Here is a 144179-nt window from a genome sequence, read left to right as displayed (position 1 = left end):
CTATCATTAAGTGTATATATTTACTTTTGTAAAAGTGCTTTAATTTATATTTATTACAATTTATTTCAGTATCAGAATTGACTATGAAAATGTTCATATGATTTATGAACATAATAATAATAAGAATTTACAATACACTTTGTAAAGTAATATTTTTTTATATATTATAATATCTTTTAGTATATATTATATAAGACACTTGCTTTGTTTACAAATCTAGTGGATCTATTTGGATTTGCATTGTAAATGTAACCCCGCCGGTCCTACACCACCCAACCTGCTCCAAGCTGGGATCGAACTGGCAACCTTCCGCATGGGAGTCAGTTGCTCTAACAAGGAGGCTAAAGACCATGGCCTCTAGTGTTTGTCGCTAGAGCACTTTTAGAGGTCAGAGGAGTGAGGTTTACTTGCACAGCACTTCACTAGCTGGTCTCCATTACATAAAAGTACATTTTTTTATTTTATATATTAAGTTTTTAGTTCTGATACTGTGCTTGATGATTGGGTTGTCGTGTACCTAACCTTGGTGGGCCAGCAGGAGGATGGTCCCACGTTGCTCCTTCGGGCTGAGCCCAGCCAGGTTCCATGGGATAAAACCTGGCCACCAGGAGCTTGCATACGAGGCCTCACCCAAGGCCTGGCTCCAAGGTGGGGCCCCGGCTGCGCCAGCCATACCGGGCGACGTCACGGTTCTTGATGTTGTTGTGCTCACCCTTATAGACAGGCTAAGGAGCTCTGTCACCCAGGAGGAGCTCGGAGTAGAGCCGCTGCTCCTCCACATCGAGAGAAGTCAGCTGAGGTGGCTCAGGCATCTGTTTTGGATACCTCCTGGAGGAGGTGTTCCAGGCATGTCCCACTGGGAGGAGGCCTCTGGGAAGACCCAGGACCCAGAGTTCAGATACTTCCAAAATCATTCTGCATAAATCTGGAGATTATTTACAAAAATCCTGCGCAGAAATAGCAAAAAAATATTCACAGATTCTGCCTGGCCCTAGACATTAGCACTCCTCACACCCACATGAACACTTGAGCCAAACACAGGAAACACGTCATGCAAGTAGACATCTCTAAAAAGGATCACATGATCACAAGTCACGAGATGCTACTAAATGTAAATATTTGAACGCAAAAGTCTATGACCACATCTGCTGTTAGAGACATTTGAATGAAATACAAGAGTGACACAAAGCTGCTCTTATTAAAAAAAAGAGAGATCACGTGATAAAACACAACAGGAAGCATCTATAATATTCATCCGCATCCTTTAAAATATTATTGAAAATATTTTTAGAGAAATTATTTTATTATGAAATTGTTATTGATGAATCAAATACTCCTGAATAATAAATATCATTACATGATTCTCTCTATGGGACATTTTAATAACTTTAGTCAGATATGTTCTCTGATGTTGGCAAAACAACACTGGTGCGTGAGGTACTCTATGACAAATAGACCATGTGTTAAAAGGTGTTGACCACAGACGTGTTCAGAGTGAGAAAACTCAGAGCTGCCTTCATTTTGCTCACTTGCAGTGTTGGTGAATAAGGTAAGAGCATTGTTTACTAATCGTTCAGTAGATTGATTCAATTCTGTTTCCTAGATGATGTTCCAGTATCGTTCTGCCATTTCTTAGGGGTCACATGACATGTTAACATGTTTGTAATAAACTCTACCTTTTTAATTTTGTAAATGTGTTAAGTAAATATTCAAAATGAACACAAAATGCAAAAAAACAAGCGTATTTAATAATTTTGACAATATTTGACTATGGGAAAAATTACTATATATAACGAATGGTAGTAAACGGTCAAAGTACTTGCTCTACAGTGTTTAAGACCATACCTAAGGATAAAAATAATATAATAAAAATTGCAAATTTGCAACATGAAGCAGCAAAATGAACTGTTTTTACAGCTAAAAATCAGTAAACGAGCCCGGAAGCCTTGAGAATTAGGTTCTAATGGCTGTGCCTGCCTACTAGCACATACAACATGGCTGCGTGGATGTTTATTACTATCTATATAAGGTGACATTAACACTGTAGAAGAGGCTTGATTTGCCCTAGCCAGAAAAAGGAAGTTCAACCAGGAAGAACTTAACCACAGTGTTTCTTTAAGCTCTTCTTTATCCTAAAGTATATTAGTAAAATATACCTTTACTTGCTTGCTTTCACAATAAAACTAATTTAAACGACAAAATAAAAGGTTCATAAACGCTGCAATAAGACATCGTATTTGTGTTGTAGGTGTTGCTATGTTGATGTCGTTAAAAATGGCTCCTCCCCTTTTTCTGATCTTCCTGCTCATGATTCACAGTGAGTCACTGCAACACTTCTGAAACTATCGAGAGGTTTTAAATACTTTATCTTCACCTGAACATTCTTGATTATTTCTGTCTCAGTAGTTTCTGGTGCTGATTGGGGTGTAAAATACAGTCCTTCACACATCTGTGCACTAAAAGACTCATCAGTGATAATGAGCTGCACTTATACATACCCCACTGGACATGAGATTATGACAGTGTACTGGACTAAAGTGTTAACAAAGCATCAAAATCTGTCTGAGGACCCTGAATACAGTCAGAGGCTTCAGTATCTGGGAGATAAACAGCAGAACTGCACCGTCAGACTGAGTCATGTGACAAAGAAAGATGAACATGACTATTATTTCAGATTCATTACTAATGTAACTAAAGGAAGATGGACTGGCACTCCAGGGGTGTTTCTCTCTGTCACAGGTGACTCTCCTGAGGTTTCTCTCTTCTTGTGGTCATCATGTAGAATAATAATCAGTGTATGAGAGCAGCACTACATATAATGTGTGTGTTGTGTTCAGATCTTCAGCTGGAGTCTCCTGAGAGAGTGACAGAGGGAGATTCAGTCCGTCTGACATGTAAAAGCAGCTGTAAACTGACTGACACACCAACATTCATCTGGTACAGAAACTCAGAGAGATTGAATGCAGGAACTACTGAAAACAAACTCATCCTCGATCTAGTCAGAAGAGAAGATGCAGGCAGATATAGATGTGCTGTAGATGGACACACACTCACATCACCTGAGGTCTATCTCAATGTCACCTGTGAGTGCAGATTTGTTAGTTTTTTTTAATGACTCCTGTAAGTGTCTATGAAAAAACTTATAATTATGTCTATTTCAGATTCACCCAAGAGCGTCTCAGTGTCTATAAATGGATCAGCTGTAATAATGGAGGGAGATTCAGTGACTCTGAGCTGCAGCAGTGACTCAAACCCTCCTGCAGAAATCTACTGGTTTGAGGAGAATCAAAGCTCAGCTGTTGGATCTGGACAGAGTTTCAGTGCAGTACAGAGTGGACGCTTCTACTGTGAGGCTCACAATCCACATGGAGCTCAGAGATCAGATGCCATCTCTGTCACTGTTAAAGGTAAAGCAGCTCATTTACTTACTCCTCCTAAAGTGAACATTTTCTAATGTTTTACTCTTTCGTCTGCTGTAGGACGTCCGCTGATATTATACACATCTATTGGAGTGGGTTGTGGAGCTGCAGTTGTCATTATGATGTTGCTGATTTGGTAAGATGTGTTCAGCATTTGACTACAGTCTTGTCCTGGTAACATTATCATAAAATATCTTTGTTGTTTTCCCCATTTTATAATTAAAACAGCATGAGAAAAAGTTCAATATTTTCAGGAGAACACTCTATACAGTTAGGTAACATTAATTGTTTTTAAGTAAAAGCAGGATGCGGAAGAGGAACGATACAGAGGAGCCTCAGGTGAGGAAAACAAACATATCTGGTGATCATTATTTAAATCAAGATCTCTCAGAAAGTGAATGTTTCTGTTTAGTAATTTTTAATTCTGTTTCTGTTTATTTTGTTTATGATGTATTTTCCATAAATGGCAAAGATCAATCAGTCCAAACCTCATCATGACAGAAGCAAAGAGTTTGCTGACGCTGTGTATAACAATGTAAAGGTAAGGTATTTATTATTTATTATCATCATCATCATACACTAGTGTGCACTATTTCGTGTTTGTTTTTACTATATTTTCTTTTCGGCCTCATGCATCCGTTTTATCAATTTGGATGACCTCATGCATCCGTTTTATCAATTTGGATGACCTCATGCATCCGTTTTATCAATTTGGATGACCTCATGCATCCGTTTTATCAATTTGGATGACCTCATGCATCCGTTTTATTAATTTGGATGACCTCATGCATCCGTTTTATTCATTTGGATGACCTCATGCATCCGTTTTATTCATTTGGATGACCTCATGCATCCGTTTTATTAATTTGGATGACCTCATGCATCCGTTTTATTAATTTGGATGACCTCATGCATCCGTTTTATTAATTTGGATGACCTCATGCATCTGTTTTATTAATTTGAATGACCTCATGCATCCGTTTTATTAATTTGGATGACCTCATGCATCCGTTTTATTAATTTGGATGACCTCATGCATCCGTTTTATTAATTTGGATGACCTCATGCATCTGTTTTATTAATTTGGATGACCTTATGCATCCGTTTTATTAATTTGGATGACCTCATGCATCCGTTTTATTAATTTGGATGACCTCATGCATCCGTTTTATCAATTTGGATGACCTCATGCATCCGTTTTATTAATTTGGACGGCTTCATGCATCCGTTAGCAAGAACTTGGGTGCAGATAATGCTCTGTGGCTGGGTCAGGGACTCTTTGCTTCGAGAAAATGAAATAAAACCATAGTTCAGGTAACTATCTTGGTGTTTCCAGTATTGCTAGCGCTGTGACCTGAAATGTTTGGAGCTTCCTCACCTGGGTCCAGTATGCTTGGGTCATTACTATTAGCTGCTGAAGGCGAATCAGTGAGACTCCGTCTTTTTCTGTTGAGTACGGATAACAAATTTGCCTATTTTTTGGTCAGCTAGGGCAGTGTTTCCCAACCCTTTTCCTGGAGGCACACCAACAGTACATATTTTGGATTTCTCCCTTACCTGACTAATTAACTTCAGGTGTTGAAGTCTCTTCTTATGTTCTAATTAGGTGATTCAGGTGTGTTTGATTAGGGAGAGGTTGAAAATGTGTACTGTTGGTGTGCCTTCAGGAACAGGGTTGGGAAACACTGAGCTAGGGGATAAATTTTTTTTTTAAATATGAGAAGACCCCCCACAGAGCTTGCTGAGTCCCTTTGTGGGCCAGGACCCCCCTGTTGGAACCGCTGACCTAGGCAATGGTGAAGCCTGTCAAAGCTGAGATTAGCATTTGGCATTTACAGCTATGTTTCCATCCAAAGATGTGAATTAGATATCTGCAAACCTGGAATATTGCATGAAACATTTGTGAATAAAGTAGCATTTCCATTCAATAGACAAAGAGAACCAAATCATCACTTCCTGATAAACTGGCACTAAATATCACGCAGAGAAATGTAGTTGGGTGTATTAGGATACGCCACTGTAGTGTTTTTTCTTCTCTAATAAATAAGTTCCACCTTAGAAGACGAAGACGAAATGCAATGAACGCGTTGGCTTTTGGAGACGTGTGCAGACAGATGCTCAAGACAGTTCTGGAGGTCATAATAATATAATAAATATTAATACTGAAGCTCTGTAATGACGAACTGACAGCTGAGGCCTTTTACAATCAGCAAAACAACATTTCAGTTCTTTTATAATGTGCTGGAAACACTGCTTTGTCCATTAATGTTGACTTGTATTATCCTTGACATGCATTACAAAAGAGGCTCAGACAACGTTATTGCTAATCTATCAAAAATATGTGCATAAACAGGAGAATGTTCTTCATTTCTGATACAGAGTGAATTTGTGGTTATTTATAAGATCCTTTTGTTATAATTTTAATGATGGGTTGTTATGTTGTCACATATAATACTTAATGGTGTTACACTATACTTTCTCTCTCTCTGCAGATCTCTGAAACATCTCCTCATTAGCAGGAGTGCTGTTCGCTGTTGAATGAAGCAACAGATATAAAAAAACAGCCGAGAAGCAGTCCCGCTTTTGCTTGCCCAGACAACGTGTGGTTTAAGAGTTTTAAGCTTTGAGTCTGTTGTGTCTTTGCAAATATGTTAATTTTTACATAATTTTTACAAACACAAATATATTAGTGTTTGTGTAGAGCTAAAACAGCTAACTGCATAAGCCGTGTCAGATTATTTGGGTTTTACCCCTTTCTGATTTGGTCAGGTTGAGAAGTGAGTTCATTTGATTTATTTTCATGTTTCATTTTTGGGGAAATTTATGTTATTTAAATAATTTTTTGGTAAATCTGATTTTGTTTGATATTTTGGCCTCACCCTCTCCTGACTTGCTTCTTTTTAGGATTTTTTATTTGCTTTATAATTTCTGGTTTTGTAAACCTTTAATAAAATGATTTAAGAGTATATTTGGGTATCAAGTTATTTTATTATTATTATTATGGTTTCAACCATTATAAATATTGTATGTGTGTGAGCACAACTATTCAGAAACAGTTAGGCCCAATCCCAATTTTATTTTTGTACCCCTACCCATTGGCCCTTACAACCAAGTGTGAAGGGAAAGGGCTTCAAAATGTACCCCTAAGAATTGGAACAGCACTACAGCACCTGCACACGTCATCATATGCCATCACGATCTCTTGCTTCATATGAGATCAGACGATCGCGACTGCTGTAGATATTCCAGGTGTGTTATTTTTTGGTATTTACCTTCACATTTAGTCATTTAGCAGATGCTTTTATCCAAAGTGACTTACAAATGAGGACAAGGAAGCAATTTACACAACTATAAGAGCAGCAGTGCTATAGACAAGTTTCAGGTGCGTAAAGTCTAAGAAGCAAAACATTAGAATTTTTTTTTTTTTGTTTTGAGAGAGAGTACAGTTAGTGGTATAGCCAGAGAGGCAGTTGCAGATTAGGAAGGAAAGTGGAGACTAAACAGTTGAGTTTTAGTGGTTTCTTGAAGACAGCAAGTGACTCTGCTGTTCTGATGTAGTTAGGGAGTTCATTCCACCAACTGGGCAGATTGAATGTGAGAGTTCGGGAAAGTGATTTCTTCCCTCTTTGGGATGGAACAACGAGGCGACGTTCATTCACAGAACGCAAGTTTCTGGAGGGCACATATATCTGCAGAAGTGAGAGCAGATACGAAGGAGCAAAGCCAGAGGTCGCTTTGTAAGCAAACATCAGAGCTTTGAATTTGATGCGAGCAGCAACTGGCAGCCAGTGCAAACGGGTGAGTAGCGGAGTGACATGTGCTCTTTTGGGTTCATCAAAGACCACTCGTGCTGCTGCGTTCTGAAGCAGCTGAAGAGGTTTGATAGAATTAGCTGGAAGCCCGGAGAGTTGCAATAATCCAGTTTGGAAATTATTTAGGAAATCACTGAAGGTATATACTATGTTATCATAACCATCTAATGTGGCAATAAGACTATAACTATATTGCGCATTTACACAGTGGCCATAATCATCATCAATGTAAACACACAAAACAACATGAACATTATATCAGACACTGTAAACAGCTCATTCTCCACCACTAGACTTTTCTGACAGGGTATTCGTGTGTCAGAATGTTGTGGGACTACTATACAGGAGTTATGATTATGGATTATAGATCGCAAAATTTGGCTTTTTTTAATTTTATATTTTTAAAGCATGACAATGTTAAAAAAGCCAGTGCAAATGTTAAGACTTCTGAATATTCCCAGAATAAAATCATGGAGCATCGATGCTCATTATGATTCTTTTACAGAATTTCTAAAGCTCAAAACATTAGTCACACGAACCAACAAGCCAAACATAAAACACAAGAGATAAACAAACGTAATTTGTGGATATTGAAGCATAAACACATCCAGATGCTTATAGGTCTACATTTGACTCTTAAAACACTTATAAGTTATATGTTTAGCAAGTATCCTAATTAAAGGCTGAAATTTTGCAGGTACATGAAACAAAATATCCTACTTTAAGAAACAATATTTAAAAATGTGTAAAATATCAGTGCTGTTATTGTTCCTAAACACCAGTGTTGTACAACCAGGACATTATAACACTATTAGTGTCCCACTGTGTAGTGAACCAAACCCTTTAATGTCCTTACCAACGGTTGAACTCCTGAACTTGAAATACAGGTTCATTCACGACCTCTGGAGCCAGGGAAAACCATTTGCGATCTTAGAAATATAAACAAAACAGCACCAATGTTGACGTTCAATTTAAAATGGCGCCTTTTGTCAATGACGCCAAGCGCAACGGGAGTCACGTGACCGCGTCGCGCTGAGAGGGAAATGAAAACGTGACGAACGATTTTGAGAGACATAATATTAATCAACAAATTAATGACACACGATTTCGCTTAACAGGTCTAATAGTATGGATTTAGATCACTATAATTCATTAGTCACGTGAATTATTTTATGTCTATTTTGGGTTTGAATCACTTTCATTTTAGAAAGGAAGACAATTATACTGCTTAAACAAGGTGACCAGCAGGTGGCGCAAATAGACCAGATAAGTATAATATCTTCTCTAGGGCAGGTTCACAATGTTTTAATACACAATTAATTAGCATAAAGTAGTGTAGAGAATCAGTTTTGTACGTAGCATATATGTCCTACCAATCTCTGAACATACTGCTGTTTATCAATGATTAGTACTGAAATACAGACGATGGTAAACAAAAGCAACAGTTACAGCTTTGCAGATTATAACAAGCAAACAAACTTTAGAGATATCGAGATTTTGGGGTGGATATAATGTTAATCAGCCCTATAAACCAAATACAAGAAATAGGTTTTAATTGTTTTATTAAAGACATCAAAACCAGAAATTATACAGCAAATAATTACAGATTTTCAAATGAACCAAATCATCATGAGATGGAGAGGCTAAAATGACTAAATAAAACAAAATATATCAGAAGGAATTTAAAAAACAAAAGAAATATGAAATTAAACACAATTATCTCACATCTCTTCCTGACTAATAAAAACAGAAGGAAAAATAAAAGGCGGAAAACCAGATAGATATGACACACCGCATTTGGTTAGCTGTTTCACACACTAATGTTAATGTATTTACAAAGACACGACAGAATTAAACAGGTAAACCACATGTTGTCTGGAGGAAAAGCCTGACTCTCTGCTGTTTTACATCTGCTGCTTCATTCAACAGTGAACAACACTCGTGCTAATAAGGAGAATATTCAGAGATCTGCAGAGAGAGAGAAAGAAAAGGACAGCATAACAGCATTAAACACTCTGACAAAATAAAACCCCATCATCAATATCATTACAACATAACTTATTCATAATAATCAAACTCAAACTCTATATAAGAAAAAGAGCATTCACATTCAGAGATCATTCACAAAGCTAAGCTTTAATTAAATATGAACATCACTGAGACTCTGGTCATTTTTGACAGAGATGCTAATCCAAGCAATCTATGCTAAGCTAAGCTAAAGTGCTCCCGCCAGACTCAGAGATCATCTGAATTGATAAAAAAAAAAATGGGAAAACTCCACTGGTAAACTCAAGGAGAGGTGTAAAATGTGCCTATTTCCAAAAAAGGGAGTGTTCTATTAATCAAGGAATCATTTCCAAAACCAGCATCACATGAACACACTGCAGTTTTTCCAGACTTCATTCAACCACTGACCAATCTAAGCAACAACTACAGTATACACTCACTGGACACTTTATATCAACTGCTCATTAACGCAAATTTCTAATCAGCCAATCACATGGCAGCAACTCAATGCATTTAGGCATGTAGACATGGTCAAGGCGGTCTGCTGCAGTTCAAAGCGAGCATCAGAATGGGGAAGAAAGGGGATATAAGTGACTTTGAATGTGGCATGGTTGTTGGTGCCAGACCGTCTGGTCTGAGTATTTCAGAAACTGCTGATCTACTGGGATTTTCACGCACAACCATCTCTAGGGTTTACAGAGAATGGTCTGACAAAGAGGAAATATCCAGTGAGCGGCAGTTCTGTGGGCGCAAATGCCTTGTTGATGCCAGAGGTCCGAGGAGAATGGCCAGACTGGTTCCAGCTGATAGAAAGGCAACAGCAACTCAAATGAGCACTCGTTACAACCGAGGTCTGCAGAAGAGCATCTCTAAACACACAACACGTCTAACCTTGAGGCAGATGGGCTACAGCAGCAGAAGACCACACCGGGTGCCGCTCCTGTCAGCTAAGAACAGGAAACTGAGGCTACAATTCACACAGGCTCACCAAAACTGGACAATAGAAGATTGGAGAAACGTTGCCTGGTCTGATGAGTCTCCATTCCTGCTGCCACATTCGGATTTACGGTCAGAACTTGTCGTCAACAACATGAAATCATGAATCCATCCTGCCTTGTATCAGCGGTTCAGGCTGGTGGTGGTGGTGTAATGGTGTGGGGGATATTTTCTTGGCACACTTTGAGTCCTTTAGTACCAATTGAGCATGGTGTCATCGCCACAGCCTACCTGAGTATTGTTGCTGACCATGTCCATCCCTTTATGAGCACAGTGTCTCCATCTTCTGATGGCTACTTCCAGCAGGAGAACGCACCATGTGATAGAGCGCCAATCATCTCAGACTGGTTTCTTGAACATGACAATGAGTTCACTGTACTCAAATGCCCTCCACAGTCACCAGATCTCAATCCAATAGAGCACCTTTGGGATGTGGTGGAACGGGAGACTGGCATCATGGATGTGCAGCCAACAAATCTGCAGCAACGGCATGATGCTATCATGTTAATATGAAGCAAAATCTCTGAGGAATATTTCCAGCACCTTGTTGAATCTATGCCACGAAGGATTAAGGCAGGTCTAACGGTAAAAGTGGGTCCAACCTGTTACTAATAAGGTGTACCTAATAAAGTGGCCAGAGAGTGTAGATTACAATAGTACAGAAAAGTACACCAGCAGCTGCATTAGCACCCATACTGTCATAATGGAGAATAAACATAAAGAGAAGTATATCAGTGTCAACAACAACTATATTACCTAATGTTCAAACTAATGTATTATTAAGTGACCACACTTGTCTAAAATAGCCAAGCAAAACCACAATTGACAATTTCTATAATAATAACCATATTAGCGTCCACACAATAGATGATAATGTTAAATACACTGGCGTCCAAAGTACAATAATTATAATGGTATTATTTTCATATGCAGGGTCAGTCAACAGCGTCACATTCAAAACAGGACTAAAGTTATCTGTGTGGAACAGGTCAAATGTTGGTGTCAGTGTGTGCTTGCTTCTGTCAGTCTGTCGCTGTTCATTTGTGCTTCATCTAAAACTCCACATCTATAATCCTCTTAGTCTATGCTGACATTATCTTCAGCAGCTTAAACACTCTACAGCCTGTTTCCCACCGCAAGCGTGAGCAGAGCAGAGCATGTTAACAGATTAGAGCTTTCATTCCGCACCAAGCAGAAGCAGTGCGTCAGCGCAAGGCTTGAGCGCCTCTGAAGCATAGTGCGGCGATAGTTTCGGCGCTGGGTCTATTTTTGACATGCTGCTCACGCTCAATTAAAGTGACAGTGCATTGATAATGACCAAAAAGTAACCAAAGAGTAAAAAGTAGCTATTTTACCCAAAAAATGCATCAATAATATCCACTGACGTATATATATAGTCAATCAAATGAACTTAAACTATTAAAAACAGCAACAAACATTTATTTAGGCCCGGACTACAAAACCAAATGTAAAACAACTTTAGTATTAGTTCTGCTTAGTAAGTTGCACACTAGTCTGTCATGTATAAATATCATTATAACTATATTGCATAAATATTATTAGAACTTCGCTCTATCTGACTAGTAAGTAAAAATTCACAAAACTCACAATTTAGCCACACAGACTCCTATTCGTCCCACAAAAATAACAGTAATGCATACCTAACTAACCACATAGAGACTGTGTCTGTTCCTCGTATTATTAGATCAAGAAACAAACGTACTGTGTGCTCCAAAAATAATCTATTAAGAATTAAACCAGAAAAAACACGAAAAAGTGAAAATACAAATTTCATGAAGCTTGGTCTCCTAAACATCAGGTCACTAGCACCTAAAGCACTTATCATAAATGAAATAATAACAGATAACAATCTTAATGCACTCTGTCTCACTGAAACCTGGCTGAAACAAAATGACTATATTAGTTTAAATGAGGCAACTCCTCCAGGATTCTTATATAAACATGAGGCTCGTCAAACTGGTCGTGGTGGTGGAGTTGCGTCAATCTTTAGTGATATTCTTAATGTTAATCAGAGAAACGGACTTATGTTTAGCTCCTTTGAAGTACTAGCGCTTAATGTTGTCCTTCCAAACACTATGCAAAAACCTATGTTATCTCTCGCTCTAATCACCATATATAGACCTCCAGGACCCTATGTCAATTTTCTAAAAGAGTTTTCTGATTTTATCTCTGACTTACTAGTTAAAACTGATAAAATACTAATTGTAGGAGACTTTAACATCCACATAGATGACGCTAACGACACGTTAGGGCTCGCGTTTACGGACTTGCTGGTCTCACTAGGAATAAAGCAAAATGTTATTGGTCCAACTCATCGCCTAAAGCATACACTAGATCTAATTCTGTCTTATGGAATTGAGGTCACTGATGTAGACATTATACCACAAAGTGATGATATTACAGACCACTACCTCTTACTATATAAGCTGTGTTTACCTGAAATTAGCAGATCCGCTCCGATATATCGTCCTAGTAGAACTATTGTTCCATCCACTAAAGATGAATTTATAAATAACTTACCTGATCTTTCTCTACTTCGAAATGCACCCGCAAACGCAAATGACCTTGATGTAGTAACCAGCAGTATGGATGCCATCTTTACTAGCACTTTAAATACTGTGGCACCCATCAAACTAAAAAGACTAGAGAGAATAAAACTACACCGTGGTATAATAGTCATACCCGCGCTCTCAAAACAGCAACCCGTGCCCTGGAACGTAAATGGAAAAAAACTAATTTAGAAGTCTTTAGAATTGCATACAAAGACAGTATGTCCAGCTATAGGAGGGCTTTAAAATCTGCCAGGGCTGAGCACCTCCGCAAACTGATAGAAAATAATCAAAACAATCCTAGATTCTTATTTAACACCATCGCTAAATTAACAAATAATCGGTCATCTTTGGAACAAAACGTTCCACCGCAAATTAGTAGTGATGACTTCATGAATTTTTTCAGTGATAAAATAGAAGGCTTTAGACAGAAAATAGGAGATATTAAAACTTTCTGCACCGCCTTATACTTCAGATCCAGTAAACACGCCTCTGAATCTAAATAACCTACAGTGCTTTAAAATCATACAACAGGAAGAGCTAGACAAAATTATAAATAGCTCTAAATCAGCTACGTGTATATTGGACCCAATTCCAACAAAGTTACTGAAAGAATTGCTACCTGTTATAGGAGAACCTCTTCTTAACATTATCAACTCTTCTTTATCTTTAGGCCATGTTCCAAATCCCTACAAGTTAGCTGTTATTAAACCTATTATTAAGAAACCACAACTGGAACCCAGCAACTTAGCTAATTATAGGCCTATTTCAAACCTTCCATTTATATCTAAAATACTAGAAAAAGTTGTTTCTGCTCAATTATGCTCCTTTCTGCAGACCAACAATGTTTTTGAAGTGTTTCAGTCAGGTTTCAGAGCTCATCACAGTACAGAAACTGCATTAGTGAAAATAACCAACGATTTACTCTTAGCTGCTGACCAAGGGTGCATCTCGCTATTAGTTCTACTCGATCTTAGTGCGGCATTTGACACCATTGACCATGGTATCCTTATTAATCGCTTAAAGTCTACAGGTGTCCAAGGACATGCCCTACAATGGTTTAAGTCATACTTATCTGACCGTTACCAGTTTGTAAATATAAATGGACAGCCTTCACAAATCAGCCCAGTAAAATACGGGGTGCCTCAAGGATCAGTTTTAGGCCCTTACTGTTTACAATATACATGCTACCCCTGGGAGACATTATTAGAAGACATGGGATCAGCTTTCACTGCTATGCAGATGATACTCAATTATATATTTCAACTAAACCTGACGAGACGTCTAATCTGTCCAAGCTAACTGAGTGTATTAAAGATGTTAAAGACTGGATGACCAACAATTATCTTCTCTTAAACTCAGACAAAACAGAATTATTACTTATTGGGCCTAAATCCTGTACACAGCAGATCTCACAACTCGATCTACAATTAGAGGGATACAAAGTTAGCGTTAGTTCTACTATAAAAGATCTGGGTGTCATATTAGACAGCAATTTAACTTTTAAAAATCATATTTCCATGTCACAAAAACTGCTTTCTTTCATCTGAGAAATATAGCTAAGTTACGAAGTATGCTATCCATCTCAGATGCAGAAAAGCTAGTCCATGCTTTTATGACTTCTAGGCTGGACTACTGTAATGCTCTGTTTGCTGGCTGCCCAGCATCCTCTATTAACAAACTTCAATTAGTACAAAATGCAGCTGCCAGAGTTCTAACCAGGTCTAGAAAATTTGATCACATCACCCCAATTTTATCCTCCTTACACTGGCTGCCTGTTAAGTTTCGTATTGAATTTAAAATATTGCTTCTTACATATAAAGCTCTAAATAATCTAGCTCCTGCTTATCTAACCAATCTTCTGTCTCGCTACAATCCAACTCGCTCTTTAAGATCTCAAAACTCAGGACTTCTGGTAGTACCTCGAATAGCAAAGTCGAGTAAAGGAGGTCGAGCCTTCTCATTTATAGCTCCTAAACTCTGGAATAGCCTTCCTGATAACGTCCGAGGCTCAGACACACTCTCCCAATTCAAAACTAGATTAAAGACCTATCTGTTCAGTAAAGCATACACTTAGTGCACCACTTAGGGGGCTTCCACACAGGTTATGCATCTTGCTGATATACACTGTGAACATCAGCTACGCTAATTATTTTCTTTATTCTCCATTTCCACCTGGGGATACTCTTCCCGAGGCCCTCAGACTATGCAGAGTCACTGATTCGATCCAAGACCAACGACGAGATGATCCCAAGGTTTCCATATCCTGGACCTGGCCGAATCCTGAACAACTACTGCGATGGTCATGGAAGAGTGGAGAACATGAGACTGTTTCCTATGACGCTCCAGAGACAGACGAGTCTTCGCTGAGGCCAGCTTCCAGCCTCCGCCACTGAGACTGCAGCTCTGCACAAGACGTTTGGCCAGCGGAGAAATTAAAATGGTCGTGCCCAACTGAGCCTGGTTTCTCTCAAGGTTTTTTTTCTTCACTTCCGCCTTTAGTGAAGTTTTTTTTCCCTCTCCGCTGTCGCCACTGGCTTGCATGGTTCAGGATCTGTAGAGCCGCGCATCGTTGGATTTGCTCTTCAGTGTTTGGACTCTCAGTAGTGATTATTAAACCACACTGAACTGAGCTAAACTGAACTGAACTTAAACACTACAAACTTAACTACACTGTTCCTATTTACTGTGACCTTTTATGTGAAGCTGCTTTGACACAATCTACATTGTATAAGCGCTATACAAATAAAGGTGAATTGAATTGAATTGAAAACTAGGCCTACAACATCCTGACAATCAGGTCTTCTGAGTGCACCAGACATGAATGACACTCCTCATAGAGCTTGAGAAGGATAGAGTTCTGTATGATCTATATCATTAGAAAAATAAAAGAGTTGTAGGTTAAGGAAACAGCATAGGAGGAAGTTGCATTGAGTGTATTTATATAGAGAGAGATAGGTAACTAGATAGAATAGACAGAGATAGATTGATCTGTGCAGCAGCTGCCGATGAGTTACGCGCTGCAGACGCAGTCGGTGTGAAAGGCAAGCATATGCGTGCTGCTTGAAACAGGCGTAATGGCTAATGGACAGACGGCTGCTTCTCACTCAGGGCTGCTGTTTATGCTAATGAGGGTGAGATGGGCACTAGTGGGCGGGGCTTTCCCCCTCTGATGACACGTACAAAGAGAGAATGTCAATCAAAGCGTTTCTGCAGACTGCTGTCTGATTATAAAACAATATAATTTAATAATTTGGAGATATTCACACACTGCTGCCGCAAAACTAGTTAAACCCCTTATAAAAGATGCATAAACGGATGTGAGAAGCACTTATAATCACGCATTATCATGAGCTCAAGTTCATCATTTCAAATTTAGATACACATGGCGAGTGCGCTCAAATAGAGGACGCGAAACCACTCGCATTTTCCACACACTTTATTTGACCACCAGAGCTCATCATATGTATTTTTATGGTGGCGTGTGTCAACTGTATTTAAAAATGGCACTTCGTGTGTTTCTGTAAAGCGAGCCATTATTATAATGGTATCTTGTCACTTCATTTTCATATACGGGCCAGTGCACAGCATCATATGCTTTACATCTGTAATGTTTAGGCCTGAATTGATTCATTATTGTATTTAAAGGAGCAAAATAACTAATAATTAGGCAGCATCTACACTAATGATAGAAAACTAAATATAACTTACCATTATATTTCCATACACAGGGTCAGTGAAATCTACATCAGAGTCTCTACATGTGTCATGATGAGGTCTCAAAGTCTTCATCTTTAGTATGAAAGAAACAGAAATAACTAAGAACTGTTTTAGTGCACATCAGTGGTTTAAAACTATAAAAAATAACTTACATTTATATTTGCATACTCAGAGTCAGTCGAATTATCACAGTAATAATTGCTCGTGTCATGATGAGGTCTGGACTGATTCATCTTCAGCAATAAAGAAAAATACATTGTACACAAAATAAACCAATGATTATGAACAATACAGAATTACATAGATATATTATTATTATTATTATTTATGAGAAACTTTTCCTGATCAATAATTAATTAAATACAGATTTTCTCACCTGAGACTCCTCTGTACTAGGTCTCTTCTTCATCCTGCTCAACCTTTAAAAACAGCCAATATTTTACATACAAGTATAGAGTATGTTGTTATTCTTGTATTAATTTAAAAAAGAAAAATCTTACAACAAAATCATTATTTATGGTAGTTTTTATGACAACTAGACTACAGTTAAAGGCTGAACACATCTCACCAAATCAGCAACATCAAAATAACAACTGCAGCTCCACAACCCACTCCAATAGATGTGTATAATATCAGTGGAGGTCCTACAGCAGACGAAAGAGTAAAACATCAGAAAATGTTCACTTTAGGAGGAGTAAGTACATGAGCTGCTTTACCTTTAACAGTGACAGTGACGGCGTCTGATCTCTGAGCTCCATGTGGATTGTGAGCCTCACAGTAGAAGCGTCCACTCTGTACTGCACTGAAACTCTGTCCAGATCCAACAGCTGAGCTTTGATTCTCCTTAAACCAGCTGAAGTTCAGAGCAGGAGGGTTTGAGTCACTGATGCACATCAGACTCATTGAATCTCCCTCCATTATTACAGCAGATCCACTTATAGACACGGAGACGCTCTTTGGAGGATCTAAAATTAACAAAACCAAATCTTTAAATCATCAAACAGAATCTCCAGTAGAGAAATATAGCTTTAGCGACAGTTCTGTTAGGAAGACCTAATGTTACTTATAGATCCACTTATAGACACAGAGATGTTCCTGGGGGGGTCTGAAAAGACCAAATTTACAATTTATTATAGATAAATATTATAATATTACTTATTAGTTTTTTTAAACAATGAACAGTAGAAATGGTCATAAACTCACACTGGACATCTAAAGTCACAGGATCAGAGTATTTCTCCCCATGCTCATTTCTGGCTCTACACTTGTATTCTCCACTGTCATCAGGGCTGATCTTTGAGATTTTGTAGATTTTTCCACATTCAACATATTGTATTCCTTTATACCAGTAGAATTCTGCAGGAGGGTTTGAGTCACTGCTGCAGCTCAGAGTCACTGAATCTCCCTCCATTATTACAGCAGATCCACTGATGGACACTGAGACGCTCTTTGGAGGATCTAAAATGAACAAAACCAAATCTTTAAATCATCAAACAGAATCTCCAGTAGAGAAATATAGCTTTAGCGACAGTTCTGTCAGGAAGACCTAATGTAACTTACATTTCAATCAGACCTAATGAGTAATATATAAGTAATATATAAGCTGGTCATTCACAATCCATTTCATTTGAAGATACCGACGTCGACACTTAACCACCATCCTCCCCACCAGCACCAGGTTGGGTCCGGGGGGTAGGCTCCGCCCCTGCCTTTGTCCTCAGACAGACTTGGCTGAATTAACGAGCTTCTGATTCAAGCTACGGACAGGGCCTCCGTCAAAGAAATTTATTTGTTCATGTTACCTTGTCAAATTAAATTTATTTATATTTATACATTTCTCTTGTGTCTTCCTGGCAGAACTAAACACTAAAAATCAATGAATCTGTACTCACAGGTTACATAGAGAAAGACCTCAGGTGATGTGAGTGTGTGTCCATCTACAGCACATCTATATCTGCCTAAATCTTCTCTTCTGACTGGATTGAGGATGAGTTTGTTTCCAATAGTTCCTTCAGTCCATGTCTGTGAGTTTCTGTACCAGATGAATGTTGGTGTGTCAGTCAGTTTACAGCTGCTTTTACATGTCAGACGGACAGAAACTCCCTCTGTCACTCTCTCAGGAGACTCCAGCTGAAGATCTGAACACAACACACACATTATATCTAGTGCTGCTCTCATACACTGATTATTATTCTACATAATGACCACAATAAGAAGATAGAAACCTTACGAGAGTCACCTGTGACAGAGAGACGCACTCCTGGTTTACTAGTCCATCTTCCTTCTGTTACATTAGTAATGAATCTGAAATAATACTTGTGTTCATCTTTCTTTGTCACATGACTCAGTCTGACGGTGCAGTTCTGCTGTTTATCTCCCAGATACTGAAGCCTCTGACTGTATTCAGGGTCCTCAGACAGATCTGCAAGCTCTTCTCCATGTTTTACAAGGTTTTTGTTCCAGAACACTTTCCTGATCTGATGTCCAGTAGGGTATGTATAAGTGCAGCTCATTATCACTGACGAGTCTTTTAGTGCACAGATGTGTAAGGGGTTGTAATTCACAGCCCGATCAGCACCAAAAACCACTGAAACACAGAATTCATACAGTGATGAAACTGGCATCAGCTTAAATGCAGCACACAATATCTCTTTGAACTTTTGCAGCGACTCACTGTGAACAGCAAACAGGAAGATCAGAGGAAGAGGAGCCATTTTGATCAACATCACCATAGCAACACCTACAACACACACACGTTGTCTTATTTTTGAGCTTATTTTTAAACTTGTTTTCATTTCTAATTGCATTGGGCAGAATACACATGTAGATATCAATATTAGGTCCCTGGCAGTCCAGATGCTGCTCTTTGTTGAGGTTTAGCTACACTCAATTTGACTGTTTTAGAAACACTATGTGGTTAAGCTAGATAATGCTCTCATCTTTGTCTTCCTGTTCAGTACAAAGAGTGGTGAGAAAAACAGAGGCTGAGAGAGAAATAATTGCCATATCTCATTCTTTGTCTAATACACATGATAAAACACTCAGACACAAAACCATTTACAAAGTGAATTTAGTTTATAAACAACGATTGGCATGATTTACAACGCCTAACACTGGTGAATCTGGTTGACCTACACTATATTAGTTTTAAGACATCAGCAATTACATGCAGATGAACTATAATGACCCCCCTATTTTAATCTGAAGGATTTAATATGGAGTCTGACACCCATCTATAACAGCTTTAGGTATTCTGGGAAGGCTTTCCAAGAATGTTTAAGAGTTCACACTTAGCTGATGATTGATTATAAAGTGTGTTTGGAATGCTGCCAGAGAGCCCTGAGCACATAAGATCCTCAAGCCCGGGGCTCCCTCCTGTTTGCAGGGAGAGAGGGGAGTTTGAGCTCAGGTAGGTCTCGAGAACTCCCCTACTTGTTTATGGTGAATGGCAAATTAGAGATTGCTGTGAGAGATACAGTGCATCTGGAAAGTATTGATAGCGCTTAACTTTATTCACATGTTTTTATGTTACAGCCTTATTCCAAAATTAATTAAATTAATTTATTTTCTCAATTCTAGACAATACCCTATAATGACAATGTAAAAACAGAGTTTTTGAAATTGTTGCAAATTTATTAAAAATAAAAAAGCTGAAAAATAAAATAAACTCACATGTACATCAGTATTGACAGCCTTTGAATTGAGCTCAGGTACATTCTGTTTCCACTGATCAGTCTTGAGATGTTTCAGCAGCTCCATTGGAGTTCACCTGTGGTCAGTTCAGCTGATTGGACATGATCTGAAAGGGCATACACCTGTCTATATAAGTGCATGTCAAAGCACAAACCAAGCATAAAGACAAAGGAATTGTCTGTAGACCTCAAAGACAGGATTGTCGAGGCATAAGGCTGGGGAAGGTTACTGAAACATTTCTGCTGCTCTGAAAGTTCCAATGAGCACAGTGGCCTCCGTCATCTGTAAGTGGAAGATGTTTGGAACCACCAGGACTCTTCCTAGAGCTGGCCGGCCATCTAAGCTGAGTGATTGGGAGAGAAGGGCCTTAGTCAGGGAGGTGATCTATAACCCGATGGTCACTCTGTCTGAGCTCCAGTGTTCTTCTGTGGAGAGATGAGAACCTTACAGAATGACAACCATCTGTGCGGAAGCCACTCCCCACCTGGAATTTGCCAAAAGGCATCTGAAGGACTTTCAGACCATAAGAAACTAAATTCTCTGGTCTGATGAGACTCAAATTGAACTCTTTGGAGTGACTGCCAGGCGTTACGTTTGGAGAAAAGCAGGCACCGCTCATCACCAGGCTAATAGCATCCCTACAGTGAAGCATGGTGGTGGCAGCATCATGCTGTGGGGATGTTTTTCAGCAGCAGTAACTGGAAGACTAGTCAGGATAGAGGGAAATATGAATGCAGCAATGTACAGAGACATCCTGAATGAAAACCTGCTTCAGAATGCTCTTGACCTCAGACTGGGGCGACGGTTCATCTTCTAGCAGGACAATGACCCAAAGTACACCGCCAAAATATCAATGGAGTGGCTTCACAACAACTCTGTGAATGTCCTTGAGTGGCCCAGCCAGAGCCCACACCTAAATCCTATTGAACATCTCTGGAGAGATCTGAAAATTGCTGTACACCGTCGCTTCCCATCCAACCTGATAGAGCTTGAGAGGTACCGCAAAGAGGAATGAGTGAAAATTCCCAGACAGGTGTGCCAAGCTTGTGGAATCACATTCAAAAAGACTTGAGACTGTAATTGCTGCCAAAGGTGCATCAACAAAGTATTGAGCAAAGGCTGTGAATACTGATGTACATGTGATTTTACAGCTTTTTATTTTAATAAATTTCAAAAACTCTTTTCTCACATTGTCATTATGATGTATTGTGTGTAGAATGTTGAAGAAATAAATGAATTTAATCAATTTTGGAATAAGCCTGTAACATAAAAAAATGTGGAAAAAGTGAAACACTATGAAAACTTTCTAGAAGCACTGTATACTGCTGATTAAGAGCTCATCTATAGTGTTGATTTGGTTTGGTCAATTTACTTATGTCGCATGTCCTTGGCCTATGGGAGGAAACTGGAGAGCCTGGAGAAAATCCATGCAAGCATGTGGAGAACATGTAAACTTCACACAGAAATGTCAACTGGCCGGGAAAAGACTTGAATTGGTGACATTCTTGCTGAGGCAACAGTGCTAACCAGTGGGCAACTGTGCCACCCTGTCAGGGAAAAGGGGAGGAGTAGGGGTGGAAGGGGGATTCTTCAATATGAAGATGGCTAAGGTAAGATGCTCTGGTTATTTACAGTAAGTTAGGAATCATCTGATTGGTGAATCAGGCATTAGCTAATGCGGGACCAGCCGCAATCAATCATAAGCACTTGATCCTCTCAAAATAAGCTTATGAATACACTTCACTTATGATTATTTTTGATTGTTCTTCTACAAGCACATTTGTCAGGTCTGGAAGTTTCCACTCTCATTCATCTCAAAGGTGTTTAATCGGGTTGAGTTCAGGACTCTGTGTAGGCTCCTCCGCACCAAATTCCTCATCCATGTATTTATGGAGCTTGCATTGTGCACTGCAGTAACACGGAACAGGAATCCCCAATCTTTTCCCACAAAGTTACCAGTATGAAATTGTCCAAAGTAGCTTGGTATGCTGAAGCATTAAGAGTGTCTTTCACTGGAACTATTGGGCTGAGCCCAAACCTAAAAAAAACAGCCCACACCATAATCCCCCCACCAAACCTTAGGGCAGGGACTCACCAAGCCGATGGCAAACAACTAGCACCAATGACGTGTTGGATCACATCTGGACCAAAAAGCTGCACATGAACACAGGAAAAGGACAAAAGCAGCCTGAAACGAGAGCCACATTCTGCACCTGTGCAAGAGGATGTGTCTAGTGGACAATATAATTTTTCTCGTAATGCCAACTTTCTATGCACACAGACAAAGCAGCGTTCAGTATGATTATTACAGTAATTGTCCCTCACCACAGAGGCAATCACTCATGGAAATATATCTGATAGTCTAATTATCCATATCGTTTGCAAATATTTGCGAAATGTAGTGAAATTGCAGCCGGCCTCTTTGTGATCCTTCTTGGCTTAAATTGTATACTTGCTACGCCACTTCACTAAATCACACTCACGTTCTGATTTGTTGCTGAAAAAAATTATTAGATCGTTCTCTTCAGCTGATAGGGCAATGTTGATTTAACATGCTGAATCTGGCCAAAGAACTCAGATATTACCAGATGAGAGCCAATGTGTGGAAAACACCAAACCAACTAGCCTGACCTACAAGGCCCAATGGCCGACCATCAGAGTTTGGTATGTCCTAGCCATTACACTTGGCACAATGCAGTCAGGCAAGAACTTTCTGGTCACTCCAGAGAACATGTCTCAACTCCGTTAAAGGTTACTTGCTTTACCTCACGGCATACCACAGTTGGTGATGTAAGATTTGATGCATCCGTTCGGCCATACAAGCATTTATCGGAAGCTGTCCACACTATTCTTGAGCTATTCTGAAGGCCACAAGTTTGGAGGTCTTTAGGTCTGTAACTTTGTCTCTTACCAAAGGACAAAGCGATTTTTAATCGATTCAATCTTCTCCTTGCAGGAACGATGACACTGACAAGCTGGTTTGTCAACAATAAAAACTCGAAAGATGTCCAATTTTAACTTCAACTTTTTTTAATTTTCAGTTATTTTACTGCACTTTACTTTTTTTTTCTTTTTTTTACATAATTTAAGTAGTAAAAATATCAATACTAATATTAAGGGTATTTACAGAGGCTGCCATTAGAATCTTTGCGCAAACTATCATGTTTCCTACCTGTAAAGCACTTACTAGTGGACAGATTTCCAGGTAGAGCTGTGCAACATCCAATAGTTTCAGCAGATTTAGCACTATACCATAAGAAAAAGGTAAAAAAACCTCCCTTACCTGTTTCACCAACATTCGTGAGCAGAGACCACACTAGAAATGACCAGGAAGAAGCAGCGTTGGGGTCTTTATGCAGCCAACACCTTGTATTTCAACAGGAGGAAATGAAACTTCACAGGCTACAGCTGAAGATTCTTAACAAGCCGACACAACATTATCAAACTTGAGGTGAGAGACATTTTAAATCTGTCTGTAGAGATTGTCATTGTGTTTATCATTGGGTGTATTTTACTTGATAATAATAGACAATAGAAAGCAGTTGCTTGATTGAGCATTTGACAAACATTGACTAGCCTAACCAAGAGCAAATTGGCAATTAAATAAACTGGAACTTAAAAACAATGATGGAGCGATTAAATATTAGAGTTGCATTCATGAAATTATTCTCATATTTAGGCTTCTTTATTATCTACAGAGGCCCTTGTTTGTTTCTCTAGAGTTGAAAAGGTAAATATAGATCATTCAAGTTTCCTCTACAATGTCTGTGGAGGAGGTGAGAAAACAAAACTGGTTGAGCTCATCATTGTCAAGCTATAGAGATATCTGTCTGATCACAGTTTTACCCATGATGTCTTAAAGTTATCGCATTGGTTCTGCACTCCTTTTGGCTCTTGGTTTGACAGTCGTCATAAGGCAAGGCAAGGCAAGGCAAGTTTATTTATATAGCACATTTCATACACAGTGGCAATTCAAAGTGCTTTACATAAACAGGAATAAAAGAAACAAGTATAAGAGAAATAAAAAACAAATAATAGAAATGGTAAAAATAGAAATAAAATAAAATAAAATAAAAGCAGATAAAATGTGTTATAAAAGAATTAAAAGAAGAGAAAAAACATAGTAGTTCGATCTGTCGGACGTAGCACAGTGCTCATTCAGTAAAGGCACAGCTAAACAGATGTGTTTTCAGTCTTGATTTGAACGTGCCTAATGTTGGAGCACATCTGATCATTTCTGGAAGCTGATTCCAGCAGCGAGGGGCGTAGTAGCTGAAAGCCGATTCACCCTGCTTTGACTGAACTCTTGGGATTTCTAATCTATTTGATCCTAAAGATCTGAGTGATCTGTTAGGTTTGTATTCAGTGAGCATATCTGTAATGTATTGAGGTCCTAGGCCATTTAGTGATTTATAGACCAGTAATAATACTTTAAAATCTATTCTGAATGTAACTGGGAGCCAGTGTAAAGACCTGAGGACGGGTGTGATGTGCTCTGATTTCCTGGTTCTGGTCAGAATTCTGGCCGCAGCGTTCTGGATGAGCTGCAACTGTCTGACTGTCTTTTTGGGAAGGCCAGTGAGGAGGCCATTACAGTAATCCACCCTGCTGCTGATAAAAGCATGAACAAGTTTCTCTAAGTCTTCACAGGAAACAAAGCATCTAATTCTTGCAATGTTTTTGAGATGATAGTATGCTGATTTACTAACTGTTTTGATATGACTATTAAAACTCAGATCTGACTCCAGAGTCACACCGAGATTTTTGACCTTATTTTTTGTTGTTTGACCCTTAGAGCCAAGGTACGCATTCACCTTGAGAACCTCACCTCTGTTCCCAAATGCAATCACTTCAGTTTTCTCTGTGTTTAACTGAAGAAAGTTTTGGCACATCCAATTGTTAATTTCATCAATGCATTGGCAGAGGGTGTCAATGGGGCTGTAGTCATTAGGCATTAAGGCTAGGTAGATCTGAGTGTCATCAGCATAGCTGTGATAGGAGATTTGGTTTTTTCTCATTATTTGGCTCAGAGGGAGCATATAAAGGTTGAACAGGAGAGGTGCCAGAATCGAGCCTTGTGGGACTCCACATGTCATGGGTGTCCACCTCGACCTATGGTCACCTATACTGACATAGTAACCTCTTCCTTCAAGGTAAGATCTGAACCATTTGAGGACCGTCCCAGACAGCCCAACCCAGTTTTCCAGCCTATCCAGAAGTATGCTGTGATCGACAGTGTCAAATGCGGCACTGAGATCGAGCAGTACCAGCACTGTTAGTTTGCCTGAATCTGTATTTAGGCGGATATCATTGATTATCTTTATAAGGGCGCTCTCTGTACTGTGATGTGGTCTGAAACCAGATTGATAATTGTCCAAACACCCCTTGAAGTTTAAGAACTTGTTAACCTGGTTAAAAACAACTTTTTCAATGATTTTGCCAATGAAAGGGAGATTCGAGATGGGCCTGTAATTGCTCAATATGGTGTTATCCAGGTTGCTCTTCTTCAAGAGGGGTTTAACAACTGCAGTTTTAAGTGAGTTAGGAAAAATCCCTGAGAGAAGTGAAGCATTTACCACTTTTAGAAGATCCATTTCTAAACAGGTAAACACCGTTTTAAAGAATGATGTGGGGAGCGTGTCAAGACTGCAGGTTGATGTTTTCATAACTTGCACGATCTCTTCTAAGATTTGACCATTAATTACCATGAAATCGGACATAATGTCTGATTTCTTAAGTTGTGGTTGAGTTAATCTGACTTCGACACAATTTGGCTGATTGGATGAGCTGATTGCCTTTCTGATATTATTGATCTTGTCAGTAAAGAAATGAGCAAACTCATTACATTTGCTTTCAGAGAGTAGCTCACTGGGAATCCGACTGGGGGGGGTTGTGAGTTTCTCTATCGTTGCAAAGAGTTTACGAGCATTGTTTACGTTGCTGTTTATAAGGCTTGAGAAGAAAGTCTGCCTAGCAGTTTTTAGTTCCATATTAAAAGCACGAAGACTGTCTTTATAGATATTATAATGGACTACTAGTTTCGTCTTTCTCCACATACGCTCAGCTTTTCTGCACTGTCTTTTCATTATTTTAATTCTTGGGGACCTAGACCAAGATCCCCTTTGCCTGCTAGTTATCTTCTTGGCTTTAACAGGAGCAATGTCATCTATGACATTTTTAACTTTAGAATTAAACAAATCAAGGAGAGAATCAACAGAGTCTGCAGATATACTTGGTGCTAGCGATATGGCCTTCATAAACTGCTCATTAGTGTTCTCATTTATGCATCTCTTTCTGACAGAGACAGATCTGTCTTTAATAGCTGGAGTGATCAATATGTCAAAGAAAATACAGAAATGATCAGATAGTGCAACATCCTTAACAACAGTTGATGAAATGTGTAAACCCTTAGTTATAAGTAGATCAAGAGTGTGTCCACGATTGTGTGTGGGTCCTTGAACATGCTGAGTCAGATCAAAAGTGTTGAAAACAGTCATCAGTTCTTTTACAGCATTGATTTCTGGATTATCAATGTGAATATTAAAATCCCCAGCAATGGTAAAATAGTCAAATTCAGAGGTTACTAATGATAACAGCTCTGTAAAATCATCAATAAAAGCTGGAGAATATTTTGGAGGTCTGTAGATAATGATCAGTAAGATACGTGGAGCACCTTTTAGTGCTATACTCAGATATTCAAAAGACAAAAAGTCACCAAATGACACTTGTTTACACTCATAGACATCTTTAAACAGGGCAGCAATGCCTCCACCTCTCCTATTGGCTCTGCAAACACTCAAAAAGTCAAAGTTTAAAGGAGCTGTTTCATTCAGAACTGCTGCACTACAGCTGTCATCTAGCCAAGTTTCATTTAAAAGCATAAAATCAAGGCAATTTGAGCTGATAAAATCATTGACTAAAAGTGACTTATTGTTGAGTGATCGGATGTTTAAAAGTGCTAACTTAACAGTTTTAGCTGTTTTTGCTACAGTAGTCTCAGATTTATATTTAATAGACACAAGATTTGAGTGATTTGCTATACGGCCTGAACAAGTCTTCGGTTTTCTGTCACGTAATACAACACATATATGTGTAGAGAAAGCTACAGGCACACTGGGTTCCTGCTTGTTCTGTAAACATCTGATAAAGACACTGTTATCTAAGCAGGCACCCGAGACACATCATGGAGAGCAGTTTTGTTCACCAGCTGAAGATGGTGCGTTGTTGTTTGGGCCCTGGCGGTGGGGTAAATGTCGGAGGGCTCTTCCACGTGGGCTCAGAGGTGGTTGTGGAGCAGGCCGCTTTTTGGTTGGTAACTGGGGGCTTGCGGCAATAGAGTGTGAAAGTTTAGTTCCAGCATGCACCAGTTCCTCCATCTTTTTTGAGAAACCCAAGAGAGGCGAGCAAGGTGATAATGAGAACGTGTCTGGTGACAGAGGCTGTGGCTCTGGAGATTCTGGCTGCTGAAATATGTTTTCCTGGGTGTTTTCCTGAGGATCATTTTTTAGTGACGAGACATGATGCTGTTCTGATGCGTCACAGTCTGTCTGTGTTGAGCAGAGGGCCAGCGATAGTGTCTCTATCAACAGTGGGTGTTTTGGCTGCGTAGCGTTATCACTGTCCTTGGGTGATGCGTCAGCCCCAAGTCCACTCGGGAGCTGATTTGAGGTCCTGTGGTCATCCGGACAGATGCTAGGTGTGTATGTGCCATTTGGATTGAGGTCAGTGGCACACACAGCTGATGGATGATGGAGGGAGAAGAAGATATTGTCCTTTAGCACCTTTGCACCAAGTTTGTTTGGGTGAAGGCCGTCTGATGTCAACAGTTGTCTTTGGTTCCAGAAGAGATTGAAGTTGTCAATAAAATTCAGTCCTTTCCTGTTACATGCTTTCTGCAGCCATACATTTAGACTAAGAAGCCGTGAAAACATATTTGTCCCTCTTGCAGGGAGCGGTCCACTGATGAACGGCTGAATTTTCACTCTTTCAACTGTTTCCAAGAGCTCACAGAAATCTCTCTTGAGCAGTTCTGACTGTTCCTTCCGAATATCATTCTTCCCCACATGGATGATAATCCGTTTTGCAGTCTTGTGCTTCTTCAGAATTTCCTTAAGTTCTTTGTTTACATCAGAAACTGTTGCATGAGGGAAGCAGTATGTCATTGTAGATTTGCTCCTAAAATTCCTGATTATTGAATCTCCTACAACTAGTGTTCTTATCTCAGGTGCGATCGGAGCAGAATGCCGCTGTCTAGTCGGCCTTGAGCCTCTGTTCCATGCAGAGTTAGCTGCTGAGTCATGCGATCTCTGTCTGACTGCATTTGGGGATTCTTCACCCATCTTACTCAGTACTTCATATCTGTTCTCAAGCTGTATTTGAGTCCGAGCTGTATTTGGGGTAGAGGACGCTAATGCGGCAGCATATGATCTGACCCCACGAGTACCCTTTGGTCTCGCACCTTGTTTATGCCAATGCTCATTTTCAACAGCTTTAATCTGTTTTTCAGTGCTCGAAATAGTGGTAGGAATAGATTTATGGGACTCACCGGCTATTTGCTGTGAGCGTCCACAATGACGCTGCAGTTCTGGTTGGATCGCAAGTAACTTTGTTTCAAGAACTGCAATCTTTTGTAGAAGTTTGTGGCAGTTTGTACAGCAGTGAGAATCTGAATTAATCCGATCCAGAGGCATTTTCACAGCCGTGTTTTCCCGTCTCAGGAATGTGAGCAGCTGATAGCTGGTAGCGGGAGGATTGTTTAGACGATAAATCCCCTCTTGTTAGTAAAGCTATATTCCAGAAAGTTTGTAGAATCGATGCTGATCTTCAAGCTGTGTCGTTTGAGCACTGTGCTGATAGGCTCAAGTTAAATTAGGGTTTAAGATATAAAAGCAAGTGAGCAGAGAGCGGAGCAGTAGGCAAAGACGTCCGAACAGTAGCGAAGCAGGAACATCAAATAAGGAAAAAAACTGTAGGAAAGAGTCTGAAATCTTTAAAAAAGTTCCAGAGGGAAAAATTTATCACAACAGTCAGGAATCATCTGCTAATGAACATGCCAAATTATTAAACAAGGACCACAGATTTTAGACTAAAATTATAGTAATCTTTAAGGATTCACAAAATTTGTCTCAGATGACCAAATAATGGCTGAAACCGCACAGTGTGAGCAGGGATCAAGGGTTTGGACACACCAAACTGACTTCATCGGTCAGGCTAGTTTGTTTCAGGTTAATGTCGAAGCTTTTTTTTTGCTTATTCAGCATGTTGAATTGGCATCGGACCATCAGAGGAGAGCACTCTGACTGGTTATTCAGCAAGGAATCAGAGCGTGAGTGTGATGTAACAAAGTGATGTAGCAAGTAAACAATTCAAGCCAAGAAGGAACACAAAGAGGCCGGCTGTAATTCCACTACATTTCTCAAATATTTGCAAACGATATGAATTTTCAGACATATTTACAGGAGTGAATCCCTGTGTGGTGAATGACAATTACTTCTGATACTGAACGCTGCTTTGTTTACGCTTTGTCTGCGCACATCAGAAGTTTGGTTTCCCTTTGTGTAACACGAAAACAGACACTGCCTGTTGAAGACACGTCCTCTTGCGCAGACACGGAATTCTTGTTTCAATCCGCTTTTAGGTCCGTTTGGTGTGTTCATGCACAGCATTTTGGTCCAGACATGATCCAACGTGAGGCGACAACAAAGTTGGGTTTCACTGATGCAAATTTTTTTGGCGTCAGCTTGGTTCCAGCTCTAAGTCTTGATGATCCTCGGTTGGTCTCACGCAGTCAAGTGATGCAGGCTGCTCAACCCTACCTTCCTGCAGAGTTTAGCTCCAACCCTGATAAAACACACCTGCCTATAGCCTTCTAGTGATTTTGAAGACATCAAGTGTCATGTTCAGGTGTGTTTGAGTAGTGTTAGAGCAATACTCTGCAGTGCCCTCCAGGACCAAAGTTGTCTATCCCTGATCTGGGTTATTCAATTAAAACAAGCTTCTGAATTTTAAATTAGCTGAAACATATGCTGTGTAAATCAATGGCATCAAACTCAGTTCCTGGAGAGCCACAGCTCTGCAGAGTTTAGCTCCAACCAGCTTTAACTCACACCCTCTTATTAGTTTCTAGTAATACTGACTGAACACCTTGATTAGTTGGATCAGGTGTGTTTGGTTAGGGTTGGAGCAAAACAGCGGAGAGCTGCAGCTTTCCAGGAATTGAGATTGAGACCTATGGTGTAAATCAGGGATGCTCAACTCTGTTCCTGGAGATCTACCTTCCTGCAGAGTTCAGCTCCAACCCTGATCAAACACACCAGAACCAATTAATTTGGACCTGATCAGCACTTGAAAACTACAGGCAGGTGTGTTTGATGGTTGCAACTGAAATCTGCAGGAAGGTAGATCTTTAGAACAGGGTTGGTGACCTGTGGTGTAAATGATGCTAGGGGAACACCTCTCGCTGACATCTGCTGGTGAAACGGGGGGTAATAACTAATAAACATTCTAATAAAAGTGAAAGGCTGAAAAATGAAAATCAAAGGCAATTGTTTGCATTGAAAAAAAAAAAAAATTATATATATATATATATATATGTATATGTATATATATATATATATATATATATATATATATATATATATATATATATATATATTATATATATATATATATAATATTTTTTTTTTTTTTTTTTAATAAAGATCAGGCCTATAGGCTTGACATCTGTGTATTTCAGTGGTTTTACAGTGTGGTCAGACATTGAGGAAGCTCTAACCTCCGGATTGGTCAATCTGAATGTCTCAACTTTGGGTTTTGGTCACCTGGTCAAAGAAGAGATAAAAGAAGATCTGTGAGGTGGAATACGAGTTGTGTTAGGGACAGGTTTAGAAAGGCCTATAGGCTTGACTTCTGTGTATTTCAGTGGTTTTACAGTGCGGTCAGAAATTGGGGAAGCTCTAATCTGCACATTAGTCAGTCTGAAGGTCTCAGATTTGGTTTTTGGTCACCTAGTTAAAGAAGAGATAAAAGAAAATCTGTTGCTCAGGCTTTTTTAGTTTCTCTTTTTATTATTCTGGCTTCATTGAGCTCTTGCTCTTCTCTCTCTTTATCCCAGGTAACTTTTAAATTCTAGCTGTGTACAATTATATGTTTTATTGGTCCCACATTATATTAGGTGGCCTACTGGCATCAAAAAATAAATACAATGCACTTACTGTGTTGATAATGTATTGCAGAACAGTTGTGGTGCTCTTGAGGTGGGATGTGGGCTGGGTTAGGTTTTTGACTAGAAATGTAGTTTTTACATCATGCCCACAACATTTCTTTAGTCATTGGGCAATACTGCAGAAAACAGCCTCACAAAAGGCTGATTACAAAATCCTTAAATAAAATGTACTGAACATGGCTGTGTAAAAACACTAATATTACAGAATTGCATTGCTCATGATAATAAAATCTGACGTTCACTGACACTGTAAAGAATGTGGCACTTCCAATTTACTATAATCTTCTATGTGAAGCTGCTTTGACACAATCTACATTGTAAAAGTGCTATAGAAATAAAGATGAATTGAAATGAATTAAATAAAGAATATGACAAAAAGTCGTCAACAAAATTATTTTGTTACTCTAACTTATTTTAATAGGTTCATCAAATTTCAACTTTTTTAGTTAAGTTTAATTTAATACTTTTAGTAGGTTTGACTGAAATAAAGTGGATATGCGTGACTAGCAAAGTTAATCTGATTCAACTAAAAACAATTAGGCAGCAAGATTTTTTACGGTGCAGATCAGTGACTGGTTGTTCAATGAGAAAATGGTTTTTAATTACACTGTTTTATTCAATCACACTGCCAGTTCACACACAGTAATAGATTATTTCTTTTACAAATGCTATAAGAAGCACTGCTGGAGAAATGCTTCACCTGAGCATGTCTATAAGAAAAATAAGACAACACAAACACATTTGAGCACAACTGTTCAGAAACACTTACCTCACTTACCAGTTACTGTTCAGTCCAAACACAGCATTGTTTAATTGAATACTTTAAACACTCTAGTAGGTTAAAGGCATAATGTACAAGTCAGCTAGCAGTTATATAAACTAAAACAACAACACAGCGACTGTTTCAAATGCAAAGTGTGAGGGTATGGAGTTAGTAGTCAGGACACTAACACAATCACAGAATTCTTCCAGTGCAAATGTCAAGACTTCTAAAAATTCCCACAATAATCACTGTGAAAATCATGGAGCATCGATGCTCGTTATGACCCCCAACAGAATTTCTAAAGCACAAAACAATCACATGAATCAACAAGCTAAACATATAACACATATTGGTTATAACTAGGTCTACATTTGACTCTTAAAACACTTATAAGTTATACGTTTAGCAAATATGTATTAATGGCTGACATATAGTGGATACATAAAACAATATCCTACTTTAAGAACAGTATTAAACATTATGTAAAATATCAGTGCTGTTATTGTTCATAAAAACCAGTGGTAATGTTGTACAACCAGGACATCATACCACTAATAGTGTCCCAATGTGTAGTGACTCATACCCTGTAATGTCCTTACCAATGGCTGAACTCCTGAATACAAAATACTGGTTCATTCACGACCTCTGGTGCCAGGGAACTGACTGAAAACACATTGGCGATCTTAGAAATATAAACAAAACAACGATAATACTGACGTTCAGTTTAAAATGGCGCCTTTGGTCGATGACGTCAAGCACAACCGCTCCGGGAATCACGTGACCACGTCGCTGAGAGGAATAGAAACATTTCAGGAGAAAATGCATAAATAAATTAATTGTCATCGATTTCGCTTAACAGGTCTGATAGTAGGATTCAGATCAATATAATTCATTAATCATGTGGATTATTTTTATGACTACTTTGGTTTTTGAATCACTTTCATTTTAGAAATGAAGACAATTATACTGCAATAAAAAACAAGGTGACCAGCAGGTGGCGCAAATAGACCAGATAAGTATAATACCGTCTCTAGGACAGGTTCACAATGTTTTAAAACACAATAATCAGCATAAAGTAGTGTAGAGAATCAGTTTTGTACGTAGCCTATATACCATGCCAATCTCCAATGCCAATGATTAGTACTGAAATAAAGATGGTAAACAACAGCAACCGTTACAGCTTCGCAAATAAGCAAACAAACTTTTGAGATATTTGGGGTGGGTATAATGTTAATCAGCCCTCTGGATAAGAGAACGAATCCAAATACCAGAAATTCATTTTAATTATTTTATTAAAGACCAGAAATTATACAGCAAATAATTACAGATTTTCAAATGAACCAAATCATCAGGAGTTGGTGAGGCCAAAATAACAAAACAAAATATATCAGAAAGAATTCAAATAACAAAAGAAATATGACATTAAACACAATTATCTCAAATCTCATCCTGACTAATAACAACAGAAGAAAAGTTAGAAAGGGTGAAAACCAGATAGATATGACACACCACATGTGGTTAGCCATTTCACACACTAATGTTAATGTATTTACAAAGACACGACAGAATTAAATAGTTAAACCACATGTTGTCTGGAGGAAAAGCCTGATTCTCTGCTGTTTTACATCTGCTGCTTCATTCAACAGTGAACAACACTCGTGCTAATAAGGAGAATATTCAGAGATCTGCAGAGAGAGAGAAAGAAACGGACAGCATAACAGCATTAAACACTCTGACAAAATAAAACCCCATCATCAATATCTTTAGAAGTTATCCATAATAAACAATCACAAACTCAAACTCTTTATTAGAAAAAGAGAGCATTCACGCTCAGAGATCATTCACAAAGCTAAGCTTTAATTAAAAATTAACATAATTGTGACTCTGGTCATTTTTGATAGAGATGCTAATCCAAGCAATCTATGCTAAGCTAAGCTAAAGTGCTCCCGCCAGACCCAGAGATCATCTGAATTGATTCAAAAATGCAAAGACTCCACTGGTAAACTCTGGGAGAGCTGTATAATGTACTTATTATATTTAAAAATTTATCAGGGATATCCCAACACCAGCATCATATGAACACACTGCAGTTTTTCCAGACTTCATTCAACCACTGACCAATCTAAGCAACATCAATACACTCACTGGACACTTTATTAGGTACACCTGTTCAACTGCTCCTTAACTCAAATTTCTAATCAGCCAATCACATGGCAGAAACTCAATGCATTTAGGCATGTAGACATGGTCAAGACGATCTGCTGCAGGTCAAAGCGAGCATCAGAATGGGGAGGAAAGGGGATTTAAGTGACTTTGAATGTGGCATGGTTGCTGGTGCCAGACGGGCTGCTCTGAGTATTTCAGAAACGGCTGATCTACTGGGATTTTCACATACAACCATCACTAGGGTTTACAGAGAATGATCTGACAAAGAGGAAATATCCAGTGAGAGGCAGTTCTGTGGGCGCAAATATCTTGTTGATGCCAGAGGTCAGAGGAGAATGGCCAGACTGGTTCCAGCTGATAGAAAGGCAACAGTAACTCAAATAAGCACTCGTTATAACCGAGGTCTGCAGAAGAGCATCTCTGAACACACAACACGTCCAACCTTGAGGCGGATGGCCTACAGCAGCAGAAGACCACACCGGGTGCCACTCCTGTCAGCTAACAACAGGAAACTGAGGCTACAATTCACACAGGCTCACCAAAACTGGACAATAGAAGATTGGAGAAACGTTGCCTGGTCTGATGAGTCTCCATTCCTGCTGCCACATTCAGATGGTCGGGTCAGAATTTGTCGTCAACAACATGAAAGCATGGATCCATCCTGCCTTCTATCAACGGTTCAGGCTGCTGGTGGTGGTGTAATGGTGTGGGGGTTATTTTCTTGGCACACTTTGGGTCCATTAGAACCAATTGAGCAACATGTCAACGCCACAGCCTACCCGAGTATTGTTGCTGACCATGTCCATCCCTTTAAGACCACAGTGTACCCATCTTCTGATGGCTACTTCCAGCAGGATAACGCACCATGTGATAGAGCGCCAATCATCTCAGACTGGTTTCTTGAACATGACAATGAGTTCACTGTACTCAAATGGCCTCCACAGTCACCAGACCCCAATCCAACAGAGCACCTTTGGGATGTGGAGGAATGGGAGATTGGCATCACGGATGTGCAGCCGACAAATCTGCAGCAACAGTATGATGCTATCATGTCAATATGGAGAAAAATCTCTGAGGAATATTTCCAGTACCTTGTTGAATCTATTCCACGGAGGATTAAGGCAGTTCAGAAGACAAAAGGGGGTCCAACCCAGTACCTAATAAAGTGGCCAGTTATTGTAGATTACAACAGTACAGAAAACTACACCAGCAGCTGCATTAGCACTCATATTGTCTTAGAGAATAAACAAACAGATAATTTTATCAGAGTCAACAACAATATAAAATAACTAGAAATATATTTATTAACATCTAAACCTAGGACAACAACTAAATTCATGTTCAAACTAATGAATTATTAAGTGACCACAAATTGACATTTCTATAATGATAACCAAATTAGCGTCCACACAATAGATTATGTTAAATACACTGGTGTCCAAAGTACAATAATTATAATGGTATTATTTTCATATGCAGGGTCAGTCAACAGCGAATCAAGATTTACATCTGTAACAATGAGGTCTAGACTGGTTCATCATTGTAATTAAAGGTGGAAAATAACTAATAATTAGGCAGCATCCACACTAATGGTAGAAAACTAAATATAACTTACCATTATATTTCCATACACAGGGTCAGTGAAATCTACATCAGAGTCTCTACATGTGTCATGATGAGGTTTAAAAGTCTCCATCTTTAGTATGAAAGAAAAACACAAATAACTAAGAACTGTTTTAGTGCACATCAGTGGTTTAAAAATGTTAAAACATAACTTACATTTATATTTGCATACTCAGAGTCAGTCGAATTATCACAGTAATAATTGCTTATGTCCTGATGAGGTCTGGACTGATTCATCTTCAGCAATAAAGAAAAATAAATTGTACACAAAATAAACCAATGATTATGAACATTTCAGAATTACATAGATATTATCGTTTATGACTAACCTTCACTGATCAATAAACTACTAATTACAGATGTTCTCACCTGAGACTCCTCTGTATTATGTCTCTTCTTTATCCTGCTCATCCTTTAAAAACAGTCAATGTTAAATACCAGTATAGAGTATGTTGTTATTCTTGTATTATTTCCAAAAAATTAATAAATAAATCTTACTACAAAATCATTATTTATGGTAGTTTTTATGACAACTAGACTACAGTTAAATGCTGAACACATCTTACCAAATCAGCAACATCATAATGACAACTGCAGCTCCGCAACCCACTCCAATAGATGTGTATAATATCAGCGGACGTCCTACAGCAGACGAAAGAGTAAAACATCAGAAAATGTTCACTTTAGGAGGAGTAAGTAAGTGAGCTGCTTTACCTTTAACAGTGACAGTGACGGCGTCTGATCTCTGAGCTCCATGTGGATTGTGAGCCTCACAGTAGAAGCGTCCACTCTGTACTGCACTGAAACTCTGTCCAGATCCAACAGCTGAGCTTTGATTCTCCTTAAACCAGCTGAAGTTCAGAGCAGGAGGGTTTGAGTAACTGATGCACATCAGACTCACTGAATCTCCCTCCATTATTACAGCAGATCCATTTATAGACACAGAGACGTTCCTGGGAGGGTCTGAAATTGAAAAAGAAATTTACATTTATAGATACTGCAAATAATGCAAACAATAAAATACATAATTATAAACAATGTAGACAGGCTTTTATACTCACACTGGACATCTAAAGTCACAGGATCAGAGTATTTCCCTCCATGTATATTTCTGGCTCTACACTTGTATTCTCCACTGTCATCAGAGCTGATCTTTGAGATGTTGAAGATTCTTCCAGATCCTACAAATGTTTCTCCTTTAAACCAGCTGAAGTTCAGCGCAGGAGGGTTTGAGTCACTGCTGCAGCTTAGAGTCACTGAATCTCCCTCCATTATTAAAGTAGAACCACTGATGGACACTGAGACATTACTGGGAGGGTCTGAAAATGACAAAACGCACACACACACACACACACAAAAAAAACCACATATACACACACACACACATATACACACACACATATATATATATATATATATATATATATATATATATATATATATATATATATATATATATATATATATATATATACACACACACACACACACACACATATACATACACATATATATATATATATACATACACATATATATATATATATATATATATATATATATATATATATATATATATATATATATATATATATATATATATATATATATATATATATATATATATATATATATATATATATATATATATATATATATATACACATACACATACATACATACATACATACATACATAGCAAATAATGCAATAAAAAAACAGAATTATAAACAATGAATTACATAGATGCTCATAAACTCACACTGGACATTTATAGTTACAGGATCAGAGTATTTCTCTCCATGTTCATTTCTGGCTCTACACTTGTATTCTCCATTGTCATCAGAGCTGATCTTGGAGATGTTGAAGATTCTTCCAGATCCTACAAACATTTCTCCTTTATACCAGCTGAAGTTCAGTGCAGGAGGGTTTGAGTCACTGCTGCAGCTCAGAGTCACTGAATCTCCAGACATTATTACAGCAGATCCACTGATGGACACTGAGACGTTCTTTGGAGGATCTAAGACAGAAGCATGTTGATATAGTTAGCAATAAATATGGCATTACAGACAACATTTCAATGATTGACATGCTCCTGGGGGTCTAAAATAGACCAAATGTACCAATAATTATAGATGTTATAAAATGATTGAAAAAAACAAAAGGTTGCAGGAAAAAAAAAGTGTACAGATGATCAAACTCACACTGGACATCTAAAGTCACAGGATCAGAGTATGTATCTCCACGTTCACTGATGGCTCTACATTTGTATTCTCCACTGTCATCAGAGCTGATCTTGGAGATGTGGAAGTTTTTTCCATGTTCAATATTATTTTTTCCTTTCAACCAGTAGATTTCTGCAGGAGGGTTTGAGTCACTGCTGCAGCTCAGAGTCACTGAGTCTTCCTCCATTATTACAGCAGATCCACTGATGGACACAGAGACATTCCTGGGTGGATCTAAAATGTACAAAACCAAATATTTCAATGAGTTCATCAAACAGAATCTAATGAACTAAACACTAATGATCAATGAATCTGTACTCACACTTGACATTGAGAGAGACCTCAGGTGATGTGAGAGTGTGTCCATCTACAGCACATCTATATCTGCCTGCATCTTCTCTTCTGACTGACTTGAGGATGAGTTTGTTTCCAATAGTTCCTTCAGTCCATGTCTGTGAGTTTCTGTACCAGATGAATGTTGGTGTATCAGTCAGATTACAGCTGCTTTTACATGTCAGACGGACTGAATCTCCCTCTGTCACTCTCTCAGGAGACTCCAGCTGAAGATCTGAACACAACACACACATTATATCTAGTGCTGCTCTCATACACTGATTATTATTCTACATGATGACCACAAAAGGAGAGAAACATCCGGAAAGTCACCTGTGACAGAGAGACTCACTCCTGGTTTACCAGTCCATTTTCCTTCTGTTTTATCAGTAGTGATTCTGAAATAATACTCATGTTCATCTTTCTTTGTCACATGACTCAGTCTGACGGTGCAGTTCTGTTGTTTATCTCCCAGATACTGAACCCTCTGACTGTATTCAGGGTCCTCAGATAGATCTGCAAGCTCGTCTCCATGTTTTACAAGGTCTTTGTTCCAGAACACTCTCCTGATCTGATGTCCAGTAGGGTATGTATAAGTGCAGCTCATTATCACTGATGAGTCTTTTAGTGCACAGATGTGTAAGGGGTTGTAATTCACAGCCCAATCAGCACCAGAAACCACTGAAACACAGAATTCATACAGTGATGAAACTGGCATCAGCTTAAATGCAGCACACAATATCTCTTTGAACTTTTGCAGTGACTCACTGTGAACAGCAAACAGGAAGATCAGAGGAAGAGGAGCCATTCTGATCAACATCACCATAGCAACACCTACAACACACACATTGTTTTGTTTTTGAGCTGTCATTAATCAGATTTAAAAACAAATAGTTTGAATATTATTTTAAACTGTTATTATTTATAATTGTATAAGGCAGCATAAAAATGCAAATATCACTATTAGGTTCCTGTCAGTCCCGGTGCTGCTGTTTGTTGAGGTTTGGCTACACTCACTGTGACTATTTTAGAAACACTATGTGGCTGTAGATCAAGCTTTCATCTTTGACTTCCTGTTCAGTACAGAAAACAGAGGCTGATAGAGAATAATTGCCATATATCATTCTTTGTCTTATACACACGATAAAACACTCAGACACAAAACCACTAAATAAAAGTAGCAGAAAACACTACGCCACCCAACCCACTCTGAGCTGATATTGAACCGGCATCCTTCCGCATGGGAGCCGGTTGCCCTACCAAGGAGGCTAAAGACCATGACCTCTACCAACCATGTTGCTAGAGCACCTTTAGAGGTCAGAGGAGTGAGGTTTACCTGCACAGCACTTCACTAGCTGGCCTCCGTTGCATATATTCATAAACAAAGATTGGCATGGTTTACAACGTCTAACACTGGTGAATCTGGTTGACCTACACTTCAGTAGTTTTGGGACATCAGCAATTACATGCAGATAAACTATAATGGCACCCCAATCTTAATCTGCAGGATTTAATATGGAGTCTGACACCCATCTATAACAGCTTCAGGACCTCTGAGTAGGCTTTTCAGAAAGTTTAAGAGTTTTTGATTGTTCTTCGACAAGCACATTTGTCAGATCTGTCAGTCTCAAAGTCATCTCAAAGGTGTTTAATCGGGTTGAGTTCAGGACTCTGTGTAGGCTCCTCCGTGCCAAATTCCTCATCCATGTATTTATGGAGATGGCTTTGTGTGCAGTCACGTTGAACAGGAATCCCCAATCTGTCCCCTCCAAGTTAGCACTATGAAATTGTCCAAAATAGCTTGGTATGCTGAAGTATTGAGAGTTTCTTTTACTGAAACTAATGGACTGAGCCCAACCCTAACAAACAGCCCACACCACAATCCCCCTATTAAACCTTTGGGCCGGGACACACCAAGCCAATGCCAAACAACTAGCACCAATGAAACCCAACTGTGTTGTCACCTCATGTTCGATAATGTCTAGATCAAAAAGCTGCACGTGAACACAGGAAAAGGACAAAAGCAGATTGAAACGAGAGCCACATTCTGCACCTGTGCAAGAGGATGTGTCTACAACAGGCAGCATCTCTTTTCTCATTCTGCAAACTTCCTATGCACACAGACAAAGCAGCGTTCAGTATGATTATCAGAGTAAATGTCTCTCACCATGGAGGGAATCACTCATGGAAATATATCTGATAGTCTAATTATCCATATCATTTGCAAACATTTGAGAAATGTAGTGAAATTACAGCCGGCCTCTTTGTAATCCTTCTTGGCTTGAATTGTTTACTTGCTACTTCACTTCACTACGTCACACTCGTGCTCTGATACATTGCTGGAAAAACGATTAGAGCAATCTCTTCAGCTGATGGTCCGATGTTGATTCAACAAGCTGAATCTTGCCAATGAGCTCTGATATTATCCTGACAAGAACCAAAGTATGGAAAACACCAATCCAACTAGCCTGACCAACAAAGCCCAACGGCCGACCATCAGGGCTTGGTGTGTCCTGGCACAATGCAGTCAGGCAAGAACTTTCTGGTCACTCCAGCAAACATGTCTCAACTGCGTTAGTGGTTACTTGCTTTACCTCACTGCATACCACACTTTGTATTGCACTTGGTGATGCAAGGCTTGATGCATCTGCTCGGCCATACAAGCATATATCTGAAGCTCTCCACACTATTCTTGAGCTATTCTGAAGGCCACAAGTTTGTAGGTCTGTAACTTCATCTCTTATCAATGGACAAAGCGAGTTTTAACCACAACTGCATTTATTCACTGTATTGAAGCTTTACATAACCATCATGTAGACTTCAATCCTTTACTTGCAGGAACGATGACACTGACAAGCTGATTTGTCAATGATAAAAACATGAAGTATGTCCAGTTTCAGCTTCAACCTTTATAATTATCAGTTATTTTACTGCACTTGGCTTTAAAAATCACTGTTCACAACTATCAATACTAATATTAAGGATATTTACCGATGCTTGCCTGCCGTCAGATTTTTGCGCAAACGAACACTTTCCTACCATTAAAAATAGAGGTAGAGCTGTGCAACATACAACAGTTTCAGCAAACATCCCAGCAAATTGAACACTATACCATACGAAAAAGCTTAAAATACTCCCTTACCTGTTCCACCAACATTCGTGAGCAGAGACCACACTAGAAATTACCAGAAAGAAGCAGCGTTGGGGTCTTTATGTAGCCAACACCTTTTATTTCAGCAGGAGGAAATGAAACTTCACAGGCTACAGCTGAAGATTCTTAACAAGCCAACACAACATTATCAAACTTCAGGTGAGAGACATTTTAAATCTGTCTGTAGAGATTATCACTGGGTGTATTTTACTTGATAATAATAGACAACAGAAAGCAGTTGCTTGATTGAGCATTTGACAAGCATTGCCAATTTGCTCTTGGTTAGGCTAGTCAGTTAAATAAACTGGAACTTAAAAACAGCGATGGAGTGATTAAACGGAGTGAGTTGCATCCATGAAATAGTTATCATCATATTTAAGCTACTTTATTCTTACAGAGGCCCTTGTTTGTCTCTGCACAGTAGAAAAGGTAAATATAGATATCGTTCACGTTTCCTCAACAATGGCTGGAGGAGGTGAGAAAGCTATTGTCAAGCTATAGAGATATCTGTCTGATCATAGTTTTACCCAAGATGTTTTAAAGTTATCGCATTGGTTCTGCACTCCGTATGGCTCTTGGTTTGAGATTCACACTGAAGGGAAGAGTCTGAATACCTTAGAATAAGTTATCAGAGGGAGAATTTGATCACAGTAGCCAGGAATCAGCTGTCAATGAACATGCTAAATTAATAAACAAGGGCCACAGATTTTAGACTAGGATTATAGTAATTAGGATTCACCAAATGTGTCACAGATGACCAAATCATTGCTGAAACCACACAGCGTGAGCCGGGATCAAGGGTCGGGACACACCAAACTGACCGTCGGCTGTTGGGCTTTGTTGGTCAGGCTAGTTGGTTTGAGCTTTTCCACAAGATGGCTCTTAGTCAGCTTTGGAGTCAGTTTTGGTGTGTTCATGCACAGCTTTTTGGTCCAGACATGATCCAATATGAGACGACAACACAGTTGGGTTTCATCGATGCAAGTTGTGTGGCATTGGCTTGGTGTTCTAGCTCTAAGTCAACTTAGGTCCTGAAGGTCCGGTGTCCTGCAGAGCTTAATTCCAACCCTAATCAAACACACTAGGACAGTGGCCCTCCAGGACTGAAGTTGCCCATTCCTGATCTGGGTTATTCAAGTCAAAACTTCTGGATTATAAATCAGATGAAACATATACTGTGTAAATCAATGGCCTCAATCTCAGTTCTCAGTTGCAGTTTAGCTCCAACCTGCTTCAACTCACACCAGCTTATAAGTTTCTAGTAATACTGACTGAACACCTTGAATAGTTGGATCAGGTGTGTTTGGTTTGGAGCAAAACAGTGCAGAGCTGCGGCCCTCCAGGAATTGAGATTGAGACCTATGGTGTAAATCAGGGTTGATCAACCCTGTTCCTGGAGATCTACCTTCCTGCAGAGTTCAGCTCCAACCCTGATCAAACACACCTAAACCAATTAATTTGCACTTTAACAGCACTTGAAAACTACAGGCAGGTGTGTTTGATGGTTGCAACTGAAATCTGCAGGAAGGTAGATCTCTAGAACAGGGTTGGTGACCTGTGGTGTAAATGATCCTAGGGGAACACCTCTCGCTGAGGACATCTGCTGGTGAAACGGGGGTAAAAACTAATAAACATTCTAATGAAAGTGAAAGGCTGAAAAAATGAAAATCATCAAAGGCAATTGTTTGCATTGCAAAAAAAAAAGAAGGATTTTTTTCACCAAAAGGATCATTTAGTTTTCCAAGAGGCACAGAAGTGCTGACAAACATTAGGCCTATAGGCTTGACTTCTGTGAATTTCAGAGGTTTTACAGTGTGGTCAGACATTAAGGAAGCTCTAACCTCCAGATTGGTCAATCTGAAAGTCTCAGGTTTGAGTTTTGGTCACCTGGTTAAAGAAGAGATAAAAGAAGATCTGTGAGGTGGGAAACGGGTCAGGTTAGAGAAAGGTTTAGTAGTATGGCTAGGTTTAAGGGTGAGGTAAGGGACCGCAATGTAAGGGACCAAAAAAATTGCAAAAAATTTACCAAAAAGATTATTTGGATTTAGAAAAGGCACATAAGTGCTGATAAAGATCAGGCCTATACACTGAAAAAAAAATATTAAAAGATGATTCCTTGGATTTACTCAATTTTTTTTACATTAAGTGGCTGTAAACAATTTATTTGTGTTGAATTTAAACAAACAAATTAAGTTGAATATTGCTCAATTTAATTTGTTTGTTTAAATTCAACACAAATAAATTGTTTGCAACAGTTTTGCATGCAACACTTTTTTTCAGTATAGGTTTGACATTTATGTATTTCAGTGGTTTAACAGTGTGGTCAGACATTGGGGTGTTCTAACCTGCTGATTGGTCAGGTCAGCCTGAAGGTCTCAGATTTGGGTTTTGTTCAACCGATCAAAGAAGAGATAAAATAAAATAAGATAAAATAAGATCTCAGGCGTTTTATTTTTCTGGTTTTGCTGAATTCTTCTCTCTCTCTCTATCCCAGGCAACATTTATAACAATTATAATGTACTTACTGTGTTCATTATGTATTGCAGAACACTTGTGGTGCTGTTGAAGTGGGATAAGGATCAGGTTTATGGGTGGGTTAAGGTGTAATTGATTGATCAGTGTAATTAATTAGGAAGTTAATCACAGATTTAATTATACGCAGGATTTTATCAATCATAAGTGCAATATAAAACATGTATTTACACAATAAGTACATTGTAAGAAAAGGATTAATTTCAGTGTAAGTACATAATAGAGTGAATCTGATGTTCTCTCATATTTTAAAGAATATGACAAAAAGACATGTCAACAAATGTTTTCAAGTTACTCCAACTTATTCTAATAAGTTCATCGGTTAAGTTTAACTTACTATCTTAGTAGGTTTGACTGATGTATTTATGGTGCAGATCAGTGATTTTAGGTTTACAGAGAAAAACGTGTTTTTTATTACACTGATTTACACATCACACAGCCAGTGCACACATAATAATACATTCATTTCATTAACCAAAGCTATGAAAAACATTGGTGAAGAGATATGCTTCACCTGAGCATGTCTATAAGAGAAATAAGACAAGAGAAACACATTTATCAGAAGATATTTTGTGTACTGTTGGCGAAATGTCTTCTAAAGGTCATTTAGACTCTGTAGACTGATGAAGATCTACTGCTGATCTCCCATTTGCTGACAGATTCTCATATTCAGAAGAGCTCGTCTGGTGAACAGCAGGGCTGGGATGGACAGTCTATGAGGAAAACATTATTTATTACCTGACTCTTGGATGAACAAACTCTTTTACATGTGTAGTGTTTAATTCTTCACTTACAGTGAGTGTGTTGTACACGTCAGGTGATCTGGACTGGAGGTCAAGACCTGCATATGTGTTTACACTGACACCATCATTCTACAGGGAAACAGAGAGAGTAAATGAAGGAAAATAAAGGCTCATTTTATTACTTTACTGATTTTATTATGCTGTTCTTTAATCATTTCACCTCATAATCGTTTACTGCAGATCTTCGGTTCATCCTTTTGAGTCGACTGTCAGAAAAGCAAACAATAGTCAATATTAAATATGTAATTCTGCATTAGTGTGACAGTCAGTTGTGTTCAGGGGTGGACTGGGAAAACATTTTCCACCGGGCCAATGTTACAGGTAGTCAGGCCACAACTAATGCGGGAGGGGGGGTTAGTGAAAAGGCAGGCCAGAGTCACGGTGGCAGGCAAGATTGACCGACAGGCCACCGGGAAATGTCTCGGTGCTCCCTATGGCCAGTCCGCCCCTGGTTGTGTTTATGCCCCTTATTTTACTTGCATTATAAGGAGTAGTATGCTGATGATGAACAATCCTCCACATGCCACCACGATCACAATCCTTGTTCTCCCAGAGCCTTGATGAACAGAAAGATCATCAACTGAAAGAAGCAGATCAGGATTAACTCTCCAGACTGATGAAGCTACAGGAGTGTGATGATAAACGCTTCAGCAACCAATTGTAGGAGTTATTGAACCTTTAATAACTCACCCCAAATGTAACTTTTAGGATGTTTAGGGGTAAAAACTAATGTTACTGCAGAAGTCCATCTACTAGCCTAATGACAAAACTAACAGCATGAAGGTTAAATGCATGTAAGCCTTTTCTAGTGCTTCTATTGTGTCTATGTGTTATTTATTAGAATTTATTTACATTTGTTTTTTACCTCCAAATTTAATCTGACTCAGATTTAAGTGATCCTAAAATTTTCTTATTTCTAATTTGTTTTGATCTATATTTGATCTATATCCTTACTCTTCAGATAGACGTTCGTAAGGGATCAAACGCCACTCAGAGTTTCGCGCCCCTGGGTTTGCATGTCTTCCCACAAACAGTATGTCAACACTCTGAAGTTAGTCAGAGGATTTAGGGTTAGCTAATACTTTAATAGTCTTGTTGCAAACTACTCACTAATCTTAAAAGGTAGTAGATTTAGATGATTAATTAGATCAATTAGATGATTAAAGATCTCCATGCTGTCATGCCACACTGCTCCGTACAGTCAAATGTGTCTTAGGGCCCTATCATACACCCGGCGCAATTGTTGTTTGCTAGTTTCAGCTTGGCGCAAGAATCGTTTTGACGTTTTGCGCCACGCTGTTTAAATAGCAAATGCATTTACGCTCATGTGTGGCCCATAGGCGTTCTGATCTAAAAAAGGAGGCGTGTTGAGGCGCATTGCTGCCGTGTTGCTATTTTGAGAAACTTTAATAGACTGTTCTATAGACCAGAACAAAGCCGGTCTATTGTCCAGCGCAGAGCGCGTTAGTTGTGCGCCTCGCTTACACATTACTTAATACAAACAGGATGTACAGCAATACACAAATATCTTTACATATGAAAAAGAATTAAAATATTAAGGATATATGTAGGATATAAATATAAAGGATTAAAATATTACAAAACATTATTTCCTAGCCTACATAAATATAAAAACCATACTTTCAGGCCTTCTTCATCTCGGGGGGGCTTTTTCAGTTTATTCATAACAATTTGCTTGGGTATAATGTTATTATTATTAGCAGTATTATTCATTATATGCATATTTATATTCGTTTTATTAAATACAAGCTTAGATTTGCCCACCTGTCAGGTTTTAGACCATATGGGGCATTTAGCATGTGTGTTTTGACCACATTTTGTTATTATTGTTCATTTATTTGTTTGCTGGAAATTAGAACTGAATTCAGAAATAGTTTTGAAACAATCTTTGCGCTTAACAAACGGAATTAATTATTTATAGGCTAATTGATATCTGTGCATACAAGTTTCCCTATTCACGAAAGCAAACAATGAGGAGGCTCATCTCTCATTCTCGCGCTGCAGATGCTCTATTTAATGCTCTAGTGAAGGGTTCAGTTTTTACACTTACAAAGTCCACCATGTAAATAGCAAATACGCTATGGCGCGATATTCTCAAAACACACCCAGAACTCATTCAGAACACAAGCCTGTTAGACCATGCACCACGGCGCAAAGTGGATTTTCCCGTCCTTAAATTAGCAAAAGTGGATTCTGACACGCCCTTAATGCATTTGCGCCCTGCGCTTTAGACTTTGCGCATGGATCGTCAAAATAGAGCCCTTAGAATCAAATCTAATCATGTCGAATCATAAAGGTAGCACAGACTTCACTTAATCTACTGGATATAAAAAGATTTCAGGAGAATTCAGAATGAATCAAAACATAACACTTTATTTATCAGGTAAAAGGATATTATGCTAATTAAATATTAAAACAATTAGAAAGCCAATTCAGAGATGATACTGTAAAAATACAACATCCATAACTCAAAGATAAATCAAAGAGTTAGAGATGCAGACCAGACCAGAGAAGTACGTTGCAGCATAGAAATCTCAGAGACTCACGTGCTGCAACGGGGTGTCTTGGCTACAAGATCCCAATGCTATGCTTGCACATTTCCTATAAATAATCAACTCAGAGCAAAGAACCATAAATTAAAGATAATAAAAGCTTCACCGACACCTCTGTCTGGTCATATGTTAACCTAAAAACTGATCACCACCTGATGTATAAAGTTTATAATTGACAGACACTCTCACACTTCAGCAGGACAGACTTTACCCAAACTCAGACAATAGTTATTATAATACAAGTGACTACTGCAACATTGAGACTGTTTACCAATCGCACGGAGACATTTAAAATGATACCAAACGCGACTAGATTCACAAGATACACCATACGATGAAGATTAGGTGTGGAATGTCAGTGACCTGAGCTCTGAGTGAAGAAGTGAAGGAGGTGGTAGAGAGGGGGGATCATGATAGATAACTGAGGCAGTTGAAGAACTTGCTCAGACTAGAAAGTTTACTGTTTTGTTGCATGGCAATTCTTGTGGCCGTGTCTCATGAAATCCGTAACAGTTCTCAGGGTTTGATTTTATAGAGAGATATAGGCATCCTTACATTATGTGCTAACCTGACAGCACAAATGAATAAGTGGATGATCAAATGAATGAATGAATGTGAAGATGGACGAGCAATAATGATTTTTCAGGTACCTGAGTTAACGGTGGAAGTGGAGATCTGTTTTGGTTTCTTTTGAGCTGAAAAATAAAGTCACACTATTCAGATTAAATGAGTACATTCATAAACTAAATACTAACTACAGCTTGAAAAAATAGAGTTTAGACTTTATTTCAAATGTATAATGTAATTATATAAATACAACTGTTAAGCTAAGCAAATATACAACTTAATACAAAACTATTTTTACTCAAGCATGTCTGTAAGCATATGCTTATTTAATCCTCCTCCACTCATCAATGATAAACAACAGTGCATACCAAAAATAATAACAACAATACACATGACAGTGATGCAGAAAGGTATTATAATATTAGAAATCAGATACCTTTTACCACATTTAGCTGGACTAATCTAGTGTCTTCAAATACAGGAGCACATCCATACAATCCAGCATCGTTCATCTGCAGATCTCTGATGGTCACGGTAAATAATCTCGCTTTAGGATCATCCATTAGTGTGAATCTGCCATTGGACATTGCCATTTCTCCATCAGCCTGCAGTTTACGATTATTAGTTTTGTAAGGTTGTTTGTAGATGTATTTTTCAAACTCTTCCTTTCCTCTTGCATAAGGACAGTTAATAACAACTTCTCCTCCTTCTGTTCCTGTCACTGTAACATCAGCACACACTGAAGCTCTCGCTGAAGCACACAAACACAACACAACACTGCTTTACTCAAACACACTCACTAAATACCCTATACTGTACAATAATAAAGCCTTCACAGAGATCTTTGAGCACTTACCCATTAGCAGAAACACACAAACCCTCAGCGCTAACTTCATTTCTTCAGTAAATAAGCCTGAAACTCTGAGCACTTCCTCAAAATCACTGTCTCAAACTCTAATAATACGACAATTCTGCTTAAGTTGCTCCTCTATAAGTGCAGATGTAAATACTAAAGATATATACGTTTCTGGTCTTGTATGTGAATTAAGCATTAGAGCTGACGGTCTGGTCTGTGTGTTGGCAGACGTGGCGTTGTATGTGAAAAGCAGTTCTGACGAGGAAAAACCCACTTCCTCTTTTTTCCTTCTTGATTTATCATGAACACATGTTAACAACACGCAGGCCTCGATCACTTACGGTAAAATGTCAAATATATTAATAAATCATTAATTTTCCTTCGGCTTATTCCTATATTTATTGGGGTATGTTTTAAGCAGCAAATGCCCTTCTAGCTGCAATCCAGTACTAGGAAACACCCATACACACTCATACACTATGGTCAATTTAGTTCATCAATTCCCCTATAGCGCTTGTGTTTGGACTTTGGGGGAGGAAACCCACGCCAACACAGGGAGAACATGCAAACTCCACACAGAAATGCCAACTAGCCAATCTGGGACTCGAACCAGAGACCTTCTTTGCAGTGCTAATCATTGAGCCTCACAATGAACCAATCCTTTCTATATGTTGACAGATATTTCAGGTAATTTTCATATTTATCCCGTCATGCCACAGAAATGATTGGTTTTTTATAGTGATGGTAAAATGGCTGACGTAATCAATAAGAAATGCTAAATCAGGTTATCTGTGGAAGTCAACGGGGAAGATACTGTCATTGACAAACTTGAACAGCATTTGAACACTGAATTGAATGTTGAACTATATCAGCCCTGAGAAGAGGGGCATTGTGGGAAATGTAGTGTTTATGTGGTGAAGCATTTAACTACATCCAATAGTTGTAGTTTTACTTCCTGTTTTGCAGTAGCTCTTAGTAATCGATGTCTCGTATATGTTTTAAGATTTTAGTATAATCTACAGGCTTTGAAAAATGGTAAGATTTTGAGATGGAGGTTTGAGTTTGACTGGCACCAGTCTAAAGATGAAACTACTGAGCAATGAATAACACACCTTAAGAACCACAAATATTTGCTTCACTTGCAAATCCAGAGTAACATTTCATTGTTATGCTAATAACATTGTAGATAACGTTCGGTTTCCTACAGATAATTTAGCTTCATCAGCCACAGGGATTGATTTAAACTTGTTTGTATGTGTTTTTAATCTCAAGAAAGGGTTACCATTAACTTGAATTATACGAATCGGTAAGAACCACGGATTCAGCTAAAGTCTGCTTTAATGTTTTACTGACAATAAAAAAATTCCCTGCATTTTCAACGGCCTGAGGGAGAGTAAATGAACTGTGAATACCCTTTAACTCCTGGTTGACTTGAAGTTGTTCCAATAACTACACTTTCAGACCACAAGAGGTCGTCCAGATTGCAAATCAGTTGGGCTTTGGCACCGTACCCCACGCTGCACCTTCAGCAAACCTCCTAATACCTGCAGCACAAGGACTTTTATTAACATTTGAGCGTCAAAAGTGCTGTCACTGCATCCTAAACGACCAAAAATAATACAAAACAATATAACTAAAGCAATCTTCACTGCTCCTAACTGAACAGTCGCATCAACGATGATGCAAGCTTGCTTTCAGGGCTTAATTTGTGCCTGAACATGCCGGATCCAGATCCAGCACCTCTGAAATCTGATCCGGCACCTGATTTTACCAATCCTCCTCCTCAACCACCCCCCTCCCCCATCCGCTGTTCACTTTCACTTTTTTTTCTGCGACTCCCCAACCCTCTTCATTTCCGTCAGCGACAACCCCCCGCTCTTCACTTTTGTCTGCAATACCCCTCCGCCATCCAACGCCCCACTCCTCCTTTCCACTTCAGTGCGCGACACCTCTACATCCTCGGTTAACATGCCAGATCAGTTACCCCGATCTGTTCTGGGAGCTCGCAATTTACAAATAAAGCACTGCTTGCTTTGGCTCAGAAGGTAAAACTGCAGTGTATGTGCATGCAGACGGGGAGAGGATTTATATGCAGTATATACACCCCCTAGTTTTTTGTGATTCCGCGATCACTGAATCCAACGCAAAATTCCCTGCAAAATTCTCAATTAAATGCAAAATAATAACAAAAAATGTAAATTATCTCATAAAACATCAAATTCTAAACCAGAAAATTTAAATATAATTTATTTCAGTTAGCAACTAATTGTTTTACACAACTTAGAGGTCGCGTACGCAGCATACGTGATGCATTTGAGTGTTTCTTGAAAAATGACGTCTCACCTGTGCCCTTACAATCATTACATCGCATGGAATCGATGTAATGATGTAAATCGATGATGTAAATCGATAAATGATTTCGTTTAGCTCTTTCTCTGCAGTTAACGAGAGAAAATGCTTCACTGTCATTGACGAGTTTACAGCAATACATGTTTTAGGTGTATTACGGTAGGGGAAGACCTAGCGCATGTCCTACGTGTGACATGATGTCAGATGTTAAGGAGAGTGAAATCTGAGAGAAAGTAAGATCGTGGATAAAAATAAGAGTAATACATCCTTCCTTTGGCTTAATCCCTATCGTTTCAGATCTCGTCTTGACAAGAGAGCAAAATAAAAGTTTTTTTTGTGTGTGTGTGTGTGTGTGTATAAATGAAGCATTGAAACATTTTTACAACACAGCATTGTAAGCATTTCTCATTGGCTAATAAAAACTCTAGCACTCTTCACACCCACATGAACACTTGAGCCACATACAGGAAACACTTCATACAGCAAACATCTCTCACAAGGTCTCACATGATCACCAATCACAAAATGCTACTAGTGCAGAGCTGGATAAATGTAAATAATTGAACACAAAAGCGTATCAATGCCCACATCTGCTGTTTGAGACATCTCAATTAAATACAACAGTAAAAAAATAAGCTACTTCGATCTCATCTGATCAAACACAACAGGAAACATCTGTAATATTCATCAGCATTATTTATTAAATAGTTAATAATGAACAAAATGCACACTTGAGATATTATAATTATTAATCATGCTATTAATATTAAAGATCGTAGCATAAGCATCTCTAAAGGTGGACAGTTTATTTTCATTGTTTAATAACTTTAGTCAGATATGTTCTCTGCAGGGTTGACGAAACCAGCTGGTAGATGAGGTGTCATGAATAGGCCGGAAATTAAAATAGATGCCGACCGCTAAAGTCAAACTCTGCTTTCATTTTGCTCATTTGCAGTGTCGGTGAATAAGGTAAGCGCATCGTTTACTAACCGCTCCATAGATTAATTTAGTTCTGGTTCCTAGATAATGTTTAAGAGCTGTTGTCAGGTATTGCACGACATGCTAACATGCTTTTAACGAACTGCACCCTTTATTAGAGAAAACGTTTGTATTTTTGAAAGTTATTCAAAACAGAGTAGTTGAAAATCTGCATGAGTAGTGCAAAAATAGTAGTTAAAAGTTAGTTGAATGTTTGGAACCACTTGAGGAAGAGTAAATGAATACATTTTTGGGTGAACAATCCATTTAACGCTAAACCACAGGGTTTCTTTAGGTTCCTTAGCACATTCTCTGGTGTTGTGTGTGTGTGAGTTGATGAAACTACTCTGCTTTTACATGTATGTTATACTCTCTTCTTAAATATTACTTGAATATTTGCCAATAAAGTCTTATTAAAGTCCTATCATACGCCCGGCACAACAAGGCGACAGAAGCAGCGCAGGTGATTTTTTGCTATTTTCAGATCGGCGCAGCTGTCATTTTCACGTTTTGCACCACATTGTTTAAATAGCACATTCATTTGTGCTACATTGTGAATTCATGTGCGTGCTGGTCTGAAAAGGAGGTGTGTTAAGGTGCATTGTTGGCATGTTGCTATTTTGAGACAACAGAAATAAACTACACCACTGACCAACAAAAAGCTGCTCTAAAGTCAATGGTGCAGAGTTTTATTAGTGTTTAAAAGTGTGTTAGTGTTATGCACCTATGTTACAAACCCCTGATGTTAGTCTAGGGGATGGTGGGGTTTGACATTTAGGTGTAATTCAAATATATTTATACAACCAGTGAGTAAGTGCAAAAGACAACCAAAATAATACCAAAATTGTGACTTTATTTATATTCCCCAAAAGTGAACAGAAACAACAAATAAATCCAGAATAAAGAAAATAAAGTAAGGCAAAAATATACTATTTACAATATTTACAACACTGAGAAAAATATAAAGACGGGGAAAAACAGGAGAGCTGGCAGAAGGGACGTGGGCGGCGCTAAAGGAACGAAAAGTCTAACTAAATCTAACTTCCCAGAAGCAAAAACAAAATAACTAACACGCGAAGAGTCTTCCGAGTCCTGACTGTCTACTCTATCTATCTATCCATAAAGTACAAGGGGTGGTGCTCGCCCCTAACCTAATGTACTATACAGAAGAGTAGTCCTAAGTGTTGCAAAGTGTATGTCACGTGACCTTCTTACCTGTCCGCTTCGTCCAAGCCTCGTAAACAACGTAAACGGAGAAATGGAGTGATATACGAATAACGGACGGATAACGTGCACACATTAATGGGCAACAACAAAATACACAGTTAGACGGGTTCTTTCATAACGAAAGGCAATAAACAAACAGGCGGAACATGAAAACAAGAAAAGGAAGGGAAAAGAGGGGCTGGTGAGTGGTCTGGCGCGCGCTTTTATGATGGGTGGACTTTGCTTATTGGATGTGACGTAACAGGGGAGAAATGACTGACAGCTGAATAGACCAATGAACAGAACCTGTGAATAATGAAAGCAGATATGGGAGAGCAGAGCGAGAGAGAGAAAACACAAACAGAGCACAAATAACACAAATATGTAACACTCCCACCCATAAGAACAAACATATAATATTGTTCGTTTAAAAAGAAAATTTGTGAAATAAACTAAAAAAAAACCTCGCAAAACAAACCATGTGGTTCAATTACCAGCAACTACACACACCTGGAAAGAGCATCGGCCACTATATTGTCGGTGCCCTTCTTGTGACAGATTTCCAGGTTGTAATTCTGTACAATTAAAGCCCAGCGCATGAGGCACTGATTTTGATTGTACATACGGGAGAGAAAAACTAACGGATTGTGATTGGTGTAAACAATGATTGGAAAAGAACTGGAAGCATGGTAAACTTCAAAGTATTGTAATGCCAATAGTAAGGCAAGTGCTTCTTTTTCTATAGTGGAGTAATTAATTTGGTGTCTGTTGAATTTCCTGGAAAAATAACAGACCGGGTGCTCGATGCCATCACGGTCCTGCAAAACACATTGCTTAATACACACAGGATGTACAGCAATACACAGACATCCAACCCAGGCTCATTCTGAAAACGTAGTCCCCTGGATGTTTCTAGAGACTGCAAATTACGTAGCTAGAGTTACACATGGCTGCATTTCATTTTTTTTTTTTTTTTTAAGCGAACGCTGCGGGGCGGTTTGAAGCTGTTCCTTTTGGCGCTCACCGGCTGACCGCTTACCTCCATGTGAAGGGCTTTCCCACTGCAACCAGTTTGTTTGGTTAGCTCCTCGTGTACGTCGGCGGACTTAAGACGCAGAGAGGAGTTGACCACGATGACGACGACAGGGTTCGAGTCCGGGGAAGAGCGGTTCCAGAAATCAGGTAAGACTAAAACAGAATCCAAAAAATAAAATGAACGAGTGAACAACAGGGTGAGAGTGTGCTAAAATCTGAAAACGTGGTCAAAATCAGACGAGGCCTTGTCCTTTTCTGGACAGCTTTTGTAAACCGTTGGGTTTAGGGGATGTAAGTGGGCGGGCGGGTCAATTGGTAAAATTGTTTGGGTTTAGGGAAGGAGGAGGGTGGGTCTGTTGATTGGTCGTTCACCCAGTCGATCATTCAGTCAGTCGACAGCAGCCTCTGGTGGGTTTACTCGAGAACAGCGCGGGCACGAACGGCACTCACAAGAGACTTTTGAGACGCGAAAAGCGCACACAGCTGCCGCTCGCGGATTCGCGAAAACAAAAACTGCAAAAATACATACCTCCCGGAACGCATTTTGTGGTCTCCGGAAACATCCACAGGACTACGTTTTCAGAATGAGCCTGGGTTGCGAACATCTTTACATATGAAAAAAAATAAGTTTAAAATGTTAAAAATGTTTTTTTAATAACACAAAAATAAGTTAACATGAATAATAGTAAAAAAAAAAAAAAAAAAACTTTAGAATAGTGAATACTGCAATAAGCCACTGTTGTGTTGTAGGTGTCACTATGTAGATGTCAGTCAGAATGGCTCCTCCCCTTCCTCTGATCTTCCTGCTCATGATTCACAGTGAGTCACTGCAACACTTCTGAAACTATCAAGAGGTTTAGCAAACTTTATCTTCACCTGAACATTCTTTATTATTTCTGTCTCAGAGGTTTCTAGTGCTGATTGGGGTGTAAAATACAGTCCTTCACACATCTGTGCATTAAAAGACTCATCAGTGATAATGAGCTGCACTTATACATACCCTACTGGACATCAGATCAGGAAAGTGTTCTGGAACAAAGACCTTGTAGAACATGGAGATGAGTTTCCAGATCTGTCTGTGGACCCTGAATACAGTCAGAGGCTTCAGTATCTGGGAGATAAACAGCAGAACTGCACCATCAGACTGAGTCATGTGACAAAGAAAGATGAACATGAGTATTATTTCAGATTCATTACTAATGTAACAGAAGGAAGATGGACTGGTAAACCAGGAGTAACTCTTAATGTCACAGGTGACTCTCCTGAGGTTTCTCTCTTCTTGTGGTCATTATGTAGAATAATAATCAGTGTATGAGAGCAGCACTAGATATAATGCGTGTGTTGTGTTCAGATCTTCAGCTGGAGTCTCCTGAGAGAGTGACAGAGGGAGATTCAGTCCGTCTGACATGTAACAGCAGCTGTAATCTGACTGACACACCAACATTCATCTGGTACAGAAACTCAGAGAGATTGACTGAGAGAAGCAATGAACTCCTGCTGCAGTCAGTAAGAAGAGGAAATGCAGGCAGATATAGATGTGCTGTACATGGACACACACTCACATCTCCTGACGTCTATCTCAATGTTATGTGTAAGTGCAGGTTTTCAGTTCTAAAGCCTCATTCAGATAACACGATTCCCCCCAATTTTGGCATGATTCGCTTGATGTAGGGTGTTGTGGGGATTCGTAAATGAAAATGGGCACCAAGACTCAATCATTTATTCACGTTGTGTCCCATAGAGCACAATAGTGATGGGAGGTTCGAATCATTTTACCAACTCATAGTTTAGCAAGCTGAAACATTTTTTTTTTTACCGGAATTAACTAACTACTAACAAATGAGAAAATTACAGAGACATTTATAACTTATGCATCTTCTTGGTGACAGAATGCACATTGCTGATATCACGCAATGATTGATTGAGAGTCAACGTGTAGTCTGGCCTATTTGGAACCCACAACAGATTAAGATGTTTTCTAGACAAAATTGTGGTCTGAGTGGGGATGTAAAGATTCCTGGATTTTATTATTCAATTCAATTCACCTTTATTTGTATAGCGCTTATACAATGTAGATTGTGTCAAAGCAGCTTCACATAAAAGGTCACAGTAAATAGGAACAGTGTAGTTCAGTTTGTAGTGTTTAAGTTCAGTTCAGTTGAGCTCAGTTCAGTGTGGTTTAATAATTACTACTGAGAGTCCAAACACTGAACAGCAAATCCAACGATGCGCAGCTCTACAGATCCCGAACCATGCAAGCCAGTGGCGACAGCGGAGAGGGAAAAAAAACTTCACTAATGGCGGAAGTGAAGAAAAAAAACCTTGAGAGAAACCAGGCTCAGTTGGGCACGACCATTTTAATTTCTCCGCTGGCCAAACGTCTTGTGCAGAGCTGCAGTCTCAGGCTGGAAGCTGGCCTCAGCGAAGACTCGTCTGTCTCTGGAGCGTCACAGGAATCAGTCTCATGTTCTCCACTCCTCCATGACCACCACAGTAGCTGCTCAGGATTTGGCCTGGTCCAGGATTATGGAAACCTTGGGATCATCTCGTCGTTGGTCTTGGATCGAATCAGTGACTCTGCATAGTCTGAGGGCCTCGGGAAGAGTATCCCCAGGTGGAAATGGAGAATAAAGAAAATAATTAGCGTAGCTGCTGTTCATAGTGTAAATAAACAAGATGCAGAACCTGTGTGGAAGCCCGCTAAGTGGTGCACTGAGTGTATGCTTTACTGAACAGATAGGTCTTTAATCTAGTTTTGAATTGGGAGAGTGTGTCTGAGCCTCGGACGTTATCAGGAAGGCTATTCCAGAGTTTAGGAGCTATAAATGAGAAGGCTCGACCTCCTTTACTCGACTTTGCTATTCTAGGTACTACCAGAAGCCCTAAGTTTTGAGACCTTAAAGAGCGAGTTGGATTGTAGCGAGACAGAAGATTGGTTAGATAAACAGGAGCTAGATTATTTAAAGCTATTATTGGAAAACTTTTTATTTATATTCATTTTAGATTCACCCAGGAGTGTCTCAGTGTCCATCAGTGGATCTGCTGTAATAATGTCTGGAGACTCAGTGACTCTGAGCTGCAGCAGTGACTCAAACCCTCCTGCAAAATTCTACTGGTATAAAGGAATAGAATATGTTAAATATGGAAGAATCTTCAACATCTCCAAGATCAGCTCTGATGACAGTGGAGAATACAAGTGTAGAGCCTTCAGTGAAAGTGGAGAGAAATACTCTGATCCTGTGACTTTAGATGTCCAGTGTGAGTTTATGACCATTTCTACTGTTCATTGTTTAAAAAAATGAATAAATAATAATAATAATAATAATATTTATTTATTATAAATTGTAAATTTGGTCTTTTTTCAGACCCTCCCAGGAACGTCTCCGTGTCTATAAGTGGATCTGCTGTAATAATGGAGGGAGATTCAGTCAGTCTGATGTGCATCAGTGACTCAAACCCTCCTGCTCTGAACTTCAGCTGGTTTAAGGAGAATCAAAGCTCAGCTGTTGGATCTGGACAGAGTTTCAGTGCAGTACAGAGTGGACGCTTCTACTGTGAGGCTCACAATCCACATGGAGCTCAGAGATCAGACGCCGTCACTGTCACTGTTAAAGGTAAAGCAGCTCATTTACTTACTCCTCCTAAAGTGAACATTTTCTGATGTTTTACTCTTTCGTCTGCTGTAGGACGTCCGCTGATATTATACACATCTATTGGAGTGGGTTGTGGAGCTGCAGTTGTCATTTTGATGTTGCTGATTTGGTAAGATGTGTTCAGCCTTTAACTGTAGTCTAGTTGTTGTGGTAATATTACCATTAATGAACATTTTTTTTTTTAAATCAACAATGACAAGCACACAATATGTTACGTAACATAATCAATATTTCTAAAGGAAAAGCAGGATGAAGAGGAGAAATGGTACAGAGGAGTCTCAGGTGAGAAAATAGCTGTTTCCATCCACCTATTTGCATGCACATTTTGGATATGCGCATTAAAAATGGTTGATAGAAACGCCAAGATGCGCATACATTGTAAAAATGAGCATTAAAAAAACATAAGAAAAGATAAGAAAAGATGCACATAAACTGCGATAGAAACACTTTTACCGAACAAATTCCAGTTTGCACATTAAAAAAAAGTCATGTGATTTTGGTTAAGGAGATTATGTGATGATAAAAAATGTGTGTGAATGGACAAACCAGCAGTCTGAGCACATTGTAAAACATCTGAAACGTTGTTTTGGTTATTCTAAAACGCCAGTATTAATGTTATTTTATTATTAATGACCACCAGAACTGTTAAGAGCATCTGTGCTCCACGTCTCATGCCTTCAAACACCACCGCCTGTTCATTGCGTGTCTTCTGACGCACAAGTCATTTATAATCAGTCATCTGCACATCAATAACTGTCTGGTTTAGCTCAGCTACTAAATACGACCTCCAAAGACTACGTCGAATAGTTCGGACTGCTGAGCGAATCACTGGTACAACCCTTCCTACTCCCCAAGAACTGTACTTATCCAGAGCGAGCAGAAGGGCTGCCAAAATCACTCTGGACCCCTCACACCCAGCACACTGCCTCTTTGAACTTTTACCTTCTGGTCGACGCTACAGAGCACTGCGCACCAGAACAGCCCGACACAGAAACAGTTTCTTCCCTCAGGCAATCCATCTCATGAACACTTGATGATAATAATTGCGGAACCAACATCACTACTTGCTATACACTTTTATACAAATATACACTTATTTAACAACACACTTTACATGCCAATTTGCACATAACAGCTGCACATATAACGTTGTATATAGTAATAAACATGTACATACACTTGTCAATCTGTATATTTGCACTCACTACTTACTTCTATTTTTAAAAATATATATTTATTATCTGTTTTTTGTCCTGTCTCTGTAATTCTGTTGTACTGTAGAAGCTCTGTCACGAAAACAAATTCCTCGTATGTGTGAACATACCTGGCAATAAAGCTCTTTCTGATTCTGATTAAATGATGAAAAGATTCACGCAACTTTTACTGCAGCAAATTCCATTTTTACTGTTGATATTTGGCGCCAGATAATCAGGAAGATGGAAACGCTGCTTTATTCGCACGTCTTTTATGCGATAATCCAGTTATACGCATCAATTTAATTCGCATCTTTGGACAGAAACATAGCTACTGTGTTATTAGTTGTTTATTGATCAGGGAAACTCTCAGAAATATTAATATCTATGTAATCCTGACTTAATTGTTCATAAGCACTGCTTTACTTGTGTATGATGTACTTTTCTTCAATGCCAAAGGTAAATCAATCCAGAACTCATCGTGACAGAAACAATGATAACTGTAGTGATTTCACTGAACCGGTGTATGAAAATATAAAGGTAGGTTATTTTTATAACTACAACACAGTTGATTATTAGCTATTTTGTGTTTGTTTATTGTATTTTTTCTCCTTATACTAAAGATGAATCCTTCAAGGCCTCATCACGACAGATATACAGCTTGTGATGTACAGTTCTCTGAACCAGTGTATGAAAATACAAAGGCAAGTTATTTTAATATATTTAAAGCACTGATATGACACAGTCGGTCATTAGGTATTTTGTGTTTGTTTATTGTATTTCTTTCATACTAAAGATGAATCCTTCAAGGCCTCACCACGACAGACATCCAGCTTGTGATGTACAGTTCTCTGAACCAGTGTATGAAAATACAAAGGCAAGTTATTTTAATATTTTTAAAGCACTGATGTGACACAGTTGGTATTTTGTGTATGTTTATTGTATTTCTTTCATATTAAAGATGAATCCTTCGAGGATTCATGATGAGACACCTGCAGATTGTTATATACACTTCACTGACCCGGTGTATGAAAATATAAAGGTAAGTTATTGTTAGTTTTCAACAACTAGTCTGGATGCTACCTAAATATTAATGTGTGTCTGTTGTATTGTTTTTCTCTTTAATAACAATGATGAATCAGTCCAGAGCTCAACATTACAGATGTAAAGCTTATGATGCTGTGCACTGGGCCTTGCATATAAAAAAATGAAGTGACAAGTTACTATTAATTATGGCTCGCTTCACAGAAAGCACATACTTTTAAATACACAGTCGATACACGCCACCATAAAAATAGATATAATAAGCCCTGATGGTCGCACAAAGTGTGTGTGGAAAATGCGAGTGGTTTTGCTTTCTCTATTTGAGTGCACTTGCTATGTGTCTATCTTTGAAATAATGAACTTGTTATGATAATAACTTATGTATGATTATTGAAGTGCGTCTCACATCCTTTTAGAAACCCAGAGTGAAGCACAACGCCCCCAACCAAAAAAACAAAAACAAATGGGCAAATTATTATTTTATCATTCTAAGACAATATTTTCCCATCCTATTGGATGATCATGAGCTCAAAACACAAAATTACTTGTCAAAAAAAGAGGTTACAGGTGTTGGTGGAAATAAAGAGATTCTGATGAGAAGATTGTGTTGACCTATCATGCAAAAATCACTGTTATAAAGTATTAATAGTATTTGTTCTAATCAGACTTGATCAAAACAGTCTGCAGAAACACTTTGATTGACATTCTCCTGTTGTACGTGTCATCAGAGGGGGAAAGCTCCGCCCACTATTGCCCATCTCTCCCTCATCAGCATAAACAGCAGCCCTGAGTGAGAAGCAGCCGTCTGTCCATTAGCCGTTTTTTGAGTTGCTGAAGATGTCAGCATAGACTTAGGGGATTATAGATGTGGAGTTTTAGATGAAGCACAAATGAACAGCGACAGGAGTCTCCATAGACTGACAGACGATTCGCCCGAATGACGCATTTTGCGTGGTCGACTCGCTTAAACGCACGTATCGCACATTTTGAAAGAGTTGAAAAATATGTACTTCAGTGGACATTTGCACCATTTTAACCAATCTTTCTCTTGTAGGGGTATGGTTATGATGTAGCGCCTGTTGTTGGTGTCCCAAGAGAAAATCCTCCTGCCGACACCGGACAACAGCTCATCAAACTGGGCTCGGCTCAGTCAGAAGCACCGCTGAAAGCCTCCATCATCCAGGTATAGTTTCTGGAGGAGTTGATGAACTCACAGAACTGGTGCACCTCTGAAAGGATCAAATGGACTCAGACACAGCCCTGAACGAATCTACGCCGTTTATCAGCCTACATAAAGCACAGCTACTAGCTCAATAAAATCCATGTTAGCCATTTAGCATCGAAGCTAGAGTCACCAGACAGACAGAAGCCATCCCCATGATGCAAATGCAAATCTTCAAGTGCAAATGAAGCGGATTTGATGCACAAATGAAGCGAGTAAACTCAAAATGCGTCTATTTACGCGTGAATAATAAAATATCCCGAGCGTGCTGCTTCTGGTGTGACCACAATATAAAAAGGTCAGTTTTAGAGAGTCAGAAAACATTATTTTTGTGGTATTTTGAGCTGAAAACTCTAGGGACATCATAGATATACTTTAAATATTATAAAATGGGGCACAATAGGTCTCCATTAATGGTGTTTTGCTATAATTTTTCTCTCTCTCTGCAGATATCTGAATATTCTCCTCATTAGCAGACGTGTCGTTCACTGTTGAATGAAGCAGCAGATGTAAAACAGCAGAGCTTTTGCTTTTCCACACAACATCGGGTTTAACTGTTGAGTTTTGATGCTTGAGTCTGCTGTGTCTCCGTAAATACATTAACATGAGTGTTTGTGTCTAGATCAGGGGTCACCAATCTCGGTCCTGGAGGGCCGGTGTCCCTGCAGGGTTTAGCTCCAACTTGCCTCAACACACCTGCCTGATTGTTTCAAGAATACCCAGTAAGGCCTTGATTAGCTTGTTCAAGTGTGTTTGATTAGGGTTGGAGCTAAAATCTGCAGGACACCGGCCCTCCAGGAACAAGTTTGGTGACCCCTGGTCTAGATGAAGCCAACAACCACATATGAAGTGCCAGATTATTTGGGTTTTACCCCTCTCTATTTTTTTCTCCTGTTTTAATGTCTCTGCTAGAGAGATGAGACAATTATGTTTACTTTCATATTCCTTTTGTTATTTTATCTGTAATTATTTGCTTTAACGTTTCTGGTTTTGATAAGCCTTCAATAAAATCATTTAAGAAGTATTTGGTTTTGTATGGTGTTAATACTAATGTCAAACTCAACTCTTTTGATATTCTCTTGTTATTATTATGAGTTATTGTTTTATGAGTGCTTAAATTATATATGCTATTTCAAACTAAAACACAGCAGTAGAATACATGCATATTGTACAAGCTGGCTAGCATTTCTATAAAAACAACACAACGACAAATCTAAAGCGCAAGAAAAAGATATCATGCAGTAGCAGTCATTTATCATGTGTATCATGCATAGAGCCATTTTAAGGACTTTCTCAATCACACAATTGTTTCCTATACAATATTTCTTACTCAATAAAATCAGGGAGCGTCAGTGCTCATTATGAACCCTTAATCGAATTTTTAAAACATTAGTCACATGAATCAAATCTCCAAACGTAACACACAAGAGATGGTTTATTTCTCCATATTTGCGCATAAACAAACACACATAGATCTTTCAGATCAACATTGCTATGTGAAGATTCATGTGTATATGAATTGACTGATTCTGGGACTGCCTAGGAAGGGGGGGGGGGGGGGGGAGATGGAACGCAGCCATTTTTACCACTGAAATTGCTCAAATATTTAAAAAAACAAACCAAAAAATAAATAAATAAATAAACTGAAGGTCTCTTAACTCACATTTTAGGTCATATATCAAATTTTATGTCATTTGAGAGCAATAAAGCCCCCTAGTGGTTCAGCAGCGCTATAATTTATACTGCCACCTTTTATAAAAATAATAAAAACACGGGAGAAATACATAATTTTTTTTAAAGAGGATAATAGTGGAATAAAGTATTAAAATACAGGAGACTGCTGTGAAAAACAGAAGGGATTACATTTATATTCTAGACGATATTCTAGATTCATTTGTAAGTCGCTTTGGATAAAAGCGTCTGCTAAATGACTAAATGTAAATGTAAGATGGATACAGAACAATTTAGCAAATATGTACAATATTTAGTAACTGAAATGTTTGTGGGTATATGAAACAAATTATTGGTGTGTGTGTGTGTGTGTATATATATATATATATATGATAAAATTCTACCAAACATTTACATAATATTTAGTTAATGAAATATGGCGGGTATACAATACAAATGCTTTAATATTATAACATACTTTAGGCATAGTCACAAAAAATATGTATGTGAAATAATGTGCTGTTGTTTATAAATAGCAGTAGGCCTAGTAACCTTACTGCCCTCCTTACCTGCCCTCCTTACCTGTGGGTGTAATCCTAAACACGACATGCGAATTCATTGACGACCAACTGCGAATTTGGCAAAACTGACCAACTCTACTGTTGACGTTCAGTTTGAAAATGGCGCCTTAGATCAGTGTGTCCGCGTCACGTGCTAGGATCTCGATAGATTATTGGTCAACGATTGCTTAACAAGGCTTAATCGTATGGACTCAGATCCTTTTAGCTCTCTAATCGTGTGGATTATTTCATATCTTTATTTGACGTTCGCATTTAATCCACGTATCCACTTTTAAAAGGACAAAATAATACTGCGATGGTACAAGGAGACCAGCAGGTGGCGCAAATAGACCAGTCAAAGTGTGAAATATTCCTAGGACGGGCTTTTACAACATGTTTTCATACACCATCAGCATAAACAAGTGTAGGTAATTAGATTTGTGCATACATATGGTAAACAAATCTCTTAACATACAGTAGGCTACTGCTGTTAATTAGTTATTGAATGCCACATATGTTAAACAATTGCAATACTGTTTTATTTATTGCTAATTTATGGAAAGTAAACACACTGAGATACTTGGGGGGATATTTGTGTTAATTAACCCTCTGGAAAAAATACCAGAAATAGATTTAAATGCATTTATTAAAGGTTTATTAAAAACAGAAATTATAAAGCAAATAATAATATATTTTTAAATGAACCAAATTGTAAGGAGACGGTGAGGCCAGAGTTTTTATTTACCTGAAACAATTCAGATAACAAAGTTACTAATAAATTAATTATGAAAGCCATGGTATGCCAACAACATACCCTGATCATTACACAGGAATGAGAGCATAGATCAGCCATTTCAGCCTAGAAAATAGCATATTTTCATTTCTCATCAAATGTTTGTGCACGATGTAAAGTGACAAGCTTTAAATTAAAAAATTATTGTCATTTTTTGATTATAATAAATTATGCTAAATCACCTCTAGCTGAGGACATCTGCTGGTCAAATGAACGTAAAAGCAAAGCAGCATCAACAAAAGGATAATCCCCTTAAGAAAATTAACCTTGTTTTTAACATAGTAAAATAGTTTAAACCAGGGATCACCAAACTTGTTCCTGGAGGGCCGGTGTCCTGCAGATTTTAGCTCCAACCCTAATTAAACACACCTGAACAAGCTAATCAAGGTCTTACTAGGTATTCTTGAAACAATCAGGCAGGTGTGTTGAGGCAAGTTGGAGCTAAATCCTGCAGGGACACCGGCCCTCCAGGACCGAGATTGGTGACCACTGGTTTAAACCATTATTTGGTTCACTGCAAGACCCTGGTTCATTTGTGGTTATAATAGTTGGCCCAAAATGGTTTTGCTACTCTAACTATAGTTTAACCATGGTATTTCTTGTAAAATCTAGTAAAAATCTAATATAGTAAATAAATAAATACAACAAATTATTACAAGACTTGTACGATATTACTGTTTAGTATCCCTTAAAAATTGTCACAAAAAGTTTTGCTCACAGAACTGTTTTGCTCTTGATAATAAACTGTTGAAAACAAAATGATGTAAGGTTGTTTAGTCTCTGTTGACTAATGAAGACCTGCTGCTGATCTCCCATTTACTGGCAGATTCTCATATTCAGGAGAGCTTGTCTGGTGAGCAGGAGGGCTAGGGTGGACAGTCTAAGAGGAAAACACAATTTATGGTCTGACTTGGATAAACAAATTAATTTGCATATGCGATTATTTGATACTTCACTTACAGTGAGTGTGTTGTACAGGTCAGGTGATCTGGACTGGAGGTCAAGCGCTGCATATGTGTTTGCACTGACGCCATCATTCTACAGGGAAACACACAGAGAGAGAGAGAGTAAATAAAAGAAAATAAAGGCTCATTTATTATTTTATTAATTTATTTTGTGGTTTGTTTATCATGTCACCTCATAATTGTTTGGAGATGATCTTCTGTTCGTTCTTTTCCTTCGGCTGTCAAAAAAGCAAATAATAGTCATCTGATTGTATTGTAAATTAACCTCTTCTTAAACCGCCACATTTGGTGAAGGGGTTTGAGTGGCTAAATGATCATATGAGCTATTTTGTCCATGGCTAAATGTCCCTGGTAGGGTCTCCCAAGCCAAAAGATCCAAGGTGAGAGGTCAAACTAAGTTTTGTTCAAAAATGAGTTATGAGTAAAGTAAAATTAAGGACAGACACATTCCCCAGTACAGCACAAACAGTGCCTAACCTAAGAGCTTGAGCAGGAGATTGAACATTATCAACTAGAAACAGTTGGGCTCACCTCCAAGCATAGTTTGACCTCTGGAAATGAAAGCTTTAGGAAGACTCTTATGCCACATCACTCATAATAGTTACCCTGTCAGTTTATAACAATTTAATTTATCTAAATAATCTGTTTCACTGTACTCAAGTGACATAGCAGAAGTTCCCCTCAATCCCCACCATCACCACCAGATTGGCCTGGTCTCTACTTGGGGATTGGCTCTTCATCTTCAGGCAGGATCTGCCAGCTCTTCCAGAGTCCTGCATCATAGATGGGACTTACGCAGTGGTTAATTTGTGAAATGGGAGGTCCCGGAACAGATTGCGTAACGGATCCGGCATGTTACTCGAGGATGGAGAGGTGTCCCGCAGGAAAGTGAAGACCGAGGCCAGGGGGAGGTGGGTGGTGGGGTGCGTTGGATGGCGGAGGGGTGTCGCGGACGAAGGACGAATGTGAAGAGCAGGGGTTGTCGCAGACGACAGTGAAGTGGGCTGGGGAGTCGCGGATGAAAGTGAAAGTGAACAGCAGACGGGAGGAGGGCGGTTGAGGAGGGTAATCGGTAAAATCAGCTGCCGGATTAGATTTTAGAGGTGCCATGTTCCGGCACAAATTAAGCCCTGGACTTACACTACATTACTTTATGAAAAAAACAGTAAATGTAAAAAAAAAATACATTTATCGAAACAATTCACGATAAATGGTATCTGCTTCCTAAGTGTTTTTAATAGAACTCAACTTCTTGAGAAGGGCGGGACTCTCTTCTAATCTTCTCTCTTATCCATTGTGAGAGGTGAAGGGGCAGGTCTAGGCTTGCTTTTAGCTCCTCAGCTCAGCCTTTATGTGTTGGGGTTTTCCCTGATGAAGGAGAGAGTTGTCTCCTTGTGCCCACGGGCTGAGGAAAGGTCCCTCACTGTTGTTCGTGCTTATGCACCAAACAGCAGTGCAGATTACTCGACCTTCTTGGAGTAAGAAGAGGGGCAGAGCTTATTTTGAGGGTCTGCTGGGAATGTCTGGCTGAACCACATCTTGGAGGGTTTTCAACTCTTACCTTTGGATGAATTTTGACCAGATCCAGAGGGAGGCTGGAGATATTGAGACAGAGTAGTCTGTGTTCTCCAACTTTATTGTGAATGCAATTGAGCTGTGGCTGTAAGCCCTCTGGTGCCTGTCGTGATACACAAACCCAGTTGTGTACACCAGAAGAAAGGGATGCTATAAGGGAAGCCTGGTTGTGAGACTGTAGAGGCAGCTAATTGGTTAAAACAGGCCAAGCATGCTGCAGTCTGGGTGGTTGCAGAAGAAAAAGTCGGGGTTGGGAAGAGTTTGGGAGACCACGGAAAAGGATTATCACTCAGCCTCGTACACTATCTAGGACCAGCTCTATAGCCTAGCTATGGTGATCAATGGTTTGTGGGAGTTCACCTGTCCAGTCCATATGTGCTTTGAGGACTTGGAAGAGGCATTTGACCTCATATCTTTTGAAATTTTTATGGAGGTGCTTGGTAGTAAGGGTATAGTATGAGATGCTCTGTTATGGGCTGTCTAGTCTCAGTATGGCCAGGGCAGGATAAGTGACACATGTCCACAGTGCACGTTGAACTCAGAGGGATCTAGTTCAGGGACCACAGGATTTCATCTCCACCATTTGCAAACGATGTTGTCCTGTTAGCTTAATTGGAGCAGGAACTTCAGCATGTATTGGCATAATTTGTTGCAAATTGTGACATGACAGTGGTGAGAATGAGCACCTCCAAGGCCATGGTGCTCAAACTGAAAAAGTTGGCCTGCCATTTACAGGTTGGAGGAAATTCCTTGCCCCTGGTGTCTAAGGGATTTGCTTACGAGTGAGGGAATGATGTAACCTGATATTGGCAGATGGCAGTAGCATCAATGTGGTCAATTTACTGGTTTGCTGTGCCTCTAGATTTAAAGGTCAGTCTGCATTCTTCTCTCACCTCTGGTCATGAGCATTGATCATGACCAAAACGTCAAGATCTCAGATACAAGTAGCTGAAATAAGTTCCCATCATAGAGTGGCAGGATGTACCCTCAGAGAGTGAGGAGCTCTGTCACCCGGGAAGAGTTCAGAGTAGATCCGCTGCTCCTCCACATTGAGAGAAGCCTGTTGAAGTGACTCAGGCAACTTTTCTAGACAGGGGTTCCAGGCTTGTCCCACAGGGAGGAGGTCCCAGGGACAAGACCCATGATATGTTGGAGGGACTACTGTATGTCTCTGCTTGCCTGAAAAGCCTTGGGATCCTCCCTGGGGAGCTGGAAGAAGTGTCTGGGTAGCAGGGATTCTGAGTTTCCCTGGAGAGACTGATCATTCTGCATTAGTTTAACAGTCAGTATTATGTGTGTGCTGCTTATTTTGCTTACATTATAAATAGTATGATGATGATGATAATGATAATGATGATGATGAATAATCCTCCAAATGTTGCTGTGATCACACTTGTATTAGTACTTTGATGAACTGAAAGATGAAGAAGATCATTATTAACTCTCTAGGCTGATGAAGTTAAACAACTGTCATGACAAAAGGTTGACCAACTTGTGTGACAGCATCTGAAATAAGATCTTTAGAATACGAATTGAAGGTTAATTAACTCACGCTTGACATCTAAAGTCACAGGATCAGAGTATTTCACTCCATGGTCATTTCTGGCTCTACACTTGTATTCTCCACTGTCATCAGAGCTGATCTTGGAGATGTTGAAGATTCTTCCGGATTTTACAAGTTCTTTTCCTTTAAACCAGCTGATTTCAGCAGGAGGATTTGAGTCACTGCTGCAGTTCAGAGTCACTGAATCTCCAGACATTATTACAGCAGATCCACTGATGGACACTGAGACACTCTTGGGTGGATCTAGCACAGCGGAATGTTGATATAATAAGCAACAACAATAATTTTGTCATAACAGACTATGTTTTAATAATTAGATGTCACAGAAAGATAAAGAAGATCATTATTAACTCTCTAGGCTGATTAAGTTAAAGAACTGTCATGACAAAAGATTCACCAACTTGTGTGACAGCATCTGAAATAACAGCATCTTAAAATACAAACTGAACGTTAATTAACTCACGCTGGACATTTAAAGTCACAGGATCAGAGTATTTCTCTCCATGGTCATTGATGGCTCTACACTTGTATTTTCCACTGTCATCGTAGCTGATCTTTGGGATATTGAAGATTCTTCCACTTTTAATATATTTTTTACCTTTATACCAGTTGATTTCAGCAGAAGGGTTTGAGTCACTGCTGCAGATCAGACTCACTGAATCTCCCTCCACTATTACAGCAGATCCACTAATATAGATTACAGGGATCCCTGGAGCATCTGGAGGTGAACAAGTAAAAACAAAGTTGTGAAAATAAATACAAAGATAAATTTAATAAATGCACCCTATACATGCTATTAAATATATTATGGACATAACACCTACATGTAAACATTGGACATATAACTGTGAACAGATGAACAGCTTCCTGTGATGACTTCTAATTCAATTATTTGGGATTTTTTTGGGATTTTTGCAATACCTGCAAAGTAACGTATTCACAATCTTTATATGGTACTGGTGTGCTTTCACCCATCACTAACTCCACCAAATTGCTTATATTGTGTATTGCTATTGGACGTGGAAATGAATCCATCATGCCTTTGTGGGCAAATTTTTTTTTTTTTTATCAGTACCACAAATGTACCACTGTGATAAGGCTGTATTTCAGCAAAATCAAAGCATTGCTGATAGTGTAACAATAGGGATGTGACAACGGAGCTAAGGATCCAATAGCAGAGTCTTTATTACACAAGGAATGGTCAGGTAGGCAAGGGTTGATCACAGGAGTAAACAGTATTATGTGTCAAATCCAAAGCCGTGGTCATTAAACAGGCAAACAGACAGCAGAGGCGGCAAGGTATCAAAATGAGAAAACAAAGCAGAGATCAAACACAGAAGGACAAGACCAGAAAAACCATCTAGGTGCAAAGTCCAAAGCGCAGGGCGCAAAAGAATTAGGGGGGTATCAGAACCCACTTTTGCTATTTTAAGGACGGAAGAATCCGCTTTGCGCTTCGGCGCATGGTCTAACAGGGTTGAGCTTATTCTCTTAATGAGTTATAGGTGTTTTGAGAATAAACCAAACAGAGTCTCATCTCTTATTCCCTTTAAGAGTCAGTTGCGTCGCACCATGGGGCGTTTGCTATTTACATCACTAGCAAGAAAATTTTGTTAAAGAGACCATCTGCAGCATGAGAATGAGAGAGTAGATCTCTCTTTTGTAGATAAGGAAGCGTGTTGTACGCACAGACATCCATTAGCCTACATAATTAATTTTGTTTGTTAACCGCGAAGATTTGTTTCAAAACTATTTCTAAATTCAGTTCTATATTCCAGCAAACAAATAAATGAACAGTAATAACGAAGTTACATCCAAACACACATGCTGTGCCCCTTATGGTCCAAAACCAGACAGGTGGACAAATCTAAGCTTGTTTTTAATAAAACAAATATAAATATGCATATAATAAATAATACTGCTAATAATAATAATAATAACACTATTCAAAAGCAAATTGTTATGAATAAACTATAAAAGCGCCCCGAGATGAAAAAGGCATGGAGGCAGTGTGGTGCAAAACGTCAAAATGACTCTTGCGTCAAGCTGAAACTAGCAAATAACAACTGCGTCGCGCCTTGCGCCACATTGCACTGGGTGTATGATGGGGCCCTATGTATTTATGTGCTGTATAAATGCTCCAACTAATCAGTCTTTAAGCAGCTTAAGTTGTGTAAGTGCAATCAAACAGCATCAGGAACCGGTGTGTGTGTAGTGCATGACTGGAACATATAGTTCTTGAAATGGTGGATTTGTAGTCCGTTAGCGATTTGTGTGTGTACCAGCGATCTGACAGGCTGAATCGCTAGTGACTGTGACAGATAGTAGTTTGATTAAATAAAAGAGCCCTCAGATCCTGTGACTTACATGTGGATATTATATTTATATGTTATATTGTTTACATCTGATAAATATTATCAACAAAAGCAACACAGTTGTAAAATGGATTTTAAATTCATTTCCTAAGACTACAATTACACAACATCTTTCATACCATATTGTGACACTATTGCACAAGTGAGTCAAGCACTTTTACTTCTATTATAAGTCTGAATGCTTTAATAAGGTATATACTAACAGTTTAAAAAAAAAGATGAAAACTTACATCTGACATCAAGATAAACAGCAGGAGAGATGTAATTGTGTCCCTGCACACCACAGCTATAGTGTCCTGCATGTCCTCTACTGATTGAACTGTAGACAAGATCATTTTGAAAACTCCCTTCAGTCAATGTCTGTGAGTTTCTGTACCAGAAGAATCTTGGTGTTTCAGTCAGTTTACAGCTGCTTTTACATGTCAGACGGACTGAATCTCCCTCTGTCACACTCACAGGAGACTCCACCTGAAGATCTGAACACAACACACACATCATATCTAGTGCTGCTCTCATACACTGATTATTATTCGACATAATCAGGAAAGTCACCTGTGACAGAGAGATTCACTCCTGGAATGCCAATCCATTCAGCTATATTTGTGGTGAATGTGAAATAATACTCATGTTCATCTTCCTTTGTCACATGACTCAGTCTGAGATTGCAATTATTCTGTTTATCTCCAAGATACTGAACCCTCTGACTGTATTCAGGGTCCTCAGACAGATCTGGATACTCCCTAAACATCCCGTGAATATGTGTTTTAGTCCAAAAAGCTCTTGAGACAAAATGTAAGGCAGGATATCTGTAAGTGCAACTCATTGTCACTGTTGAGTCCCTTAGTGCACAGATGTGTGGAGAGCCGTAACTCACACTAAAACCAAAAGCGCCATCAACTCCTGAAACACACATTTAAAGCAGATTTTTCATCTCATATTCTGTTTATAACTGTTACTACACTAACTAACATGGTCATTTTCATCATATACATGAACATATATGAACATCATGTAGTGTGAAATATTCAGATATACGTAGCTCTGAATAAAGTTGACGTAATACTGGATTTTTGTCAATAAAACAAGCCACAAAGAGTTATTTTCATGATCAACTAAGAAATGTTAATGAATTCTCCATTGACTCACTGTGTATCAAGAGCAGAAGCACCAGAGTAAGAGGAGCAGCCATTCTCACTGACATCACTACAAGATCACAACACACACACGTTAGCAGAAAAACACCTTAATATTCTCCTTTAATCACCACCTTTTCATCACGGTTTGTGAATATTTCTCTTTGGTATCCTCAACAGTATTACTCCGGCTATTTTCACAAATAAATCAGAGTAACTCCTACAGTGTCCTGGTGACTCGGACTTCCAGCTTTTCTCACGATTAACACTGTAGGTTTAGAAATGATTGTGCAAACACAAACTTCTGTTTCTTCCCCTTTTTTACTTCTGTCGACACAGCTGGATTAGGAAATACAATTTCTGAACAAATATTGAAAGGCACTGGATCAAAATTATTCATATGGGCGTGTTTGTAATACTCCGGTTTCCAAAATGCATTACAAACTGCTTGAGAAACTGTTCTACTATGATAATTGGTGATGAAAATAAATGATGTTCAGTAAGATGTACTTGTGTTTACTAACTGTTTATTCAGCTAAACATGAATGTTGAACTGTAGGCCTACTTAAGCTCCAAACAGCCATTTTAGATCACCTTAATCCGACTAAAGTCATCACCGAAGTGAACAGAAATGGAATTAAGACATGTGGAGTATGCAGATATTAGTGGCATTAATTAAGTAAACACAGCGACCAAACTATTACCGTAATGTAGGATTCTGCCATATTTTCCGACAAGATCTTCACACATGGCTGTCAGTAAAGGACCGCGCACACACACACACACACACACACACATCGCGAAATACGGACGTTTTTTTCTTTCCATTTGGCGTGTGTTATTAAATTCCAGAACACTCTCACCAGTCCTTACTCCTTATTTTCGTCTAATACCCCAGTTTGTCATGGGGGCATGAATGAAATGTTCATGAGTGAATGTGAAACTGCTGAACTGCAGCTAAAGTCACCCAAAATAACAGGAAACTCTTACATGAAAGCACTTCACGTAAACACCTTAATTCTATTATTGTCTATTATGACAAATAACTAGACTACAGATGTCCATGTAAGGTTAGTCAGTAGTGTCTTCAAAGTAAGAGAAAGATCCAGAAGGGCATCCTGCTGATTTGATTCAGAAGGACGGCTCACCGGTCAGGTATACATCTGCGCTAAAATATCAAGAAGATAGTCATCATAGCTTGCGGAGAATAGACCCAGCTCTCAAACCAACTTTGAGAATAGATTAACGGCGATATATTTTTATAAAGCACAATAAAAGTATTGCGTTACGCCGATAACGCCTACAACTAGTTGAAATATTTGAACTCCTGCAACATACTGTATGCGACCAGCCGACCGGATGTATTTCAGTGTTGTCCAAGCAGGTCCGTGTGGGCGAGATGAGAAGTAGTATTATTTTTTTCGTTAAATAATAATACTATTTACTATTGCTATTAAAAAAAATTCTATTTATAAATGAGTTTTCAAAATATATATTTTATATGTTGTCTCCACATCCCCTCTAAATTTTTTTGTGGTCTATGAGTTTCTAGTATTCATTCATTTAACCATGGTGAACTCAGAGGGAATAAAGGCTCTTGCTTTTGCACTCCTTTATTTCGGACACAGCGACTACCACAACGGGGCGTATTCCGACAGTCGTGTCCAAATGTGGTGTGCAGTGGAAAGGCGGCTTAATACACAAATATTAGCTTATTCTTTGCATAAATGAATTAAAACAAAATCCCTGCTTTATTCTACACAAAACAACATTCACTTTAATCACATGAACCCATATTACTCATGTGCAGACTTGCAAATCAATACATAACATAGTTAAAGCCACCTTAGATATTCCAATATCGTGAAATATGTCCATAATGCAACACTTCAATTAAAAATGTATGTTTTTTATACTGTGCAATGTGTACTTACATTTAAATTGCTTGTTTTTAACTTTACTTATAATTAAAAATATATCTGCATGTTATTACATCTATATTTTAATACATTATTAAGTCCACTGTTGACCCAGCCCTTACACCTTAACCCACCCACCATTGACCGTTGATTCAGGAATATTTGTTTTTCGGTCACAATTCAGTCAGGACATCCATTTCAAATTTAATTTTGTAATTTGGTTTATTACACTATTAAACTATTTCTAATATTCAGCAAATACAAAAATCAAGTGTGGTCAAAACACTGTGAGCGTCCACCATGACCAACATCCAAACACACATGCCCCTATATATATTGTGATGCACACATCTATAAAACCCGACAGGTGGACAACTCTAAACAATAAAATATAAACACAACCATAAATATGCAAATAACAACAGCAGTAATTTGTCATGAACAAACTAGCTACAACAGAGCTGGATTCACTAAAGCCCCCCAAGCTGAAGAAGGTGTGGGAGAAGGCAGCAATACTTATATTTATATATACACTAATACATTTTCATGTTTTAATTCTTGAAATGTTCATATTTAAAGATATTTGTGAGCTGCTGTGCATCCCTTTGTGTGTAACAAGCAACATGTATGCTTGTTTTAGACCCACATAGGTGCATAACACAAAGGCGCTCTACAATAAATAACCAAAAAATGACTACACCAGCTTTTAATTGGTCAATGGTGTGGTCTTATTTCAGTCGCCACAAAATAGCAACATGGCAACAATGCTCCTCAACACACCTCAGACAACATAGGCTCATTCTGAAAACGTAGCCCTATATACATTTCTATATACATAATTTATATCGCAAATGATTTAGCCAGGAATGTATTGCTGCATTTCATCTTTAAAACGAACGCTACAGTATGACGCCGTTCTCAGTTGACTGCTTAACTTCAGTTTGTCCAGTAGCTCGCCATGTATGCTGGCGGATTTGAGACCTAAAGCGAAGTTGACCGCGACGATGGGGTTCGAGTCTGGTAAAGAGCGGTTCCAGAAAGTGGGTAAGACATAAACAAAAGCCAAAAAATGAAATAAACAAGTAAATAACAAGGTGAGAATGTTGTAAAATCTGAAAATGTGGTACAAATCAGGCAAGGGCTTTTCTTTTGTTGGATTGCTTTTGAAAACACTGCGGTTGGGTTTAGGGAAGGGAGAGAGTGGGCCAGTCGAATGGTCAGTCAGTCTGTCTGTCAGTCGTGTCAGTCAGTCGACAGTGGCCTCTGGTGGGTTTACGTGAGTACAGCAAGCGCGAATGGCACTCGCGAGAGATATTTGAGATCTCAAAAAGGGCACACAGCGGCCTCTAGTGAATTCACGAAAAAAAATAGCTCCTGGGATGTATTTGGCTCTCATCAGAAATGTATACAGGGGTACGTAATTAGAATGAGGCTGGGTTGATTTGAAACCAGCAAGACTATGGGCACACAAAATGGGTGCAAATGCATTTGCTATTTATGCAGTGTCATGCAAGATGTGAAAAGATACCCGTGCAAGTCTGAAACTAGCAAAAACACTTGCATCGTGCCTGCTGCTGTATTGCTCCATCTACAGTTGAGGTCAGAATTATTAGCCCCGCCTTTGAATTTTTTTCTTTCTTAAATATTTCCCAAATGATGTTTAACAGATTCAGGAAATTTTCACAGTATGTCTGATAATATTTTTTCTTCTGGAGAAAGTCTGATGTGTTTTATTTCGGCTAGAATAAAAACAGTTTTTAATTTTTTTAAACACCATTTTAAGGTCAATATTATTAGCCCCTTTAAGCTATATATTTTTCCTGATCGTCTACAGAACAAACCATCTTTATACAATAACTTGCCTAATTACCCTAATTAACCTAGTTAACCTTTTAAATGTCACTTTAAGCTGTATAGAAGTGTCTTGAAGAATATCTAGTCTAATATTTTTTACTGTCACATGGCAAAGACAGGTGAATTGGGTAGGCTTAATTGTCCGAAGTGTATGTGTGTATGTATGAGTGTATGGATGTTCCCAGAGATGGGTTGTGGCTGGAAGGGCATCCGCTGCGTAAAAAGTTGACGGTTCATTCCGCTGTGGCGACCCTGGATTAATAAAGGGACTAAGCTGAAAAGAAAATGAATGAATGGCAAAGAGAAAATAAATCAGTTATTAAAAATGTAATTAAAACATTTAAAAATAAAATGTTATTAAAACTAATATGATTAGAAATGTGTTGAAAAAAATCTCTCTGTTAAACAGAAAGTGGGGAAAAAAAAACAGGGGGCTAATAATTCTGACATCAACTGTATGTAGATAAATGCTTAATTCACATTTTTAAAACACAAAACAATTTATATATTTAGTTTACAAAAGTTAGAATATATATATATATATATATATATATATATATATATATATATATATATATATATATATATAAAATCATATGTTCAGCTATAAAAGCACCCTCTAAAGGTACTTACAAACCTATAAATAGGTCAGATTTTTTGCAACAGAATAAGGGCTTATTATTTTGTTTACAACAATTATTTGTGTTAATTATTGTTTTATTTTAAGTTTTTTTCACTTTTTGAGAATTTTTACATTTTATTTCAGTTAACGAAAATGTTTTTTGATCAACTGTTTTAGTCTTAGTTTTAATTTTTGTTCACTAAAATAATCTTGTCTTATAAACGCCTTATTCATGTTGTTTAGTCTCTGTTGACTAATAAAGATCTACTGCTGATCTCCCATTTACTGACATATTTGCATATTCAGAAGAGCTTGTCTGGTGAACCGCAGGGCTGGGAGTCTACGGGGAAAAACACATGGTTTATTGCTTGACTCTGGATGAACAAACTCTTTTACATGTGTAGTGTTTAATTCTTCACTTACAGTGAGTGTGTTGTACAGGTCAGGTGGTCTGGACTGGAGATCAAGACCTGCATACGTGTTTACACTGACACCATCATTCTACAGGGAAACAGAGAGAGTAAATAAAGGACAAAATAAAGGCTCATTTATTATTTTACTGAGTTTATTATGCTGTTCTTTAATCATTTCACCTCATAAACGTTTACTGCAGATCTTCTGTTCATCCTTTTCAGTTGACTGTCAGAAAAGCAAATAATAGTAAGTTGATACTTTATAATTCTGTAGTAGATTGACAGTCACTTGTATATGCTCCTTATTGTACTTGCATTATGAATAATATGATGATGATCAATAATCCTCCAGATGCCACTATGATCACACTCCTGTTCCTCCCAGCACGTTGATGAACTGAAAGATGAAGCAGATCACGATTAACTCTCCAGACTGATGAAGTTACAGGAGTGTGATGATAAAAGCTTCACCAGTGACAGTGACGGCGTCTGATCTCTGAGCTCCATGTGGATTGTGAGCCTCACAGTAGAAGCGTCCACTCTGTACTGCACTGAAACTCTGTCCAGATCCAACAGCTGAGCTTTGATTCTCCTCAAACCAGCTGAAGCTCAGAGCAGGAGGGTTTGAGTCACTGATGCACATCAGACTCACTGAATCTCCAGACTCGATTACAGCAGATCCACTGATGGATACTGAGACACTCCTGGGTGGATCTTAAAAAAGAAGAAGAAAGAAAAATTACCCAAATAATCTTCAACTGAAATTAAATGGTATCACATACTGTCTTTGGAATTTTGAATTGCTGAACCATGATTTACTCACACACAACATTTAAAGTCACAGGATCAGAGTATTTTTCTCCATGTTCATTTCTGGCTCTACACTTGTATTCTCCACTGTCATCAGAGCTGATCTTGAAGATGTTGAAGATTCTTCCAGATCCTACAAATTTTTCTCCTGTAAACCAGCTGAATTCTGCAGGAGGGTTTGAGTCACTTCTGCAGCTCAGAGTCACTGAATCTCCCTCCATTATTGCAGCAGATCCACTGATGGAGATTACAGGAGTATCTGGAGCATCTGCAGGAGAAACATGTAAACAAGAATTAAAAATAAAAGTTATGATGTTTAATTATGTACTGGACACACTTAATACTTAAAACACCTGGTTTTAGACCACAATAATTCATTAGTATGTTGTAGGGCCTCTTTTTGCAACCAATACAGTATCAATCGGTCTTGGGAATCACAGATACAGCGCCCAGAGGGATTTTGAGCCATTCTTCCTTATAATAGTGTTCAGGTCACTACATGATGCTGGTGGAGGAAAAACTTTCCTGACACGCTCCTTCAAAACACCACAAAGTGCTCAATAATATTTAGATCGGGTGACTTTGCAGGCCATGGGAGATGTTCAACTTCACTTTCATGTTTATCCAACCACTCTGTCTCCAGTCTTGCTGTGTGTATTGGTGCATTATCATCCTGATACAGGACTCCGGATACAATGATTGAATCATTGGGTGCACATGGTCCTCCAGAATGGTTCAGCAGTCCTTGACAGTGTTTTTCTCCACAGCTAGCATTGTGTGATCTCTCCAAGCAACTCAATTTTGGTTTCATCTGTCCACAGAATAGTTTGCCAGTAGTGCTGTGGAACCTCCAAGTGCTCTTTTGCAAACGTCAAACGTGCTGCAATGTCTTTTCGCGCAGCAGTGGTTGCCTCTGTGGTGTCCTCGCATGATTTCGATTCTTGCTTAATGTTTTACCTATTGTAGATTTTTTCATCAGAAATTTTACCATATGGCAGAGATTTTTGTAAGTCTTTTGCTGACACTCTAGGATTCATCTTTGCTCATTGAGCATTGTACGATGTGCACTTGCAGTCATCTTTACAGGACGATGTCATGATTACCAGCGATCTCTAACCACCAGAGGTCGCTGGTAAGCACTCACTTTCACATGGACTACATCTTATGAACTACATATTCAGTCATGCCACACAGACACACCTGCACCTGCTCCACTGATTGGACTCCCACAGCTGATGCTGCTTCTGGGCTGATTTCCAAACTACTTTAGCAGCACACGCAGTCATTCACATGGCCGAGTCTTCTGTAACACGTGGAGTGACAGAGGCAACGTTAGGATCCAAGTGCAGGTTTATTGGGTAGTCAGGCAAGCAAGGGTCAACACAGGTGCAAACAGATGAATAAAGGCAAATCCAGAATCGTAGTCACTATAACAGGCGAGAGGTCGGAAGGCAGGCAGTGAACAGGGACAAACAGACAAACTTGGCAAGGGTCAAAACACGGAGAAACAAGAACAAGAAAATGCGATGAAAATTTAACTTTACAGGTAAACAAGACTCTGCCATGTGAATGACTGCGTGTGCTGCTTAAGTACTGTGGAAATCAGTCTAGAAGCAGCAGCAGCTGTGGGAGTCCAATCAGTGGAGACTTGGAGCAGGTGTGTGTGTGTGGCATGACTGAATATGTAGTTCATAAGATGTAGTCCATGTGAAAGTGAGTGCTTACCAGCGACCTCTGGTGGTTAGAGATCGCTGGTAATCATGACAGTCGACCACACCTAGGGAGAGCAGCATCAGTGCTGAACTTTCTCCATTTGTTGACAGTCTGTCTTATAGTGGACACATAAGCATCAAGACTCTAGAGATACTTGTGTAAGCCTTGTCATCTTCATGCAAGTGAACAATTCTTTATTGTAAGTCTTAGAGTTTTTTTGTGTGAGGCATGGCTTCACATCAGGCAATACTTCTTGACAACAGCAAAGTCAAATCTGGTGTGTGTTTTTTATAGCGCAGGTCAGCTTTAACCAATACATCCAATCTCACACAATTGATTGGATTCCAGGTTGGCTGACTCCTGGTCCCAATTAGCTATTTGAGAAGCCATTAGCCTAGGGCACAGGTGTCAAAGCCAGTTCCTGGAGGGCCATAGCCCTGCAGAGTTTAGTTCCAGCCCTGCTTCAACACACTAAAGCTGAGGTAACACAGGACTTTTCTCTCCATAGACTTCCATTCATACGCACAAAAATGCGTCAGACCGGAAACGCAAGGTCGTGCGTCAAGTTTCGTGGTTCACTGTGTTGGAAAGTTCAAGCTTGGTCAACTCGACCTGCAAAATCGCATCACTTGATTGCGTGAGACCAATCGAGCATCAAAACATGAACTTATAAACATGGACCAATTGCTTGCACTTTTTAAATTTCTAAACATCATGTTTAATCCTGATCCTTTAGCAGCGCCGTATGACAGAATTTCGCAAGCTCAAACTCTAGTGTGACCGCAGCTTTATTTAGGGTTGGAAATAAACTGTGCAGAGCTGCGGCTCTCAAGGGACTGGCTTTGATACCTGTGGCCTAGAGGTTTAGGCCCTGTTTACACTAGTGTGTTTTAGTTTTAAAACGGCGTTTTAGAATGAAAACGATCCGCGTACACACTAGTGTTTCACCCAGTGTTTCTGAACAGCTCTCCATCTACACCACAGCACTGAAAACGCACATCACATGACCGTACACACAAGAATGCGCTTCAGCATATCTAGCCAGATGAGAGCTGTGCTCGTCAGACTGTTCATCAAGGATCTACCGCTGGATCTAAACTATATTTGTAAACGTGATATTTGATTCAATGACATATTCCCTGACTTTGGTCTTTTAAATCTATTACTTGTTCTCAGGTGTTCTCAGACGTGTTTTGGCTGAGCGCAAAGATAAGTTAATAATCAATGTAACCACGTACATTCTGTATATTGACTGACTGCTTGCCTTTATTTCCTTTAATGTACGTTATACTTTTATAAAGGACATTATTGATAACTAAAACTGACTTTCTGCCAAAGAGAGGGTGTGTTTTGTATTTTCAATGAAAATGAAAGGAGGCAGTGATGTTGTAGGCTCCATTTTGTTATAAATATGCACAGTGAAGATGACGGTCAAACATGCAGCACGACGCCTCAACATTTCTGCTGTCTGTTAAGCTGCTAATATCAAAATGAAAATAGGCAGGTCCTTATATCATGTTTTGATTTTATTGTTAAGATATAGTGAAACAGTGTATCCAGGGTGAATGAGGTTATAAAGTACACTGTTCCCTTTGAAGATTTACCCGATGTGTCCTCTGGAGTTTGTTTTCTATATCAAACTTGCGAAGTCTTAAGTCAGAAGTCAGAAGGAGAGGATGCAGGACTGAACTGTGTGTAGGCTAGTTAATACTGAGGAAAAATCCCCAATCAGATAGGCGAATGTCTGCAACCAGGCCTCCCTTTTCAGATGTCTCCACACTGAGACACAGCATTAGCGTTTTAGAATGAAAACAGCCTCTTCAGCGTTTTCAAAACGCTCCGTTTCCGGCGCATACTTTATGCACTGCACTGTGAATGTTTTTTATTTGTGACTAAAGATATAAAGTTTGTGTAGTATTCGTTTAAGATGTGTTTTTCTATTGTTATGGCTTGTGTTGGGACATTTTCTGTTTAGTTTATGCAGAAACCAAAGCAATTCCAAAGGGTTCACATACTTTTCTTGCAACTGTATATGAATTGACCACTTTTACTTTTATTGCAAGTGTGAATGCATTACAAAGGTAAATACTAAAACATAACAAGGATAAAAACTTACATCTGACATCAAGATAAACAGCAGGAGAGACGTGTCCCTGCACACCACAGCTATAGTGCCCTGCATGTCCTCTACTGATTGAGCTGTAGACGAGATCATTTTGAAAACGCCCATCAGTCCATGTCTGTGAGTTTCTGTACCAGATGAATGTTGGTGTTTCAGTCAGTTTACAGCTGCTTTTACATGTCAGACGGACTGAATCTCCCTCTGTCACTCTCTCAGGAGACTCCAGCTGAAGATCTGAACACAACACACACATTATATCTAGTGCTGCTCCTCATACACTGATTATTATTCTACATAATGACCACAAGAAGAAGATAGAAACCTCAGGTAACTCACCTGTGACAGAGAGATGTACTCCAGGAATGCCAATCCAACCGTTACCAGGCATATTAGTAGTGAATCTACAATAATACTCTCGTTCATCTTTCTTTGTCACATGACTCAGTCTGAGGTTGCAGTTCTGCTGTTTATCTCCCAGATACTGAAGCCTCTGACTGTACTCAGGGTCCACAGACAGATCTGGAAACTCCCCATGCATCAGTCTACCTTGTGTTTTAGTCCAGAAAGCCCTTATAACATAACTTCCATAAGGATAATAAAATGCGCAGCTCATTGTCACTGTCGAGCCCTTTAGTGCACAGATGTTTACAGAGCCATAATCTCCATAAGCACGACCATATTGACCATAAACTCCTAAAACACATATTGAACAGATTATTGACCCTAATTCATACGATATTCATGAACGTTATTACAATCATTTTAATTCAACATGATGTATTTAATACGCAGCTCTTCAATATACTTTGCTCTTACTAAAATGTACGTAATACCAGACTTCAGGTTAAAACAAGTCACAAAGGACAAGTTATTAGAACAATCAACTATAGAATGTTAATGAATTCTCCATTGACTCACTGTGTATCATGAACAGAAGCACCAGAGTAAGAGGAGCAGCCATTCTCACTGACATCACTACAAGATCAATAACACACACGTTAGCAGAAAAACACAGCTCAATATTTCTCAAGTTTATCAAGGTTTGGGAATATTAATCTTATTTGGTCTCTACAAAAGTATGAATCAGGCTATTTTCATATATTAATCAGAGTAGCTATGTTAATCAGACTTACCGTGTTCTGGTGACTCTGATCACGTTCAGGCTTTAAACTGAAGCATTTCTCCTAGTATGTTTTTTGGTCTTTTTGTGGGTTTTTAAATGCATGCTCCAATAGAAAATATTTGTTCCTCTTTTCAGATTCCTGCCCACATAACTGGAACATAGCATGGTATCTGAGCAAACTTTGAGAGTCGGTAAACACATTTTTATATTGATATTTTGCAACTGAAAACTAAAATGTTCTAATTGATCTACTTTGGAGAGCGTTTACAAATCATACGTACACCCAACATTGACCGTGGGTTCTGGAAAACGTGGTTGTTTAGTGCGCAATTCATTCAAGATGACCATTTCAAATTTAATTTCGTAATTTAGTTCATTAAGCTCAAAGATTTGTTTCAAAACCATTTCTAATTTTCAGCAAATAAATAAATCAAGTGTGATCAAAACACTGTGAGCCAAACACATCCTAATTCCTATGCCCCTATATTGTGATCCATATGTCGCTAAAACCCATCAGGTAGACCAGTGTTTCCCAACCCTGTTCCTGGAGGCACACCAACAGTACACATTTTCATTCTCTCCCTAATCAAACACACCTGAATCAACTTATCATAACATCAGAAGAGACTCCAAAACCTGAAGTTAATGGGTCAGAAAAGGGAGACATCCAAAATATGTACTGTTGGTGTGCCTCCAGGAACAGGGTTGGGAAACACTAAGGTAGACAACTCTAAACAATACAAATATAAACACAAGTTTAAATATGCATGGTGGTTCATTCTGCTGTGGCGACCCCTGATGAATAAAAGGACTACGCTGAAGGAAAATAAATGAATGAATGATTAAATATGCATATAACAATAATAACAACAATAAACAAATGCAATTTGTCATGAATGAACTGGGGTCCATTCTTCGTACGTGGATTTCTCAGTTAGCTGGATTTGGATATTGACGATTTGACATGATCCAGGATCTTTTCGTTCTTCAAAAATCATCTGAGACTTGTTGTCAGAGCAACAGTTTTACTAGCTCAAACCTGCTAGGGAGCAGGCAAAGAGCTTAGAATGACCTAGAGGCGACACTCAATAGAATGTTCCATTGCAACAGCAGTGCCCAGCAACTTCCCCGGTTCTGCCATTTTGGAGTGAAAGCGATCAGCTGTCCATTGGATCTTATTGCTGTCGAGATGGGAAACAGCTGCTTTGTTTTTTATTTATTTCAAGAGTTCACACTTAACTGATGATTCATCAAAAGCTTGTTTGGCATGCTGTCCCGGGAAAGAGCCCCGAGCTCAAGGGATCCTCAAGCCCGGGGCTTCCTCCTGTTTGCAGGGCAAGAGGGGAGCCCGAGCTCGGTGGATCTCAGAACTCCCCGTCTGCAGTAGCTAAGGGAACACACAAGGAAAAAAGGAGGCTAGACAAATGCTTGATTGTTATGCATGATGTATATATTTGGATGGTGGGAGGAAACCGTAGAACCAGGGGAAAACCCACGCGGACATGGGGAGAATATACAAACTCCTCACAGAAACACCTACCGACCTGGCAGGACCAGGGCTGGCAGTGTTCTTGCTGTGGGGCTAACAGTGCTAACCACTGGGCCTCCGTGCCACCCGATCTATAGTGAAGGAGGAGGAAGGGGGGTTTCTTCCAAACGAAGATAAAGTGGACTTAAGACTGTGGTTATTTATAGTAGCTTATGGCTCATATGATTGGATGTTACTGATTAGCTTAATACGAGACCAGCTGTGATAAATCATAAGCACGTGATCCTCTCGAAATTAGTTTATAAATAAACCTCACTTATTTAAAAAGCGCATTAAAGCTGAGCTACAACCTGTAAGACCACAATACAACACTCACTATCACAATCATCAGCACTTTTAACAGTTTATTTTGCAGACTTATAATATGCTGTTGCTCTATTGGAATTTTTATTCAAAAATGGCCGCCTCACCATCTAGTGGCTGTTTCACAAATCGAACTAGATTGTTGCCTCTTGGCGATTCTATGCTCTTTGGAGCAGGTTCATTTCATATAAACAGGATTAGATCGGGTCAGTTCAAGATAATACTGAAAGTATGTACCAAATGCTGATATTTTCTTACAGTAGTTATATAAAATAGTAGTTATATAAAGTAGTTGGAAAAATAGTATATATATATATATATATATATATATTAATATATAAAGTTAAATATATATAAAGTTGAAATTATATATTAATAAAACTTATGCAATCTGCACTCCGAAATAAAGCACAAAGACTGCCACCTGGTGGTTTAAAGAGAAAATGTATTGATATGAACTTTTAGACACAAACATGTTCATGCATAATATTCGACTTTTTAAAAAATAATAATAATAATAAAGGATAATAATTTATGAAGTCATGCATGTGTTGTGACCGCTAATATGACAGTGATTTGATGCTTCAAAAAAGTTGCAGACACCTTTACCGATATCAAAATGCTTTTTTGATGCAAATTTAATTTATGCAGTTATTCCTTACGCCGATTAAAAAAAACTTGAGTAGGCCTAGGCTACTGTAATAAAGAAAATCTTCTCTAAATGTAGAACTAAATACATTGATATGCATTGAAAAACATAATGAATACTCTTGACACATGAAAGTGTGAAGCCTGCAGCTCACAACAAATGTGGAAAGTTATGGCGTGTCTTATTTAACAAACCGTTCACTGCTAATTTTATCTAATTTTGCTCACATGGATAATTGAATATTAATCAGATGATGTCATTACGCTGCTGTGCTGTCAGGCAATCGATGCATTGCTGATCATGATTTCGAGGATCGATAGATCTGTCCTTCACAACACACGCAGCGTACTCAGATCAGTTCATCCAGACATTTCAATCTGATTCACAAACTTGTTTGAAGAACAAATTAGTCAGAGATTTGTTATCAAAATTAAAAGTTCCAAGATCTGCCAAATCATCTTAGATCATTTAAGCGAGGGATGAAGAACGGACCCCTGGTCACAACAGAGTCGGATTCACCAAAGCACCTTAAGCTGAAGAATATTTAGGTATTTATTCAAGTTATTTGTGAGTTGCCGTGCATCCCTATATGTGTAATAAGCAGAATTTATGCTTATTTTGGACCTGCATATGTGCATAATAACACTAATGCACTTTTTAAAAGATATACTGAGCTGAAGAAGAGTTCATTTAGAATACTCCTTGTAGTTACTGGCTGTGAGTTTCTGTACCAGATGAATGTTGGTGTGTCAGTCAGTTTACAGCTGCTTTTACATGTCAGATTGACTGAATCTCCCTCTGTCACACTCTCAGGAGACTCCAGCTGAAGATCTGAACACAACACACACATTATGTCTAGTGCTGCTCTCATACACTGATTATTATTCTACATAATGACCACAAGAAGAGAGAAACCTCCGGAGAGTCACCTGTTTACATCTGTTCATTTGTGAAGGTTAAAATATGACAAATCAATCTGAATGTGTTGAATTTGTCAAATTCAGATTGTTTTGTCATATTTTAAGTCACATCAACAGGATAAATCAGGCTGTTTCCAATATTATTAACAAGCTCTTACCGTGTTCTGGTGAATTTGATCTCTATCAGGCTTTAAAGAAGTTTTTGGCTTTAAAGAAAGTGTTTGCTCAAACACAAAGCGTTTCTTCCCTAGTTATGGGGTCACGAATAAAAAAATGAGGAAGGAAATTACATGATCTCTGACCAAACCTTGAGAGTCAATGAACAGAAGGCTAAAAAACGTGTTTTTAAACTAAATATACATTCAAGAGTTCACACTTAGACAATGCTCGACTATGATAGCAGGTTTGGCATGCTGTCCCAGGAGAGAACCCTGAGCTCGGAGATAGATGAGCCTAAGGTTCCCGCCTGGTCAATGATCATTAGGAGGGATACGAGATCAGGTGTTTTTCGAGTGCCCCCTTTTGCTATGTATGCGTTAAGTGCTTGTGACTGTATTATGATTCACTTATGTACATGTTTTTAGACTCTGGGAGGAAACTGGAGGACCCGACTGGCTCAACTTGAACCTGTGGTCTTTGAGGCAGCTGTGCTAACCCACTGAGTCACTGTGTTGCCCAATCATGGAAGAGGGAGAAGGGAAGGATGGGGGGTGGGGAGGGTTGGGGGGGTTCCAAAAACGAAGATAAGGAATGAAGTTTAGGCAGGATATTTATAGTGGTTTTAGAATGATCTGATAGGCTAGCAATGATTAGCAATGAGGATCAGCTGTAGTCGATCATGTCATGTGCTCCTCTCGAAAATAGTTTGTGAAACTTCACTTCGTGTTATTGACAGTGTTGTTTAGAGATGTCTGAATTTAACAGATGAAGAGTCTGCAGGTCTATCACTGGAAAAAGCAAAACATCGGACATGAATCATGCGTGCCTTTTGTTAACTACATTTCAGCCTTCATGTCTACAGACAATTGCTTGCTTAGAAAGTGGAGCTCATGTCGTCATCTCAAATATTAGGAAACACATGCCAGAAGATCAGGATTGATTTTAAAAACCATATTTAATTTACATATATCAACTCGTCTAAATGTATAAATGCAAACATCTTGCATACAAATGTTATACAAGTTTCAAATGTGTCAGTTGTGTAAAATATGACATAATAGGGCAGTGTTTCCCAACCCTGTTCCTGGAGGCACACCAACAGTTCATGTTTTGGATGTCTTCCTCATCTGACCCATTAACTTCAGGTGTTGGAGTCTCTTCTAATGTTCTGATGAGTTGTTTCAGGTGTGTTTGATTAGGGAGAGAATGAAAATGTGTACTGTTGGCGTGCCTTCAGGAACAGGGTTAGGAAACTGCATTAGAAGAGACTCCAAAACCTAAAGTTAATGGGTCAGATGAGGGAGTCATCCAAAACATGAACTGTTGGTGTGCCTCCAGGAACAGGGTTGGGAAACACTGTAATAGGGTATATGCAGAGCTAGTGTTTCTTTCCATACTGATTAACTCCTGGTGAACGGTTAATGTGACAATTCAATTCACCTTTATTTGTTCAGCGCTTTTACAATGTAGATTGTGTCAAAGCAGCTTCACATAGAAGATTATAGTAAATTGAGTTTCAGTTCAGTTTTCAGTGTTTAAGTTCAGTTCAGCTCAGTTCAGTGTGGTTTAATAATCACTACTGAGAGTCCAAACACTGAAGAGCAAATCCAACGATGCGCAGCTCTACAGATCCCGAACCATGCAAGCCAGTGGCGACAGCGGCGAGGAAAAAACATCACCAATTGGCGAAAGTGAAGAATTAAAAAATTAATTATACGGTTCCTTATACAGCATCGATGTTGTATGTAAATAATAAATAATCAGTTAAATAGACTTCAGCTTTCATTTAGTTACTCAAGCGTAAAATTAGATGTAAAGACATTTACACGCACATGCCCGTGAGAATTAGCAGGCTAGCGCAGAAGCTCCATTGAATATACTGCGGTAACATAAATGTTGATATTTTAAAGACATAGCCGGGGGAATGTAATTTAATGCAGTGCTTGTTGTACAGTCTGAGACCCACTGTATATCAGATATCACTCAGCCAGTGGAGATCGCTGATTTTTAAAGAAAACAGATCTTAAACGCGCCGATTTTGTCATGGCATACAGTTCACCGGAAGCACTCGACCCAGGTTATTGACAAATTAAAAGTCCTTCCGCATACTTCTGCATATATGCTATTGGTGTAAGGCAGTGTTTCCTAAGCCTGTTCCTGGAGGCACACCAACAGTTCATGTTTTGGATGTCTCCCTCATCTGACCTATTAACTTAAGGTTTTGGGGTCTCTTCTAATGTTCTGATGAGTTGATTCAGGTGTGTTTGATTAGGGAGAGAATGAAAATGTGTACTGCTGGTGTGCCTTCATCAACAGGGTTGGGAAACTCTGGTGTAAGGGGCCGTGTGTTTAGTAGATGCACTAAAAATGATTAGTCCCAGGTGAGTGTCTTGGGCTGCGTCTGAAACTGCCTACTACTAAATAGGTACTGCATTTGAATTTCAGTACTACTCAGCTGTTAGAAAAGTACATTCTATTTAGTATGAATGTGAACAGTATGGAGTATGTGAACATACTCGCCCTCTAGTAGCGTTGGGGACCTTTATAACTAGTATGCATCAGACCGAATCATCATAGGAATTTCGGTGCCTAATTCTGGTGCCACTGGTGCTGCAACAAGAACGTAAAGCAAGTCGCACACCAGAAGCGCTGCTCGGTGATGTGCAGCGTCGCGCCACGCAACGCCATGCATTTTTGAATTCTAAACATAGGTTTCTATCAGGGTACACACACCGCGCGGGCGCCCAGCCACAACTCAGGACACTGTTCATATTTCTGCGTCGCCACAGAGCGCCATCTGAATGAAAAAAAGCGTATAAGCAATTTCAATTCAATTCAATTCACCTTTATTTGTATAGCGCTTATACAATGTAGATTGTGTCAAAGCAGCTTCACATAAAAGGTAACAGTAAATATGAACAGTGTAGTTCAGTTTGTAGTGTTTAAGTTCAGTTCAGTTGAGCTCAGTTCAGTGTGGTTTAATAATCACTACTGAGAGTCCAAATATTGAAGAGCAAATCCAACGATGCGCAGCTCTACAGATCCCGAACCATGCAAGCCAGTGGCGACAGCAGTTTAAATATCATGTAAATGTGAGCTACTGGGTTAGGGTTGCATAAAAGGCACACATAAGTATGCGTTGTGTCACATCATCTCTAAATATTTAATCCTAAACAGCTTTAAGGCTTTGACACCATCAGCGATGTCAGGTGTTTGTTCTTGTTGCTTATAAAAGGCAAAGCACGCATTACGGCACATGTGGTGAGCGACTCCATCAACACACGCATGAGCGCATTCATCTAATTTGCTAAAATTAAGCATTCTAAAGTATGGCTGTATTTTACAAGCAAGGATTCTGACACATCAACATTCAGCAGATGCTTTACAAGAGTTGCGTGTATGGGGACACGTCAAACTTATGAAATGTGAGGGCGCATGGAATCAACTTAAAGGTGAGTCTTTGACAGCTTGTGACATCTTCTGGTACTTTCAGTAAGTACGTTTACATGGACACCAATACTCTGATTTTAATATGATTAACACAATACTTTACCACATAAACAGTGATTTTTGATGATCTTACAGGACCACAGACACAAACTGCGGAGGAAACATTTATAGGCTGGTGACGCAATAACATTGATGGATTTATGTGCTATAACATGTAACTGGGAATCATGAATGCAACATTAATAAAGCAGCTCATGTAAACACCTGAATCATATTACTGTCTTATTCAGATTAAGGCAAATCATTAGATCACTGATGTCCTTGTAAGAGTAGTCACAAGCCCCAAACCCAGAAGAAAAGGTGTTCCCTGATTTTGATGACAGCTTTTCCACAGGTAGTAGTAAGCTAATGTAATGTTAACAGCATAAAGCTAATCTTGCATTCATGCTAACAAACAAATGATCAGAAGAAATATATTAATGCTATTCAAATATATAAAATATGAATGATGTTTACTTTAAGCTTATTATAAATATATATTTATATTGTTCAATTATAATGATTACATAATTTTTTTTGTCAAATAATTTTGTGGATAAAAAGTATCCGTTTTGGCACTGGTACCATTTTTAAAGTATCGATTTAGCACCAGTATCGAAATAACCCCAAACAATACCCTCTAGTGGCCAAAATTATTTACTGCGCATATAACATGTGGTTCATCTTAACATGGCTATAATGAAAATAATAAATGCATTTATACAGGAAGGAATATGTGTATGTTGGCAAAATGACTCTTCTAGTCTAGCTTGTAAATAAATCCAAGGTTGTTTAGTCTCTGTTGACTAATGAAGATCTACTGCTGATCTCCAGTTTACTGACAGATTCTCATAGTCAGAAGAGCTCGTCTGGTGAACAGCAGGGTTGGGATGGACAGTCTATGAGGAAAACATTATTTATTGCCTGACTCTTGGGTAAACAAACTCTTATACATGTGTAGTGTTTAATTCTTCACTTACAGTGAGTGTGTTGTACACGTCAGGTGATCTGGACTGGAGGTCAAGACCTGCATATGTGTTTACACTGACACCATCATTCTACAGGGAAACAGAGAGAGTAAATAAAGGACAAAATAAAGACTCATTTTATTATTTTACTGAGTTTATTTTGTGGTTCTTTAATCATTTCACCTCATAATCGTTTACTGGAAATATTCTGTTCATCCATTTCAGTCGACTGTCAAAAAAAAAAGCAAACAGTAGTCATTATGCTGTTTAATAAATACATAGTCAGATATAATTCTGCATTAGGTTGACAGTCAATTACATGAATATGAGCTTTATTTTACTTACATTACAAATAGTAGCATGATGATGAATACTCCAGACACCACTGTGATCACAGTCCTTTTTCTCCCAGAGCCTTGTTGAACTGAAAGACGAAGCAGATCAGGATTAACTCTCCAGACTGAAGAAGTTACAGGAGTGTGATGATAAAAGCTTCACCAACAAAAGTGACAGAAGACACAAAGTATTGGCACAGCTAACTCACACTGAACATCTAAAGTCACAGGATCAGAGTATTCATCTCCGTGTTCATTTCTGGCTCTACACTTGTATTCTCCGCTGTCATTAAAGCTAATCTTTGAGATGCTGAATATGCTTCTAAATCCGATATGTTGTGTTCCTTTATACCAGCTGATTTCAGCAGGAGGGTTTGAGTCACTGCTGCAGGTCAGAGTCACCGAATCTCCCTCCATTATTACAGCAGATCCACTGACGGAGATTACAGGAGTATCTGGAGCATCTGCAGGAGAAACATGTGAAAACAAGACTTAAAAATAAATATGAAGATCAGTTTAAAAATGTTGATGCTTTTTTGCTGTTTTTATTTTAATAACTTCATTAATAATCATATCAATTATGACAACTTGACATAAGAAAATATATCACACCTTGTCATAAATCTGTCATAAACATTAGTGTAGAAACGGCTCGCGTGTGCAGCCCTTTAAAACACTAAGTGTACATACTCTTCTGAGTGACGCAGCAGAAATTACGAGTCGATTAAAGTTGAAATTAATAATGTGTGCATTCCTGCTATAAAGTGAATAATCTACATAATATTCATCAGATATAGATTATGCATCCCTCTATGCCTTATATGACTATGAGTTATGAATATTGAGCTGGCACACGTGTATAATCAGCAGTGTTTAGGCAGTAGCGTCGCTACAAGTAGTGACACTTCTAGCTTAACTACATTTCTCGGTAGCGGTAGCATCGCTACTTTCTAAATCAAATAGCTTTACAGTAGCGAAGCTATTTTATTAGTCAAGTAGCGCAGTAGCGTCCACACAAGCTACATTTACCGATCGCGGACCAATAAGTGACAGCACCGACATTCACAGAGCTGTGATGCCAGTGTCTAGCTGATGAAAGTAAATCCATATGATGGCGAGAATGACGATTTCTTCTTCTTCCTGTTTTACGGTGGTCGACAAAAAAGTTTTCGGTGCGTTACTGCCACCTCTGGTTAGCGACGTCGCCAACTGAAACTTGCTTGATGGAAAGAGGACTGAGGGAGAGGAGTTATTTCTGAAGCAGGATTCCTCGTGACCATACCTCGAGTAGTACACGTTAAGATGCAATAACTAATTTCTGATGCTGTGTTCAAAAAATACTTCAGTATATATACACACACACACACACACACACACAGTATAATGCTTATTCCAACAAATGTCCCTTTACTATAAGTTACTATAGTATTTTAAATGTGTAACAGCTGGTTTTATTGGATGTTTTGTTTTAGCTGTGATATATTATAATGTGTTTCTGTTTGGTACGGCATAATATTTACAGTAAATAACTGAACTGAACAAATGCACAGAGACTCCCGGATGCCTGCAAACAAGTGATAATCTTCCCGTACCCTACTGAAAAAAAACAGCTTAAACCAGCCTAAGCTGGTTAGCTTGTTTAAGCTGGTTGACCAGCCTGGTTTTAGAGGGGTTTTGGCCACTTCCAGGCTGGTTTCCAGCCTGGTCTTAGCTGGTCAGATTGGAAAATTACCAGTTAAAACCAGCTTGAGCTGCCTGGTTTAAGCTGGACATAGCTGGTTTTGCCTGGGCTCCCAGCCTGGCTAGACTGGTCAACCTGACCAGCTAAGACCAGGCTGGAAATCAGCCTGGAAGTGGCCAAAACCCCTCTGAAACCAGCCTGGTTGACCAGCTAAAACCAGCCAACCAGCCTAGGCTGGTTTAAGTTGTTTTTTTCAGTAGGGTAATCTCCCCATCCTCAAATACGTTGCGCACCCTTCTTACTCCTCCCAACTGCAACCCTCCTGGCTCTTCAGACAAGCCACGCACACCCTTTCAAACACCACCCGTTGTACTCTGTGTTCCAGCTGTTGCCATTAGGACGTCATTTTAGAGTTCCTATTTGCAGGACAAACAGAGTTAGAAAATCTTAATCTTATAATGGTGGCCATTAGGTCATTAATTGAGTCCAGGGTGGAGGGAAATGCACCTACAACATGATGTATTGTATGTTGTGGGGTAATATTTTGTTACTGCACCTTGCTACAATTTTAATTTCCCTAAATGGGATAATAAAGTTGAGTCTGAGTCTATAAAGCTTAAGAATCCCCCACCAACAATGAGTGTCATGAGGCCATATAACCGTGTCATTAATTAAAGATCATCATTAATATTTATCTAAACCTCATCTACAGTGGTAAATATTTAATTTGTTATTAAATGTCACTGAATATTATTGACACTGTTACAGAATTGATACTGAAAAATATGTAGGACTCAATTATAATGGCCACATGACAATCATGTTTATGACAGATTTATGACAAGTTATGTCATCTTGATTATGTCAGGGTTATGACAAAGACATCTCAAAGAATGCGTTTAAAATGAAAACTCAGCAAATGACTGCATAAAATCACATTCATAACGTATCATGTGGTTATTATAAATGTGTCATGGCAGTCTTATGAACGCCCACTTCAAAGTGTTTCTTAAGACTAAATGTCACATATTTCATCCTACATGATAACACTATTGCTAATGTTAGTATTTCAACTTGTATGGATTGACCACTTTTAATATTACTGCAACTCTGAATGCTTTAAAAAGGTAATTATTAAATGGTGTAAATAAAAAAAAATGAAAACTTACATCTGACATCAAGATAAACAGCAGGAGAGATGTAATCATGTCCCTGCACACCACAGCTATAGTAGCCTGCATCTCCTCTACTTATTAAACTGTAGACACGATCATTTTGAAAATCCCTTTCAGTCAACGGCTGTGAGTTTCTGTACCAGATGAATGTTGGTGTGTCAGTCAGATTACAGCTGCTTTTACATGTCAGACGGACTGAAACTCCCTCTGTCACTCTCTCAGGAGACTCCAGCTGAAGATCTGAACACGACACACACATTATATCTAGTGCTGCTCTCATACACTGATTATTATTCTACATAATGACCACAAGAAGAGAGAAACCTCAGGAGAGTCACCTGTGACAGAGAGACGCACTCCTGGTTTACCAACCCATTTGCTATCTGTATAAGTTATGAATTTGAAATAATACTCATGTTCGTCTTTCTCTGTCACATGACTCAGTCTGACGGTGCAGTTCTGCTGTTTATCTCCCAGATACTGAAGCCTCTGACTGTATTCAGGGTCCACAGACAGATCTGTAGGCTCTTCACCCTCTATAAGGTCTTTGGTCCAGAATGCCATCATGACATAACTTCCATAAGGATATCTATAAGTGCAACTCATTGTCACTGTAGAGCCCTTTAGTGCACAGATGTGTGAAGAGCCGTAACTCACACTATAACCAGACTGACCATAAACTCCTGAAACACATATTAAATGAATCATTCACTCAAATTGATTTGCTGTTCATGAACATTATTAAAATAGCTAAAATTGAACACGATATATTTAATATGCAGCATTTAAGTATACTTTGCGCTTTCTAAAGTTGACATATTACTGGACTTGTAGATAAAACAAGTCACAAACTACTAATTATTTTGATTATGAACTAAAGACTGTTTGGTAACACTTTACAATAACAGTAGATAAAGACTAATGTACTAATATGTAAACCTAACATTACTTTATTATGAATTAATGATGAGTTAAAGCATGCACTAATCACAACATAGGCTCATTCTGAAAACGTAGCCCTATATACATGTCTGAAGACCGCGAATTATGTAACCAGGGCTACGTATGAACACTTCGAGGTGGTATGACGCTGTTCCCTTTCTACCTCGGTATGGACGGCTTTACCGCTACTACCAGTTTAAGTAGCTTGACACGTACGTCGGCAGACTTGAGTAATTTGCATATTATCATATCCATTATACATGTATGGTTACTGTAAAGTGTTACCAAATGTTCAAAAATTCTTCATTGACTCACTGTGTATCATGAGCAGAAGCACCAGAGTAAGAGGAGCAGCCATTCTCACTGACATCACTACAAAATTACAACACACACGTTAGCAGAAAAACACCTTAATATTCTCTTTGAATTTATCTGTTTCTCACGGTTTGTGAATTTTTCTATTTGGTCTTTAATCTGGGTATTTTCCCATGTAAATCAGTAACACTTACCGTGTCCTGGTGACCCTTATCTTCAGGAGGCGTCAAACTGATACATCTCTCTCTCTTTTCTTTACTTTTTTTTAAATGCTTGCTCAAACAGAAATATTTCTTCCTCTTTTTTTGATTCCAGCCTACGTAACTGGAGCAGGAAATGACATGGTATCGGACCAAACTTTGAGAGTCAGAATATACACTCACTGACCACTTTATTAGGTACATCTTAGTACCGACTGTGGAGGCCATTTGAGTACAGTGAACTCATTTTTATGTTCAAGAAACCAGTCTGAGCTGATTCAGAAGATGGGTACACTGTGGTCATAAAGCGATGGACATGGTCAGCAACAATACCCAGATAGGCTGTGGCATTGACACTTATGGTCAATTGGTTCTAATGGGCCCAAAGTGTGCCAAGAAAATATCCCCCACACCATTACACCACCACCAGCAGCCTGAACTGTTGATACAAGGCAGGATGGATTCATGCTTTCATATTGTTGACGCCAAATTCTGACCCGACCATCCGAATATGACAGCAGTTCGAGACTCATCAGACCAGGCAACGTTTCTCCAATCTTCTATTGTCCAGTTTTGGTGAGCCTGTGTGAATTGTAGCCTCAGTTTCCTGTTCTTAGCTGACAGGAGTGGCACCCGCTGTGGTCCTCTGCTGCTGTAGCCCATCTGCCTCAAGGTTGGACGTGTTGTGTGTTCAGAGATGCTCTTCTGCAGACCTCGGTTGTAACGAGTGCTTATTTGAGTTACTGTTGCCTTTCTATCAGCTGGAACCAGTCTGGCCATTCTCCTCTGACCTCGGGCATGAACAAGGCATTTGCGCCCACAGAACTGCCGCTCACTGGATATTTCCTCTTTTTTGGACCATTCTCTGTAAACCCTAGACATGGTTGACCGTGAAAATCCCAGTAGATCAGCAGTTTCTGAAATACTCAGACCAGCCTGACTTGAATCATGTGTGAATCATTAACCACATTTTCAGCCTTGGTGTCTATGAACTTTCTGAGTTGTGCAACAGTCAGTCACCATTTGCAGAGAACAGTTGCTTGCTTGGAAAATTATACTTACTCAAATGTGCAGGAATAAAAATGTTCAGCAGAGGAGCTCGTCATCATGTCAAATGCAGGCAAGGCATGACAGAAGATAGGGATAGGTTTTAAAAACGTAATTAATATGCCTATATTAAGTGATCAAAATATATACATCCAAAACTCTTGTGGAAAAATGTTTATACAACTTTCAATTGTGTAGGAATGGGTTTTAAACCACAGCGGTTCGAATTGTACTTCTGCCGAATGACTAAAGAGTTATCAGTATGATGGTTAAAAACTGTACATTTCAAATAAGGGCAGTATTAATAGCTATAAATGTGGGAGAGCGTTCATATTATGTGATTGTATTGTGTTGAAATATGGAACAGTTAAGTGTTGATGTTAAATCAAAAGTAATTCACAAATAATTGATAATGAGATGATTTAATGACAATAATTCTCTATGGTTACAACTGAATTAATTACAAAATAACTGTATAAAATGATCAAATATGGAATGATAAAACATATGATATAAGTTGTACCCAGCTTAAATGTTAAATTAAAGTTACCAGAGGTAGGAGAGACAAAGGTGGAGGGAGAGAGAGACAAAGAGAGCAGGCCCAGAAGTTAGCCTGATTGCAGTAGAGTCAGAGAAGATAGACTCCAGAGGAGGAGAGGAGCAGAGCAGGAAAGTGCAGACCAGGAAAAGAAAGGAGGCAGAGCAGCAATTTACCACCTATTTTGTATCTTTCTTTACCATGTGACTAAAGCCCAAATGTAGAGACATTCAAACTGACCAATCAACATGTGACCACATCGTAAAACCCCCAAAGTCCACAGACCAGGCCCTGATCTTATTAGTATCTGCCTTTGGAGTCAGTATGGACCTTCTTGAGTGAAAAAGACATGTTTTGTCATATAAACAAATGCATATGATAATTTAGCTTCTTACAAATGTGTCAGCTGTGTAATTTATTGCAAACTTTGTAAAAAGAACAGCGTTGACCTTGACTTGACAATGGAAAGATCATTTAATATTTAGACTTTGACTACACAGTCATTACAGGCTGAGGTCACATGTTGAGTTAATCCATTACTTTCTACAGTACAAGAAACACCAACACACTCCCACAATAAAACCCTAAAGATGCATTTTCCTTTTCATTGGTAGCTGTGATGTGTGTGGATCCTTCAACATATATAAAGAATATCATTGCTGTAAAGAGAATCACATTCATAGAAACAGTATTAATTTCTTTACTGTTAGTGAATAACTTGAGGAACGTGGGATTTTCCTCTTGATTGTGTTGAATAGACTTGGTGATCAACCAAGACTTGGTGACTTGGACTTAGACTTGGTGATTCTCATATTCTGAACAACCCGACCGTTGAAGAGCAGGTGTGGGATGGACAGCCTATGTAAAATACAGTACATTTATCAATTATTACCAGATCTCTGATTGCACAAGCACTTTTGCACACACCCGAGATGTCACTTACATTGAGCATGTTGTACTGGTCTGGAGATCTGGAGTTGGGGTCAAGAGCTGCGTATCTGTTTATACCGGGACAATTGTTCTACAGGGAAACAAAGAGAAGGTAAATTTGACTCAATAATGGGTAGAAAACAAAAACAGGCTTAAAAAGTGAAGGTGACTTGATCCGACAGATGCACACACGTGGACGGCTTGAATGACCTGACAACTTGAAGCAAGAAATAGCAAATAGGACATTACAAAAAGTTTCCAGTTGGTTTTCCGTGGTAAATATACAGTTAGGCAAGTCTATACAGGTTATATAGTACTGGTGATGGGCACTGGTGGGTGATAGGTGTGCTTTATGGCAAAGGAAGAAGCATAAGGATGCTTGGTAACATAGTTTGTGATGTACTGGTGGCGCATAGATTGTAGTACGCACTAAGTCACTAACAAGTGACATAACTGACAGAGGAGCTGGGACAGGTGAAGACCCGGGTGAAGAAGAAGAAGAAGAAGAAGAAGAAGAAAAAGAGATGAAGGTGTGGGCTGCGTTCCAGTCCACTTTTAGTCACACACTTCAAAACTTCCCCTACCTTGTTCCCTTGAGGCAATCCCCAATGCCATTTTGAAGTCTGATCATCAAATGAATCAGGGAAGCTTACATGGACATACACTTGATTCTTCAATTTTGACACCACTCACCTGGAAGGGGATTTGAGGAGGGAGTCTGGTAGAGCCTGTAGGATTACTGGGTCATTAGGGGAGCATAAAGCCAAGGAGGAGATTATGAGTCGGATGACCAAGGTGGAGTCTGGGTCTCAAAGGATCGAGGTGGAGCTGGGGGATCTTTAATGTGGAGCTGCTGAACTTAAATCACTAGATGGAGCTACTGATGGAGCTGAGGAGCTGAAACAAAGCCAGTTGGAGTGGGTGGAGGTGCTGGCTGGTACTGAAAGAGGAGGAGGGATCTGGAGGCTGGATGGGACAATGAGTGACAATGGACACTTGTGATCTGTGATGAAGATACTAGGCAGATACTACAAGTCTATTATACTTATACTGCTCCTAAGCCTTGATCAAATCTGCCCTCTAATGAAGTTCTGGCAGTGTCAGAAGATTTCAGACTCTATACTGCGTTGTGACTTCAGCTATGACGAGTGTCAATCCACGAACCAATAGAAGTATGAAATCTGATGATCTTTAAACATCTTCAAATTGTTCAATTGTCAAATTGTTTATGTTTGCTGTGAGGAATAATTCCAGAACTCAAGTTTTCTTGTGGGTCCGTGTTTGGCACGTCTTCATTGCCATTTAGTCTGACATTATGGCAACTGAGACCTTTCAATGTGACATGGGAAACATGAACTCTGACAAGCTACAATCATTTAGGATTATTAAAATAGGCACAATGTGAGCTGGGCTTCAAGCAGCAATTCTGTGGCAGGGTTGGATAATTGGGCCCAAATCCAAACAAATCTAGCACTACTAATATCTACACTGAAGCAACCATGGGTGCCGACTCTTGTTGTACCTGGTTGGACTTGAGAGTAATTGCGGGCTGTGGCTCCAAAGTGACTTTCTACAACAGACGAGGGTCTTCTTGGGCAATGAAACCGGTCTTGTAGCAGGCTTGGACTTAAGCTCGAAGGCTTTGGCTTTTTAGTGATGCCATAGCTGAATGGGTCATGGTGAAAATGGCTTTCTGTTACAGTATGGTACAGACATCAAGATGGAAACAGTGGATGTGACTAACAGATGATATGTTTTAAAGAAAGTTGATGGCTATTGATGGTGCCTTTCATTTTTCTGTATTATAATTATGAAGAAATCGAGGCCTGCATGTGGTAACATGCTCAATTACTGGAGGACTGACTGGGTCAGCAGAAAAATTTGGCAACTTGGATTGAGTTAACTTTGTAAACAGATGATGTTGCCAGCTTGACTCAGGATTCCTTTAAAGTCCTGGACCTAATTTTCCATGACTATGGATGGCTATAATTGACTAATCAAGAGAAAATTACAAGTTACTTACATTAGGATTCCCAGGGTAAATACAGTTGAAACCAGAAGTTTACATACACTGTATAAAAAGGCACATAACCATTTAAAAAAGTCAGATGTTAATGTGACTAATCTTTTTCTCTTTAAGGTAAGTTAGGATTATCAGATGTGTTTCTGTTCTGCTTAATAGCAGAATAATGAGAGATATTTCTTTGAGAAATTATTATAACTTTTCTTGAAAGTCAAGTTTACACACAATAAGATTATTCTGCCTCTGAAAAAGCTCAGATGATGGTGTCAAGGTTTTGGAAGTTTCTGATTGGCTAATTGACAACATTTGAGTTAATTAGAGGCACAACTGTAGACTAGTATTGAAGGAAAAGCTCAAACACACTGCTTCCTTGTGTGACAACATGGGAAAATCAACAAGCCAGAATCAACAATAAAGCCAGATTACAATTAGCTGAATTACACTGGGGAAAAGACTAATGTTTGGAGACATGTGCTGTGGTCTGATGGAGCTAAGATTGAACTGTTTGGCCATAATGACCAGTGTTACATTTGGAGGACAAAGGGGAAAGCTTACAAGCCTAGGAACACCATCCCAACTGTGAAGTATGGGGGCGGCAGCATCATGTTGTGGGGCTGTTTTGCTGCAGGAGGGACTGGTCCACTTCACAGCATAGATGGCATCATGAAGAAAGAACATTATGTAGAAATACTGAAGCAACATCTCAAGACATCAGCCAGGAAATTACAACTTGATACAAATGGGTCTTCTAAACAGACCACGACCCTAAGCATACTGCCAAATTACTACAAATGTGCTTTAAGGACAACAGAGTGAATGTTTTAGGGTGGCCAATACAAAGCCCTGATCTCAATCCTATAGAGAATTTGTGGGCAGAGTTGAAAAAGCTTGTGCGAGCAAGACAGCCAACAAATCTGACTCAGTTACACCAATTCTGTCAGGAGGAATGAGCCAAAATTCCTGCAAACTATTGTGAGAAGCTTGTGGAAGGAGACCCAAAACATTTGACCAAAGTTATAGAGTTTAAAAGCAAAGCTAAAAAAAGAAATGTGTGTAAACTTTTGAATGTCCAGAAATTAATTAAAATTTCTCGAAAAAAAAAAAATATTATTCTGGCATTTAGCAAATGTAAATCATTTAAATAATTCTAACGGACCTAAAATAATAAATGTTTAGTATGATTTATCATCAGACATAAAAAAAAAATGGTTATGTTCCTTTTTTAAAGTGTATGTAAACTGGTTTCAACTGTATCTTAGTAAATGAAGACTGTATTCTTTAGATCAGACTAGAAAGCTTGTGGACCCTGATTAGCTGGCCGGGTTGCTTAATTGCCGATAAAGAAATGATTACAAAACATGAGGAATGATGTTATTATATTGTTCTTTGATCATCTTACCTCATACTGGTGTATAGCAGATCTTCGGTTTATCCTTTTCCTTTGACTGCTACAAGAAGAAACACACACAAATAATTTAATTGTCTTGTGTATATAATAATCACAAGTTATGCATTGGTTTGAAAGTAAATTATATGTATATACTCTTTTTATTTACATTATAAATAGTAGTATGAAAATAATGATGAATAATCCTCCAGATGCCGCTGCGATCACAAACACCATATTTCTCCAAGCACCTTGATGAACTGAAAGATGAAGCAGAGCATGATTAACTCTCCAGACTGATGAAGTTACAGGAGTGTGATGATAAAAGCTTCACCAGTGACAGTGACGGCGTCTGATCTCTGAGCTCCATGTGGATTGTGAGCCTCACAGTAGAAGCGTCCACTCTGTACTGCACTGAAACTCTGTCCAGATCCAACAGCTGAGCTTTGATTCTCCTTAAACCAGCTGAAGCTCAGAGCAGGAGGGTTTGAGTCACTGATGCACATCAGACTCACTGAATCTCCAAACACTATAACACTGATGGACACGAAGACGTTCCTGGGTGGATCTAAAAATCCAAATTGACAAAAATTAGATAGTTGTGACTCTTTTTTTAAGAATGTATAGGTGATCCTTAACTCACACTGGACATTTAAAGTCACAGGATCAGAGTATTTCTCTCCATGTTCATTTCTGGCTCTACACTTGTATTCTCCACTGTCATCAGAGCTGATCTTGGAGATGTTGAAGATTCTTCCAGAATTCAGATTTTTATTTCCTTTAAACCAGCTGATTTCTGCAGGAGGGTTTGAGTCACTGCTGCAGCTCAGAGTCACTGAATCTCCCTCCATTATTACATCATATCGATTAAAGGAGATTACTGGTTTCCTTGGAGGATCTAGAAACATTGTAAATATATTTAATCGCCAGTGATCACATCACAGAAAACATCAAATTCTTCAAAAAAACTTAAGTTGAAGCCTTAACAATAATGAGTTGCCTTAATCAACCTAGGGTGCATTTCCGAAACCATCGTTAGCCAACTAAGGTCGCAAGTTCCATCGTTACGAACATAGTTCATTGATTTGATGTTTCCCACATCCATTGTTCCAACGAACATTCGCAAACAATGCAACAACACCTCTAGAGTTGTACTTAGAATCATAATTCCTGTTCAAGAGTTCACATTTAGCTGATGATTGATTATAAAGCTTGTTTGGCATGCTGTCCCCGAAGAGAGCCCTGAGCTCATAAGATCCTCGAGCCCGGGGCTCCCTCCCGTTTGCAAAGCGAGAGAGGAGTTTGAGCTCTAGTAGATCTCGAGAACTCCTCTGCTATAGTAGCTAATGAACAGATAGTGAGTGCTCCTAAGAGATAACTACTGACTAGGAGCATGTCAATGGTGCCGATTTGGATTAGTCAATTAACTTAAGTTGCATGTTTTTGGACGATGGGAGGAAACCGGGGAACCCGGGGGAAACCAACGTGAGCACGGGGAGAACATGTAAACTCTGCACAGAAATGTCGGCTGGCTTGATAAGGACTAGAACCAGTGACGTTCTTGCTGAGAGGCAACAGTGCTAAACACAGAGCCACCGTGCCACCCTTCTAGGAAAGCAGGAGGAGTAGAGGTGGAAGAGGGGATTCTTCAAAATGAAGATGGCTGTCATATGGAACTTAGGGTATTTATAGTGGCTTAGTAATTGTCTGATTGGTGAATCATAAATTGGATAATGCAGGACCAGCCGTGATCAATCATAAGCATGGGATCCTCTCGAAATTAGTTTATAAATAAACTTCACGTTGTGTTCTATTCCCAGTTATCCCTACTAAGCCCTATTCATTTAGAACATTCCAACATTTAAACTCGGAACGATCATCTTTCTTGCTGGTTAATTTGCTTTTAAAGTATTTTTACAATTCAGTTTGAGCGATATTCATATTGACAATCGAGTTCCCTTTGTAGTGCAACTTGAAATCATTTATGTCATTTTGAACGCAGCCGTGACTCATGACAAAAGCTATTGGTGATCTATGGAAAGCGGAATCTACATTACGTTGCCAAAGCTCATGAAAACTAAATATATAGATTATCTTAATGGTTTTAATTTACAGCCTAGGCTATTTATTAATACATTTATATATGCTGTATTGGGCATATGTAATCACCAGTGCGGTGGTTTGGTAACATTGGGTGAAATTTTCACTTTTGTTGGTTTTGTATTAAGTTATGTTTCTGCTGCTTCTGCCAGCTCAAACTTGAACATGCAATATTTCTCATTAAAACATTGAAACAACACTGAAAATACACTAGCATGTCATCTAGACAAGAAAGAGTAGTTTGAGGGTCAGTAAAGTGTTGCATGTTTGGTGCGCTAGAGTTGCTACCTCAAGATTAGATTGGTACCAGCCATTTGAGATCCATCTTCACACAGGGTTGAGGTGAGAAAAATGTATTTAAACTACATTCGTGGCTTAATTTGTGTCGGAACACGCCGGATCTGGATCCGGCACCTCATTTTACTGATCTCCCTCCTCAACGCCCTCATCCCCATATCTGGTGTTTCTTCCGCAACTCCCCAACCCTGTTCACTTTCGTCCTCAGCAACTCCGCGCTCTTCACTTTCATCTGCGACACCCCTCTGCTATCCAACGCCAAGCCACCTCCCCTCCCCTACATCTACAGGTAACATGCCGGATCCATTACCCTGCTTTATTCCGGGACCTCGCAACACACAAATTAACCACTGAGTACATTTGATAAATTTACCCACTGTAAGTTATACATTTATTTCAAGAGTTCACACTTAGCTGATAATCAATAAAGCGTATTTGGCATGCTGTCCCGGGAGAGAGCCCTGAGCTCGTAATATCCTCGAGCCCGGGGCTCCCTCCCGTTAGAAGGGCGAGAGGGGAGTTCGAGCTCAGGTAGGTCTCGAGACTCCCCTGCTTGTCAAGTGTAAACTAGGGTTGTTTTTGGTGATAATTTGGTTTAATCTATTGCTATGGTATATGTTTTTGGACGGTGGGAGGAAACCGGGGGACCCGGGGGAAACCCACGCGAACACGGGGAGAACATGTAAACTCCGCACAGAAACACCAACCAGCCTGATAGGAGGTTGGACCAGCGGTGTTCTTGCTGTGAGGCAACAGTGCTAGCCACTGGGCCACCGTGTCGCCCTATCGTAAAAAAGAGGAAGGAAGTAGGGGTGGAAGGAGGGGGAAGCTTCAAGACGAAGATAACTGGAGTGAAAAACTCTGGTTATTTATAATGCTTCCGTAATTATCTGATGGGTCACATTACAGAGCTAATGAGGAGCCAGCCGTGTTGATCATAAGCACGTGATCCTCTCGAAACTAGTTCATAAATAAACCACACTTATTAAGGCCCTAAAGAATAATATGAGCTTATGATAAATGGGTATGTTATTTCCCCTTTAAAGACCATTCCCTAAAAAATGAACAACTGTAACAGATTCACTGGACAACCAGCTAAACACCAAGTTATTATTATTTTTTTTATTAGAAACATAATTCAAGAAAATGTAAGTCAGATCTAAAGATTAAAAAACAGAAGTTTACTGTACTCACACATGATGTTTAATGTCACAGAATCAGAGAGCATCCCTCCATATTTATTGATGGCCTTACAGTTGTATTCTCCACTGTCATCACAACTGAGCTTGTAGATGCTAAAGATTCTTTCATATTTCAGAAGTTTTGTTCCTTTAAACCAGCTGATGTTTGCAGGAGGGTTTGAGTCACTGCTGCAGTTTAGAGTCACTGAATCTCCCTCCTTTATTACAGCAGATCCACTGACGGACACGGAGACGCTCTTTGGTGGATCTAAAACAAACCATGAACAAACACAAGAGTTTTCACCTCACAGGTTATGTTTTAAGGATTAACATCTAAGTTACTAAATCATTGTTTACTCACACTCGACATCTAAAGTCACAGGATCAGAGTATTTAACTCCATGTTCATTTCTGGCTCTACACCGGTATTCTCCACTGTCATCAGAGCTGATCTTTATGATTCTGTAAATGTCTTTAGAGATAATGAGTGCTCCTTTATACCAGTAGATTTCTGCAGGAGGGTTTGAGTCGCTGCTGCAGCTCAGAGTCACTGAATCTCCCTCCTTTATTACAGTAGATCTATGGACGGACACTGAGACGCTGCTTGGTGGGTCTACAAAGAGCAATATTTACAACTTTATACAGATGTTAAACAAGATAAAAACGATAAAATAAAAAGATGATGACACACACGAGATTTAGCATGACATTCAAATATAACTGTTGAAGCAAAGTTAAACTCAATCTGTATGGAATAAATTTTTGTGCCAATAAGAATGAACGTAACTTTATAAAACTGAACGTAACTTTCCAAGAAACGATCAAAAATATGCCACTGCAAAAGGAGAAAAACACAATGAAAACAAAAAAATGAACTCAGTCGCACTGAGTATGCTTCATTCTTTGTTAATGATTTTCAAAGAATCGTTTTCGCGAATCATGGATTTTGAATGCGTTGCCACAGTTTTCGCTTACGCTTCGTAAATTTTCGTTTGCTGTTTTGGCACAAACTTCTCGTGGGGGCGGGCTTAACAGCGATCTACACTGATTGGCTAATGAGCTTTTGATGGACAGTTGCTCTCTGACCTGGAAGCACAGACGGTGACGTCAGTGCACTGCAAACTTGTGAATAACAACAATAACCCGCAAAATAACTGTTGCACACTGTACATGAATAAAACTTTTATTGTTGTTATTGATAAACGTTACTTTAGCAACACGAACTTACTTCAAGCTGCCCTGAGGGACAAGCTGAGGTGGAAGATGATGGCACCGCTCCGTGTCTCTCCCGGGAGGTCATCTTTAGAAACTAAGAGACGACCGTAGGTAAAATACTAACATTAATACTTAACATAAAGCACGACGTATTGCACACCGCAACAACTTTCCGATATGCGCGCCACTGACGTCACCGTCTGTGCTTCCAGGTCAGAGAGCAACTGTCCATCAAAAGCTCATTAGCCAATCAGTGGAGATCGCTGTTAAGCCCGCCCCCACGAGAAGTTTGTGCCAAAACAGCAAATGAAAATTTACGAAGCGTAAGCGAAAACTGTGGCAACGCATTCGAAATCCATGATTCGCGAAAACGATTCTTTGAAAATCATTAACAAAGATTGAAGCATATTTGAAGAGCATGTTAAATTCGTGCGACTGAGTTCATTTTTTTGTTTTCATTGTGTTTTTCTTCTTTTGCAGTGGCATATTTTTGATCGTTTCTTGGAAAGTTACGTTCAGTTTTATAAAAGTTACGTTCATTCTTATTGGCACAAAATTTATTCCATAAATCTGTTCCTGTTTTTATATACACACAAGTTATTTTTTGCATAGAGCTTGAATTAAAACAAATGAATTCTCACTTAAACCAGACTACTGATTTGAACGTGGTTGGAAGCAGATTGGATAGGATCTCTCAGCCTGTGCTTTAATCACATTATGTGCTGATATTTACACTTCTAAAGAAATTTCCACTGTGTAAAGAACAATACTGAATGTTCTGGGAGTGTTCCCTCTTAGTTGGGAATATAACTTTATTGTAACCTAGACCAGTGTCCTAGACCTGGGGTTTTTAAACTGTGGGGGGCACCCCAGAAGGGAGGCACCAGCACCTATTAAGGGAGGGGTGAGAATTTTTGGTGTGCACTCGTAAATTATGATGACTTGTAGAGGTAATGCATTAGAGTAATATACAGTATATACTAATAAAATGGACAGGGTGCTTTTAAAAATAATGACGATGAATGAAAGTAAAACCGGTGAGCCATCTTACAAAATTCAGAAGTGCCCTTCTGAATCACCTTGCTTTAAAGACACTACTGACTACGTTTACATGGACATCATAGTTATTTGCCTTAATCTGAGCAATATAATTCACACATAGAGTTTACACTTAGCTGATGATTGATTATAAAGCTTGTTTGGCATGCTGTCCCAGGAGAGAGCCCTGAGCTCATAAGATCCTCGAGTCCGGGGCTCTCTCCCATTGCAAGCCGAGAGAGGAGTTTGAGCTCAGGTAGATCTCCCCTGTCATGGTGGCTGAAGAGCAGATAGTAGTTGCTTTTTAAAGAGATTACTTGTACTTGGTAGGAGCATGTCTATGGTGTTGATTTGGATTAGTCAATTAACTTAAGTTGGATGTTTTTGGACGGTGGGAGGAAACCGGGGGACCTGGGGTAAACCAACGTGAGCACAGGGAGAATGTGAAAACTCCGCACAGAAACGTCAGCTTGTTTGGTAAAGACTGGAACCAGAGGCGTTCTTTCTGCGAGGCAACAGTGCTAACCACTGGGCCACCGTGTCACACATCTAGGAAAGGAGGAGGAGTAGGGGTGGAAGGGGGATTCTTCAACACGAAGATGGCTGTGATACGTAACCTAGGGTATTTATAGTGGCTTAGGAATCGTCTGATTGGTGCATTGTAAATTGGATAATGCAGGTCCAGCTGCAAGCAATCATAAGCATGGGATCCTCTCAAAATTAGCTTATAAATAAACGTCACTTAAGATGTTTCCGTGAAATGCTGTTTTGAATGTTGCGTCACCACGCTATTCATGTTTCTTGCAGCATTTCATGCAATTTTGTGTGTTTCATGTCTATTTTTTAGACTTTAACTGCAGTTCGGCAGTTTCACTTTCACTCATGAACATTTCATTCAAGCCCCTGTGACAAACTGGGGAATAAGACGCACACGAGTATGGAGTAAGGACTGGTGGAAGTGTTATTTTAATAGACTTTAATACTGCACGGCAAATGGAAGAAAAAACTTCTCTATGTGTGTGTCTGCGGCCTTTTACTGACTCTGTAGGTGCAGGATCTTGTCGCAAAATGCGGCGAAAAGTCCTGTCAGGGCTCTTTGAACTTGGCTTTGTGAAGCAGCATTTTCTGTATGAACGTAGATCAAAAAGCAAATAAGCTACAGCTCACGCTTAGTGACAATGGAAGATGATTAACAGTTAGCCGTGTCAGGAATCCAACCGCGGATTAGCATAAACAGGCTAATCAAAACTAATTAATGCTACGCACTTTAAACGCAGCAAGTAACATGTGAATGATGTTTGCACATGCATTCATTTTGGCTCGCAGGAGGGGTGAGGGGTTGGTGGGGCGCGAATAAAATTGGACAAACTTGGGGAGGCATGTGTCCTAAAAGGTTGAAACCCCTATCCTAGACTATATGTGCCTTGGCTACTTGGCAAAATAGCTTAACACCAGTGGCTTATGACTATGTGTGCCTGGGCTACCTTTCAAACCGGCTTAGCACTAATATGTCCTTGTTACAAAATCATGTTGCAGGCTGATAGAAAAAAATAAACCACCAGATCTTTAATATATCATTGCCATACTCTTTTAGATCATTTCAAAATGGCTGAATGTTAAGCAACCAAATGTAACCCTCTTGAAGCACAAAGTTAACTCAGCCTGTTCCTTCTGTTTAAACATCAGTGTGATTTCCAGATTCAAGTATTTGTAGTCACAAAAACACCATTGTCATGGAAGTGTAGAGGCAAAACGCTTAAAATGTTTACCATTTTGGCTGAAACCTTTTTGTAAATGACCCCGTAATTGATCTGATTTTTGTCCAATGGGTTCATATCTGAACACTTTTTGAGTAATATCTGTAATTCATTCTCTATTATCTGAATACGCCATTGTCATGCAGGGGGAAAAAGTTACTGTACTCAACACAACACAACTGTACTCTGTGTTCACACTCTGTGACTGTTGACTGCTTTTGGGCAGCCAAAGGGTGAAGTAAATCAAAGACTTCAAATATAAAAAAACAAGCATATATCATACTTACATCTGACGTCAAGATAAACAGTAGCAGATATGTAATTCTGTCCCCACACACCACAGCTATAGTAGCCTGTATGTTCCCTACTGACTGAACTGAAGACGAGTTCATTTCCAATAGTGCAAAAACTCCCTGTAGTTACTGGCTGTGAGTTGCTGTACCAGATGAATGTTGGTGTGTCAGTCAGTTTACAGCTGCTTCTACATGTCAGACGGACTGAATCTCCCTCTGTCACTCTCTCAGGAGACTCCACCTGAAGATCTGAACACAACACACACATTATATCTAGTGCTGCTCTCATACACTGATTATTATTCTACATAATGACCACAAGAAGAGAGAAACCTCGGGAGAGTCACCTGTGACTGAGAGACGCACTCCTGGAAAACCAGTAATAAAATGGTCACATAAACAATTGAAAGAGCAATAGTAGTTGTCTGAATCCTCCTGTGTCACCTCATTGAAACTGATGGAGTAGCAGTTTTCTTGATATCCTGAAGAGCACTCCCACTGGCTGATTTCAGGGCCTGAAAGTTTTACACTCTTTGACGTGGTCCAGAACACTTCTGTTATCTGATATCCAGTAGGGTACAAGCAAGTCATACTCACTGTTGAACCCTTTAGTGCGCAAATATCAAATGGTCTGTAATTCACATACCAACCATAAACCCCTGGAACATGTTAAAGACATCGATCAGCCACAATGATACTTTCATAATCATAACAAATGTTATTTTTATGCTCATTATCTTACAGTACAGTGCATGTAATCATGGCTGGGATATTTTGACTAACATTTTTGATCATTTAGCCCTGATTGAACCTCAAGTTGATAGTGTAGTTTAGATTTTTGCAGTAAAAAAACAAATGGAGTTCAATAGGGTGCTAATGATTGATTAGACCCTCCTTTAATGAGATTCACTATTCAAGAACAAGTGATTATGTAATGTTCATGAATTCTCCATTGACTCACTGTGTATCATGAGCAGAAGCACCAGAGAAAGAGGGGCAGCCATTCTCCCTGACATCACTACAAAATTACAACACACACGTTAGCCGAAAAACTGCTCATCAAGAATTGTGAATATCTCTCTTTAGTCTCCTAAACAGTATTAATCAGGCTATGTTCACATATTAATCAGAATAACCCTTACCGTTTTCTAGCGACTCTGATCTCCAGCAAGCGTAAAACTGACGCATTTCTCACAGTAAGAATAGCAAACAGAAAATCTTTCTTCCTCTTTCTTATCCTCAGCCCACACAACAAGAAAAAAAAGACTGAATGGCCTGTAAAACAAGTTAATATAATTCATAGATTAGTGGTCAAATCTGAAAACATTGAACGATAACACAGACAGGTGCACAATCCATGAAGCATACTTATTGACCAATCCCAATATGGACTCACAACAAAATGACACCTTATATTTTACACTTGATTATTTTAATAAGATTTGTGATCTGCGAAACAAAGCCTTGTAATGAACCTTATTGACATTTATGTCCGTCAGAAAAACACCACACACGCTGTAATGTACAAAAGAGAAATACTTTATTTATTTTAAGAACAAGGGCCAATTAGATGCGGGTACCAGGGCGAGAAATACAGACGTCATAGGCTACACGCGATTATCACGCCCCTTTCTTTACACACAGTGAGTCCAACACATCACTACGTGTGGTTTATTTATAAACTAATTTCGAGAGGATCACGTGCTTATGATCAACACGGCTGGCTCCTCATTAGCTCCGTAATGTGACCCATCAGATAATTACGGAAGCATTATAAATAACCAGAGTTTTTCACTCCAGTTATCTTCGTTTTGAAGCTTCCCCCTCCTTCCACCCCTACTTCCTCCCCCTTTTTTCCGATAGGGCGCCACGGTGGCCCAGTGGCTAGCACCGTTGCCTCACAGCAAGAACACCGCTGGTCCAACCTCCTATCGGGCTGGTTGGTGTTTCTGTGTGGAGTTTACATGTTCTCCCTGTGTTTGCATGGGTTTCCCCCGGGTCCTCCGGTTTCCTCCCACCGTCCAAAAACATATTCCATAGCAATAGATTAAACCAAATTATCACCAAAAACAACCCTAGTTTACACTTCTCACGCGGCGACAAGCAGGGGAGTTCTCGAGACCTACCTGAGCTCGAACTCCCCTCTCGCCCTTCTAACGGGAGGGAGCCCCGGGCTCGAGGATATTACGAGCTCAGGGCTCTCTCCCGGGACAGCATGCCAAATACGCTTTATTGATTATCAGCTAAGTGTGAACTCTTGAAAACAGTGTTTCAAATAGCACCCAACACCTCAACCTACACTGCACACAAAATTAAGGCGCATCCCCTACAATCATATATCCCCCTCACCCGCCTCCCGCACTAATCACCTTTCACGCACACAAACACAGTCCACGTACAACAGGCATAAACACAAATAAAGGTTTAAAAAGACTTCCCTTCACACAGCCTTTGAGACCCAGCCAAGGAGAAAGGCACCAGCGTTATCACACGGAGCAGGACAGGGCGCACGTCCACGATCACACAGGCCCGTTGTAAGATTCGTCCGTCCGCTGCTTGGAGGCGTGGCTAGGATACTCAGTCAGTTCATTCATAAAATGTGGAGAAGGCGGGGCTAGACACCACAATTTACCCACCAACACATGACTGGGTCAAAAAAGAGGCTTAAACCGAGGTAGTGGGCAGCTAAACATTTATTATCCCCCCCCCCTAACTCAACTATCTCACATAGGAAGCCCTGTCTAGCTAGCTATCTTCATCTCCGGAGGGCATATTACCCCCGAGAGACAGCTCAGCGGAACCCACAACTCACCACCTCGGAACTCGAGTCTCTTTCCCGCACACCTTTTTTAAAGAGTCTCATCATAAGCGGTCCACAGGTGAATCCACTCAGTAAAATCACATAGTCCTGCGATCTCAACATTCCACAGCATCCTTGAGCACCCTTACTACTGTGCACACATGGCATGCCTACTTAGCATTTACATTGGTGCCATGACCCGGATGGGAGTGAGGTTTAAGGGTGAAAAAACTGAAGCTGTGGAGCCAAGCCTCACTCCTCTTATCTCAAGAGGTCCACTAGCAACATACTTTCTAGAGACTGTGGTCCTTAGCATCATTGTTAGTTTGCCCCTCTACCATGCCATTTAAATTGGTGCCGTGACCCGGATGAGAGTGAAGTTTAAGGGGTTGAGAGTAACTGAAGCTGTGCAGATAAACCTCATGCCCCTAATCTTAAAAGACACACTAGCAATGTATTTTAAAGAATGTGGTCTTTAGTGTCCTTGTTAGTGTGCAAACTTACCATGCCTACTTATCAGTTACATTGGTGCCATGACCCGGAGGCAAGTGAGGTTTAAGGTAGTAAGAATAACTATAGCTCTTGAGCTAAACCTCACTCTCCTGATCTCAGGGAGTCCACTAGCAACATACCCTAGATAATCTGGTCTTTACTGTACTTGTTAGTGTGCAGTCCTACCATGCCATTTACATTGGTGCCATGACCCGGATGGGAGTTAGGTCTAAAGGGCTGAGAATAACTGAAGCTGTGCAGATAAACCTCATGCCCCTAATCTTTAAATATGCACTAACAATGTATTTTAAAGAATGTGGTCTTTAGTGTATCCTTGTTAGTGTGCACACCTACCATGCCAAATATCAGTTACATTGGTGCTATGATCCGGAAGGGAGTGTGTTTTAAGGTAGAGAGAATAACTAAAGCTCTTGAGCTAAACCTCATTACCCTGAACTCAGGAGGTCCACTAGCAACATACGCTAGACAATGTGGTCTTTAACGTAACATTACTTGTTAGTGTGCATTTCTACCATACCAGTTACATTGGTGTCATGACCCGGGAGTGAGGTTTAAGGGGGTGAGGATAACCGAATCTGTGCAGCGAAACCTCACTACCCTGATCTCAAAAGGTTCAACAAGCATCATACACTTGAGACTGTGGTGTTTAGTGTTCTTGTTATTGTGCCAACCTACCATGCTGTAATCACCTGCTTCAGTCCCACTCAGTTCTGGAGGGATTATATTAGTGCCGTGACCCAGATGAGAGCAAAGTTTAATAGAGTCAGTGTAATTGAGGCTTGAAGTCACTGATCTCAAAAAAAATTAAAAAAAAAAACACTCAGATTAGGTTACACAGACCTGGATGGCTTACATGAGCACACTTTACGCTTTTCAATAAGTGGACAGGGGTCATTGTAAGCCCTCTGATTGGTCTGCAACTACAAAGTATAATTTGTAGCACAGTATGGCCACAAGCAAATCACAAGCTTTGCAGTTTAGAGACACTCTGACAGTCACTATGGCAAAAAGATTTGGCACTTATCAATAATACGTAAAGTGTTGGCTTTTCTATTGTCAGCCAAAGCAAACTATCATGATACAACAGGATATATTTGCTTTTGCACAGAATTTCATAATATTTACGTATAAAAACGTGTTGATTATTCTGGTTACTTCCTGGAAACATTTTTTTCTGAAGAATTTTGAAGCATATTAAGCAATACTGGATTTTGTCATTCTGACCTCAGACAAGATATTTTTTACCCTTAGTTTCCTTGGTACTTGTCTGTAGATGTGGGAGGGACAGAAAATGGCCCCACGCAGAATCTCAACCCTGCAGTAAAGCCCGCAGTCTCTACATACGTCACCAGTTGAAGTAATGGAAATTACTTCTCACTAATGTTGGGAGTCTCTAACTGGATAAATTAAGACATAAGTGGAAAAATTATATTGTAATTCTGTTGGCATTTGGAAAAACTGCAATACAATTTTCCATACCTTTTCATCACAATTTCACTGTTGTTTTAGTCAATTCAATTCAATTCAATTCCCCTTTATTTGTATAGCGCTTATACAATGTAGATTGTGTCAAAGCAGCTTCACATAAAAGGTCACAGTAAATAGGAACAGTGTAGTTCAGTTTGTAGTGTTTAAGTTCAGTTCAGTTGAGCTCAGTTCAGTGTGGTTTAATAATCACTACTGAGAGTCCAAATATTGAAGAGCAAATCCAACGATTCGCAGCTCTACAGATACTGAACCATGCAAGCCAGTGGCGACAGCGGAGAGGGAAAAACTTCACTAATGGCGGAAGTGAAGAAAAAAAAACCTTGAGAGAAACCAGGCTCAGTTGGGCACGATCATTTTAATTTCTCCGCTGGCCAAACGTCTTGTGCAGAGCTGCAGTCTCAGTGGCGGAGGCTGGAAGCTGGCCTCAGCGAAAACTCGTCTGTCTCTGGAGCGTCACAGGAATCAGTCTCATGTTCTCCACTCCTCCATGACCACCACAGTAGCTGCTCGGGATACGGCCCGGTCCAGGATATGGAAACCTTGGGATCATCTCGTCGTTGGTCAAAAAGATTAAACCAGTAATTTTGGCCAATCATCAATTTCTTCCTGTTAATATTTACCCAAGAGTAACTTAATATCACTGGCTCCCCACTATCACACAATTCTTTTTGCTTCTAATGAGGTTTAGCTCATTCTACAAGGCTATGACTGCATGTGTTATTTTGAGTTGAGCGCTATAGTAACCCCAGGCTAAAACAAAAGTAAATAAAGAATTAACTATTAAAATGAAGAACAACTTAAGCTTGGTTTATTTGGTGACAGAAACCTTTGAAACAGACATTTAAAAACATTAACAAATGTTTTACAAACACAAATATACAAACACTTTAACATAATGGACCCAATGACATTGCGAAAGTTCTTTTAGTCTTTAACAGCAACATTGTTGGCTATTATATTTTCTGCCAATCAGTTCACCTTGCTGAATAATATGGCAGGAATTGTTAAATTGCATGCTAAATTATAAAGCCACACTTTGAATCAAAATGTTTAATTAATATTTGTTTATATTCACACAGTGTGACAGTCATCTGACGCGGCTGTAGATCACTGAAACCTCTTCCACAGTCTCCACATTTGACTGCCTAAAAAACAAGACAAATAAAATAAAGAAAAACACATTAGTTCTCCATAATGACTCAACAGCACAAATGTGATCATCATTATTTTCTGCTTTAAACTGCATCATCATTAAATCATATTTCAAAATATGTGTCACACATTCTAATACAGCATATTTAGAATATGACTATTATTCATCTGCTTTCATCATAACTACTAACATCATAACAAGACTGATTCTCTATATCAGCAACTCTGCTTTTGAATGAACTCGTATGCCTCCACTGTAGTCGTCAGATTTGCAAGAATCCCAAATTTTAATAATACGGAGGATGATATAATTTCAATAATAAGTTCAATAATAAGTCTGATTTGAAGCATTACCCACTAACTCATCAGTACCGGTCACCGACATTACATCACCAAGCTTTTCAATACAGTCACCGACATTACCACCCCAAATCTTCAATACCAGTCACCGCCATTACTCGCCCATCTCTTTAATACTGGTCACAGTATTACTTCGCCAAACAATTTGATACCGCTCATCATGATTACCCCCCCCCCCAACTCTTTAATACCGATCACGAATATTCTTCAATACCGGTCATTAACATTTTACCCTTAACCCTTGACCAACATTACCCCCCCCCCCCCCCCCCCCCGAACTTATGAATATCAACCACCCCAAACTCTTTTAATTCCGTTCACCAACATTACTTCCCCCCTCAACTTCTTAAATACCGGTCATAGACATTACATCCCCAAACTCTATAATACCGATCACCAACATTACACCCCCAGCTCTTCAATGCTGGTCACCTCACAGTCAATACTCCCCCATCTCTTCAACACCGGTCACTGACATTACACCCCCAAACGCTTCAATACTGATTAATAACATTACATCCTCAAACTATTCAATACCGATCACCAAAACTTCCCCCCAACTCTCTTTGGCGTCGGTCACCTCACAGTCATTACTCCCCAATCTCTTCCATACCGGTCACCGATATTACACCCCCCCCAAACTCTTCAATTCTGGTCACTGACATTACACCCCAAACTCTTCAATTCTGGTCACTGACATTACACCCAAGAATTTTTAATACCGGTCACCAACATTTTCACCCAACTTTTCAATGCTGGTTACCTCACTGTCATTACTCCCCCATCTCTTCAATACCAGTCGCAGACATCCCCCTCCCTCCCCCAATACTGGTCAACAGCAGCTCATTTGCATTTAAAGAGAAACAGTATTTTACGCAGAAATGTCACAGAAGTGTTCTGGGGAAACTGTAGACAATTTTACATTGTGTAAAAGAGAATCACAGGATCTGTATAATATTACTGTTGTTCTCACCTCACTGCAGCATCCGGCTGGTGAATCCCGATATTGTCATAGTGACATTCGTTCTCTTCTGTTCTCTTCTTTGGTTTCTTTTTGTAAATCTGGACAGTTGCGTACTGGATCTCAGTATTATCATCTCTTCCGGTTTTGCTGGATGAAACGCTAGCATACATAGCATTAGCACAATTGGCTGATTGAGAAACACGAACACCGCTCTCTGTTATGCTGGAATACAGATCATCCTGAAATGAAAGAAAGCCAACTGTTTCACACATGACATTTAACTAAAAGCACAATGAGATATTTCCCAAGAGCTGCTGTGAAGTCAGATTGATGATTGACCTGTTTTGCATTGACGTCCTCAGCTCTTGGAGCTTTCTGTTTTCTCCTGCTTTAATAGACACATTTTTTTCAGTGGATTTTATGTGGTCACAGTTTAATTAATGTACAATTTTCAGTAACAACAAAACATTGAATACAGCTAGTAGCTTAATAATCTACTAATTAGCTGCTTAGTAATAGTTAGTAAGGTAGTAGTTGGGTTTTGGTGTGTAGAATAGGATCATGCTTTATAAGTACTAAAACACGGTTAATTTGTTAATAATAGGCAGGTAATAAGCCAGTAGTAACAGTGTGAATTGTGACAGAGGGACAAAACTATTATTTGGTAATAATCACATATACATGATTAAATTAAACTTCTACTGTAGACTTTTAATCAAACTTACATTATGAACACAATAATAAGGATGATGAGTAATAATCCTGTGAATGCCAGTGTGATGCCCATCCAGACATGCCAACTGTGACGTACTGAAAAATGAAGAATGTGAAATTAATGCTCAGAGCAGAACTACTGTGTTGGAGTCTTTATGAAATAAACGTTTCACCAGTGACAGTGACGGCGTCTGATCTCTGAGCTCCATGTGGATTGTGAGCCTCACAGTAGAAGCGTCCACTCTGTACTGCACTGAAACTCTGTCCAGATCCAACAGCTGAGCTTTGATTCTCCTTAAACCAGCTGAAGTTCAGAGCAGGAGGGTTTGAGTCACTGATGCAGCTCAGACTCACTGAATCAGACCAAAGTGGACCAGAATCAGTGACGGACACTGAGATGCTCCTGGGTGGGTCTGAAAAAAGATATCAACTATCAACAAAAACTGATTTGAAATGATATCTTTATGACATTTAATGTCACAGTTACTAAGGCGTCATTAACTCACACTGGACTTTTATAGTCAAAGGATCAGAGTATTTGTCTCCATATAGATATTTGGCCTTGCACTTGTATTCTCCACTGTCATCAGAGCTGATCTTGGAGATGCTGAAGATTCTTCCAGATTTTACAAGTTCTTTTCCTTTAAACCAGTTGATTTCTGCAGGAGGGTTTGAGTCACTGCTGCAGCTCAGAGTCACTGAATCTTCCTCCATTATAATAGCAGGTCCACTGATGGACACTGAGACGCTCCTGGGTGGATCTAACCCAGAATAAACATACACAAAAAATACAAAACATCACAATCTCCATTTAGATGACTTGATATTAGGATTTCATCTGATGTCCCAATTACTAAGCCATCATTAACTCACACTTGACATTTAAAGTCACAGGATCAGAGTATTTCCCTCCATGGTCATTTGTGGCTCTACACTTGTATTCTCCACTGTCATCAGAGCTGACCTTTGAGAAGTTGAAGATTCTTCCAGAAATCAGATATGTATTTCCTTTATACCAGTAGATTTCTGCAGGAGGGTTTGAGTCACTGCTGCAGTTCAGACTCACTGAATCTCCCTCCATTATTACAGCAGGTCCACTGATGGAGATCACAGGAGTATCTGGAGCATCTGCAGGTGAAACGTAAATAAGTAAAAAAAAAAAAAGGTCAATTTATTCCACTTATTCTCTCCACATTAAAATGTAAACGTTGGATATGTATATACTGTGATCAGCTTCACTTTCCTATGATAACTTCTATCTAAATGTTTGGATATAAAACATTTCGCTCCTAATGTGGCATGAAACATCCTCAAAACTTGTAGAATAATTTACACCTCATTTACACTGCAGGGACATGTTCACCCATCACTCAGCCCACCAAAGTGTGTTCATCTTATTGTTGTCATTTGTTTGCTACTGTAAGTATAGGTATGGGCTCAGAATTGATCATAAACAACGTAAATGCATGAACCCATCCTGCATTGTGTTTCAGATCAGAATACTACTGCTGAAATCATTAAATATATTAAAAATGTAGGGTGACCATTTTTTGAATAGGGAACAATTTTGTCGATTTTAAAGCCGAAATATGAAGCTTACAATTTTAAAGAGCATTTGCAGGACTTTTGTCCATTTTGTCCATTATCAGTAGTGTAGAGATGTATAAAGCTCTGCATGATCAAGCACATGCATGATCAAAATGAGCAAAATTGAGATGCTTTTGGGATGACTGCAGAGTATGAGTAAATAATGATTTAAATTTACACTAAAAGGGCTAGAAAGCATTTTTAACACTAGAATTGCTTAAACACTATGTTACATATTTGTGTTATTTGTGCTCTGTTTGTGTTTTTTCTCTCTCGCTCTGCTCTCCCATATCTGCTTTCATTATTCACAGGTTCTGTTCATTGGTCTATTCAGCTGTCAGTCATTTCTCCAACCGGTTACGTCATTCTTACATCACAGCCAATAAGCAAAGACCACCCGTTATAAAAGCGCGGGCCAGACCACTCAACAGCCCCTTTTTTCCCTTCCTTCTCCTGTTTTCTTGTTCTGCTTGTTTTTGTTTATCGTGTTGCATTTAGAAAAACCCAGTCTAACTGTGTATTTTGTTGTTGCCCGTTTCTGTGTGCACGTTATCCGTCCGTTATTCGTATATCACTCCATTTCTCCGTTTACATTGTTTACGAGGCTTGGAGGAAGCGGACAGGTAAGAAGGTCACCTGACATACACTTTGCAACACTTAGGACTACTCTTCTGTATAGTACATTAGGTTAGGGGCGAGAGCCACCCCTTGTACTTTATGGATAGATAGATAGAGTAGACAGTCAGGACTCGGAAGACTCTTCGTGAGTTAATTATTTTGTTTTCACATGGTTAGTTAGCTAGGTGCTTCTGGGAAGTAAGATTTAGTTAGACTTTTCGTTCCTTTAGTGCCACCCACGTCCCTTCTGCCAGCTCTCCTGTTTTTCCCCGTCATTATATTTGTTTCAGTGTTGTAAATATTGTAAATAGTATATTTTTGCCTTTATTTTCTTTATTCTGGATTTATTCGTTGTTTGTTCACTTTTGGGAAATTTTGGTATATTTTGGTTGTCTTTTGCACTTATTCACTGTTTGTATAAATATATTTTAATTACACCTAAATGTCAAACCCCACCATCCCCTAGACTAACATCAGGGGTTTGTAACACACTAAAAGTCATAAAGAAGTCAGAAATATTACATAAACATTTTTATGCTCAGATTTATTGTGATTACATGTTTAAAATGTTTGCCTATGTTCTGTATATCACTGGAATATTAAAGAAAAAAGTGCATATTGTACATCAAATGCATACTTACATCTGACATTGAGATAAACAGCAGGGGAGATGTAATTGTTTCCCTGCACACCACATCTATAGTTGCCTGCATGGTCTCTACTGATTGAGCCAAAGAAGAGTATATTTAGAATACTCATAATTACTGGCTTTGAGTTTCTGTACCAGATGAATGTTGGTGTGTCAGTCAGTTTACAGCTGCTTTTACATGTCAGATGGACTGAATCTCCCTCTGTCACTCTCTCAGGAGACTCCAGCTGAAGATCTGAACACAACACACACATTATATCTAGTGCTGCTCTCATACACTGATTATTACTCTACATAATGACCACAAGAGGAGAGAAACCTCAGGAAAGTCACCTGTGACAGAGAGATTCACTCCTGGAATGCCAATCCATTTATTAGCAGCTATTTCAGTAGTGAATCTGCAATAATACTCTCGTTCATCTTTTTTCGTCACGTGACTCAATCTGAGGTTGCAATTCCGCTGTTTATCTCCCAGATACTGAAGCCGCTGATGGTACTCAGGGTCCACAGTCAGATCTGGAAACTCCTCATTCTCTTCTTTAACTCGTGTTTTAGTCCAGAATGCAGTTATAACAGAACTTAAAGAAGGATATCTATATGTGCAGCTCATTGTCACTGTTGAGTCCATTAGTGCACAGATGTGTAAAGAGCTGTAACTCACACCAAAACCATACTGACCATAAACTCCTGAAACAAAACATTAATGAAGAAATAATGAAAAAGTCTATTAAAATTAATGTATTAAAATTATATTCGCTGACATGAACTGATTTTATTTGAGGTCTACATTTCCCAATACATCACTTAATATGTATTTGATAACATTACTTAATGCAAAATCAATTCTTATGAACCAACATGGAGTATAGTTAACAATAGTTGCAAAATTATACAGCTCATATTTTTATTGATAATTGAAATACAGGAAGTGTAACATCAACAATATTTTGCACAAGTTTTAAAATTATAAAATGCACTTACACATTACATATAGGCAATTACACTATTGTATTTTTGTCAATGTTTTAGAGCAAAAAATAAATAAATTCTCATCTGTATTGCCATTTTTACTGCATTCCAGAAAAGTAATTTCCATCTACATCATACAGCATAAAATCCATGATACAGAACCATTCTTGTTCATTGGGTATGAAAATATGTTGCCGACATTCATTCATGCCATCCACTGGTTGTGTAACGATCATATGATCAGGCATTGATGAATCAGGGAACAATATGCAATAGTTAAGAAGACCAATCAGAGAGGCTATTTTTATAGCCTCGATTTTGTAATGTTTTCAACTTTAATTGGACAGGACAGTGGAGAATATTGACAAGAAAATGTGGAGCAGATATAGAGAAAAGGACAAAGGCTGAAAATCAAGCTCGAATCATTGCGAATACCACAGTGCCACATGTCGACACACTAACCACTTTGTTATTGATAGTAGTCATGTGATGTCACACCATTAGAGAAACGATACAGGAAAAAATACTGTCTGCTGCTGACCGACAAGTCATGAGTGGAGGGATTTCTTTTTTTGTCAGAAAGCTGGATAACTGTTCTGCAATAAAATGCCGAAAATCCCTCATAGATAGAACAGCCAGAAAGGAAACTATATGGATTTGTGCCAAATGGTAGCATTGCTAACTTATAACGATCTACAGTACATATAAAACTGTCAGTGCGTTTGTCTGTTTTTTGTACAGTTTCTATTTTTATTTGAAGGTTAAGTGCAATTAAAGTATAAACTGAAATGCAAAATCAATGTATAAAATCAAAACAAATAGGTTTTCCCTACCAGCAAATGTTAATGTTAGCAAAACAAACCAACACAGAATAAAAAGCACACTGATGTACTATAACGCCATCACCAATGACTAAACCACTGAGGAATATCCACAAGATAAATGTAAATATTGCAATGGAGATGGAGATCCCAGTGTACAGTGCATCTGGAGAGTATTGATAGCGCTTCACTTTATTCACATGTTTTTATGTTACAGCCTTATTCCAAAGTGGATTAAATTGATTGATTTCCTCAACATTCTACACACAATCCCCCATAATGACAATGTGAAGAAAGAGTTTTTGAAATTGCTGCAAATTTATTAAAAATAAAAAAGCTGTAAAATCACATGTACATCAGTATTGACAGTGTTTGTCGTGAAGCTCTAAATTGAGCTCAGGTACATTCTGTTTCCACTGATCATTCTTGAGATGTTTCAGCAGCTTCATTGGAGTTCACCTGTGGTCAGTTCAGCTGATTGGACATGATTTGAAAAGGCATACACCTATCTATATAAGGTCCCAGGGTTGACAGTGCATGTCAAAGCTCAAACCAAGTATGAAGACAAAGGAATTGTCTGTAGACCTCAGAGACAGGATTGCCTGGAGGCAAAAGGCTGGGGAAGGTTACACAAACAATTCTGCTGCTCTGAAAGTTCCAATGAGCACAGCGGCCTCCATCATCCGTAAGTGAAAGATGTTTAACTACCAGGACTCTTCCTAGAGCTGGCCGGCCATCTAAGCTGAGTGATCGGAGGAGCAGGGCCTTAGTCAGGGAGGTGATCTATAACCCGATGGTCACTCTGTCTGAGCTCCAGCGTTCTTCTGTGGAGAGAGGAGAACCTTACAGAAGGACAACCATCTGTGCAGCAATCCACCAATCAGGCCTGTATGGTAGAGTGGCCAGACGGAAGACACTTCCCGCCTGGAATTTGCCAAAAGGCATCTGAAGGACTCTCAGACCATAAGAAACTAAATCCTCTGCTCTGATGAAACCCAAATTGAACTCTTTGGAGTGAATGCCAGGCATTACGTTTGGAGAAAAGCAGGCAGCGCTCATCACTAGGCTAATAGCATCCCTACAGTGAAGCATGGGGGTGGCAGCATCATGCTGTGGGGATGTTTTTCAGCAGGAGGAACTGGAAGACTAGTCAGGATAGAGGGAAAGATGAACGCAGCAATGTATAGACACATCCTGAATGAAAACCTGCTTCAGAGTGCTCTTGACCTCAGACTGGGGCGACTGTTCATCTTCCAGCAGGACAATGACCCAAAGGACACCGCCAAAATATCAATGGAGTTGTTTCACAATAACTCGGTGAATGTATTTGAGTGGCCCAGCCAGAGCCCAGACCTAAATCCTATTGAACATCTCTGGAGAGATCTGAAAACGGCTGCACACAGTCACCTCCCATTCAACCTGAAAGAGCTTGAGAGATCTTTCTTCATAATTAAGGGGTATTGTGTGTAGAATTTTGAGGAAATAAATTAATGTAATCCATTTTGGAAAAAGGCTGTATCATAAAAATTGTGGAAAAAGTAAAGCGCTATGAATATTTTCCAGATGCACTGTATCTGTTATAAGTGTATTATGGCCCACTAGGTCTCCGCACAGGTCATGTCTGTCTATACTTAAACACAACACTAGCATTTCCAAACAAAAGCAGTATATTCAGCATATTTAAAGCGCTCCATTTTCACAAATCGAAGATGCTGGAGTAGTGTGGATGGAAAGCATAAACATATCAAACCGTATGCATTTTAAAATGTAAACGCACTGTACTGTGAACTGCACCCCTTTAACATTTGAGCAAGAGAAATCTGGGAAAGCTTTATTATGTCAGTAATGTCACTTTTGCTCACAACTGGTTCTGTGATCTATAAACTATCATTGTTATGTCAACAAACAATGCTAAATCTAAACCACTTAAACCCAGAGTGGGTGCAGACCAAACTAAAACTAATCTAGTGAACCAGCTTGAAGCTTGTAAATCCATTTCACAGTGGCTCACATCATATTGGTGGTCATAATGTTTTGGCTCATGTCTGTATTTTATTCTTGGAGCTGCTAGCATGCTAACAAGTCAAAATTTCTGTCCTTTTATTAACAGTAGAGACTCACCTGCTATGAGGACTATAAAGAGCAGAGAAAGAGGATTCATGTTCACCAGCATCACTACAGGAAACAAAATTATACACTGTAAATCATTACAATATAACAACGTATCAATAGCAACGTGAACATCAGTGCACTGTACTGTAAATACTGCACAATATAAATACACCTCAATAACGACATTCATTGTTGGAGGTTTTACATTTTGGAAACTACACAGTGACAAGTGATTAATTGGTGTGACTTTAAAAAAGTGAGTTAACCTGTTGCCTAAAATTGAGTTTCACTGACTAAAACAAAATGTCCATGATTTATAATGAGCACTAGGCAGACAAACAGGAAACTATACAGCATAAAACTGATGGAAAAATTCCTTCATGTTGTCCCAACACAAATAGATTAAATAATTTAATCATGTTTACTAATTTAAGTAGATTTAACAGAAAACCATTAGAAATAAAAAAAGAAAACATAAGAGCCGTGTTGTTCCAACTAATTTTAAATGGGTAGTTTGAACAAGCAGTAGGTAGTGCTTTCGCTGGTCCGAGCCTCGGCTGGGTCAGTTGGCATTTCTGTGTGGAGTTTGCATGTTCTCCCTGCGTTCGCGTGGGTTTCCTCCGGGTGCTCCGGTTTCCCCACAGTCCAAAGACATGCGGTACAGGTGAATTGGGTATGCTAAATTGTCCGTAGTGTATGTGTGTGAATAAGTGTGTATGTATTTCCCAGTGATGGGCATCCGCTGCATAAAACAAATGCTGGATAAGTTGGCGGTTCATTCTGCTGTGGCGACCCCAGATTAATAAAGGGACTAAGCCGAAAAGAAAATGAATGAATGAGTTTGAACAAGCAGCAAAAGCTTTTTTGGAGTGTATATTTTATGTCATGTTGCTTTTGCTTCGATGCTAAAGCAAAGCTGCACAGACTGATTTTTTGTTGTATTAAATTCCAGTGCCTGGTAAAACATCTCAAACAGTCAATATTAATACAAAACTGATTAAACCATGAAACAGTGATTAATTTAGACAAATCTACGAATTTTAATAGATGAATAAGGACCATTTGCAGGAAAAATGGCTAGAAAATGTTTAACTTTAAGGTATAGTTCACCCAAAATGACAAATTACTCACTATTTACTTTCCGTTGTGTGGTTTTAAACCTGTATGTGTTCATTTACTTCTGTTGAACACAAAAGATGATATTTTAAAGAATGTTGGAAACTTGTAACCATTGACTTCCATAGTAGGAAAAGCAAATACTATAGAAGTCAATGGTTTAATGTGAACTGATGGTTTAATGTGTTTACTAACTGAATAAACAGCGATTAAACACAAGTACATCTTATTGAACATTGATTTTCATCACCAATTATCAGAGTAGATCAGTTTCTCAAGCAGTTTGTGATTAATTTTGGAAACAGGAGATGAGCCCCTGCTCTAATGCGCCACCTGGCTAGAGAAACCCGTTCTCAAAGATTTACTCATTATTTGGGGAGCACACATATTCTGAATTGGCAGAATTCAAATGAGCCATTTTAATCTAGATTAATTACAGTGAGAATCTAGATTTTTTTTTTAAATCTATGCCCACCTATAATATATATAACTGAAATGTTATATTCTTTGGTTTTCAATCAACTAATTTCATTCAAAACTTCACTAGCCAGGGCGTGAGAGACCTTAACCTTTTGTCTTCTTGAGCACAAGCTGAGCCAAAGGGATGCAAATGCTATGTGCATGGTCTCAACGACTGTGCCTTTGTCTTTGTGGATTCATTAATGCCAAAGAAATTATTTTGTGGATAAACTTGTGTGGTCAGTGGCTGGACAGGTTCTTTCACCTATCTACTTCATTTGCATGCTTCGTTTAGCCATCTCCACCTTTAACCACTGCCCCTGTCCTAAAAACATATTATAGACAGGACGACTCTGTCTCAAATCAGACCCATTTTAAACTTGTTTTAGGCTTGTGCTAGATTTGAAGACAACCAACACGATTTCTGCTCGTAACGAGTCTCCTGGACTGGGTGCTCATTTCTTCAACACAATCTTTCTTCAAACATTTTTAGTGTTCAACGTAATAGAAGTCAAACAGTTCAGCAACAAGTAAAGAGTAAGTAACTCGTGACAGAACTTTCATTGCTTGGGTCAACCATCCCTTTAATTAACATTAATTAGGCTCACCACCTAAATATCTACAGTTTCAAATCTGTCAGTGACCACTTATGCTAATAAAGATCATACATGTATAAAATGATAACTAGCTAGCCATCGTAATAGCTATACACCACTAGGTCACAGTATGTCACAGATTTCAGTATCTTACTTAACAGTTCCACATTGCAACATGTTTACTCGCTCTTAAGTAACTAATCGTTTCTTACAGATCGCTAAATGACAACACAGACCAAATCAGAGACACTCGAAGAAAATGTTTCTAAAGTTTCTAGCAAGACTGTAGATTCATTTAATAGTGAATAAGTGCATCTCTTACCGTGCTGTAGACTCAGGCAGCGAGAGTCCGGGAAAGTGAAGTGCAAATGTAAGCTGAAAAAGTTTGTTCACGGTCTTTCCTTCCTCTTTTTAACATCTATTTTAGCAATCTGCCACATTGCAATGGCAGAGACAACTCAAACGCAAAGGAAACCATTCGCTGAATCAGCAGGATTGATAGAAAGGATTAATAGATACAAATAAAATACACATCTGAATGCAAGACTACAGAGCTGTTAAAGTTTTAGAGAAACTTTTAGACTTCCTGGTGAACTTCTTGCAACTGTGATCAGCGTTGAAGAGTTTCCGACACACTTGATGTTTTTGCTTGAAAGAGAAGGAACTTCTTCATTTTTATAGACAGTGTTACACAATAAGGTCAAACCATGCATGAAGATCCGGGGTCTAAAATCATCATCATCATCATCTGTTTCTTTGAGCTGTGAACATCTGTAATTATTTATTTATTATTTTTTAGGGTTTTTTCATCTTTATTTTGAACAGGACAGTGAAGGTTACAGACAGGAAAGTATTGGAAGCAGAGAGAGGTGAAGGGTCGGCAAAGGACCTCGAGCTGGGAATCGAACTCGGGTCGCCGTGAGCACCATGGTGCTATATGTCGGCGCACTTAACCACTAGGCTACTGGCGCCGACCAATAATTTTTTTTAAGCATATTAAAAAACAAATAAATAAAAAATAAATAAATAAATAAATAGGAATATGTCAGAATAAATAAATGACACACTCATACACTACGGCCAATTTAGTTCATCAATTCCCCTATAGCGCATGTGTTTGGACTGTGGGGGAAACCGAACACCCGGAGGAAACCAACGCCAACACGGGGAGAACATGCAAACTCCACACAGAAATGTCAACTGACCCAGCCTGGACTCAAACCAGTGACCTTCTTGCTGTGAGGCGACAGTGCTAACCACTGAGCCACCGTGCCTCCCCTCACTTAAATATGAAATAATAATTAAAATAGTAATCATTAAACAGTCAAAATAATAAAAAATAAATATAATAAATAAAAATACAGTAAAAATGATCAAAATAATAAAAATAAACATGTGTTCTCTCCAACACTGGGTCAAATATAGGTTAAAAAGTGTCATTGACATTTAATTGAAAATACTAACTCGTATCAACACTGGGTTTGTCCACATTTGACCCAAGAGCGGATTACAACAACCCAACATGTTGTGTATAAGTGTAGTCATATTCTTTCATTAGTTTGTTTATTTTGAATGCATTTTAGCCAACTAAACTAGCACTTTTAATAGAGAGTACTAGTACTAAATGCAGCTACTAACAAGCCAAACTAAAGGATGACCCAACTTTACCTTCTTTGTCCTGAAGAGGGAGCTGTTACTACATCGGTGTTCACTTAAAGGGACAGTTCAACTCAATCAATTCTGCCATCATTTACTCGCCCTCCATTTTTCTTTTCAGATATTCGTTCGTTCATTTTGGCCTAGTCCCTTTATTAATCAGGGATCACCACAGGGGAATGAACCGCCAACTTATCCTGCATATGTTTTACGCAGCATTTCCAGCCACAACTCAACACTGGGAAACACCCATCCACACTCATACACTACAACCAGTAGCTTATTCAATTCCCCTATAGCACATGTGTTTGGACTGTGGGGGAAACCGGAGCACCCGGAGGAAACCAACGCCAACATGGGGAGAACATGCAAACTCCACACAGAAATGTCAACTGACCCAGCCTGGACTCAAACCAGTGACCTTCTTGCTGTGAGGCGACAGTGCTAACCACTGCCACAGTGATGCCCTTTATAGATATATTTGAGCTTCTTTCTTTGGTTGAACACAAAAGAAGATATTTTAAAGAATGTTGGAAAACTGTAACTATTGACTTCCATACAGCATATATAGTAGGGCTGTGCGATTAATCGAAAATCCGATTTCGGCTTCTAACAATTATGAAAAAGCATTAATGGAGATAAACGATTATTACATCATATACCGCCGCCTCTCCAGTTGTACACATGTGTTGCTCTGCAAAGCTCAGTTCCAGGTGAACATTACTAAAAGCATGTGCTGTAATGTAACGTTTGCAGCACGGGACGCGCATCATTTACTGATGAACATTAGAATCATTCATGTTTAAAAGCGCGAATGAGACCGCATGCTTCTGTGTGTGTGTGCGCTTAGCCTCGGAGACGAGCGGAGCACACACATCTAACGCCATCTTAATGCGAGCGCTTTAATGGTCAAACACATGCACACTGGTGTCAGAGCGCGGTGTTTAGTGAATATTCAGATTAACCCTCATTTGTGTAATAAACAAGTTGAGAATCAAAAGACAAGTGAAAGAGAAACCATATCAGAGCCGCACTGCTCTTAAAGTGACAGCGCAATATTAATCCTGCCGCCTGTTTTTATTATGAATCAAACAACAGATGGAGAAAATCCCTCACTGCTCTTGACTGAAGGACTGCTGGAGCTGAAGTTTTCTTACTGTGAAGATGCTTAAAGCTCAGTTTGCTTCATATTTTTATTCTATTGTATTTATTTCCTTTCCTTATTTACAGGGAGGAAACTAACTGTGCATATATACAATAAAGTCAGAATTATTAGCCCTCCTGAATTATTAGTGACCCTTTTCCCCCAATTTCTGTTTAATGCAAAGATTTATTTTTAACCCATTTTTAAACAGATTTAATAACTCATCTCTAATAACTGATTTATTTTATCTTTGCTATGATGACAGTACATTATATTTGACTAGATATTTTTCAAGATACTAGTGTTCAGCTTAAAGTGACATTCAAAGGCTTAATTAGGGTAATTAGGCAAGTCATTGTATAACAGTGGTTTCTTCTGCAGACAATCAAAAATATATATTGCTTAAAGGGGCTAATAATATTGACCTTAAAATAGGTGTCAAAATATTAAAAACTGCTTTTATTCTAGCCGAAATAAAACAAATTAGAATTTTTGCAGATGAAAAAAATATTATAAGAAATACTGTGAAAAATTCCTCATTTAAACATCGTTTGGGAAATATAATATATATATAAATATATATAAATAAATTCACAGGAGGGTGAATAATTTTGACTTCAACTGATAATTGTTTTGAATAATTATGATTACAATTATGACCAAAATAATCGTGATTATGATTTTCCCCATAATCGAGCAGCCCTAATATGTATATATTTCAAAATGATGTCGCTTACAAATGCACCAACAGCAAATATTACTATAATAATGATGTAAACATTTGGAAGTTTGACCCCTTACAAACTAATGACAAAAAATGTAATGGACCGGTCCTCATGACATTAATTAATAAATAAAATAAACAGATAGTCTTCTTTATGAATAGTCTAAATTAAAAAAAAAGTGTTCAGACGTACCTTTTTAAAATGGTTCTAAAAGAGCTAATAACACTGACCTTAAAAGGATGTTAAAAAAATTTAAAACTGCTTTTATTCTAGCCGAAATAAATAAATAAGACTTTCTCCAGAAGAAACAATATTATCAGACATAAGAAAAAAATAAGAAGAAGAATAAGGGGGGCTAATAATTCTGACTCAACTCAAATTCTGACTCAACTGTATATATATATATATATATATATATATATATATATATATATATATATATATATATATAGAGAGAGAGAGAGAGAGAGAGAGAGAGAGAGAGAGAGAGAGAGAGAGAGAGAGAGAGAGAGAGAGAGAGAGAGAGAGAGAGAGAGAGAGAGAGAGAGAGAGAGAGAGAGAGAGAGAGATTTTGCTCTATTTGTTCATACATTCAGGGTGTTTTTTTTTTTTTTTCAGGGTTTACCTGATATTGATGTTGTTTTTTCAATACTTTTTTGTTTGTGAAGCGCTTTGAGTTTCATGTTTGGGAAAAGTGCTATACAAATAAAAATGTACTATTATGTGGAATGTGTATGTGGGATAGCAGCGTAATTAATATAAGTGAGCTCCAAAACACTGACTCGCCACAGATAACTGTTGTGGAGGGGTAAAAGTCTCTGACGTTTGGCTGAGATCAGGACCTTTCTTTACGTTTGGCTAGCTAAAGCAATCTACTCCCGGGAGGGGGTAGAAATCAGGGGATGTGCGATTTACTTCCAGAGTGAAGTTGAAATTGGGGGCACGTAATTATTGCTGTAAAGCTTAACTTCTCGATTTTAGGTGAAAATTGAATCTGTTGGAGACGTCCAATAGATTAAGAGGTACCGAAAAGTCCACAGAGAGGGAGAGGGGTGATCACCACAATGGGGAAGTGCCAGAGTAAAGTGAGAAAATATGATACACCGGCGTTTTGCAATATGGAAAAACTTTACGCTGTCTTATTATTTGTTTCTATTTTATTTAAACTTGTGTCTTTCATTCCCTTACCTTGCCTTACTATTATTATTATAACATATTCTCTCTCAAAAATAAATGTACAAAATCGGTGACTGGAGCAGTACCTTTTTAAAAGCTATATTACTGTTCCTAACAGGTCCTTAAAGGTACATATTAATACTTAAACAGTACAAATCTGCACTTCATAGCTACCTTAAAGGAGCAAAAGTATACCTAAAATGAAATAATGTCCACTTGTATGCTACGAAAGTCTATCTTTTGGAAAGTTACAGCCCCAGTGACTGATTTTGTTCCTCATTTCTGAGTGTATATTTATTATATAGTCACTGTGTATATGCAACCGTGTATACGTATATGTCACTGTGTATATATAATGACTGTAGAGTTGTGTGGCATCACTGGGTGTCCGGTTTTAGACGCGATATGTTACAGTGTCTTCTTAGGATGACTGTGCGTGTTTGTGTATGTGAGCAGAAGTGATACACACACACACTGAATAAATGCCAGCTGAGATTTCTATCCGTCAGCATGAACAAAAGGCCTTTCAGTTTTGATTTCAGTGCAGAACTTTCACAAGAGCAAACCACAGAGAAACCAGCGGAAGAACCTGGCAGTGAGATTACATAACACACACACACACACACACACACACACACACACTCACACTCAGATTCAGATTCACTGGAGGATGATGATGATGATGGTGTCTTTGATGTGTGTTTGCGGTTTCTCGTGTGTGTTTTTGGTTTTACGCACAAAAACCACAATACTTCAGCTGAGAATATCTTAAACACACACACACACACACACACGCACACGCACACACAACATCATGTTATGGCAGCAAATGACAAAACAAACAAACAATAACAGCACATTTCTGAAAAGTAAGGACAACCTGATGTACACAAATCCTCCATTCTGCAGTGAGTGTAAAGAGATCCAAAATAAACATTATTCGGTTTTTAAAGTCTAGTTTAGGACTCCAATGTTCTTCAAAGTAAATTATTTACCCTTTTATACAGCTCTTTATTGTGTAATGTGGTTTATTAAAAGATTTATACCTTTTTGAACTTGCTGAAAATGTTAGAAACAATCACAACAAACTGGCCTAAAACACAAAATGGTATGAAGCACGTTCAAAATACTCTGAGCAAATGTAAAAGTGAAAGTGAAAACAAAAAGCACGTGCATTTGAAAGGTGCCTCTGTATTTTAATCCTCTTGTGGCTATTAAAGGAACTGCAGCACTCGAGGTCATCAGAAATAACTGCGGTTGGATCATTCATTCATTCATTTATTCATTCATTTTCTTTTCAGCTTAGTTCCATATTAATCTGGGGTCGCCACAGCGGAATGAACCGCCAACTTATCCAGCATATGTTTCACGCAGCGGATGCCCTTCCAGTTGCAACCCATCACTGGGAAATGCATTTAGATAACTGCAATCAGACAGCATTTAATAATCATGACAGGCCTAACTGAACTCTGAATCACAGTTTTCTCTGATGGCTGCGATAATTCACAATTTGTCAGCATCAAAAGTTTTTTGTATTGTGCATAATAAATGATAAGTGTTGCATCAAAATGAACAACTCGTTCCAATGTTATTTCATATGTAAAATATGATCACCTAATGCTCAGGTGGTACCTCAGTGATTCACTTTTGAACAGAATTCATAAACATGCACAGTGACTTTCCATTGAAGTACAGTAATAGTATATTGTATGCTCAGTATATCACCTAATTTACTCTGGACATATACTCTGGTATATTTTATTTGATTTCCAGGAAAATAAAATCATTTCGTACTCCACTTTATACAAATAATAAGCACATCTTTTAAAGATACATTTCTTAAATAGGTCCACAATCCTTCTTATGGCGCCCCCTGCTGGCCACAAGTGACTAAACGTGTGGTACATTTCTGATTAATTATGAAACAAAAACAACATCAGCCAGTCAGCAACTCACAGCAAACCACTAAATATGATAGTACATTTCTACAGACATCTTTTGAAAAGTAGTTATATATTTAGCCAGTATTATGTATTACCAACTTTACATATTTGATATACAACTTTAGATGTATTTGTATTATTTATAAACAAACATGTACTACTTAAAACGCATATACATAATAGAAATCGAATATTATTTATAATATATGTAAGGATGGCTATATCTCTCCATAACATTAAACCCTGAAAACTCCACACGAGGCAAGAGCATGAGAATGGTCAGGCACTAAAACAATAAACTTTCTATTCTGAGAAGAAGATCAGCTAGGAAACCAGTTGTTCAGGTTGTCATGATCATGCATCCTGAGCCCCCCTCTTTGCCCTGGACTTTACCTTCTCCACCAGAGCAGCTCCACACAGAATGTTTTTAATATGGTGTATCTTGTGGCCCTATATTCATGTTTGGTGTCATTTTAAATGTCTCTGTGTGATTGGTAAAGTGGTCTTAATTTCACTGTAATATTTTACAATCTCCCTTATATTAGTTAATTTGGGTTTTGACTTTGATAAGATCTTAGCCAGATGATCCACTCCAGGGAAAATGGTCTTCACATCAGCTCATGTGCAGGCAAGAGTCTTGGTGAAGCTTTTAATGTCTTTAATTTATGAAGTGTCTGTGGGATTCTGTAGCCAGGACACCCCGTTGCAGTTTGTGAGTCTCTGAGCTCTGCATCAAGACTTGTATGCTGTAATGTACTTCTACACGGTCAGGTATTAATCTCTAACTCTTAAATGGATCTTTGAGTAATTGATGTTGTACAATCTTGATTGGCTTATTTTGTTTAATTATGTGAATTGGAAGTCTTTCCCTGACAAATAAATGTAAAATTCTTGTTTAACTCTAATATCACCTGAAATCACTTAAATCTAGTAGATTGTTTAGGCTGATGTTTCCGCAGCCTAAGACCAGGATTTGTCATACATTCAGGCTCAATGGATGGAGCATGGGCACAGCATTAGAGACCTGATGATTTCTGACAATCACTGACTTAGTATGATATAATCTAGGGGCTAAACCAAACTTTCTTTATGTATATGTCTTTATTAAAGGAAATTCGTTTTCTGTTATATCTTCTAGCTAAGAATCGGAACTGGCGAGGTTGTGTCCGTGAGCAGATGCAACTGACCAGCATACTGACTCTAAGCGACTTCGGGTAAACGATGAACCATTAACTGAAAATAAGGATTTATTAGGTTAACCAACCTAAATTAGACCGAATCACGACCTATAAGGTGATCAGCTTGAATTAGATGAATCTAAATCTAAAATGATTATAAATTAAAGTCAGATTAAAATTCAGAGTTGGAAACATTAAAATAAATTAACAAGTAAAAATATTTCTTTTTTAACATGTGCTAAAAGGCTTACACGCATTTAACCTTCACCCATGCTGTTAGTTCTGTCACGGGGCTAGATGTACCCTTACATGCTTATAAAATCGACTTATGAATTGTGTAGAGTTGGTTGATTAAAAAAGCTCTGTTGAACTTCCTGTAGATAGTAAAACATTGATTGGTTAATACATAGATTATGTAAATGAGCTGTGTGCATAATTACCAAAATTAAGTTGAAAGCTTAACAATTTCAAGTTACAAACTCTTAAGGCAAAACGTTTACTCACTTTATTGTGTTTAAAGTCAAGTAACCGATCGCTTTTTACAGTGTACAAACGCCGTCTTATGTTTTTGGGGTAGAAAATCATCTCAAATAGAAATAAGGAAGCGAAAGAGAAAACAGACAGACATGCACTGGTTCATGCTTTGAACTTTTGGTTAGAAATCATTCATCATGCGGACAGCAAAGTGGACAGTCTTGTGTTTCTTCATCTGTACAGGTGAGTGTCGTCGCTTTACTGTAAAACTGTAGCTTCTCCTATTCAGCTTTAGAAATGACTGAGTGTGTATGGGTGTTTTCCAGTACTGGGTTGTGGCTGGAAGGGCATCCCCTGCATAAAATATATGCTGAAATAGTTGGCGGTTCATTCTGCTGTGGTGACCTCTAAAATAGAGACTAAGCAGAAGGAAAATTAATGAATCTAGTAAATCTGGTAAACCCATAGAAACAGATTTCCTGAGTGATCTCTTCATTTCCCCCCATAGCAGGTTTTAAATTGACTAGTTTGCATGTCAAACTTCGAAGTAAAGTTGATGGAAATCACGACGGAACACTAATATTTCCTAAATGTTTTTCATTTCCAGCTTTTCTACCAAAAATTAGTAGCAGAGCTATTACTGAATATGAGGGGAAAAGCATTACATTTCGCACCAGCTACCCGGAGGGCTTGGAGACAAACAGCAAGTACTTTGGCAGATCATACAGAGTCGTCTTTGAGAAACTAGTAGAGACTTCTGAATCTAACCGATGGACGATACACGGCAGATTCGCTATTTTCGACAACACATCTGCGCACATAATCATCACCGCCATCTTGAATTTGACCATGGCAGATTCTGGCTCGTACACTGTGGGAGTGGATGTGACACGGTGGCTTGATCCTGATGCTAAAATAGAGCTGACTGTAAAGAGAGGTGAGATAGAGTCTTTGACATGTAGCATTGTTTCACACATTGTCGAATGCAGAAGTCATGTGGCTTAGAGGAATAAATAATGAAAAGTTTCACACTTCTGCACAGCTGAAGCTCAGAAAACCACAACACCACCACTGAGACTCACAACAACACCAGAGAGACTCACAACAACACCAGTGAGATTTACATCACCAATGAGACTCACGACACCTTCAAGAGGTACCAGAGTAAACTAAGGGAATGTTAACTGTTACAAAACTATTTCCCCTGCTGAAAAACAAAAACTGTATAACCGAGCCCGAGCTGATTGGCTGATTTTAGCTGTTCAACCAGGCTAGTCTTAGACACTTTGTTTTAGACACTTTCAGACTGGTTTTAATGGCACAGATGAGATGTATCCAGTTGCAGGCCTGCATACCCAGAAACTTAGTTTCTGATCATTGCATCCACACTACTAGATTTAGGCCACTAGAACCAGGCTACTAGATCAAGACCACTATTCCCAGGCTACTAGATCAAGACCACTAGTTCCAGGCTACTAGGTGCAGACCACTAGATCCAAGTTTCTATTTCCAAACCGTTAGATCCAGATTGCTAGATTGAGACCACTAGATCCAAACTACTAGATCCAGGCCATTGGATCCAGAACACTAGATCAAGACCACTAAATCCAAGCCATTAGATTCAGGCCGTTAGATCCAGGCCACTAGGTCCAGACCATTTATTCACAACCACTAGATCCAGACCACTAAATCCGGATCACCAGATCCAGGCCACAATAATCTAGGCCACAAGAATCCAGACCACTACATCCAGTCTAATAGATCCAGGCCACTAGACCCAGGCCACTTGATTCAGAATACTAGATCCAGATCACTAGATCCGGTATAACCAAGTCCAAGCTGATTGGCTGATTTTAGCTGTTCAACCAGGCTAGTCTTAGAGGAGTTTTAAACACTTTAAGGCTGGTTTAGCGGCACAGAGGAGGTATATCTAGTCGCAGGCCTGCATAACCAGACACGTAGTTTCTGATCACTGGATCCAGACTACTAGATTTAGGCCACTAGAACCAGGATACTAGATCAAGACCACTTGTCCCAGGCTACTAGATCAAGACCACTAGTTCCAGGCTACTAGATGCAGACCACTAGATCCAGGTTTCTATATCCAAACCGTTAGATCCAGACTGCTAGATTGAGACCACTAGATCCAAACTACTAGATCCAGGCCATTGGATCCAGAACATGAGATCAAGACCACTAAATCCAAGCCATTAGATCCAGGCCGCTAGATCCAGGCCACTAGGTCCAGACCATTAAATCACAACCACTAGATCCAGACCTCTAAATCCGGATCACCAGATCCAGGCCACAAAAATCTTGGCCACAAGAATCCAGACCACTAGATACAGAACACAACATCCAGTCTAATAGATCCAGGCCACTGCATCGAGTCTAATAGATCCAGGCCACTACATTCAGTCTAATAGATCCAGACCCCTAGACCCAGGCCACTTGATTCAGAACACTAGATCCAGACTACTAGATTCAGTATAACCAAGCCCAAGCTGATTGGCTGATTTTAGCTGTTCAACCAGGCTAGTCTTAGAGGAGTTTTAAACACTTTAAGGCTGGTTTAGCGGCACAGATGAGGTATATCTAGTTCCAGGCCTGCATACCCAGAAACGTAGTTTCTGATCACTGGATCCAGACTACTAGATTTAGGCCACTAGAACCAGGCTACTAGATCAAGACCACTATTCCCAGGCTACTAGAACAAGACCACTAGTTCCAGGCTACTAGATGCAGACCACTAGATCCAAGTTTCTAATTCCAAACCGTTAGATCCAGATTGCTAGATTGAGACCACTAGATCCAAACTACTAGATCCAGGCCATTGGATCCAGAACACTAGATCAAGACCACTAAATCCAAGCCATTAGATCCAGGCCGTTAGATCCAGGCCACTAGGTCCAGACCATTTATTCACAACCACTAGATCCAGACCACTAAATCCGGATCACCAGATCCAGGCCACAAGAATCTAGGCCACAAGAATCTAGACCACTAGATCCAGGCCATTACATCCAGTCTAATAGATCCAGGCCACTTGACCCAGGCCACTTGATTCAGAACACTAGATCCAGACCACTAGATCCAGTATAACCAAGCCCAAGCTGATTGGCTGATTTTAGCTATTCAACCAGGCTAGTCTTAGACACTTTCAGGCTGGTTTTAGCGGGACAGATGAGGTATATCTAATTGCAGGCCTGCATACCCAGACACGTAGTTTCTGATCACTGGATCCAGACTACTAGATTTAGGCCACTAGAACCAGGCTACTAGATCAAGACCACTATTCCCAGGCTACTAGATCAAGACCACTAGTTCCAGGCTACTAGATGCAGACCACTAGATCCAAGTTTCTATTTCCAAACCGTTAGATCCAGATTGCTAGATTGAGACCACTAGATCCAAACTACTAGATCCAGGCCATTGGATCCAGAACACTAGATCAAGACCACTAAATCCAAGCCATTAGATCCAGGCCGTTAGATCCAGGCCACTAGGTCCAGACCATTTATTCACAACCACTAGATCCAGACCACTAAATCCGGATCACCAGATCCAGGCCACAATAATCTAGGCCACAAGAATCCAGACCACTACATCCAGTCTAATAGATCCAGGCCACTAGACCCAGGCCACTTGATTCAGAATACTAGATCCAGATCACTAGATCCGGTATAACCAAGTCCAAGCTGATTGGCTGATTTTAGCTGTTCAACCAGGCTAGTCTTAGAGGAGTTTTAAACACTTTAAGGCTGGTTTAGCGGCACAGAGGAGGTATATCTAGTTGCAGGCCTGCATAACCAGACACGTAGTTTCTGATCACTGGATCCAGACTACTAGATTTAGGCCACTAGAACCAGGATACTAGATCAAGACCACTTGTCCCAGGCTACTAGATCAAGACCACTAGTTCCAGGCTACTAGATGCAGACCACTAGATCCAGGTTTCTATTTCCAAACCGTTAGATCCAGACTGCTAGATTGAGACCACTAGATCCAAACTACTAGATCCAGGCCATTGGATCCAGAACATGAGATCAAGACCACTAAATCCAAGCCATTAGATCCAGGCCGCTAGATCCAGGCCACTAGGTCCAGACCATTAAATCACAACCACTAGATCCAGGCCTCTAAATCCGGACCACCAGATCCAGGCCACAAGAATCTAAGCCACAAGAATCCAGACCACTAGATACAGAACACAACATCCAGTCTAATAGATCCAGGCCACTGCATCGAGTCTAATAGATCCAGGCCACTACATCCAGTCTAATAGATCCAGGCCACTAGACCCAGGCCACTTGATTCAGAATACTAGATCCAGATCACTAGATCCGGTATAACCAAGTCCAAGCTGATTGGCTGATTTTAGCTGTTCAACCAGGCTAGTCTTAGAGGAGTTTTAAACACTTTAAGGCTGGTTTAGCGGCACAGAGGAGGTATATCTAGTTGCAGGCCTGCATAACCAGACACGTAGTTTCTGATCACTGGATCCAGACTACTAGATTTAGGCCACTTGTCCCAGGCTACTAGATCAAGACCACTAGTTCCAGGCTACTAGATGCAGACCACTAGATCCAGGTTTCTATTTCCAAACCGTTAGATCCAGACTGCTAGATTGAGACCACTAGATCCAAACTACTAGATCCAGGCCATTGGATCCAGAACATGAGATCAAGACCACTAAATCCAAGCCATTAGATCCAGGCCGCTAGATCCAGGCCACTAGGTCCAGACCATTAAATCACAACCACTAGATCCAGGCCTCTAAATCCGGATCACTAGATCCAGGCCACAAGAATCTAAGCCACAAGAATCCAGACCACTAGATACAGAACACAACATCCAGTCTAATAGATCCAGGCCACTGCATCGAGTCTAATAGATCCAGGCCACTACATCCAGTCTAATAGATCCAGGCCACTAGACCCAGGCCACTTGATTCAGAATACTAGATCCAGATCACTAGATCCGGTATAACCAAGTCCAAGCTGATTGGCTGATTTTAGCTGTTCAACCAGACTAGTCTTAGAGGAGTTTTAAACACTTTAAGGCTGGTTTAGCGGCACAGAGGAGGTATATCTAGTTGCAGGCCTGCATAACCAGACACGTAGTTTCCGATCACTGGATCCAGACTACTAGATTTAGGCCACTTGAACCAGGATACTAGATCAAGACCACTTGTCCCAGGCTACTAGATCAAGACCACTAGTTCCAGGCTACTAGATGCAGACCACTAGATCCAGGTTTCTATTTCCAAACCGTTAGATCCAGACTGCTAGATTGAGACCACTAGATCCAAACTACTAGATCCAGGCCATTGGATCCAGAACATGAGATCAAGACCACTAAATCCAAGCCATTAGATCCAGGCCGCTAGATCCAGGCCACTAGGTCCAGACCATTAAATCACAACCACTAGATCCAGACCTCTAAATCCGGATCACCAGATCCAGGCCACAAGAATCTAGGCCACAAGAATCCAGACCACTAGATACAGAACACAACATCCAGTCTAATAGATCCAGGCCACTGCATCGAGTCTAATAGATCCAGGCCACTACATTCAGTCTAATAGATCCAGACCCCTAGACCCAGGCCACTTGATTCAGAACACTAGATCCAGACTACTAGATTCAGTATAACCAAGCCCAAGCTGATTGGCTGATTTTAGCTGTTCAACCAGGCTAGTCTTAGAGGAGTTTTAAACACTTTAAGGCTGGTTTAGCGGCACAGATGAGGTATATCTAGTTCCAGGCCTGCATACCCAGAAACGTAGTTTCTGATCACTGGATCCAGACTACTAGATTTAGGCCACTAGAACCAGGCTACTAGATCAAGACCACTATTCCCAGGCTACTAGAACAAGACCACTAGTTCCAGGCTACTAGATCCAAACTACTAGATCCAGGCCATTGGATCCAGAACATGAGATCAAGACCACTAAATCCAAGCCATTAGATCCAGGCCGCTAGATCCAGGCCACTAGGTCCAGACCACTAAATCTGGATCACCAGATCCAGGCCATAAGAATCTAGGCCACAAACATCCAGACCACTAGATCCAGGCCACTACATCCAGTCTAATAGATCCAGGCCACTACATTCAGTCTAATAGATCCAAGCCACTACACCCAGGCCACTTGATTCAGAACACTAGATCCAGACCACTAGATCCAGTATAACTAAGCCCAAGCTGATTGGCTGATTTTAGCTGTTTAACCAGGCTAGTCTTAGAGGAGTTTTAGACACTTTCAGGCTGGTTTAGCGTGACAGATGAGGTATATCTAGTTGCAGGCCTGCATACCCAGAAACATAGTTTCTGATCACTGGAACCAGACAACTAGATTCAGGCCACTAGATCCGGACCACTAGTCCCAGGCTATTAGATCAAGATCACTAATTCCAGGCTACTAGATTAAGACCACTAGTTCCAGGCTACTAGATCAAGACCACTAGTCCCAGGCTATTAGATCAAGATCCCTAGTTCCAGGCTACTAGATCAAGACCACTAGTTCCAGGCTACTAGATCAAGACCACTAGTTCCAGGCTACTAGATCAAGACCACTAGTCCCAGGCTACTAGATCAAGACCACTAGTTCCAGGCTACTAGATCAAGACCACTAGTTCCAGGCTAGTAAATTCAGACCACTAGATCCAGGTTTCTATTTCCAAACCGTTAGATCCAGACTGCTAGATTGAGACCACTAGATTCAATCTAATAGATCCTGGCCACTGGATCCAGAACACTAGATCAAGACCACTAAATCCAAGCCACTAAATCAAGACCACTAATCCAAGCCGTTAGATCAAGGCCGCTAGATCCAGACCACTAAATCCAGACCACCAGATCCAGAACACTAGATCCAGGCCACAAGGATCCAGGCCACAAGAATTCAGGCCACTTAACTCAGAACACTAGATCCAGACCACTAGGTCCAGGTCACTTGATTGAGGCCAGTATAATAGACCCAGGACGCTAGATCCAGGCTGCTAGATCAAGGTTGCTAGACCTGATGGTTATAAATAGTTTGTGTTTGTTCAAACTATCCTCTTTTATTATTGCCTAAACCAACCCCAAGCCTAAACCTACCCCTTACAGTAATAAAATGATCAGTCAAAACCAGTTATGTCCAGCTTAAAAGCAGCTAAAACCAGCCCTGAAGTGAACAACACCTCCCAAATCAGACTGGTCAACCAGCTAAAATCAGCTTAGGCTCCTTGTTTTTTTTTTTAGCAGGCAGTGTATAATTTTTCATAAATGTTCATTCATGTTCAAATGTTGTGTTTCAGTGGATGTTCACAACACAAACATCCCTGCAAATATCACAGCACAGAACAGGCCCAATATAGGAAATGCAGGTATTACAGTGTTTACTCATCTGTTCATTCATTTCAAATGTTCTGTCCTATCAATTGTGGCATTTGACCTTGTCTTTGTTCATCCGTTTTGATCGTTAAGAATCTATTTCTTTTTAAATGTCTCTAGACTTTTATCTTTTATCTATTGGTTTACTAGTTCTGACAGTCCTGTACTGAACAGATTATTCATATTCCTGTTATTTATTCTGAGCATGTTTGGGTCAGTGTTTATAATAATTCTGACGACACCACCAGTTCTGTGAATATCACTACACAGAAAACAGATTTTGATAGTTTCTCTTCCTCTCTCAGTTTCTTTCTTTTGTATAAATGAATGTTTTTTTTAATCAGCTTGTTTCTCTTTTTTTCCACAGAATCTCACCTCTGGTTGATGACAGTGCTGATGGTGGTGTGTGTTTGCACATTTCTGCTGGTGTGTCCGTTAAGTGTGTTTAAACTGTTAAAATCGTCCCGCATCTGCAAGCCGTCAGGTGAGACCACTTCATGAGACTTTATAGACAATATTTATTAACAGATTTAACATTTCTTTTTTTTGTTTGTTTGCTCCAGCTTCTGTGTCTTACCACACCAGGAATACATCAGCTCAAGTTACTGTAAGTATTTGTAAATACTCTATAAGATTCACTTTACAATATTAGCTATGTTTCCATTCAAAGATACAAAGTAAATGTATGCGCTAGGGGTGGGCGGTACACTGGTGTCATAGTTATCACCGGTGTGACATTGCGCCACGACATGGATTTTCTAATACCGTCAATACCGTAATAAATCAATTATGAGCCTTGAACGGCTGCATTTACATCAATAATAGCTAATTCTAAATAATAAGGCATTCAATTTTCTTCAAACGTTCAGTTGTGGTCTGAATACATGTCCTTATACTACAGGGCTCGAAATTGCAACCATTTTGGTCGCATGAGTGCCCGAAATTTAATCTATGCGCCCTCATAATATATTTGGGAGCATTTGTGTGTCTGAATATAATGGTTGTAGTGCAATCTGATTTGATTTACTCTAAAAACTTGCTGAATCGCTCTACCCTGCTGCTGTATTGGTTCATATTAGCTGTCAGTCACTCAACGCTTCCCGCTGTCAGATAACAGGGAGCTTTTGTTACTGCAGGAAATGCAAACGGCTGAAGAGTGAAAAGTGCACAGGTTTGCAAACCTCACCTAAAGTTATAATAATAATAATGGCGCAGATGACAGCGATCATGACATGAGGTAAATGTTGATCCACCAGCTGAGATCAATCGAGTGTTTTCGGAGAAGGTGCCCGAATCTCGATGCGTTGCATTCACCGCGTGTTCAGCGCAAATGTCTGCTAAATATAAATCTAACACTGTACACATCATCGCCAAAGAAACTCACCTTTACTAAGTTTACACTGAAACTACGGCTCATAACAAAGAGCGGAATTGCGCTGGTGGTCATCATGAGAATCCTGCTCTGTCTGCTCATAAATTGGTGCGGCTGACTCGCCTGCTTTATTCCAGAAACACAGAGAAATGAAGATCAGCTCATAACGAGACTGAGCATTTACAATGACCTAAACCAAAACTTTTAAAGAGTGATAGAAGTGAGACTTTCTTTTGTCCGTTCTTCCTTGAGATGTATATTATTTTGCTATTGAAAGTAATACCATGATATTATACCGTCACCGTTCAAAAGATGAAAAATACCGTGATATTATTTTTAGGTCATATCGCCCACCCCTAGTATGCGCAAAGCTAAAATATTGGATGAAATATTTGCGAATAAAGCAACATTGGCATCTAATGAAAAACAAAAAATAATCACTGTCTGATACACTTGCACAAGTATTGCTGAGGGAAGTGGAGTTTGATGCACTGTTGGGATTCTCCACTGTGGTGTTTGTTCTCTAATAAATGAGCTGCGTCTCAGAAGACGAGGATGAAACGCAATGAACGCGGTGGCTTTTGGAGGCGTGAGACGGGAGCGCAGACAGATGCTCAAGACAGTTCTGGAGGAAATAATAATAGAAGAATAATAATACCGAAGCACTGTGATGACAGACTGAGGGAGGGCTGAGGCCTTTTACAATCAGCACAACAACATTTTAGACCTTTTACCTATGGAAAGCTGGAAATCCATTAATGCAAAGTCCCTGAAACACACATTAATATTTAATAATGATC

The 144179-nt window shown here is 39.2% G+C and overlaps 8 protein-coding genes, 2 long non-coding RNA genes and 1 pseudogene across 10 annotated transcripts in view; 1 reads left to right on the top strand and 10 right to left on the bottom strand.

Moving 5' to 3' along the window:
* The window catches only part of LOC130217287 (B-cell receptor CD22-like), a 28376-nt gene extending 9120 nt beyond the window's left edge, over positions 1-19256 (bottom strand). The window contains exons 1-5 of the mRNA XM_056449734.1: positions 19199-19256; positions 18764-19111; positions 18417-18662; positions 17728-17982; positions 17241-17489 (exon numbers count right to left, since the gene is read on the bottom strand). Coding sequence (XP_056305709.1) covers positions 17241-17489; positions 17728-17982; positions 18417-18662; positions 18764-19111; positions 19199-19256 — 1156 coding nt within the window. The remainder of the gene's footprint in view (positions 1-17240; positions 17490-17727; positions 17983-18416; positions 18663-18763; positions 19112-19198) is intronic.
* Positions 19257-33706: 14450 nt separating this feature from the next.
* LOC130222811 (uncharacterized) lies at positions 33707-36406 on the bottom strand. The gene is made up of 4 exons (XR_008836533.1): positions 36363-36406; positions 36150-36230; positions 35986-36066; positions 33707-33889 (listed from the first exon to the last, which is right to left on the bottom strand). It is a non-coding gene; the product is annotated as an uncharacterized LOC130222811 (long non-coding RNA).
* Positions 36407-36555: 149 nt separating this feature from the next.
* On the bottom strand, positions 36556-41728 carry LOC130216389 (B-cell receptor CD22-like). The gene is made up of 9 exons (XM_056448614.1): positions 41694-41728; positions 39320-39385; positions 38885-39232; positions 38541-38786; positions 38198-38452; positions 37756-38013; positions 37055-37312; positions 36708-36956; positions 36556-36635 (listed from the first exon to the last, which is right to left on the bottom strand). Exons 2-9 carry the CDS (start codon positions 39375-39377, stop codon positions 36556-36558), a joined length of 1752 nt encoding a protein of 583 aa, XP_056304589.1. The 5' UTR covers positions 39378-39385; positions 41694-41728.
* A 2806-nt stretch (positions 41729-44534) lies between these two features.
* LOC130222818 (uncharacterized) lies at positions 44535-45244 on the bottom strand. The gene is made up of 3 exons (XR_008836534.1): positions 45198-45244; positions 45029-45106; positions 44535-44947 (listed from the first exon to the last, which is right to left on the bottom strand). It is a non-coding gene; the product is annotated as an uncharacterized LOC130222818 (long non-coding RNA).
* Positions 45245-45504: 260 nt separating this feature from the next.
* Positions 45505-49246, bottom strand: LOC130215465 (CMRF35-like molecule 5). Its single transcript, XM_056447612.1, has 4 exons — positions 49034-49246; positions 48614-48928; positions 48261-48305; positions 45505-45617 (listed from the first exon to the last, which is right to left on the bottom strand). Exons 1-4 carry the CDS (start codon positions 49071-49073, stop codon positions 45505-45507), a joined length of 513 nt encoding a protein of 170 aa, XP_056303587.1. The 5' UTR covers positions 49074-49246.
* Positions 49247-55365: 6119 nt separating this feature from the next.
* LOC130214506 (B-cell receptor CD22-like) lies at positions 55366-58548 on the top strand. Its single transcript, XM_056446636.1, has 7 exons — positions 55366-55420; positions 55507-55854; positions 55953-56192; positions 57605-57859; positions 57967-58215; positions 58288-58363; positions 58494-58548. Exons 1-7 carry the CDS (start codon positions 55366-55368, stop codon positions 58546-58548), a joined length of 1278 nt encoding a protein of 425 aa, XP_056302611.1.
* Positions 58549-65865: 7317 nt separating this feature from the next.
* On the bottom strand, positions 65866-72578 carry LOC130213534 (B-cell receptor CD22-like). The gene is made up of 7 exons (XM_056445635.1): positions 72363-72578; positions 71769-72116; positions 71447-71692; positions 69440-69559; positions 68830-69084; positions 68595-68691; positions 65866-65920 (listed from the first exon to the last, which is right to left on the bottom strand). Exons 1-7 carry the CDS (start codon positions 72415-72417, stop codon positions 65866-65868), a joined length of 1176 nt encoding a protein of 391 aa, XP_056301610.1. The 5' UTR covers positions 72418-72578.
* A 4392-nt stretch (positions 72579-76970) lies between these two features.
* LOC130247385 (B-cell receptor CD22-like) lies at positions 76971-82775 on the bottom strand (annotated as a pseudogene).
* An 8349-nt stretch (positions 82776-91124) lies between these two features.
* LOC130229614 (B-cell receptor CD22-like) lies at positions 91125-95465 on the bottom strand. The gene is made up of 6 exons (XM_056458546.1): positions 95411-95465; positions 94492-94836; positions 94148-94393; positions 91507-91761; positions 91308-91386; positions 91125-91191 (listed from the first exon to the last, which is right to left on the bottom strand). The coding sequence occupies exons 1-6, from the start codon at positions 95463-95465 to the stop codon at positions 91137-91139; spliced, it is 1035 nt and encodes a 344-aa protein (XP_056314521.1). The 3' UTR covers positions 91125-91136.
* Positions 95466-97156: 1691 nt separating this feature from the next.
* LOC130246503 (B-cell receptor CD22-like) lies at positions 97157-110420 on the bottom strand. Its single transcript, XM_056479895.1, has 11 exons — positions 110378-110420; positions 109764-110075; positions 109411-109665; positions 105475-105726; positions 105127-105381; positions 102179-102433; positions 101870-102103; positions 101705-101795; positions 101548-101596; positions 98139-98216; positions 97157-98053 (listed from the first exon to the last, which is right to left on the bottom strand). Exons 1-11 carry the CDS (start codon positions 110418-110420, stop codon positions 97988-97990), a joined length of 1890 nt encoding a protein of 629 aa, XP_056335870.1. The 3' UTR covers positions 97157-97987.
* Positions 110421-115015: 4595 nt separating this feature from the next.
* Positions 115016-126709, bottom strand: sc:d0284 (uncharacterized protein LOC100135433 homolog). Its single transcript, XM_056455231.1, has 10 exons — positions 126657-126709; positions 124173-124226; positions 120595-120948; positions 120254-120496; positions 118281-118535; positions 117581-117820; positions 117419-117503; positions 117033-117081; positions 116703-116932; positions 115016-115362 (listed from the first exon to the last, which is right to left on the bottom strand). Exons 2-10 carry the CDS (start codon positions 124222-124224, stop codon positions 115305-115307), a joined length of 1566 nt encoding a protein of 521 aa, XP_056311206.1. The 5' UTR covers positions 124225-124226; positions 126657-126709; the 3' UTR covers positions 115016-115304.
* Between the last annotated feature and the right edge of the window lie 17470 nt (positions 126710-144179).

The sequence above is a fragment of the Danio aesculapii genome, chromosome 1 (genome assembly GCF_903798145.1).
Source record: "Danio aesculapii chromosome 1, fDanAes4.1, whole genome shotgun sequence".
NCBI classification, from domain to species: domain Eukaryota; kingdom Metazoa; phylum Chordata; class Actinopteri; order Cypriniformes; family Danionidae; genus Danio; species Danio aesculapii.
Note: the sequence above shows the minus strand (reverse complement) of the source record. Positions and strands in the feature narration are given on the sequence as shown.

Bases quoted from the DNA above. Each gene is read 5' to 3' on its own strand.
- LOC130216389 (XM_056448614.1), bottom strand. From the start codon at position 39,377: ATGGTGATGTTGATCAGAATGGCTCCTCTTCCTCTGATCTTCCTGTTT. The intron at 39,233-39,319 runs GTGAGTCACTGC...TCTGTGTTTCAG, and splicing joins CTTCCTGTTTGCTGTTCACA to TGGTTTCTGGTGCTGATTGG. The intron at 36,636-36,707 runs GTAAAGCAGCTC...CGTCTGCTGTAG, and splicing joins CGTCACTGTCACTGTTAAAG to GACGTCCGCTGATATTATAC.
- LOC130215465 (XM_056447612.1), bottom strand. From the start codon at position 49,073: ATGAAGTTAGCGCTGAGGGTTTGTGTGTTTCTGCTAATGG. The intron at 48,306-48,613 runs GTATCTGATTTC...TTTATTTTTCAG, and splicing joins CCAGCTAAATGTGGTAAAAG to CTCAAAAGAAACCAAAACAG. The intron at 45,618-48,260 runs GTACCTGAAAAA...TGCTTCTTTCAG, and splicing joins CACTTCCACCGTTAACTCAG to TTGATGATCTTTCTGTTCAT.
- LOC130214506 (XM_056446636.1), top strand. From the start codon at position 55,366: ATGTCAGTCAGAATGGCTCCTCCCCTTCCTCTGATCTTCCTGCTCATG. The intron at 56,193-57,604 runs GTAAGTGCAGGT...TATTCATTTTAG, and splicing joins CGTCTATCTCAATGTTATGT to ATTCACCCAGGAGTGTCTCA. The intron at 58,364-58,493 runs GTAAGATGTGTT...ATATTTCTAAAG, and splicing joins ATTTTGATGTTGCTGATTTG to GAAAAGCAGGATGAAGAGGA.
- LOC130213534 (XM_056445635.1), bottom strand. From the start codon at position 72,417: ATGTCAGTGAGAATGGCTGCTCCTCTTACTCTGGTGCTTCTGCTCTTG. The intron at 69,560-71,446 runs GTAAGTTTTCAT...GTTCACCTCCAG, and splicing joins TGTTTATCTTGATGTCAGAT to ATGCTCCAGGGATCCCTGTA. The intron at 65,921-68,594 runs GTAAGCAAAATA...CTTTTTTGACAG, and splicing joins ATCATCATACTATTTATAAT to CCGAAGGAAAAGAACGAACA.
- LOC130229614 (XM_056458546.1), bottom strand. From the start codon at position 95,465: ATGTCAGTGAGAATGGCTGCTCCTCTTACTCTGGTGCTTCTGCTCATG. The intron at 91,387-91,506 runs GTGAGTTAGCTG...TTCGTCTTTCAG, and splicing joins TGTGACTTTAGATGTTCAGT to TTCAACAAGGCTCTGGGAGA. The intron at 91,192-91,307 runs GTAAGTAAAATA...TTTTTTTGACAG, and splicing joins ATCATGCTACTATTTGTAAT to TCGACTGAAATGGATGAACA.
- LOC130246503 (XM_056479895.1), bottom strand. From the start codon at position 110,420: ATGGCTGCCCCTCTTTCTCTGGTGCTTCTGCTCATGATACACA. The intron at 105,727-109,410 runs GTAAGTATGATA...TGCTCTTTGTAG, and splicing joins TGTTTATCTTGACGTCAGAT to ACCCACCAAGCAGCGTCTCA. The intron at 98,217-101,547 runs GTAAGATGATCA...GTTTCCCTGTAG, and splicing joins CTGCTATACACCAGTATGAG to AACAATTGTCCCGGTATAAA.
- sc:d0284 (XM_056455231.1), bottom strand. From the start codon at position 124,224: ATGCTGGTGAACATGAATCCTCTTTCTCTGCTCTTTATAGTCCTCATA. The intron at 120,497-120,594 runs GTGACTTTCCTG...TGTTGTGTTCAG, and splicing joins AGTGAATCTCTCTGTCACAG to ATCTTCAGCTGGAGTCTCCT. The intron at 116,933-117,032 runs GTCAATCATCAA...CTTTCATTTCAG, and splicing joins AGGACGTCAATGCAAAACAG to GATGATCTGTATTCCAGCAT.